Source organism: Gavia stellata, chromosome 1 (assembly GCF_030936135.1).
Source record: "Gavia stellata isolate bGavSte3 chromosome 1, bGavSte3.hap2, whole genome shotgun sequence".
NCBI lineage: Eukaryota > Metazoa > Chordata > Aves > Gaviiformes > Gaviidae > Gavia > Gavia stellata.
In genome coordinates this window covers 100,462,238-100,584,107 of record NC_082594.1, presented here as the reverse complement: position 1 = coordinate 100,584,107, position 121,870 = coordinate 100,462,238, and the positions used below count along the sequence as shown (strand labels likewise).

Sequence of the window (121,870 nt, the reverse complement as noted above, 5' to 3'; positions counted from 1 at the left end):
TCCAAACCACAGATTACTGGACACTGGGAGTGCTTGGGGACAACACGCTTACCTTGTTCATAAGCTCTTCTTTGGGCATCCTCTATTGGCTGCTGCTGGAAACCAGATACCAAACTAGATGAATTTTAAGTTCCAAATATAGCAGTTCTTCATGCAAATACTATAGAAAAGAGAAGATTAAGAGGCCATGAGGTTTACCATTGTTACATGATTCAGAGTCATGAAAGGTTAGGAGAAAGACCGATGACTTCAGGAAGAAAAAATCTTAATCCGTATAGCTGGAAAATAGTGTCAAAACCAGTTAAGCAGTGAAGTAGGTCACCCGTGTGTAAATACCTAACACCAGCCCTCTGCAGGGAAGGCATGCTGGTGTCTGAGGGTTCTGCTGGTGATCACTGGGACAGCTGCTAGCTACAAAGGCATATCACTGAGCAGAGGGAGAGAATTCACTTAGAAAGCAAGAAAAGAAATGGTGGAAGAAAGGCTATCCTTATAAGAGAAAAGGCCACCTCAAAATCCTTCTCCAAAATGAAAAGGAAAATCTCCGTGAATTGTCCAAAACATTTTGTTTTTTCAGGTGGGCACTGCCATTGTGGGAAACAGAAAAGACAAGAGTGCAAATGTGGGAGGTAGTAATGCAAGAGGGACCATGACCATCAGATGAGAAGAAGAAAATGTAATTTCCTCCCTTTGTGTTTGTATACTCAGAACTTCTCTCCTTTTAGATGTATGGTAAAACATGGCATAATACTTCAGTGCAGCCTCAATTAAAACATTTTATTCATTTGCATAAAGGTAACCTGAAAACAGACTGTATCAAAGATGTTTATCTTACCTCAGCTGTTTGCACATTCACCAGATTATAATGCTTGCTGCATTGAACTGTATTAGCTAAGGTTGTAGTTGAGTATCCTTTCTAATCTCCCTTTTTCATCATTTAAAAAATCCTTTTGCAGTGGAGCTTTGTGTGTTTGTTTCAACTCAAGACCTATTGGGAAACTTAAGCAAAATCAGTTATTTTTCACTTATCTAGCATGAAGGAAAATACATTTTCCGTTAGTCACCAGCTGAAATGTCACACAATCATAATGCAAAAGATGAAATTTGGCTTGTGGGGCTATTAAGGAAAGGAAAACAATCTAAGTCTGAAGAAAATAAAATCATTATTTTGATGCTGCAAATATTTAAAACTGAAATATCTATATTTATGCAGTAAAAGGCACTATTCATTCTAGGTGATATATAGGTAAAATTGTTTATAGTGCTATATGAATATCAAGCTGCTGTAGTACTGATTACTCTCATCACAAAGCTACCTTACACCCTTTGTAATGGCCTTAAAGAATTATTTGGTTCTAACTATTCATAAACTGCTCTACTGTCATTGACATTTCTGCTCCAAGTGCTGTGCCATTTTGGAGGTGGTAGGTCCAGGCCCCCATGTCTCTCCTACCCAAGTAGGGGACTGGAAAGGTGACAGTATTTAGAAGATTAGGCAGCTAGGAAGGGCTGACAGCTCCATCAGTAGTACGTAAACTCTAGAACTTAAGTGTGATCTGTGTACCACAGGTATGTAAAATCTGTGTCAGACAACAAACCTTGACACTTGACTAGGAATATGATTAATTTATGAATAGCTTAATTTTATTTAAAGAAATATGTTTATTCCTCCTATAACCATAAAATGAAACATGTAAAAGAAGATGTACTTTGGGAGTCATATCAAAACTGTAAGGTGCTTTTCTTGGCTCTGAAGAAGCAGTAACTTAACACTTTTCCTCTCAGAACTAACTATGGCAAAATCAAGGACAGAATTTCGTGATACAACTGCAAGCTGTTGCAGAAAGCCCTGTTTTCTGTAGTTTATGATACTCTGTTGGGAAAAAGAACAACAAATGCTTAGAAAACGTCCCTAATTCAGAAGTAACTTTTAAGCAATTTTTTTTCTTCTGTGGAACACATACAGTGACACTTGTCTGTTGTCCGGAAAAAAATTGTATATTGTTGTCTCTTTGGCTAAGAAGTAGATGATGCTTAGGGCTGTCTGGGGTTTGGGTAAAAATCAATGACACAGAGCTGGGATATTTGCCATAATTCATTATACACTGATTTCACTGCCCTGAAAAGCAACATGAAAAAGACAACGAAAAGTTCTTTCTTGCGAAAATCTAAGCTAGAAATATTTTTACTGCTGTTTTCAGCCTTTTAAACTTTGGTTTGCAGTTGCTTATAAATATCCCAAACCGAAATATTACCCTTTCCAAAATAACCCAAACTTCTCCCTATTCCTTCCCCTTTAAAAAAAAAAAAGCTAAAAAGAAAAAAATCAGCCTGAAGCAACACCCAGGACAGAAAACTTCTTCCGAGCAGTTAAAGCTTGGCAAACCTATAAACAATGGAAAACAAACAAAAAACCAAACAAACAAGGATTAGTTGGATGTTTGCCTCAGCCTGAATGTTCTGGACACACAAAAAAACCCCTCAAACCACCCCAAAACCCAAAAAAACAAGGCCAGAAAGGTTTCAGCTGTTTCTCAGAATGAAGTTAGGAGGAAATACGTTATTTTAAATGTCTGTAAAACCCTTAGACTTTTAACTGAAAACTCAGTCCTCTGGAACCAGGTTTTAATAATCAATATAGGTGCTGGCCTGGTACCAGAGAGTTTTTCTGTTCCTTTCAGATTTACCCCAAATCTCATGTTATGAGTGGTCAAGGCTCTGACCAGCATGCACACAAGTACAGCATGTCCAAGATACCCGATGCATTCCACATGTGTAGAATATAGCTCTGCATCACCCATACAAGAGAGTCTGGTCTCAGTGACTACATGCCATGCACATAAATTGGTTATATTCGGTGTCAGGCTTATTGAACACTGACTTTGGGACCTATTTGAAACTGGGATTTGGTTCTCGCCCCAGGACTTAAGAAGACAACCCTTCTTATCCTCACCAAGCAAAATTATCAATGTCTAAAGAATCACAGTTGCCCAAGCACAGTAGAAACTTTGCTAAATTCCTGCAAGTTCCTGCTTCTCCAAACAATACAGCAGTATTTGGAAGAAATTAAAGTTGCTTGTTCCAGCATGTGGTGGCATCTGAGTCTGGCCACTCACACCTACAGCGGGGAGAATGTCTCTTCTGTCTCTTCAGCATTGCTGCTGCTGAGTGCAGAGGAACCAAACATCTCACCGAATGTGAGAGGACATGGAGCAGGGTTACTGCGGGTGAGGGGATAGCTACAAATGGGGGAAAAAAACATCTCTGTGGTATAGGAGATGATAGAGTGACATGGTACCGACAGGAGTTTCAGCCTTAGCAAAAGAAATGTTAGTAAGACTAGCCTTGGGCCTCAGGCTTCTTTTGATAAACACTGCTCTTACTGTGCTTTCTTGGATTAGTACTATCAGCCCTTGCTTTACATCTTAGATACATCCTATGATGTTTTGTAGCATTAGGACTCTGCCTAATTTAATAAAAAGTTAATAACTTTCCATAGCACAACTCAAATACGACATCTTATTTCACCTAGCTGAGCATTTGATCAGGTTAGCTGGCTTTTCGATGTATTGGGGAGGTATGTGCTCTGTTCAGTGGCCACTGGCATTAACCTAGCAATTAAGAGTAGTATTTAGAGTAGTTAAGTACCAGGAAGGGGGGGTTAGTAATTATAAAACAGAAGAGCCAAGTAACACACTGTTCTGTACTCTGTTTCACATAGGAAAGAAAACTGAACACTCTGTCCATTCCAGATATAAAGTACCTGTGTAAATTTGAGCACTGTTTTTTTATGTCTCCCATGTATATAATTGGCACTGTGTAATTAGCATTTGATTAAATGAATATAGTTTAGTTCTTCAGAAAATGTATTGATTCAGACTTCTAGGTGTCAAATATGGGATTTACAGTCGATACTGATACACCTACAATAAACTTAAAAAGTCAGAGTAGGTGTGTTACATTAATTTTTTTATACACTTATACTACTACAGATGCATCTTGGCTACAGCAAAGATGGGGTTGTGTTAAAAAAAACAGCTTAAAAATTAACATGTTTGGGATTTTCTCTGAAGTTAGTGGGATTTTGATGTGAGTGTTCACAATTTAGTTTTTAGGCACTTCGAATTTTCTACATGCTTTTCATTTAGCTTTGTTATAATATTTAACTGGAAGTCTTCAAAATTATGTTCTGCCTGAAATTTGGCTACAGTAGTCCAATTTCACATACCTGAGGTAATATCTTTAAAAAACTCCTCTGTCAATACATACAAAATTCACTTGAGGCTTATTGTGAAAAGACCTGCTACAACATACAGGTTAGAAGGGTGAAAAAAAATTGGTTTGAAGTAATTTTTCAGCTTTTGTTTTTCATAACTGAGTTTTATATACCAAGAGATAAACTTTATGTGCTGTGAGCATAACTGTTATGTGCTCTGCTTATAAACTCGATGATGTGTGCACTCATAAGCATGATAGTCTGTGCATTCATAAACTTGATGGGCCCTACACATAAAAATATTAGCTATCTGGAGTTATGTTAATTTTATTCTCCAGAAGGGAAAGAATTTATAGGCAATGCACTTAACAGAGAACAGAGAAGTGGTTTTGTACAACCACTGGCATAGTGAGTTTCATGTGCAGCTGCTGTTGAATGAAATCTTTCACAGCTCTACAGACTTGCCACCTTTACCCAGTCCATTCCACAATTTCAAAAATGACAGATTTCTTGTGAATGACACATTTCTTGTGAAACACTTTAAAATACTATTTAGGAAATACCACCAATGCAAATGCACAAAACCCAGCAACAAATGAAACAGCGGTAGAAGTCCTTTTTCTTCTCCGCTCACAATTAGGTTCCATAGCACTTACACAAACAACGCACCTCATCTTCAATTATGCTACTAATGCTTGCCAATATTCCATCATCCCCAATATAAAACATTCTTTTCCATACATCATATAACTGTATCCACCTTCCACAATTAGTATTGGTGCAGATAAAGGTGAGCTGAAGGAGGTCTATACTATTTACATACACATACTTCTGTTGAAGTAATGTGATTGCCAGTGGTGGTGGATAAAGTCAAACGTAGTTCAAAATGCTTGGCTTCTTGAAAGCCAAAACACCACTGTTTAAGAGCCAAAATGCAGGTTTAGACGTTTACATTTAAACTAGATCTAAGACTTTATTCACAAATGCACTCAAACATATTGACACTGGTAACACTTGACCACAAGTTTAGGCCATCTGTAGTTACGACTTTGCCAGTGTGTAAACATATCTTAAACAAATCAGTGTGACTGCAGGAGTTTCAGACAGCTGTAGCACACTAGCGTACTAGCTGTGTGTCTTGTGTTGCCATAGATATACTCAATGTACAAAGCCTGGGAGTGACCTTAGTAAAACAACACGTGACAATACACGCTCTTGCAGAGGGAAAACTACTAATAAAGAACAGTCCAGCTATCTATTCTGTAATGCTTATAGGCCAGTTCTTGCCCAGCAAGCGTTGCCAAAACGCAAGCATCTGGCCCAACTCAGGATTTCCTGAACTGGTTTGGAGATGGTTCAAGCCATTTTTGCTAAAGACTTTTCACAAACGTATCTGTGCTGAATAAATGAACAATCAGACCTCCTGACTGCAGCTGAGGAAGAAAAAGGGTGCATTACCCCAGATTCTTTTGAGGGGGCTGGAACCCTTGCAAGCCTTTGTCATTTCCTGAGACCTGAAAGCCATCATTTCTCTGACCTTACTTTTTTCCTCATCCTGGCAGTTTAGCTGGCAGATAGTTTAATATTAAGAGTCCCAGCACAAGGGAATTTGGGGTGGAAGTCACTAACACTGACATGAGGAGATAGATAGCCCTGAAGCCTCCTTAAAAAGAATGGGGATGGAGAACTGTAAGGTCCAACACAGTCAAGCCAGCCTAACTCACTGCAAACCATCTGGTGACCTTCTGGACTCATCCCACCTATTATATCTCTAAAGGGAACTGGGACCTGACTTAACCACAGGAAGTGAGGGGCTGGCTGACATGCTAGCACCAAATTGTTTGTATGACATTATTCGTCCCACGCCGGATTCAGATTTGTGTCCAAATGTGTGCTTCCCCCACAGATGTTTATGGTATTCTGCCCTCCCCAGACTGTTACAGACAGCCTGGGGAACCTACAGCGGGAATACTTAAGGGATATCCTCGCACTAGCAGAAAAACCCTGCCTAGCAGCCGACGCGCTATTTTAGTAGCTCCATTCTGGCAGCACTACCGCTGTGGGACTTGACACCCCAGGCCTGCTTGGCCGTACCGCTGGCATGCAGCAGTGATCATGGTGAGGTAGGCAGGGGCATTCTCAGTGTAAGGTCAGCACCAACCTCGCCTGCCTTGACAGTTCCCTGGAATAGCTCACGGAGGTGAACCTGCAGGTCCCTAAAAAGCATGCCCCACAAAAAAAAGAGTGGTGGCCCACATAGCAATTAGCCTACATTAGTGATGCCACAGAATATGCTCGAGGGCCACAACGGTGTGGATAGCCAGGGAATTGAGTCTGAAATATACATTATAGGAAGGTAATGTACACACAGCTGATTTGCTTTACATGCATATTGGAAAGAAACAAACTCTTTTTATTCTGGTTTTGTAAGACTGAGTGGACTGCCTCTTGATTAGACCCTCAGTCCATCTCTCGTAGTAGTTTTTTAACTCTTTGTAATGATCGGCCACCTCATGATTTGACAGACCCATCTTGGGAAGAGATCTCGAATAAAAGAGGTTCAAAGAAGTTTTGTGAAAATTGGTGGTTGAGTTGAGGATTGATCCTGGTTAATTAGTGAACCATTTCTCACTTTGTGAAAAGATGAACTGTAAGCTGAACTGTTAATGCTTCTGTTTGGTTGGCTAACTGGCCAAGCTGCACACGTGTAACCCCCAATAAGTCACAGTTCACAGTCCCCTTTGCTCAACAGGTAGTGCAGGGTCACACTGGAGCTTTGGGGTAGTTCAGTGTCTGAGGTACAAAGGGAATCTGAAAAACCTGAATTAAAATATTGGACTGGGAGGAGATACAGAATCTGGTAGGAAAAAGGGATAGACAACCAAGCATTCTTGCTTCTACTGCTCGAAGAATGATTTCTTAGTATGGTGAAGTGCAGTAAGTGGCAAGTTTAGAGAAATGTAATTTAAAACTTGTCACAATTTCTTTTTCTTCGCTAGCAGGAGGTTTTATGGTCATGTAGGCACCTAGCAGAACATACTTCTAAGAACTTTCTTGAACAGATTTGTGAAGTCAGGATACTGCAAATATTATGTGTTGGAACTTCATAGACAATATCCCTCCAGAGGGAGCACAAGAAGCTTTCTCCTGACAACATGAACAAAGTTTTCATTTTAGCCAGCAAAGACATATATTCTGCTGTACAACTACAGAGTAAGGAAATTGTATTTTATATCACTGGATAAACTTCAAAAGAAGTTGCCAATGAAGGACCTAATTTTAACATGATTGAGGACAGTTTTTGACTCTTGCAGGAATTCCTACAGAGAAGCAAAAGCTTTACACTGAACAGGTGTAGGTAGATTCAACTTAGCTATGTTACAATCAGCAGAACCAAATACAAATTTTTAGAGAGACATGAGTTGTGTTGTACTAGTCCTTTTGGATGTGAGTGAAACTTTATGATTACATTAACGTAATGTCTTTTTCATCTTTCCAAACACAGGGAAACCAGATCCCTCTAGAAGTTGGAAACTGAGGATGTAGAGGAGTTCCCAGAGGGGAAACATTTGACATTGTAGCACTTGATTTGCAAACTTTTTAAAGAATCACAATTCTTCAGAATGCCTGATTTTAACAGAAAACTGTTCTGCACTCCTACAAATGTATTTATCATGGAAAGTGATTTCAGGAGAACTTCCGTGATACAGCTTTAAAGTACATGTTTCCCCTAAAATAAGTAACATAGCCTCCTTCCCAGAGGCTTCTTCCCAAAAAACCTCCACTGTTCTGGGAAAGGATTTTGAAATTAGAGTGAGGAACTTGTCATACTTAGGAGTGTGATCTTCAACCTGCCTCTTTATAGAGTGAGAACACCACAGAATACATGACTGCCATTCAAGAGACTCAGGGAGTCGCACAATTTTTTTCGAAGCAAGCCTCATCCAGCAGCAACAGCAGTAATTCCAGGACCTTCTGGTCCAGAGGCGTGCCAACCTACACAATATGCAGTACTAACTGTCAATCCAAACTCTGTACTATCAAAGCCGGGCTCTGATGATGACTCAAAAGCATATCTACATTCGAATAGGTTACCATGGCAACGTCTCTGGCCTAAAAAGAGATGGACCACATTAGTTACTTAGCAGCACCTTTTTGACAGGCGAAACACAAGCTGCTCACTCCAGATGATGGTTTGATTTAGAATTAAGTCTGTCTGAGAGCTGCCATGGCGTTCTCTGAAGTGTTAATGTTGTAACCCAGAGAGAAGAACTTCTTTTGGGACTTAACTTCAGATTGTGGCCTAGCACCAAAGGGATTGAGCTATATGGTGGCTTTGCCTGAGAAACACAAGTTAACAGAACAGCTGACATCATAATATTTTTTCTATATTATGAAGAAATCCTTTCTGAAGATCTTCTAAACTGGGTCTGCTGGTCTAAGAAGGCCACTCTTGCAGAGGATGCACAGGATACCAAGGATTATTTGAATTGCTACTGGCACAACAAATCTTCCAGATTGAAACATCTATTCAAAGTACAAACATTAAGCCCTGGAACAGTCAGAGTGCCCATGACTGGTGCAAAAGAAGTCTGGAGTTCAGAGAGAAATGCACACACTCCAAAGGAAAAACTGCTTGGCTATAAGGGCTTTTTAGGGTTTGGATCACAGAATGAGGAATTCCAGAATGATGGACCCCTCTACTCAATGTAGCAAGGTTGAAAAGGGAAAAACTGGGATGGATTACCCATGGTCACACTCCACTATCAGGCAACAGTGTGGCTGAAATGACAAAATGAGTATCTGTAGTTTGAAGCACGAGATGGAACTAAGCTGATAAAATGCCGAGTAGCTTCCACAGACTTGGGAAGTACTTAGCCCCTTAGTTAGGAAAACATCTTAATCCCCAAAATGGTAGAGGTAGTGTTACTGATATAATGTGTGCTCAGAAGGCCACAAAAATGACTGTTGATACAACTGTACTGCTTTAAGTCTATGACTGGCAGAACGCTGGGTTGAATAACTAAAAAGCTATTTGAAAATACTAGTTATGTGAGTAGGCATTCCTAACTCAAGAGTTACGAAGTCCTGGTAATCTTTGACAGGAAGCGAGGAAAGTTCTGAAATTACCTATTGCTTCCGACATCTGGGAACCCAGGCAAGTAAATCTGGCATCATATGCAGACTTGTAGACTATGCCCATAATCAGAGGCAAACAAATGAACCAACGAATGAATGAGCGTAACTGGCCACTGTGGATGTAAGAAGTGCCACGTTCAGCACACCACTAATCCATCCACTTCAGTACTGTCTCTTGCACAGTAGCTTTCACTACCAGAAATTTTAAAGAAAACAATTATAAACCAAGCAGACCAAACGAGTAATTCCTTTTTAATCTTTACCGGGTAGAAGACTCAAAAGGTGAAAGTAATGTTATGTAATATTCAGCTTTTCCCTCTGATTTATTGATCTCTTTAATCTTTTTATTTGGTAAACCAGAAAGTACATAGGAACACACAAATATTTATTTATTACTTTATATTCATCTGCCATGCCATATTCTATTTTTCTTCACTTAGGTGACAAAGTGCTTATTTTTTCCCCCTAATACCAATAGTAATAGCCATCATTCTGGGAACTTTGTTTCTATAGCATGCATTCTGTGGTAGTCCTGTGCCTTTGGGAACTCTTGGATTCTTTAAGTTCCAATTACAACCATTTCTGCACTGATCCTAAGTCTATTTTGTTGACAGCATAGATGTAAATGCACACCAAAAAATAGAGGAAAACAGGAAGGATTATATTTCCCAGTATAATCATACTGAAAGACAGACAGGAGAGGCAGAATAGTCAACCAAGGTTGACTGTGAGGTAAATTTCTGTAACTTAATGTTTTGAGTGTTGTGTATCATGTCACCTTGTACCTACTGAACTAAGAAAACTTTTATGTTGTTTCTTTTATATCTGTTCTATTTCTCTAGTCTGTTGTATATTATTTCCTCTCTTAGATCTTATTTCTCCACACTGTATATTTTCCTCCTCATTCTCTGTTCTTATATATTTATTTCTTATTTTTTCTCAAGTTTTCTGCTTATTGTTGTTCTTTTTGGTCCAAAATATTCAGCTTTCTGAGGGGTTAGTCTCTTAGGAAGAGAAAACCAAGTATTTTGTAGGAGCCTGTCTACTAATTCATAAAGAATGTATGCAAACTCCTATTTTCAAGTGTGACACTGAAATACTGTCTAACCTATTCCAGATGGTTTTTGACGAAGAGTTAAAAAAAAAGACTCTCAGTCTTTCCCCTCTTGACAGTCCCTTCCTTCCTAAAGAAAAAAAAAGCAAGATATGATAACTCATTATTATGTTGAACAAAGCAGAAGAAATTAGCAAGTATTTGGATCCCCTTCTTACAGACCACAAACTATTTCTTATTTTTCCATCTTTAGTCTCTATTATCTCAGCTACTCCTCTCCAAAGGTGATCTCTTAGAAGGTAATGTCTCTTGCTGTCATATTTATTTTTGGCCTGTTGTATGGAGTTCACTGGCAAAACCAGTTAAAGCATACCTTTATCTTCTAGCCCTTACTCCCACCCCACATCTATGCAATAATGACTTCTTGGTTCCTCCAGTACAACCATTTATGGGATGCGTTACACAACGGATCAGGAAGCTGACCTGGTTTTAAAATCAAAACAAAACTTCTCTGGATGGAGCAAGATTCTGGCTGAGTCCCAGCTTGGAAGACCCTCACTCCCCAGACGCTAGACCCAACCTTAACCCTCCTCGTACCTACAGCACAGAAGAGGACTCCTAGCTCCCAGGGCTAAGATAAAGCTCTGTCCTGCTCCCATCCTGTGTGCTAGGTTTCCAGGTGAGGCAGGATTCTGGTAGAGTTCCAGCCTGGAAGAGGCCCAGATCCCTAACCCTGGTCCTAAACCTACTGGCAGCAGAGGATACAAGTCTTCCTCCCAACGCGTACAGACAAGTAAGTCCATCCTGACACCAGCTCTAATCCCAGATTCTGTGGCTGGAGCAGTATTCTGGTAGAACTGCAGTTTGCAACGGCCTTGTTCCTTAATGTTGATGCTCACCAGCTTCAACACTTTAGCTGTTGAAGACCTAAACAGAAAATGTTGTGGGCCGTCTGTAGTGTATATACACGCTTTTAATGAAACGGACATTTAAGAGAACACTGTTGTAGAGGAGAAGAACTATACAAGTTATTCATTATCATGATATTATGAACAAGACAAAAATATTTGGTTGTTTATGCTGGAAAAATAATGGCCATCACCTTTGAAAGGACATTTTATCTCTGCCCAAGTGGCCACATGTCCATCTCTGCAAGCTGGGCTATAGCCAGCAAAATAAAAGTAGAGGACTACTGAGCAAGTGCACAAACTCATGAAAACTCTGTAATAGTTTTAAGTGTTAGCAAAAAAAAACCCTCAAAAAACCCCCCAAACCAACAAGTTACGTGCTGTAACATACTCTAACACAGTAAACAGTGTGACAACTTTCTATGAGCTTTGTAGGCACCTACGTTGAACAACAGAGAAATTATTCCACCACAGCACGTCACCATTCAGACAGAATGGCAAAGAGATTTTAGCAAGGTTTACAAAATCCTCATGGGGATGGACCCCACTGTCCCCAAGGGAAGAGCTGCCCTTCCTTGCAGGTGAATGGGGCAGAGCATATGCAAGGCAGTCAATGCTCTTCCATATGTTCTGGATTTCCTGTACAATACACCGTGCATGCAGGTACCCAAGGCCAAAACACAATGATACTAACTTGGGAGTCCTTGGCTAGAAGCAGGCGATCCTGTGTGCCGCTGTTACACTGCAGAACACGCATATTGGCCTTCCTCATCCTCTGCAGTCTGGTCATACTCGAAGGCAAAGAGAGAAGTGTCAACAGCAGCTCAAAGTGACCTCTCAATCTTTCTGGGCTGGGGGCAATGAGAAATGACTGCTTAAATCATGGTCCTCCCAGACACCTACCACGGCTTTAGGGTGCCATTTCATGGATGATTTAATCTAACCTAACACCGTGCTGTTAGTCAGTGGGGTGGTCCCACAATTCCCCCGCCACATGTTCCTGCTGTCTCCTGTGCATCTGTATTTCCCCTAGCCATTCTTTTGGATAGGTGTTTCAGTTAGTTTGATTGTGCTAGCATTCCTGCTGGGGTAGAAGAAGGAGGCAGAGAGACTGCGTGGCTGAATTAGGAGAGACTCTGGACTGCGATTTTCAGCTGCAACAAAATTTTAGCTTGGTTGAACTGCATGCGGTACTGCATTTGTAAAGCAATGCTTAGATTATTCGGGGGACCTACAGCTTTGGCTGTTGCTGCACCTGTCTCCCTCTCCTTGGCTGCTTACTTCCACCTTTTAAGCCGAGGTAAAAAATGCTAAAATAGGAAGAAAAGCAAATGGAACAAGTGTAGTAGTATGTCCTAATTTCTTCAAGGAGGCTGGCTGTGAACTAAAATGACTAGATTAAAGTATCACATGTTAGAATTAAAGTATTAGATAAAGGCCATACTCTACTTTTTGATCTTTGTGGGCATTCCAGAAAAAAAAAATTAAAAAAATCCCTGTCACAGATTTAGGCTTGCTGCACCGAAGCCGCCACTCCGTTCCACAATGCCGAGTGGAAAGGAGCCTTCCCCCGGCAACCAGAGGCTCCCTGCACACTCACACCGCGCCTGCCAGACGAGGCAACTTCTTCGTGGTTTTGTCTTCTCTTTTTTGGGGAATATATTTATTTTTCAGAGGGGGGGTGAGGAGGATCCCTGCCCGCTCGCGTCCCCCGGACACACCACACCGCTCCTCCCGCGTGGGAGGGCGGCTTCCAACAACCCCGCAGCCCTCCTGGGGCCTCCCCACCCCGCGGGCGGCGCGGGAAGCCCGGCACGCCCGGCCTCGCCTTGCCTTGCCTCGGGCGGCCGGATGGCCCCGCTCCCCCGCCCGCCTCCAGCGCCTCCCGGCCCCGCCGCCGCGGTGCCGGCGCCCTCTGCGGGCCGGGGAAGGCGCCGCCGCAGCCCTGTGGGGCGGCGGTGAGGGCGGGCCGCCCCCTCCCAGGCACCCGCCGTGCGGCAGGGGCAAGGGCAGCCGCTCCCCTCCCCCCACCGCCGGTACCGGCCATGCGCCCCGCCCCGGCACCTCCCCCACGCCCACGCCCCGGCGCGCCGGGGCCATCCCGGCCCGCAGCAGCGCGGCCGCACGGATATCGTCACACACCGGAGGGCGGGGGGAGGGGGGGCGGTTGCCCAGGCGACCAGGGCCCGCCCTTCACCCGTCGCTCTCTTCCCCGCCCTCCCCACGTCAGCGCCGTCTCCCGCCCGGCCGGGGTGGGGCAGTCGGGCCGCGTGATTGACAGTTGCCATAGAAACAGGCTCGCCCCGTCGCCATTTTGTCAGTTGGCCTCTTTTTTTTTTTTAAAAAAAAACACCCCTCTTCCCGCCTGAATCGTGGGTTTTATTTTTTTTTTCCCCTCCTCCTTCCCACCTCCACCGTGATCGCACAAGAAAACGAAAAACACCCTGAAAAAAACTGCCCCCCGAGGGTCCGACGGGGACACGCGAGAAGTTCGTCCCGCGCGGGCGGGCGGGCGCGGACGAGGACAGGCTCGAGGCGGCGGCAGCAACAGCAGCGGTGCGGTGCGGTGCGGTGCGGGTGGGGAGCGGGGCGGCGCAGCGCAGCGCCCCGGCGAAGCCGGTTCGCGAGGGAGGGGGAAGGAGGAGCAGGCGGGCAGGGAGGGGGAGGAGGTAGAGGCTGGCAGGCGGGGGAGGGAAGGAGGGAGGGAGCGAGGAGTTCCCGGGGGCTCGGTACGGCGCTGCGCTTCCCCCCCACCCCCTCCTCCTCTTCCTCCTCCCCCCGCCCGCTCGCGCCCGCCCGCCGCTGTCCCCGCGCTGCCTGGCCGGGGCTCAGGCCGCCGCCGCGCCGAGCCGAGGTGAGGCCGGGCCCTGCCGTTGCCGCCGCCGGGCGCTGCGCAGGTTTGGAACGCGCGCCATTTTGTGAGCGATAGAAAATCCAGCCCGGCCAGGAAGCGCCGCGGATCCGCCCGCCGGGCCGGGCCGGGCCGGGCCCCCCCCTCTTCGCCGCCCAGAGAGGAAGGCGCGCAGCGGACAGACCCCGCGGCCGGTGCCCCCCGCGCCCCGAGCGACACCGGCACCGCCGCCAGCCGTGCGGGCCCGAGCGCGGCGGGGCGGCCGGACTGCGGAGCGCACAAGAGGGAGGCGCTGCCGCGCCGGGGCCCCTGGCCGAGGCCGGGGGAAGCGCTCGCTCCTCGCCCTGCCTGCGCCCGCCGCCCGAGGGAAGAGGCCTCAACCGGGAGAAGCGGGGCCGGAGCGCAGGGCCCGTCGTCCCCCACACGGGTAAGTGAGACGCCTCAGCCGGTGGCGGGGAGCTGCGCAGCGGGACGAGCTGGTGCCACCTCCCGGCCCGGCGCGGTCGAGGGGGGCGCAGCGCAGGGGGCAGCTCCGCTGCCATCTTAGAGAGAGGAGGTGGGGAGAGCGCAGGGGCCCGCTGAGCCCCGGGCCGGAGCTGGCAGGGCCGGGACCCGTACCGGGCTTTGGACCTGGCCTTCTTCCCCGCCCTCCCTACCGCCGCCCCCTTCTGGGGCAGGCTGGGCATGGCCGGAGGGCAGCGGCGACGGCCGCGGCCTCTGCGGCCCTTTTCCCCTCGGCGTCCGGGAGAGGCTGTTGCTGCCGGGTTGGGAAGCGGAGCGGCGAGAATGGCCGCGGGACCGGCGATGGAGGAAGGGAGCTCGCCTGGATCCTCTCGCTGTTATGCGCAACGCCCTGCGGTGGGCGGGTGCGAGGTCTCGCCCCGGTCTGGGAGCAGGGAGAGGGAGGCGAGGACTTGAACCATCAGCTGAGCAGGCACCTGTTGTGGTGGAAGCTTTAGGTGTCCCTGCCTGCACCCGTGGTAGGGACTTGTGTGGTAGGTAGGTGGGGAAGTTGGAGGCCGATGTATAAGTACCTGTGTGAGATGACTGTCATCTGGGTGGGGGGTGGGGAAGGGGAGGGAGAAGCAGTTGGGAATAGGCATAGGGACACACAGGCACTTCTATATTTTAATAGCTGGCTACAGTCTTAGGAATTTAGCTTCGTGTTGCTGAAGAAATTGGAGACCTCATCTGATACACAGGGTGCTCCTTCTCTGGAGTGGCATTCCCTCCCACCACCGCAAAATCAGAAAACACAATTAAAAGTACTGTAATTTGAAATTTCGAAATTGGTGCATTTTTGAATCTCAGTCAGCTTTGAAGTTTTCAGTTTAGTCTGTCCAAAGACTATGTAGGGGTTCTTTGATCATGTGTCTAGATTGCTGCTGTTACTTAGTTCTCCTATTACTCCACAGTCATTGGGGGAAATAAACATTCATTGTTCTTTAAAATTAACAAAGGCAGAATATCTGACTACAAAATAAATCAACAAGCATGTTTTTGACAACCTACTGTTTTAATCTGAGTAAGAGTGTGCTGTTAACTTTTGCCAGTAGGTATATATAGTCACCCTTACATAGATATAGTACTGTAGTGGGATCTAGATAAGTAGACGTTAATACTTGGTTTATTATTGTGTTGGTGTTTCATTCTCCTTTCCTTAAGAAAAGGAGTGTAAACGTGAAGAATACGTCAATGATGTCTGGTGATAAATAAGGAAACATTTTGTTTGTAGTAGTATTTATTTATCTGCCTGTAACCAAGCAGAATTCAGTTTACCTCCTTGGAATAGTCTGTAGCCCTAAAAAGTTTTGGTAAACTTGTTTCTCTTTTTCTCCACACTCCCCTCCCCCCAACCTCTGTAAGTTGGGTATTTTTGGAAAATTAATTATACTTTATAGAAGTAGAATAATAACACTGAAAATAACTTTGAGTATGCACTAGTATTTATTAACTATTGTCTATATATATTTAGTGAACTTGGTGCGTGTATATATATAGACTACTTTTGTAGGCTATGCTTCATGTTTTTGGCTTACATGAATTATTTAGAACTAGAGTGTTTTTATTTGCAGTCTGAAGTAGAATACGTGTGTGATGTATTAAATTTACATTTTCTGCTGTGAATTAAAAATTCTGTCGAAGTTTATGAAGCTTACCGAGTTTAGTTAATGGTTTTTGAATATTCTTTGAGTAAAGCAAGTGTATCTTGTTCAAAACTGAATAAAGAGCACAGTAGTCTTAAATCAAGAGAAGAGGGCAATTCCTGTTGTTAAATTATTGTGTATGTATTTACATATGACAATAATTTAATATTGTTTCCAGGCAAATAGGTAAGAAAGGCAGTTTGTTGCATGACCAGCAGTGTTACAGTTCCTGAATCAATACTTAGGTGGATTTAGAACTTGTCATTGGAATCCCCTCCCCCACGTTGGACAGTGACGGAGAAGCTGCAACAAGGATAATTTTACCTAATAGCAGCCAAGAGTTCTCTATTTCAGTGTCACTTTATGGGTAGTATTCTCTTACTTGTGTAAAATAATGAGGTAGTCATCAGGAATTTATCAATTTTTAAAGTATGTGGGTTTTGCATAGACTGGGAATTAACACGTGGTGACCATAAATGACTTCTAACAAACTGGTAGATAGTTTACACAAAGTGGAAAAACATGACTGGTTTCTAGTAAAAACTGTGTGCCTCGTCTAAGCTTTTAAAGTTACATTTAATTAGGACATACTTGCTAATACGTATACCACATTTTAAAATCTTGATTCTGATGGGGTCTTGCACAGAAACATGTGTCTGGGTTAACTGTTTTATTAGGCTTTGCCTCAATGGACTTACTGTGAGATTGTTGTCATTTTAGTTCAAATTAGTTAGTCAACACCTTAACATAAAGTGATAAAGTCCCTTTCAGGTTATGCTAAAATGTTTGAAACTGTACCACCTGGTCATATGGTAGTATGTGAAAAGACTAGTTAATAAAACACATTAAATACTGTACCTTTATTTACTACGATAGCATTTTACAGTTTCATTTGAACTGAAATGGGTGGTGATTCGAAGACTAAAATGTACTCTCACCAAAGAAGCAATTTTGTTGCTATAATTAGATTCTCTTTTCGGCATTCTTCTTAAGACCTCTTTATTTGAGGTGTTTTTAACTTGGCTACGGAACTGTAGATTGAAAATTGTTGTTACAGTTTATGTTTTTGAGTAAGAATTGAAGAGTGGTATATGCTTAGTCTTTCTATGGTGATTTTAATGTCCTTTGGAGAACTGTTCTTGAAAGTGAAGTCAAAACCTTTCGGATATCTCTGTTTTATGGGAGCACGGGAGACTTGTATAACTTCTGAAATCCTTTTGTAAATAGATCTGTTGTTGTAGAATAGGATTATTTACAGAGAACTGCTGCTTTTGTCTTTATAACTGAGTACAATAGATTATTTGTTAAGTTTACAGTTTCATCTTTTTTCAGTAAGAGTTTGGTAAGAAACATCTTTTTTCAAAATTTATGTAATAACTTTTTTTGCTAGACTTTAACAAGTCTGAAAGACTTGATGTGTTTATGCAGTGAGACTTCTTTTTTGCTCTAAGACTATTTGAAATAATACAAAAAACCTTTCTGAGCAAACATGCCTTTCTTGTAAGCTTACGAGTGGGGAAGAAAGTAAACAAGATATTCTGAGAAGGGGAATACTCTCCTCTTCTTTCCTCATCTCTATGGTCCTTCAAGAGGAGAGTTATGGGAACTGTAGTCTATTGATGGTTTAAAAACACTGGAGAAACTTCTGATAATTAGAAACAATTGTTACTTCCAGAAAGACATATTCTGAATGTACAGTTATCTAGTACTCTCTCTTTGAGGTGACACAGTACACCAATAGAATTGCAGTGACCTAATCATTAGTTGCGTGTAACAATTAATATAACGGTTTGTAATTGATATCCATTGGTCATCTTTTTCCCTTATGTGGAAGGAAGGTAAAATTCTGGGATTGATTCTGTTTTATCCAAGCATGACTGAAAAAATAACTGCTTTTGCTAGTACAAATGTATTTCATTACTTTAGAATAGGTTTCTAGTTCATACTTACTCCAGCTTTATTTGGAGTTTAGCTCCATTTCCCCTAATACTCATACGAGTCTTCTGCAGTATCTGTGGGTGCTTAATTATGGTTTACTTGTCTGAGAGCACAGATCAAAAAAAGAGCTCCTCTTTGACTGGAAAGGACATAGTGATGAGACAGTAAGTCCCATTGTGTCCATACGGTTTTCTTTCCCCTCTCTTGCTTCCCTCCCCCTTTTTTGTTTCCTTCCCCTCAATCTCTAAAGGATAGGCAAGTTTTTGCACAGTTGAAAAGGACAGAGGTGGTGTGGCTCAACGTGAGAGATACTGATGTTATCATATCCTCATTCATTCCAATATGTCCTGTCCATATGATTTACAGGAAGAATACCCACTGAAGGGCTAGGGAAATGTGGAAGATAGTTCCCAGCCAGCTCTGCTTACATCCATGCAGCGTGAATACTCTGGAGCCTCTGAAGTCTAGATAGTAGCTATTTCAGTTACTCTGTATGAAGACATAATCAGTTTAATTTCAGCTTTGAATATAGCATTTCTTAAAAGCAGTGAAAATGTTTCTGTAATTAAAATAACATAAGCTAGCACTTATGTGTAAACATACTCCTTGCAGAGTTTCCAGGGTTTTAGTAGCACTAAATACCTGAAAGTGAAAGTGAGATTAACTCCATTAAGTGTCAGTTTTGTTCCAGCTGTGAGAAACCAAGCTTTCAATTTATGTTACATAAAGTTCCAAAACCTTCTATTCCTCCCCCCCCTTTTCTTTTCCCCTAGAGGCAAATAAAAATAGACTGTGTTTTAAGTCAGTTAAAGGAATAGTTAATAATATATTAATACATCTATCTGTTGAAAAGTTTCCTCTTTCTTTTTAATAACTTTGGATGGTGAAATAAGAGAGGAATGGAAATGTACAAATTGATTTCTGATGGCAGAGTTATTCTTTCAAAATATAATTTAGATCGAATTTTGATGAGTTACTTAAAAAAATCAAACTAGTAGAATGACTAGTTGTCACAATCATACATAGTTAAATACATTTTCGTGATTAAATCAAACTTGCCAGTGGAACTTTTAAGTCCTAGTGTCCCGAAAACATATTGTTCGTTGGTTTTTGGCTTCCTGGCTTCAAACACAGGTAGCTAATGTTTTTGTTCGTTCAAAATCCTATTTACCTGTATGTGCTCAAATCTTAATTTGTGTTCCTGTGAACTATGTAAATTGCTTATAACTTCTCATTTACTTTGCCAGTGGACCTGTTGCTGAGGAACCAATCAGAGCATAGCACATCAACTTCCTTTGTAGAGGAAATAGTTTTGTGTCCATGCTATCAGTTTACTGTTTAAACTGAAGGAAGGGGTAAAAAGAGGAAAAAATATTGTCGTGTGGGGAAGTTAATACATTAGTACTTACTCAGTTCTGTATTTTCCTGAACATTATGAATTTCCTTACACTGATCTCTGTTTGGTCTGTCCAGTTGTAACTACGGCTTGTTTCCTATGTATAAATATATAACCATATATATTCTTGTTTTTGAAATACAGTTTTAACAGGACTTACACATGAAATGCATATAGGGTATGTGGCAGACACTCTTTCAAAATCCAATTGATACTGGAAGCTTAGTAACTTTCTTGGATCATGTTGGATTCTGGCTTCTTTGTTGTTATTCTTTTTAACTTCTGGATAAGTAGGCATTAATTTAATGGTATGCCGAAAACTGCAAGTTAGTGTTTGAAATACATTGATGTGTTTGTCAATGTTATATGAGAAGTAATTGTTGCATGAAGATCTTGGTAGTTTCCCTTTCTGTAGAAGTTACTTATAAATACTACAAATACTGGGTCATAGTTGTGGAATAACACAGACGAATGTACATTTTTCACCACAATCAGATCATAAGCTTAGAATTCTGTGTTCTTGTGCTTACGCTGACTTTCCTGTCAATGTCATAGTGTGTCTTCAGAAGTTGAGATTTTTATGGTAGGCCCTATGGAGGAAAATGAGCATTACTGCAAATGCTGAACATGTACATGATTGCACACACCTGTCTATGTCTTCCCACTGAAATTGGATTTTTGCTGAAGTTCTATATATGCTAAGGCTACAAACTTACGTTACACTTTCCCCCAAAATCAGAAGCACTAGTAGGTGCGGTTCTGGGGAGAGGTCAGTCAACTAGGCAGTTACTACAGCTTCATTTCGAATGACCCTTACATCTCCTCAAACTTTTCCTGGTGGTTTATTATTTTTAATACATGCTGTGTTTTACAAGCTTAGTTTCTAAGTGAATTAATGTCTTCTGTGAACTATGTCTGCTAGAGACAGCATCATAAATGATTCATTTATGTTGAAGGCTGAGTGGAAAGAGTGTATATGATACTGTGTTATAAACTATAGTTGGAGGTTGTATTGTAAGAGCATAGTTAAAAATTGTTTCGTTTGGTTGTACTACTTAGAGACCTTAGCTGGGATCTGATTTCCATTTTGTTTTGTACTGTACAACATGAAGTAAATATCCTTTCTTTCTCCATTTAATTAGGATTTCATGACTTTGAGATGCATACCCAATTAATTCCTAATGTTCTCCTATGTAGCATTTTTGTCATGGCATTGTGGAAATGCATACATGTTTGTGGGTTGTTTTTTCTTCCGGTAAATGAAAAGGGTTGTGAGTTACTGTAATTTGATAGTCTGTTGTACAAAAGCTTAATGATAGAAGGTCTAAAAAGTAATAATCTGGAGGTGTGAATGGAAATCATTAATGATATCTGATGTGGTCCTTACAAGAGAGTTTATCTCCTGTCTTTGTAGGATATGTTTGGGGATATTTTCACCTGTGTACTTTACACAGTGTGCAATCATGATGTGCAGTTCACAGTGTCCATATGAGTCTACTTTCAGGCTTTTTACCCATCAAAACATTCATTTATGTATCTCTATGGAGTTAAATTAACCAGAGTCATGTTCGCAGCATGGACATTTTAAAACTTTATGAGCTTAGTTTTGAAACCTTGAGAAATCCAGTTGCACATGTGGAAGCAGATTGTTGGAGTGCAAGTACTTGGCTGCCTTACCTTAGTGGTTAATGATAACACTGACAACTTTTGTTGTCATTCTTAAATCAAGATTGGCTTTGCTTCATGTAATGGGGACTAGAAACTTATGTAATGCTTTTCTCATGTAAGGAACCATTAGAATTGGAGACAATTGATAAATGTGGATTTGAAGGTAATACTTAGTGCCCCTTTACTTCATTTACAAACTGCCAGACAATTGCAGTAAACCAAAATACAAGTTTTTGCTAAAATACTTGTTTAATTTCTTACAGAAGTTAATAAAGTAAGGAAAACATGTTAGCCAAGTTATGTGTATTACCTCGAGTTTTCTGTTTTAAAGTATAGTTTAAAAAAATCAATTTTTTTTCTCTTCTTACAATGCAAGGAAATAGTTGTATACCTGCATAAAGTAGGTATATCATTCTCGTTTTCTATCAGATGTTCTTAACCAGCATCCAGTTATTTCAAGAAATGAGAAAACAAGTTCTCCCTATAGTTCACAAGGTTCAAGTATTGTGTTTTGAAATCATTCTCTCTTCTGCACGATTTATAAAAATGCTACTTCTCTAATGGAACACAGATATTTTAAAATTTATTTGTTTCAGTTTAGCTACTGTTCTAGTGGAAGTAAAACGTAAAGGTAAAATGTATGTAGTGATACAGAGGGACATTCAGCTCAGTGTTTAGTATGTGAAGGAAAGGAATGTAAATATGTGACAAACTGTCATTTTTAAGAGGTCTTCTGAAGCTCTGCTAGTGTATGCATGTGGTGCTTCGCATTTGGAAACATTAGAGATGATCAGTGACCTATGATCAGTCTGTAGCCATGATTTGTGTGCACATAGACGATCACTATTTTTAGGGTGTGGGGCTTTTATTTAATAGCAGAAAAAAAAAAAATCTCAAGACGCTTTCTATGCTTACTAAAAAACTATCTTAAGATAAAGGAGACACCAAATTGAAGTAGTTCATATCATCAAACATTTTCCTAGTACTGAGAAGAGAAGTTCATGGTAGGCTTCCATTCTGGAGCGTAGGAGTTGTTGGTTTTGGTTTGTTTTTTTTTTCCCTCCACCCCCACCCCCCACATCCAATGTAATAAAGATAATCTCTAGTTCTTAAAAAAAATATATATAGTTTTTTTTCCATCAGGAACATGTTCTGAGTGAGATCAGTAAATAATTTTTTTGTGTGTGAAAAATATTTCCTTGGCCTTAGTTTACATTTGTTGCCCTTCAGTGTGTATTTCCAAAGTCTATTGCAAAAGAGGAGGGACGTAATTGACCTTCCCTATGTCATTCATCTTTTTATATGTCTTTATCACTACTTTTTTTTTTTTCTACTTCAAAGGTGTCATCTTAGGCCTACATACCTAAACCAGTATTTTGTCATACTATTGGCCTCACTCTTTTTTGTTAGGATTTTGAGTCTTGTAGTTCCTACCTAATTTTATTAAAATGTGAGAATATGCAATTATTTCTATAGAAGAGCTTGAATATGGGATGAAGAGTTTAATTTTTAGATTTCCATATTTGAAAAATATTCCGTTGGTATTTTCTGATGTAGGATTATTTACATGCTTTTCTTTCGTTCTCTTTCTCTGGGCTACTGCGACTTTAAGAAAAGATCTTAATTTTAATCATTGTATGTTAAAGCAAAGTTTTGTTTGCATAAAACAAAACAATCTGAGATCTGTGGTTTGAGGTGAGGCAGAAGCTCAAGATACATTTTTAGCAAGCACACAGTGGGCCCAGAATACAATTTCTAACTAATGTGTTAGTCATTACGTATGTTCTGAAACCTGTGAGCTCCCAAATTGACAGTGCCAGTTTATTTATGTATTTGAGGAAACAGGTATGTACTATATTCCATATGTTGTAAGCATGGTCTTTCTCCTTATATTTTAATCTTGAGTACCTCTGTAGAGTTGCATTTGACTTTGATAGTTATTTCCATAAAAATTCCCAGACTAAGTCAAGCACTCAAAGACTGCCAAAATGGGAAAATTATCTCTTGCTTTTGGTGGTCTGAACTGTCTTTCATCATGCAGTAAATATAATTTTTTTTTTTTTTTTTTTTAGGTACAAGTTGTTAATAATTGCACTGTCCAGACTTTGCACTTAGTCTCAGGTTTGTGACTTTCTTACAGTCTTGTGCACAGATGTAACATTTTGGGGCCTAAATCTAGCAGATTCCTTTAGCATCTTGTGGAAGATAAATGGTTTTCAGAGATTAGGATCTAATGTACAGAACAAACCCCCACCAAACCTAGAAATGTTTATGTAACTTGCTTATTGGCAGCCTAACCTAGGGCACTGAGTTCCTGTTTTTTGGGGTGGGGAGAGGGGTTTCAGAGATTTTGGGCATTTTGTATAGCACTTAACTTCATGTTGCTTTCCATACGCAGAGCAGTTTTTGCCTTGCTAACAGGAGATAAATACATGTTACTAAGCTGCTTTTTAGCAGGGCGAATGGAAGCAAAAAAGGTAAAGTGACTTGCACAAAGTTACACAGTGACGCAACGGGCGGAGCTGAGATTAAGGGTTTAGGTGTCTGATGTCTTAGTAGAAGGATGCTGTGTATTTGCAGTTGCGTTTGACTTGAGTTTATATTCCGAGTGCTTTGTAACTCGGAGATGCAGTCTCTTAAGGTTAGAGAGTGACTCAGCATATCCAGATAGAGGTCTGCTCAAGGAACTTAGGGTTTGTTTGGAAATTTGGGGGAATTGGGGTTCAAACTAATTTTTCCCAAACGGAGTTTGCTTGTCTTTCATGTTTTACTTGCAATCTCTTGCCCTATTTGATACACATATCTCAGTTTCGGAAGGAACTGATGTATCATTTATGCTATAGCTTGCATTTGCTGTATAGCTTTGTTTTCCATGTGCTATCCTCCTGATGTACATGATAAGCATCTGTTCAGTGAATAAAATAGCATTGGACTGTGTGGGTAAAAATTGTGTTGAAAATATGTAAAGGAGACAGAACTGTGTATCAGGCCTGCCTTAAACATTTCTTAACTTAGTCTGTGATTTTGACATTTATAAAACTTTTTTTCACATGGAAGGGGAAAGAGCATATACAGTATTTGTCTAGCTTGTATGTTTGAAACATCTCTATCTTACTAGTACTGAAGCTCCCGCCTCTCCTACCTGATCTGACAGGGCTGAGTTCTCAATCTTATGGGTCAACCACTTGAGAGTGAACAGTTTGGGGAGCAATGGGTTACCTGTGCAAGCGTATACTGGTTGTGTAAACAACACTTGTATGCTTGGGTTTGGTTGGCTTTCATGAGGGAAAATTGGCTAAATGTCTTAAATGTGACTCTCCTACAATAATAATCTGTGTTCCAGTTTCAGCTGATCAAACTTGTCACAGAGTGTTGAAGCATTGCTTGGTAGTAGTGGCAGTGAAGGGAAGCAAACTGACAGAAGCTGCTGAGTAAAGATTGAAACTATTGGTCTTCTGCTACTATACTTTCTTATATTTTGGGAAATTTGAAAAGACTTCATTATCTCTTTTTCATCCAGATCAATTCCACCTTCTAGCATGAGATAAGACTGCAGGCTGGTACACAATTTCAATGCTGAGAGAATGCTGAAGGGCAATACAGCAAAGAACAGTATATTCAGAGGAAAACACAACTAACATTGATTTTTTTTTTTTTTTCTCCCCCCTTTCCTTCTACACTAAACCATTTTCTTCTTCTACCCACCCAAATCTGTGTATGTTTTCCTGGGGCTAGTGAAAAACTACCTTGGTCTCCCCAAAACTCTACCCATGTCACATTTGAAACAATTGATAAAAAAGAAGCAAAAAGGTGAAAAGCAACAACTTCTTTTTGTATCTCATCTATGAGGGGTGTAGGACATGCGCAGTATTTAATCTGATGACGTTATATATGTTTGTTTTACAGCGTAAGTATTAGCAAACTGATGTGAAGTTCATGCTGCAAGATGTAGAGCCACTGAAGCACTTTGAGGGAAATTTTTGAAAGAGTCGTTCTAAGGCAAAGTGCGCAACAAGAAATTCTTTGAAGGCAGTTATAGTTTAAGCAGCTCCCCTTCTCCAGATTCTGGCTGCTTGTTCCCACCTGCCTTGTGTTGGCACAGCTGTTTGTAAGACCAACCAGTGAATCAGACTTGGAAACTGAGTTGGCTGAAATACATGATTTTATATATATAACATTTGGGTGTGTGGGGGGGTGGAGGATCAGGTTACTTTTCAGTCAGATCGATTCCCAGACCTGGTACACTGTGCTGCTGCTCAGACATTTGACAAGATAATGGAATGGGTTGTGTGGGTGGACAGGAACAGGGAGCCTTAGAAGAGGCAGGGGTTGGTTAACTGGCTCTGATAGCACTGTTACTTAATGGAGAACATAATTCTGAGGAATTTTTGCCACCCCTCCTGTAGTAAATCACTCCTCTGTCAGTCTCTCTCTCTCTGTCTTGCCCCCCCCCCACTTTGCTCTGCCTCTCTGACTTTTGCTTGCTATCTCAAACTTCCATGCTTATTCCCTTTCTAATGTTCCCACTCGGATGCTGTCCTGCTTGTCCTAACACATGCTGCCACAGTCTTACCCGATAACAAGTTCTCTCTCAAACTCTCCTGCTTGCTTTCTAACTCTCCTTCTTACTCCTGATCATGTGTTTTCTTGCGCTGTTTTCACTTGTGCTCTTCCTCTAGTTCTTCCTCACTCTTGCTTGCTCTTTTTTACAATTTTCTAACTTCTACTCCTGCCCTTTTTCTCCCATGTCCTTTCCAGTGCTCAGTCTCTCAAGTGCCTCTGTTTTTGTCACTTGCTGAGTCTCTGCTTGCTCAGTGTTTTCTCCTGCTTTTTCTTTCTCACTCGTTCTTACTTTCTCTTCCCCCCGTAAGAAAAATGCTTTTAAGGAGAAAAAAATACCCGCATTTTAAAGACTAAAACCTCTTAAGAAACACAGAGTTTTTAATTTTCTGTTTTTTTCCCCCCAAACGTTACCACAAAACAGTACAATATATAGATTTCTTCTCAATTTCTTACACTTCAGAAAGTTTTACTTGGATGCTATATTGCCTTAAGATAGATATGTGCACAAAAAATATATATTGTTCCTGTTGGGACAAACTGAAAGGCAAATTGAAGTTTCTAAAGTTAATACTTTAATAAAAGGTATTTTTCAGCTGTCTTTATAAGATGTGAGCATAGCTTATTGATACAAGAAGCTAAGCTGCAGAGTAAAGATGCTTAGTTTTCTTGTTCCTGCTATACAAAGGAGGGATGAAAAAATGTTTCTCTTAGCCCGTTTTTAACATAACCACCAGCTGGAACGGTTATGTTAAAAAACAAACAACTCTTTGGAAATTCCATGCTTGCTTGTCCTCTTAAATAAGTGACCAGAGCTGCTGGGATTATGATGTTGTTTCGCTTCCATGTATTCAGATATCTAATATTTTTGCTCAAGTTATTTAAATTTTGTCAATAACTATTTACCTATTGGGAAAGTAGACAGGAGTGCTGATTCCTTAATATCTGAATCCATCCGTATTTTAATATCCATCCATATTTTAGTAATCCAAAGTGACTTCAAATTAAAACGTGGAAGATTGGACAACACACTTGCTCTTTATAGCAGGAAAAAGCAACGGAATTTTTGTGCCTGTCTCCTTTGCTTCTCTAAGCCTTTGAGTGGACTGAGGGCAGGAATATCTTAAGTACTTTGCAAGGCATGCTTTCTCCACGCCAAATGTGATGGACAACATCTTACTTTTGCATTCTTGGGAGAGTGCACTTAAACATATCACTCTCTGAACTTACAGATTTTTGGTTCGTTAGGCCAGCTGCTCTTGGTCAGGTTATCAGACAGCCTGTTATCAGGATGTACATGCTAATAGGGCAAACGCTATTCTGAATTACAATAGTTGTCTTTGGAAATGTTCAGTTGGTTCCTTCTCAGTTAGTAAATAGAAGTATTACTCATAAATGCTCTATCTCTTCAGTGGCTTGTGGCTTGTCTGATTTTTTTTTTTTTTTGTTAATCCCATCCATCTTCTCGTCTGCTTTGAGTCTTGTTCCAGTCTACTCTTCAGAAAAATTTGTTCATCGTGCTTGTTTTATGCATAGTTTTTGTCATAGCTAAAGACTTTTAGCTTGGGATAAACAACATGGCATTGCTCAGTTTCTAGGAGTAGTTGAGGTTCCTTAGTCAAATAATGGTTTAGCTACTTTGATGTTTAGTGCCTGTCTTTCCCCCCTCCCATCCCATTCTTCACCAATCCATTGCACTTCTCATAAAGCCTTGTTTCTCTTTTTCCCTAACTTGCCTTGGGTTGACTATTCTGCATTTCCGAACTTCCCACTTTGGCTGTCTTTGTTGCCCTTGAGGATGTCATCCATGTCCTTGACCCCTTCAGGAAAGGGAGAAAGACTGCTCAGTGTTTTCAGGCAGTGTCTGTGGCAGATACAATCTGTACAGGTTAGCATGTCTCTTGCTCGTTCCTAAACACAGAAGCATCATGAAGAATGTCTCCATGCTTTCTAGTAATTCCTGTAAATCCAGTATGAAGCTAACTTGAAGTATTTTGAATAAAAATCTCCCTGAGCAAAAAAGGGGGAGTAGGCTGTGGCTGCTAGATGCATGTGGGAATCCGTCTTTCCGCAGATAGATTCAGTGTAAGACCACTGAACTTCCTTTTAAGCTCTGAAGCTGTTAAGTCTCCTTTATGTTCAATTCAAGTAAAGTCTCAAATTAGCAGCGTGGAGTTCTGGTTTATTACCAAAGGTGGTGCTGTCTTGTGTTTGTGGGTTTTTTTGTTTTGTTTTGGGTTTTTTTTTTTTTTTTTTTTTTTTAAAGTGTTGGGAAGAGGAAAGTTCCAGTCTTGAAGCCATTAAATGTGGTTTTGCTTCTTCTAACTTACGTTGGAAATGAAGATGTCAGTGTAGTATATGTTGTTATGAATTGGGACAGAATTCGCTGTTGTGACCATCTTGATGACTACATTGTCATGTTCAGTGTTTCCTTTTTGCCTTGCACTGGAAACTGGTCGTATGAAGGGCTATAGAGATGAGGCTGTTAGACTGCAGTTGGTCCATTTGGTGCACCTGGTACGAGCTCTGAATCTTGCTTTTCTTATCCCTTTTGCTGTGCCTCTGCAATTTCATATGTTTCTCTGCTGTTGCAGATGTGTCTAGAAAAATTGTATTCTTAAGGATAGCTCTGCTGGCATGTTCACGGAGTGTGTCAGATCACACTCATGACATTCTTGTTGACCTCTTTCACAAAATGGGAAAAAGAGCAGGTCTATGTTAAAAAATTACCTTTTTACAGCAATCTTTTTTAAAAAGCACAGCACATCATTACATTAAATACACCAGTTCAGTAACAGCAGTAGAAAATTAAAGAAAAAATCTGCTGGAAAAGTGGCTTTGTTTTGGAGTCTTTCCATCTAGCGAGCTATTCTTTGTAGTCTGCAAGGACTTCGGTGGGACACTAAAGATTTCTTGCCTTTTTATTTCCTGAATACCTCGGACGTGGTGATCTTGGGTACTGTTTGGAGGTGTGTAAGGTCGGGATTTAAAAGCCTTTTTTTTATCTTTTACTTTTTTAAATTAGTCCTCATTTCCTTCCTGCAACCTGCCTTATTAAAATAATCTTACAAATTTTTATCAGGAAAAAAAAATTGCTGCAGGAAACCAAACTCCTCTGGTCAGAACCCTGGCAACTTCTGATGCTGGCAGAGATGCTATTAAATAATCAGAAAGTTGTATAATCTTAGCATGTCCTAGAATTACTTAAATGGATAATTTTGTCTAAATTTTAGTGCAATGTCTGCGTCTTGAACAAATGACAAATAACTCAGCATTAGATTGATCGGTGTTTACCCAATCTTTGAATGCTGGAATTGGTGAAGTTCACATAAACTGTCCCAAAGGTTCAGCTTTTTCTATTTGGCCTCATAAAAGTCTAGGTAGACAAAATTAATCTGAAATCTGTTAGAGAGAATTTTCTTGGGCTTTTATCTTGATGAGAGATGTCTTTTAGACTTTTGTCTTACAACTGCCATCAGAGAATATTCAAAAATGAGTTCCATACATCTCCATAGTGACTGTACTCAAAAAGGGATTCAAAACAACATTATCCCAAGTTGACAGACTATGCTCGAACTACACATTCAGGACCATAATATAACACAGTGCTTTTTGTTTTTTGCTTTTTTAAAAGAAGTCCCAAGTTCTTTAAAACCTTTAGTGCTTTAAAAAAATTGACATATTTATTAAAATAATTTGGCATCATCTCTGCGTGTGAGAAAGCCAGTAAGAAAACCTGAAAAAAGTTGGTTTTCTTTCGGGTCAATGAGTGCTAGAGCAATGAGGATTGGGAAAGGGAGGAATGTGGGCGGAACAGCCACACCCCCCCCCCCCCTTTATTTATTTATTTAAGGAGCAAATTATTAGATTGGTTTAGCAATCATGTGCTACTTCACCCTTAGCCTTAACCACCTTTTTCTGTTGTCTGAGTGAAAGCAAAGTCTCTCACATTTGTTGTGGGCTAAAGGGGTGTGTGTGCGTGTAAGTAGGCATGTATGCAGTCAGTTACTGAGGATAAGTTGACGAAAGGTTAACTTGTTGTAAACATGATTGTGAATTTGAACTCTCCGCTGTCAAATTTGGATTGAGTTACTTTATGGCAGGGTATCTGCAACTTCTTGTTAGATTCATAAAACCTTTTCCACACCAGAAAGTCCTTGTCTTCTGTATTGATAAGCAGGAAATAACACAGTTTTAATGGTGATTGGCAATCCATTCCACTTGATGAAAGAGTGTCATGGTTTCGTAGTCTCTGAAGGCTTCTAAATGGTTAGATCTTTTTGTGGGGTATTCCATACATTGATGAAGGCTTGATGAGGAATTACTGGATGAAATTCTAAAAAAGTTGTGTAGAAGATGGTATTAGATTGTGATGAGTACGTTCTGGGCTTAATGATGTGGCTTTTTGTCCTTTTTTTTTTCTTAAAAAAAAAAACTTATAGCAGAAAAGGCAATTATTTTATCGGTAGAACAAGTGTTCTAGAGTCTCCAGTGAGCTACCTGTAACTGTATTTTCTAGAGGTATAGAGCTGCCATGAAAGTTTCATGAAATCTCTATTCAATGTGATAATAAATGTACCCCAGTAAAGCTTTTGTTGGTTGATCTCTACCCACTGTCTGTACTGGCTCTTCTCCCTGTGTGTGTATGCATCCACATGCATATATGACTTGAATAGGGTGTTTGAATTCTTCTTAATGGATTATAATACCATTTAAAACTCAACAAGCAGCCTACTACCTCTGCAGTGGTATCTTGGAATATCATGGGATATACCAAGATTTGCTTTACCAGTATGCTTAATGGCAGGGATGGAGGCTAACAAGATAATAAAACAAGACCTCAGAGTTTTAAATCTGAAAAAGAAGGTATTTGGACTTCATCACTAGATGATATGAAAATTTACTGGTTTGTTAATTTATCTCGTCCTTCAATGAGAGTTTTCTAGGTCAGTGGTTCCTTAACTGGGGAATAAGGCCATGGTAAATGAACTGCAGATGGAACTTGTAAACTGTGTTGGATTATGTTAAGTTAAAAAATATTATGTTGGGATGATTCATATTTTGTTAAAATTTTTTGGACTTGACAGCGATCTGTATTCTGAGAAATGTTAGCGCTGTAGTTCTGGAGTGAATGATACGAGGAAAATGTGGAATCTTTATTTATTCATGTATTTATTTACTACATTGAAGGAACAAAGAAGGGGAAAACCCATTTGTGCATTTTTTTGTTGATCTACTTTGGAGACTTTTCTTTACCATAGTTTTGGAGTGCTTGGTGATGTTATATGGATTGGAGATTACCTCAAGAGCATAATACAAGACAGTTTACAAGATAGGGAGGAATTAAGCTAGGGCCGCAGATGGACTTGTAGCCCTCATCATTGCAGCCCCTACCTCTTTTGGTGTGTGGATGTTGCAGGGGAATATGACATGACTGTTTGACAGCAGCTTAAATTGGATCACAAGGGACTGTCTCTGTCCACTTTCTCCCTTGGTTAAACATACTTGCAAGTACTCTTCGTTGGCATTTTTGCTTTACTTTTCCACATTGGGCCAACTTAAGAACCTAAGCACAAAAACCTAGTGATGTTAAGTAAAGGTAAAAACTTTGCTGCCAATTTAGCTATCTAAATTGTTTCACCATGAGGTGGAAGAGTGCCTGGAAGGTGAGCCTCATCTGTGACTTGCTCTTTTCTTATAAGTAGTAGCCCTGAGTTTGGTAAGCTTGTGAAGGCGTATGCTTGGTGGAAAGTTATGTTCTGTGGCATAAACTGAGCTAGCATCTTTTTTTGGCACAAAAAGGCCCGATAGCCTTTTTGTTCTAGCATTAAGTTTTCCTTACCATTGCTGAGCCAGTTTAGTTTACTAAACTGGCAGGAAATGAACCTGACAAAGATGCGAACAGTTTTTAATTGGGTCATTGAGTTGATTTGGTTTACTTTTTTATTTTTGTATTCAGTGTGAATGCTGAAGCGTTCCAAGAAAGGGGGCACAACTGTGTACCTGAGAGTTGGGAAGGACAGAAGGGGACTGCTGCCCTTCTAAGCAGTTTAGTGTGTTCCTCAGATGGAGGGAATTCTAACTCACGTTGTTCAATTCCAATGAGAATACCTAGATCAGCTTTTTGATGATCTTGGCAACTGTCCTTGAGTCCCATGTAATCTGTACTACTGTACAAAAAAGAACCAAAGAATCATGGGACAGAGGGAGAGAAAAGCCAACATGACTCTCCAATCCAGTGATGAGTGTGCTTACCTTAAGGGAAGCGAAGAAGAAACTTTCTGGGATTTAATCACTGCTTACGCATTTTACAGCAAATGGCTCCTGGATAATGTTTTATTTTCTCAGTGGAAATATACTATGTGAATTATGGAAATGTAGCACAACTACCAAGTTAGGAATGATATGCAAATAAAGTGGAGAGAGTGTGGGAGAGTATAGATGGAATACAAAATACTTCGTATTAGTGGGACTATATTCTACTCGCTCTTCATTTACTTATTAGGGGCTTTAATGCTAACTAATTTTTTTTATAGTGAAATTAAGTTAATTTTCTGAAGGACTTAATCTGATAAATTGTGTGTCTTTGCATTTGTTAATTCATATGTTGAAATACAAATACTCTGTGATATTTTTTGAAATGTATTCAAGTGTGTGTAGTAAGTGCAGTTCTTAAGAAATAGATGGTATTGTGCTTATGCTAGAGGTGTCTTGAATTTTGAAAACAGTGCATTTCATTAGCCCCTCTAAATTGGGATCTCCTAAAATAATAGAATTAATGTTCCCCATGTGATGGCTGCAGTAATCCAAAATAGAATTATTTTGGCTTTAGAATTCAGATTTCTCTCCTACTGTTACATTGGTCAACCTGAGCCTGAATTAGAACTTAAAGCATATTGTGGAAGTCTCTATATATACTTAGGCTGGGACATTGAGAGCTGAATAATGGTAAGAATGCTGGATTTTATTGTGGTGAAGTCTTTTTTTTGTTCATCTTGCTTTCCAACATCAGAGATGTTTGTAGTTGGCATGCCTGATTAAATTTATTTCTTCAAATTTATTTATGTAGACTATTATGACAGACACAAGCTATATATAGAAAAGCTTGTAAACATTTCACTTGTGTTCTTGAAATAGAGGTGGGGTCTATTTCTATCGATATCAAACCAGATGTTAGCTGTGGTCTTCAAGGTGCTCTGTGGCAGTTTGGCGAGAACTATTGGAAATACTTTAGCTAGGTTGCTTTTTAATTCTCTTGTACTGTCGCCTTAGTCTAGACAGCAAACCTTATTATAGATAGCTAAAGTTTCTGAGCTCTCTACTTTTGTCTTTCTGTGGACAAACATGGTCTCTTTAGATAGTGAGCTTTTTTGGCAAGGATCACCATTTTATTGTGTCACACAACACCTAAAGAAATGAGGTTCTCCCTCCATGGGCAGAATGTCCTGCTTATTACCCCAGCACAGTCCTAGAGCATGGCTGCCTCACTTCCACTATCAGTAAGTATTTGGACTCCTGGCCCTCACCTAGGAACTGTCAAGTTTCGAAGGTCCAGAACATCAAAGACTTCACAAAAATGAAAATAAAGTTCTCTGTGATCGAGTAGTATTATGCAGAATATAAATGTGTTAGCTGTATGCGCGTGCTAAAAAGAACAATTAGGTTCTTATTTACTGTGTAGATTTTTAAGCTGAAAGTCAGACTTGGGCTCTGGAGCTGTGCAGAGTCAGCAGGAAACTGATCAAAAAAGGTGAATATTTTACATCATGCTAAATTGCAGAACTGACTCAGCAAGATTGGGGCAGATATCAGATGCAGTGCAAGAGATGGGCCTGCACTGAATGGTTAAGGGCAAGGAGGGGTGTGGGGGGAAACACAGCAGCCAAATCTAAATCAGCTTTGGCTTTTGGGGATATGCAGCCTGAGAATTCTTACTTTAATGAAATAACTCAGTTTATTCACCATCAAATTTTGAATCCCATCTGGTTGTCATGGAGCCTGAACTTGACCACTGTTAATTTTCAAAGCTATTGAACTTCATACGAACTGCTATTTGAAAGTATGTTGAACAAGATTTTTAAACATGGTGTTTCTATACTGACATGTCTGGTGAAAGCTGGAGCTTGGTTTTTGGTTTCCAAGTTAAAAAGAGCTGGAAGAGCAGTTGTGGCAATTGTAGTTTTGGAAATAAGGGGTTCCTCCTCTTTGTCTTTAAACAACTTGTAACTTCTTCTTTCCCATCTGTGAGCTTAGGGTCACAGTTACTTTGTCAGTATCCTAAAATCCTAGAAGTAATCCTAAAATTCCCTTCAAGCACCTTTTAACATTGATAGATCTAATTAAAAGGCAAATCTGAGTTCTGTAAGCAAACTTAAGTTGTGGTTATGTCCCCATTTACTACACTTGCATGGCTATTTCGTCTTCCATTTTAGTATTATGCTTGGGATATGTAGAAAAAGAGAAGTAATGCTCTGGGAGCGTGAGTAGTGCAAATAGAGAAAATGGAAATAGAGTGTGTTTAGGGTTACTTTTAGGAATAGCTATTTGTGAGCCAAAACTGCTTTGGTTGCTGCTGTCAACCTGCTAAATAAGTCTCTTCCCCTTGCCTTTCTGTAGAGGCAGTGTTTACCCTTTTTCTGAAGTACTGCGTTTGACTATTTTAATATAAATGTGAAGCCTGTGAACTTGTCCTGCATAAAAATCATCATCTGATGATAAGACAGACTGTGTCTTGTCTATTTCCCCGAGAGAAGAAAAAAAAGGAGAAAGCTTAGAGCTGAGGCCATCCTCCATGGCAGGCTTCTTAAATGATTGCGCTCTAGATATAGTAATTTTAATATTTTTTCCTAATGACTGGTGAGTTTACCATCAGAATGATGTTGTGGCTTAAGTCTTCTTGGAAAGACATGTGATTTAGCTAGCTTGTTAATTGATTTTTAAGGGCTAGATATTTTTTTTTTTGGAGAAGGTTTGCATTGAGTTCTGCAGGATTTCTAGGATGATAAAAGTCTTCATTTGTAACTAAAGAAATTTCTTCCTTTTTCTGCTCCTTTTAGATGCGGTGGCTCAGAAACATCTCTGACCAAGTGTCCCTAGAAAACCCCATCTAAGTGGGTGAAGTCTGATACATGGAAAATTCTGATGTTTGAGAAATGAATATTTTAATTTAGTTTCTTTGGATACAAGGTGGAAGGAGACAAGCTTCAGTTTTTTAGCCTGAACTGAAGCTTGGGCAATTAAATCTGATTTATCGTGTTAAAGTGGAAAGGATAGCAGTACTACTCCATTATCACTTTTCATAGCAGAAGTATACTTGCTTTGGCAGAAGGTATGGGGATTTATGGGGTGAAGGCTTGTTTAAGACCCAGGCATATGGTTAACACATGACCAGAGAGTACCTAACTATGCATATGCCTATCCAGTCTAAATCTCCTGAACAATGAACGGCAAAGGTAGATTGTGGCATTGCAGTTGTCAATGGGAGCTGACATATGGGAATCGATTAAACAGCAGTTAGTCCATGGTGTGTTTGAAAAGGTTAAAAAATATTTTAAAAGGCACACTAACCAATGTATGGCTGAAACAAGCCACTTACCCAAAGTCTTGTAAATAAGCACCATCTGTTTACAGAGCTAGCCAGCAGTTGACAGTTGTGTGTGGTTGGTTGTTTTGTTTTGTTTTTTAATTTAGAAGACTATAGGTGTGCATATCTCCATGTATTAAAATCTTTTGGAAGCCTTCAAGATTAAAGGTACTACTGTAGCAGGGCAATGAACATCTAGGTTGTTGTAAATGTACTTGAAATATGTAACACCAGATCATCATTGTAAGTAACGTAGGAACTATCTGCCACCAAAGTTCATTTAGACATATGATAGCCCCTCTACTGAGAGTGGGTCACTTAGAAAGCTGAAGTCTCTTGAATCTGTCATAATATTTTGTTTAAAACCCTGGTAGCTGTGAAAATACTATACCATTCAGATAGATGCCCATTTTATTGTCTTCCATTTCTTGGAATGCCTCCTTTTTTATTCCTTTTTTAATAGCTGTTATAGCAAACTTTTGGACAGAAACTGTTGTCTTTGCCTGTTGGAAAATAAGATTTTATGTTTTCGTCAGTATAAAGGCATTGCAGTTAAAATAGTCTGTGTTTGAAGGGAAGAATAACCGCCCTTATTTCCCATATATATACATGTAATGTGCATGTGTGTGTGTACCTATATGTATGTATAACATGGGACAGAGCTCTTGTAGTTTTTGAGAGGTAAAAGCATTTCAGTATGCATTGCTTGTGTGGAGAGCACTATGAGTGCTGTCCCAACTATAAGATTAAAAAATTGAAGTAGCTGCATCTGAGTACCCTCTCTTGCCAGGTCTCAGAAGTAGGGAGTCTGTTTTGTAAATAAAGGGTACAACAAAGAATGATAGTAGTAGTTAGTGAGTGTTAAATTGGAAGAATAGTAAGCTGTAGTAATATCAAGATTGTAGTAAAGACCTGTAAACTGAGTGATGTTTGGCCACTTTCTGTGGAAATTTTAGGTGCTCCTTTAATTCTTTGTTTGCTAGCTTGCTTTATGGCTGAAAAAATTGAGGGAGAAGTAGGAAGGCTATACTCTCTTGAGACTTTTGAGGTCTAAAGTTCTAAACTGATGAATGCAAATATATAGTAGCATATGTTTTGCTTTGCATTTTTCAAGTTCTTTTCTCAACCACAAGGAACAGAAACAGTTCTTGTAAATGAAATGATCAATCATTTGAGGACATCTATAGAAAAATCTCAGCTCTGAAAAGCATTTCACAACTGTAAGAGCAAATTACTCTGGATAAACTAGTTTACAGCCCTTATGGATATTCTACTTTGAAATACGACTTTATTTGCATGCTACTATTTAGTTCATGTTTAACATGTTAACTAAAATGGATCTATGTCTTTAAAAAAATTAAAGAGTTGCTTATTAGATGTCACCTTTTAAGGAAGTCATAGGTAGGGTACGTGTGTTAACATGAAGAAGAATTAGATTGTTATACAACTGTTTTAGTAGGATGACATAGAAATAATTAAAAAATACCTGGATTTCTTAAATACCCTTCCCTTTCCTGGAATTCTGTTTTCTTCAAGCTTATGTGAATTTGAGGTGGAATTATTTTCAAGGATCATGTAAGTGGGACTCCTTAGAAATTGCATTTATAGTCAGGCCATTAAACAGAACAGAAGGAAGTGCTTGGTTATAAGAGCTCAGTGCCATCCAACAGTTGTGAATATTTTACCTGATATTGCAGGAGATGGGCAACTCCTGCTGTAGCTTCTCTTTGCTTCTTTTGGATGAGGGAGGGGAATGTAAATGCAGTGGCATGACTCTGCTGTTCCAAAACAGTTAAAACGTAACCGCAGCTATTCTGCTTGACACTATTAAGTGGGTGGAAAAAATAACCACTCCCCCCTCAAATTTGTCATTCCTTATACGGTTAGTATACTGAAAAATATTTTAAGTTTGTGCTTCTAAAATTAATATTTTTAGTCAATGAGTAAGAAAAGAAGCATATGCAAATTATCTAAAAAATCTGAAGTATTTGAACTTTTATATTAGCATAAGTGTGGGGTTTTTTTCCTCTGTTTTTGTTTTTTTTTTCTTTCCCTCCTAAGTTGTGTCAGTTTAATTCTTCCTAAAACCATAGGCTTTATTCTGGGGTTCACATGAACAAATAAATATTTAAAAAACAAATCCTGAGTTGTCTGGCTGTATGGGTCAAGTATAAGTTTTACACTGTTCAGTTCTTTCATGTACAAGGAAAGCAGTACTTTTTTTAGAAGTTATGCATTTCTTTTCATAAAAAGGGTAGGTTTAAAAAAAAAAAAAAAGTATGTTATAAATCGGGTATTTCAGAGGTTCAGATTGCACTCTGAAATCTCCCCGAATTCTTCCTCCTGCTCTCCATTTTTCCACCTGGGTCAGTTCCTCAGTGCAGTTTGCAGAGTGACCTGACCCTGTAACAGTAGCAGTGTTTCAGACAAGCAGGTGGTGGTGGAAAGGATACGGGCTGTTTAAGTGGTACTGCTGCTGAAAAGATACTCTTGTTCAACTGCAACTGTAGTTCTGTCTTTGCCAGGTTTGAATTTGGGTGAGAAACTTCGTGATTTCAATAAAACTGCTTGTACGTGCTTTGACGCTTAAAGGATGGGTTCTTGCATCACGTGTTGTAAATTTAGCGTAAGAGTGAAACTAGTAATTCACAGTATATTCTTTTTAGAGGAACTAGTGCTTTTTGGAACACTGAAAATAATTTTACAGTATACAAGAAAAATGATAATAGTGTGCTTTGTTTTAGATTCAGTTGTTTCATAAGGATCTCATAAATACTGATCTAGAAACTAGCATAGTCTTCTAGTTTAGCAGTGTGCAATTTAAAACTCATTGAGAGTACGAAGTATAATACAAGCTCTTAGGATGAATAGTGTATTGGTGAAGTCTAGTATAAGCTCAGTTTTGATAGTCGTTGTCTTCTCACCCTAACTTGAAAACCAGTCGTGCAAAAATGCCCTCTTCCCAAAATTTTAACATTCCCTTTCTTAATCATGGGGTAAACTGACATATGAAGGTGACTGTGCTCATAGTTCTGTTGAATGCGCAAACTAAACTGAAGAGAGATATATTATTTTTTTCTTACTGAATTATGAAGTTTAAAACCTAACAATAGTTTTAATGTAGTTGCTGACTATTGCAGGGAAAACGTTCAGCTAATAGGTTTTCCGTAATACCAAAGCACTTAAACCTGGAGGCAGGGATCTATGACTTCTTTGGGAACATGCTAAATGTGACGCTGATCACGAATTACTCATATTTTTCTTAGTACTCAGTATATTGGCTATCAGGTATAGAAACATGCAGGTGTCCATAAAAGTGGAGGGATATACTGGGGTTTCATGCTGAAACATATCTGCTTTTAATTTTATGTATGTGATTTTGTGGGTGAACCTGAGATGTTGTACTGAGTTCTGCTTTGTACATTGGATATATGAAGTAGTCTGATTTTTTTTTTTCTTTTCATTTTCATGAATTATTTCTTATATATAATATCACATCTGTTGGTCCAAAGTAGAACAGAAACAGTAAATATGTGTTTGTGTGTTTGGTTTTCAGATGTATGTTAATTTGTACATCTGAACACGTCATTTTGCCTAGTGACAAAAGACACTGTATGTGCGCTAGGTGCTGCAAGAACAATGATTTTGGAATTCCTCAGTTGTGTCTCTCTGGGAACTAGTCCTGGAAGCTGACAATTGCTAGCATCCTATGAGATTTATTTATTTATTAATTTTTTTAAAATTCCAGTAGTATTGGTTGTACTTCACATTTTATTATGCAGTGTTTTAAATAATACACCACATCTGGTCTATTGCTGACTCTTTTGCCCTGTATGTCTTATGTCAAGCAACGTAATTGGCTGTTCGTGCATAGTGTTAAGAGTAGGCTGTTGAGATGCAGAATAACAACGGCTTAAGAAATTGCTATTGTATAGATTGATGTATGTCTAGATCCATTCTATTCCAGTATGTTAATAATATCAATTTAGTGGTGTATACCTCAGGATAATTTTCCTAGTAAATAAATAAATATTTTTCTTCTAAGTAAGTATTTATATTTCATGTTGCTAGCAACAGGCCTGCCTGCATTTACTGAAGGTCGGTGACCTGAATTATGTTCATCTCTGACAACAGTGTGTGTAATCATGAGATATGCAGAGCTTTCTCTGGTACTTCAGGAGTATGACTTTAGAAATTACAAAATAAGCTTTTCACCGAGGAAGAACTTCCAGACCTTTGTTGTGATTAGTTTGCACAATCTTTCAATTTTTTACTAAAGGTGCCGTATTGAATCTTATAAACAGTGATACCAAATAAGGAAAATAAATTTATATACAAAGTGTTTTAATTAGTAAAATGTAAAAAGTAAAACCCTCCCCAGCAGACTTTTCTTTTAACTCAGGCTCTTGGGTCTGCGGTTGTTGATATTCTGAAAACTCTTAATTAAATTTGTCATGGAAAGAATTCTTCATATATGCTTAAACAAATTATAGTGAAAATGTGGCCTTTTTTTAAAGGTGTTTATGATAGTTGCCTTTAACACTTTGCAAACTTGCATTGGAGAGAATTGCATAGAATCTTTTAAATCTAGCTGCTTTAAATTTGTATTTATTATGTAAACAAAATACGCAACATATTATATGACTTACCTACATTCTTAAGTTTATGAAATAATGTAGTTTAAAAAAAATTAATCTTACTGCTCTGCTGCATCAAGATTCAGCTGAACTGGCTTCCTACTGTGCTCGTATGTAATAAAATTGTCCCCATTTGCAAAAACTCACAATCTGATTGATATCCAGGCAAACACAAAAGAGAGAAGTCGGGAGGATGATGAAACTTCTTCAGAGAAATGTTAGTAATGGTTTTTGCACTTTAACTTCTAGGTTTTTAGAAGTACGATTGATCTGAAACCAACTTTGATTTACATTGAATCTATTGATGTACGTTGGGTATTGAGTGTTTTGAAGGAAGGAGGATTCTTAAGGAATACAGTGGAATAAAACATTAGTCCTCAAAGAGGTTAACAGGCAAACTAGGCTTATGGTGTAAGGAAAAGTCAGAGACATGTGAAAGCTTTATGTTTTTCAGTCACCATCTTTCTAATATGGTGGAGTATAACCTGGGATAAAATGTGCTCAGTATCTTTGGTTTATTTAACTAAACATTTTGTGGTAAAGTTGAACTTTACACTTGAAATTATTCATTAATTTGGAGTGGCTTTGGATAGGTAAACCCATTATCTGTGTTTTGAGGAGATCAGAGGAGCATTCTGTGGATAAGGAAGATGAAGAATAGAAAGCAACAGTAATTAAAATAGGAAATAAAAGCATAAAGTAAAGTTTTAGCATCGTAGCTTCATACACAGTTGATTTCTAAGAACGTTGTTAAGTGAAAGACTTCAGGTTTTATTCTTTTGTTTGCTATACCACTTTCAATGATTTGCTTTTCAACACCTTTCTTGTCATCTTTTCCTCCCTTTACTCCTTTATTTCCAATTCACTTCTGTTCTATACCAGAACTGGGTTCTTGAAGCCCAGTAAATGTTATTACTAACGGGATTCTTCTAGTAATGATCTTACAAACTGTGTGATGAGTGGGATTTGTTCTTGCCTCCTCTTATCGTCAATTTATTATCTAAACCATGAAGCCCTCGTACAGGCTGTGTAAAAGGCCTTTTGGTTTGAAGAACTTGGCAATGCAGAGGCACAACAGAAGACACTCAATTATTGAGTTGAGTGTGTTGCCCCTGCAGCTATTATATGCCATTTGGTTGTATCTATTTAAAAAAAAAGGGTAACATTTTAAACTACTTTTGTTATGTTGTGTGTCCGTGATACTGTTACCATAACAGTAACTCATTGTCTTTGTTTTCTGCTAATGTCTTAAAACTATTTCTTATGTTGTGGGTCCCCTCTTAGAATGCAGTGCTACAATAGACACCTGCCTTTCTACTCCGGGTCTTAATTCCATGCTAGTTGTTCAGGTCTTCAGAATGTGGTAATTGTTGGATAGTTGTAAGGAGACTGAAGAAGTGCATTGGTTTATGATGGGTATGTTTTGCTGGTTAGCTATGAAATGGGTGGATGTATTGATTCCCTGTTCATGACTTCATAGTTACATCAGGAACTCTTCCTTATTGCCGGTAGCTCTAATGTCATCTTCTAAATTCAAAAATAATTCAGGTCTGTGTGTGTTACCTTTCCAGTTCGGTTTCTCCTTTCTTATACCTTTGTGAATTCTTTGCAAGAGAAATACTTTATCAGATTGTATTATAAGTGATCTTAAAATAGTATAGATTAATTTCCAATCAGCAAAAAGCATAGCTTCCCATATGTATGAAATCGCTTTACTGCTTTTACAAAATCAGCTGCGTGATTTCAAGTTTGTAGCTATAACTTGGTAGTCTTTGTGTTTATTGGATACTATGTTCTTATCAACTGACTTCCTCTTCTTATGATTTGGAATAGAGTTGGCAGTCTGTTGCCCACGACAGTGCCTTATATTGCTAGCGTTGCAGTCGGTTTGCTATAACATTAGGCTGTTGTAAAGCGCCAGAGATGTGCTAATGTGCTGCTTTTGGAGCTTACCATTCCCATTGTAGAACTGGCAGAAGACAATGTATGAATGCTCTACAGTCTATTTTGGCTGAAAATCAGCTAGCTTTGCTCAAACTATGTTTGTTGATAGTTTGAACTAAGCTGCATTAGTATTGAAACTGGCCTTGTACTGATGCAAATGAGAGGTGATTCTTCTTGTATTTGAGCTGCAAGGTGGTAAAGACAAAAGAGAGATGCCTTCAGTCCTTACAGCTACTACTGGAAAAGGCTTTCTGTAATCTTAGTGTCCACAGATACTTGTTTTTTTTCCTAGTTGCAGTATGTTAGCCAGAGAGAGCTTTCAAAAATGGGACTATAGCTCTGTAGCCTTAAGATACCCATGTAAGCTGGACCTATCAGGTGCTCCAGGACTTCTGTTGTTTCTTTGTTTAAATCCAAGGACTATTTAGTGTAAAGAAGAGAAGAGTTTGCTCTTCCTTCTTTTTTTCTTGTTCTGGAACACAAGTGACTGCCTCTGCTGAGTTTAGTAGGACTAAGCTCAGTGCAAGACACTGTGTCTGTGTGATGTATACACTTGGAATACATACCAGGCTGAATCTTTTATCCAAAGGGAAGTGATTTAGGCTTGAGAGCACCTAGTTTGTAGGATCTTGTGTAGCCTTAGGCAATACTCATCAGCCTTGCCAAATTCATTGCTACTGTGGATGTGGCAGTGACATTCTAGGTCTCTCTGGAACTTCAGTAGTGAAAAATTAAGGCTGTTGATTCATCATGTGGGATGGCCAGTTTGTTTGCCCCCTCCATCTTTTGGAGGCATGACAGCAAGAATTCACCTGCTTGTAAATTAACAATAGAACCACTGCAGCATATACTCTTACATGTATCACATAAGTAATTCTTCCTTGTCTTCCCACCACTCTCGCGCGTGTGTGTGTATGCGTGTCATATTTCCGTGGCACAAGGAAGAAGCCAGGGTGGTGGCAGAAAAGCTAGCTGGGCTTAGGGTATCTGCAGTGCTCAGTCATTGTTGATGAAGAAATGAACTGCAGTGTTTTATGCTCAAATTGGGTTATCTAAGTGCATTTTAGGCTAGACACACTTTCTTGGAGTTGCATATATCAGGAGGTGTTCAAACTGTAATCATCTAGACTCTACAGTTTGAACTGTTAGGTAATTTGCAAAGGTTCTTTAAAATTCTCAGTAATTTGTAAGTGGTTTTGATATTTTCATAGGTTGTAGAGTACTAATGGTATTTTGTTGGAGAACAAGTGAAAAGCAAATATTTGAAAAATACTTTGACCAGGGGTTGGTTAGTTGTTGGGTGTTGTGTTTTGGGGTTTTGTTTTTAGCTGTGTTTTTTTTCCTTCTCATAATCCCACTGTTCTTTTTAACTTTTATTAGAGATTCCTTCGTAGAAACTCATGTCTTTATCTCTTTGTCTTGTAGAAAGTTATAATTTTGTTTTTCTGACCATATTGTGATTTGGTGTAAGGTGAACTTAATTCAATTTCATGTGAGATATGAGGAAAAAATGGACTTGTACATTTGTGGATTTATGTGCACTTACAGTTCTGTAGTTTGTTGATTTGGGAAAATCCCCCAGAAGTTCACTCATATTTTATAAATATTGAGTTTCTGTAAATCTATATATTTGAGGGCTTTGCAAAGGTTGGTAACTATCAATCATTTCACTTTTGCAGGTTTGAGAAGAGCTTTTTTTGGATGACCTTAATTTTCAGAACTGTTCAATGACCAATTGAAATTTAAGTTAATCCCTGAAATCTTGACACCTAGATAATTTTTTTCCCAATGATAGATGTCAATGGAAGATAGTCTTTGTAATGTCTGTCTCTACTTTTACTGTTGGGTACCTTCGTTTTCCGTTGGTACTTCATTGGTTTAGTTCTGTGGTTATACCTGAGAGCTAGGGTTGAGCTAAGCACTATGTGGATCTAGTAGAATGGAGGTTTACAGTTTTTTTTAAGGTATTTTATTAGTTTGTATTTATGTTTACTTCTCTTTTTTCTTCATTTTGCAGTGTTGTTTGCTGCTGGACTCCCCCTGTTCCCCACACCCCCGCAGGATGATATGAGACTTGAAAGAAGACGATGCATACAGGTGATCTTATTTTCAAGGGCTTTTAGAAGGGAAAATCTTTGATGTTCTTGATCTATTTTTTGTTTCTATTCTTTGTACATTTGGAGGTACATTCTCTGTACCTCCAAAATTATGTCGTTCAAACCTTAGCAGAATATTTTAAGAACCTGTGGAATTTTGAAATCTTTCTTTGCCCTTTGAATCTCTTTTGCAACTGTCCAGGAAGAAAATGGTTTCCCTGAATGGAAATATTTTTTCCAAAGTTCTATGCAAAGAAAAGGTTTGCTTTTAAAGATGCTAACTAAATGTACTGCTTTTAGTCTTGTCTTGTTTGTTACTATCTTTCAATGTCCCCCGCTAGCCAACAGATGTATGTCACCTGTTTAGTGACACACTATTTCAATCATTCATTAACTTTCTTTTAAAGAAATGTTACGGATCCATCTGAAAAAGAGCATCACAAATTAATAGCTAAGAGTTCATTATGACTCATCACATGCTTATGTCCAGTTACTGTAAGATTTCTCAAGAACTGAGGATAGGATCTTTGAACATCATTGGAAGTTACTAGCCATTTTTAAAATTGATGTTTTAGGAAGTTCTTCCATTTTTTTCCAGTCAAAATACTGTAAGTGCCAAGTGTATTTACAGAGTAAATAGCTTATTTTTAGTGATACTGTTTTGCTGGAAATATGGTTAATATTTTGACATGAAAAATCTTGATCAGTAGAAGCAGAACAAAATTTAGGTTGTACAGGAGGATTGATGTAGTTCTTTATACCCAAATGCCCTTATTTAAGCAATGAACATTTCTGTGACTTACGTTTTGAGGCCTACGACAGTGAAGTACACATAAGACAGATCTTTTGTTTGCTTGTTCAGCTTTAAAACCTATGAATCCTTGGGGCTGGGAAAAAAAGCTAGATAGATGTATGTATGCATGCAGATCATCTCCTGATTGACAGTTTTCAGTTGCATCAGCTGTTCATGCATAAACAGCTTTAGAGGGTATATTTACATGGAGTATGTTGGATTAAGGCCAAGATGCTGTAAGTGGATATTTCCTTCTGTGAAAATGAAACATTCGTTCATTTCAGTTGAATGTTTGTAAGTTGTATGTTGATAGCTCAAGTAAAACTGGGTCTAAAGAATTCTAAAATTAGGTGGGGCAAAGAAGAGGAGAAAGAAAAAAATATTCTAAAGATATATTTCATTTGTCTTAAATATTTAAATCTAGAGGAATAGCATTTAAAGTCTCAAAATGAAATCTTTCGATGTCCTGTCAAATTCTTGGAGCTTTGTCTAATAGGCAGTCAGTGCAATTCATAACATTGTAGGTCATTTGCTTGTTGCAGTGTAGATTAAAATACAGCCCAACTTAAATATTGAGAAAATGGTTTGAAAGCTTTGAAAGTATTCATCCCACAACTGAAAAGAGAGAGAATATTATGAAATGGTACCTTGTGTATCTTACACTGTTTGAGAGCATTGTTTCATATTGTAATACATTAATCTGATTTAAAACTTAAAACATAAGCACTTTCAGTTTTGGTCAGGATTTCTAATGATGGTAAGCTTGTAGAATTACGAGCTTAAAGAATAGAAATGTATACAAGATTTTGAATTTGAAGTAATAATTCTATCTTCTAAAGCCCAAATTCATTATTTAGAAGTCCCATGATAAATACAGAGTGAAAAACAGTGGTACCTTGACAAAGACTTTCAGGCTTCTGACATGTCATATAAGTTGGAAGTTAAGACAAGTAAGAATTATTTGCAGTTTTCTGTTTATTAGCAGAGCCAATATTAGTTTGCTGTGATTCTGAGAACAAACATGACTTGCACGCCTTAAAATGAAAAAATGTACTGTAATTATTTTGTAATGCAGTAACAGCAAGAGTCATATGATGACTCAGCTGATATCTTTCTCAAGTTCAAAGTAACTGGTGAGAGCTCAGGCCAGAAATTGAAAGGTTTTGTGGTTATTGAGGATGGTTCTTTTGCATTTTCAACAAGGCTTGGCTTCTGGGGGTGACTGATCTGGGTGACTGATCAGAGATGCCTGGTAATGTCTAAGCTACCTTTGGCTAAGGAATGAAAGCTTCTATAGGGTAAATAAATTCTTTGTTATAAAGGGCATCACTTCATTTCACTGGAAACTGACCTACTCTAAACCCCTAAAATTAACCACAGTGTAACTGGGGGGAAACAATCCTCTTGAGAAAGAGGATTTTTTTCACTTTTTCTATCTTGGAATATTTGAATTTTACATCACCATTTCAGCTGAAAACACAGAAATGTATGAAGGTCCACTGCTTTAAAAAAAAACAACACTGAAAATATGAAGAAATGGTGATATTGAATCTTATTTTCCAATTTGACTAACGAGGAAAACAAATTTGCAGCATGTCTTGGCTTCTCTTTTTGCCCTGTTCTTAGCACCTATGATATGTAGGACACATATAGTGAAGGGCACTTTAAGATATTATTTGGAGGACTGAAAGATTTTCAGTAATTGCTTTTTGTCTATCATGTTAACTTGTAGATTTTGTAGCATCTATACTGCATTTCTGCGAAACACTGCAAAAAGCAAAGCTGGGGGTTCAGCTCATTGTAAGAAAAGCTAAATTTATATTTCAGACATGCTGGTGCATTACAAATGTATGTTGTGATAACAAAGTTAGTGCCTTAGAATGTGGTTTGTGATAAAAAAAATACTTTCAGAATGTGAATTTTTCTTTTTTACGTCTTTGTACTTTGAAAGTCAGTCTCTCCAGGCTATTTTGTGAAAGGAAGGAACCATAAGTGCCAATGCTATTGCTGCCATTATGGTTGTAGTTATGCTGATAATCATACTACCAAGTGTTTACTTTGTATGGTGGTGTAGCATCAGTTTTGGGATTATGCGGTGTACTTATAGGCAAGGATTCATCTTGTGTTTAAAAGTTCATGTTTTCAAAGCAATTGCTACATCTTGTCCTGCACCTGTTAAGCAGACTGTAAGTGTGTAGTTGGTTGTTACTTTTTTTCCTCCTCTTTGCGGAGGCTACCTTATAAAAATGGATTGGTTTTACAACAAAGAACTTCCTGGTTTTGGCTTTGATTTATCTATTTAGCTGCAGCCTAGGAATATGTAACTAAAAATGATTAGTTGTCTGATCTTTAAGCTTTTGAAGAGCTTAAAGCTTCTTCTCTTTTCTTAACCTTTCTAAGAAAAGGACTCATATCTCAGTTGAGAGTATAAGGGACCAGTATAGATCTACCAAACCAAAAGTACAAGTTCCAGAAGGATCCATTCTTTAACATGACATGCTGATCCTCTCAGAGGAGATTAACTGGTAACAGTTACTGTTGAAGTATTGTTCTTGAAAGCAGAAGGGAATGAAAAAGAGTCTGCATGTTATGAGCTGTTTTTTGATCATGATGCGCTTTATATTAAAACACAACAGATACCTCTTTCTGACTTAGATTTCCCACAAGACCATTGCACAATGTTGTCTGGGACATTTCTGCATACTAAGGGCAGCATGGAAACAGGGTAACTGTTACCAGTTATCTCTTAAATAGACATATATAGTATATAAATATTATAGTATTTTTGTCCAATTCTTATGACTGTATAAACTGATCCAGAGGTTTGATCATGTAAAATCATTAAAAAGAAGTGTAGGGTGGTTATTTTATCTTTAATTGTGTAGTAGAATTTATCATGTATTAACTTTTTTTAACGCATTCACATTTTCATGGGTAGATTTGAATGTAGAAAACAGATCAAAATAATAGTTATATCAAATTCTTCTCTTCATGATGAAAATGTATTGAATGCACCAGAGATGTTAAGAACCAAGCAAGTGATATGAAATGTGAAAATGGTATATTCAAGTTTGTATATTCAAGTTTGATAAAATATTGGAAGTGATCATATTGCTCTTCACTTTAAAAAAATATTATTCATGTTTGGAAAAGAAAAAAAAGCCATTCCAATACGACTCAATAAGAATAGTGCAAGAACAATGAAATAGTAAATACTTGCATAGATACTTGCCTCCCTGCACACCCAACACACGCGCCCCTGCCCCCCCCCCCCCCCCCCCCCCCCCCCCCCCCCCGCTACATTGCTTATTAAAATATAACAAATGCAGAGTAAAGACTTCTTGGAAGTTCTTGGATTAGGTTGAGTTTATAGTCTTGCAAGTGTTCAGGTGTTAGTTTTATGTAAGAGTAGAACAAAAATTTAGACTTGGGCCATGTCTCTCACATCTCATATTCCTAATATTTTAGCTACTGATTTCATTGAGCCTGTAGCTATTTTGAAGAATGTTTTTATATGTGTCAGTAGTAAAAAAACAAACCAAAGCAAAAAACGCCACTGTTATTCTGTAGTCAGAAAAAACTGTGTCCAGTATTGCTGCTGTGTGTTTTGAAGTTGATCTGTATTACCAGATCTGCTGATATGCCTTTGAACTAGTTTGTTGAGAGCTACTTTAAGTTTAACCAGCGAATTCCAGAAACTTACAGGGGCATTACCTTTTTATCACTTACCTGTATCTTCTTGTGGAAATGATGACTGTACTATCTATGGTTCTGCTTAAGTAATTGCATACCTGGAGTGTCTTTTGTGAAATGTATGTTGCTGGCATAAAACCAGAACTGGGTTGTAAAGGCACAAGCGTTTGGCCTGTGTGCTAATTCCATACTGAAGCACAGTATGGGCTGGTTCTGGTTTTGTTTCTGGTTGGTGACTTTCTTTCTAATTAGACTGATTCTGTCCGTCAGTAACTTGTTCATATATTTGACTGTATTGTTACAGGCAGTTTTTGTTGGCTATTCAGATCTTGACTGGGCAGATAAACAGAAGTTTAACATGAACAGAAGATACCAAGAAAATAACGTAAGAGACAGGGTTGCTCATTAGTAGTGGAAGTTTTAAATATAGATAGCTAATGAGCACTTTGCATGAATAAGAATGCTTTTAGGGGTTAACCGCTATTTTTACATAGATAACTCCCTTTGCGGGAGTTGTTCGCGCTGTCTTTCTGGCTGTTAGTTTTTTGTCAGCAGTTGTGAGAAAGCAGTCAGGAATGAGTTGGACACAGTTGCATACTGAAGGGCAACAGTTATATTGAAAGTGGAAGTTCTGCTTTTCAGAGATGGAGTCATTGACCTCAATGAATGATAACCTTGAAGTCAAGAGACTAGATTAATGCTCTACTTTCTGTATTTGAGATCAGAAATATGAAAACCTGGACAGCTAAAGTTAGATTCATGCATCCATATTTAAAAAGAAGTTGCCTATTTAAAAGAAAATGGATTTTTTCCCCCCTCCTCCAAAATTGCTTAGCACCTGTGATATTGAAGATTTAAGTTTTCGGCCTCAGTCCTCATCTAAGAGGATGGAAATGCCAAAAATCCTGTTCCAGGGTTTTGGTATGGAAGTATAGCCTGGTGGGGAATGCTGCTTAGCCCTGTGCTTCTTGGGCAAGGCCATTGGTTTATACCGAGAAGAGACTTCTTCCCTTGAACTCAGCAACAGGCAACAGTAATTCAGGAGCTTGCCCTTTACAGCTGTCTAAGAATCACATCTGCATTCCTAAAGTACATCCTAAGGTGCAAATCTTTCATTGCACACAGCAACAGCTTTATATGGATTTGCTATTTGTGGAGACAGAATACCCTAAATTCATCAGTTTTGACCAGCCCTAGCACTAAACAAGCTTAATAGTGGCTTACTTTAAGCACGCACCACTTCAGTTACCTGGCATATCCTATGTAGAATCCATAAGCAGGGGAATAAATGTTTCTAGGAGGCATCCTATTTTATAAATCATGCAGTTAGATGTAATGACCTCTCCCTCCATCCCTGAACAGTTATATTCTTTTGGGGTTGGGTTTTAAGATACAGAGAGAGAGGCCATAGGATGGCTCTCTTAACAGCCAGTCCTGAGTACCTGATAGTTCTTGGTACGAATTCTGTTGATAATACTTCATCAGGTAGGTGAGGTGCAAGAACTATGCAAATAATTGTTCATAAATCTTGCTGAAATTGGACATGATGACTTCTTAAAAACTGTTATTTCTCTGTTTCTAGTCAGCCTGCTGTTTCCTATTCAGTTCAGTTCATCCCTTGATATATATTTTTTGGTATGTTTATATTAAATGCTATTTCAGACAGTGATGACCACACGTGCTGTTAGCTTGATGCCTAACTGGTATGCCAAGCCGGTATATTACCAGCTTGTTAAAGCAACATATGATACGCTAAGACTTAATGACGGAGTTTTTTGCCTAGTTATACGTAGGGAGTAAGTGTTCCTCTCGCCAGGTTTTACGATAGTTTCCATGTCTTAATAAACAATCAACTATCCATGCTTATTAGCTTGAATATTTCCATAAGACAACTTAAGGACATACTTGTCAGCTGTTTCATGTCACTAGATGCAGTTCAGACATAATCTAAGTGGGTCTAGTTAAAACTGTCTGTGCTAAGGAACATAATTAAGCTTGGAAAATGTCATAAAACTGAGAATGTTTCAGTTCTCAGATTTTCATCTTGACACTCTATTCTCAAAAATACGTATTTGTTGATAAGCTGTTACAGATAATGAGTAGATTAGAGAGCAAGAAACAATCATTTGCTTTTGAGTGGTGGTGAGACATCAGATTTGCAGTTTTGACCTTTCAGTTATCCTGGCAACAGTGGGTAATACACAGCACAACATATATTGATCAACCAAAGTGATAATTCTGAAGCCTTGTTTCTGAGTCCCAGCACTTCATTGATGCTTACATCTAACTCCGGTTGACATTTTGCTGAGTTGAGTACCTAAATATCTTTGAAGATCTAGATTTTAGTATATTGCAGATAAGAGACAGATGTTGAATATATTTGCTATAAAGGTGGAACAGCTGACAGCAGTTTTGTTCCAAACACAGAAAAGAGATTTGTTCTTGATTTCCTCCTCCCCTATGGAAATCTATTGGTGCCTGCATTTTCCTAACAAACCGGTTATTAAGGGTCCCTTAAAAAAATGAGGATGCAAGCATAGTATTAAGTTCTACTTGTACTGGTTAGTTCTGATTCTTCTAATTGGTTTCCTTTTTTGCATACTCCTGACTTCTGTTCATTGTCTTACTGAATCCACTTTATGTCGGAACAGAGAATCCATCCTAAAGTTACGTACACCACCCAACACTGTTACCTTGTCTCACAGTGAGTGTCTTTACTAACATGCGTGTTACTAACTAGCGTGTCCAGAGAAGGGCGACGAAGCTGGTGAGGGGTCTGGAGCACAAGTCTTATGAGGAGCGGCTGAGGGAACTGGGGTTGTTCAGTCTGGAGAAGAGGAGGCTGAGGGGAGACCTTATCGCTCTCTACAATTACCTGAAAGGGGGTTGCAGAGAGGTGGGTGTTGGTTTCTTCTCCCAAGTGACTAGTGACAGGACAAGAGGAAATGGCCTCAAGTTGCACCAGGGGAGGTTTAGGCTGGATATTAGGAAAAATTTCTTTACTGAGAGAGTGGTGAAGCACTGGAACAGGCTGCCCAGGGAAGTGGTGGAGTCACCCTCCCTGGAGGCGTTCAAGGAACGTGTGGACGAGGCATTGTGGGACATGGTTTAATGGGCATGGTGGTGTTTGTTCGTTGATGGTTGGACTTGATGATCTTACAGGTCTTTTCCAACCTTAGTGATTCTGTGAACATGACAGAGAATTTTCATATTCATGCATCTTGCCTATTTGATAACAATGTCTTGGAGTGAACTTGCCACTTGTTTGCACTGCCTCTGAAATGTAATGCAGAAGGATTGATAGATGTGCTCTGAAATGAAGTAGAAGGATCATGCTTCCAAAGGTGAGTGAAGTTGATTTCATTCTTAATTGGTTTGTGGACACAAGCAGTGTTTTACCTGGTTATGTAGGCAGTAAGGCATTTGAATAGAGAAGCAGCATGGTAATACTGTGACTATAGTCCACAGTTCCTCAGGGCTGTCTCACCATTCCAGAGGAATAAACATTTCTGGCAATACATGAAGATCTGTGTACAGAGAGCAGCGATTATAGAAGCCCAGGAAGTGGGATGAATACAACCATTTTTTCATGGATTCTTTTTTAAATGCTAGCTTATCTGTAGGAGGACTTTCATCCATCTTCATGCTCCTCCATGGTCACTGAATATGCCTAGATGGCTTGAACTGAGACTGCAAGCTTTTATATATTAGTAAAAGTATATATGATTGCACCTGTCGTATTAATGAGTTCTGACTTGCTAGTAATGTCTCTCAGAAGTAGATCAGGTCCTTCTCTGTGAGTTGGAATGAACATAAAACTGGTGAGTGATAGCTTCATGTAGGCATGGAATATTGGCTTACGTGTATTCGATCAGCTTATTAAAAATTTAAATTAAAAAAACCTCAAACAAATATGTTTACCAAGTTTTGTACCTTCCAGTAATATGGAGGCTTTGTGCTAGCTTGAAATGGAAAGGTGAGTTTGCCCTTCGAAATATTTCACTTACTAAAGTTTATCAAAATACCTGTGAAAAGCAACGGATGTCCATCGTACTTTCATTCACAACTTTGTTTTAGGTAGTGTTCCATATTTTTATGTTAAGATGATGCTTTAAGTGGGCTATGTGTTAACTCCTTAAAGACTGTAAAAAAGCAGTAATCTATTAATTTATTTACTCTTTTTCTTTAATATTAAGTTATACATTTCTAAAACTTTGTGCTGTAAAATTAAGTAATCGTTTTACAGTGCTGAGTAATTCTTGGAGACTTACCTGAGTAAAATGATGTATCCGTAGCATATAGTTTAAGTGTATTTCTGGTGCTTAGTCCCAGAAGGTGATATACAAAAGCCAGTGTTTCTTTTAAGCTAAATGTTCACATCTCTGGAGTTTACTCCAAAATTCAGTTTTTCAAAATTGTCTTGTTGAGATGTTGAAGGAAAGCTTTGATTGTAGCATTAAGATGACTCTGATAAGTAAATAACTGAAAAAATATAAGGTAGTCTTGTGTATTTCAATTTAGACCAGTTTGTGAAGATCTTTGCGTGTATATGTTTTGTACTTGGTGATCCTCAATATCAACTAATTGTTCTGATCCTTTGATCTCACTGTGCAGTTGTCTGATTACAGCACTAGCTTCTTTTAAATCAAGCATCTTGCAAAGAAACAGAATCACCAGGACAAAATCTTCAAGCAAGCAGTGCAGTTTTTAGACGATAGCTTTTGACATGTCTTCCTTCCTCTTTCTTTGCACCCCAGTATTTCACAAAAAATGTGTTCACAATTGAACCTTTTCTGTTCTGCCATTTTCACTATTTGGCAGGAGATTTTCTCAAGATAGGTAGAAGACACTATTTGTAAAATATGCCAGAAGAGAGCTGCAAAAGCAGATGTAGTCAGAAGAGATTTAAGAATAAAATTTCACAGACAAAAAGGCCCACTTCTCTGTTAGTAAATTCAATGTTCCCAGCCACTGAAGCCGATCACATGGAACAGCACACATCTGTGCTAGTTAACTGTCCTAGGCTGTAAAACTGGGTGGCTGCCTGAAAGCTGCCTATTGGGAAGGATTCCTGGAACATGCTGACTGCCACACATTCCCAGGAGTTACTCAGGAAGAGTGCTAGTTGGAACGGATGCTATGAATGCTCTAACGTTTTATAAACACAGTGGATCATAGTTCTGTGTTTAGGAACCTTCCTCGGCCCAACTTAATCTGTTAGTATAGATGTACACAGCTGCTAGTTCTATGTTTACTGAACTGTTAAGTCTGCTGGTGTCTACTAGTCTTTAAAGGAGGACTGGTAGAATCCTTTTTCCTTTCCTTTTGGACTTACTGTGGTCTTGGAAGAAGATTGCTTTTTTTCTTCCTGGTCAAAATAAAGAAAACACAGTTGTTTTACCTTTTGTTATGTATACATAATATATATAAAAATATATATACATATATAACTTCTTTTTTCCTGACCTGGAACTGCAGGAATATTCCTTTCCTTCCTTCTCACTTACAAAGCCCAAGAGAATTTTGTGTTGCTTTTCTGTAGGGTTTCTAAGAAAATTCTCTTTTCTTCCATCTTCTGACAAATTGTAAAGTTGTTCTTGTCCTCTGGTTTAGGCTGAGTTTATGGACTTTATGGGTCTTCATTACTTCTCTTCTGAAGAAAAGAGATTTTCCTCAGAAGAAGAGGCTGTTTCACACCAAAATCAATTGGTCAATTTTCAAGTGAGGATTCTGCAACTTCAGTTTAGAATGCTGTGTTCAGCTTTGCATTCCTACAAAGATACTGGTAGCAAAAGGCCCCAGGCAACAACTGTTTGAATCTTGAGAATGGCAAAAAGTAGTTGTTGTGTTTTGTGTTTGTTTGGTGTTTTCTTCTATGTCTGGAGGCATGTGGAGCTCCAGGGGAAGGCAAGAAGCGAAACTTCATTTTTTCTTGGGAGAAATCCAGACTTTATAGGCTGCCATCCAAATGCAAAAAATCTGACACACTCTGCTCAGAAAATGAGCCACCAAAACGTAGCTAGCTGAATACTCCACTTTTTCAATAGAAGGCAGTTCCCTTAAATAGAATTTGGGAGCTAACTTCATCTAGAGCAATGATTTGGATTAAAAACACTGCCAGGTCTATAGTGACGTCTTTTTACTTGAAGTCTTTCACTCTGGCTACAGGTATTCAACTCAAATATATGTAAACACTCAGTGTATATGAAGACAGCTCAGGAATAATTTGTGTCCTGTAACTCCGTGATCTATAGCCTATATAATACGAATGAAAGTCTACTTCACCATTTTTTCAGGGAAGGAGGGGAAGGCATTGTTAGAGAAGAGAATGGAATTCTTGCTTTGCACAAATACACTTGCTCATAATTTCAAGCTTGCTATTTAAAGAGTATTTTAATACAGTATTTTATTGTTTTATTTTGTATCACACTTTTTTCCCCAAAGATCTGATTTTATTAGCAGTATCTTTTTGCCATCAAAAATGCACGTTATCCTTGATAACAGATTATCAGTAGCTTCACCTTTCCAAGAAACTGCAGTAAACCATTAGAAAGATGGTTAATCTCCCTCTTATCTAAGCCTTCTGATCAATTTAGAGAGAAGTGCATTGGTGTCTTATGAGCAAGTCTATGTAGCAGGCTACTTAAACAAAGTGACTTGGTCTCCTTTCAAGATTAGCTTCATGGTTATTTATCTAATGAATCAGCTGAATTTCCTCAAAGACCAGGTAATTAGACAGGTATTGCACCTTTTGGATTAATGGGACCTCTGACAGATGTCTGTCTTTCCTTTTTGTCTCTCCTTATTCAAAGATACAAACGATCTGGAAGAGTTGATCAGTTTTTGAAAATAAGAAATGCCTTAGAAAGTTTTTAGAAGCGTCTGTATGAGATGCTCCATGGAGAAGCATTAATATGCTCATTTTTAAAGAGTCAGGGAGTGTCTTTTCTCCAGCCCATGCTGGGGTCCTCAGTACAGTTACAGGGGAAAGGGCAAGCATGTTAACTTCTAAGTATGAATCTGTATGCCTAACATGCTTCTGGCCTTCAGTAATTAAATCCTGTCTGTCTAGTTCCTCATCTGAGTAGACAGAATGACTGTAGTTATCTAATCTGCTTGATTACAGAAGGGGGTTGTATGCGTGGGTCCACTGACTATTGATCTTTCTTCAAGTTACATTCCTTGATTCTCAACTTTATTCTTTAAGACTCTGTGATAATTCCTTCAGAATTCAGAAATAAAGTAGTAGGTGTGTGTGCACGTGCACACGCACTCACACGCACATGTTTCTTCCAGGCAAATTGCCCCTCCTGCTGATGAACATTGAGAAGATAGTTTGGATGAATTGTTCCTAATGGATGAGCTGAACTCAGATATCTGCCATTTTGGTTACACATAAACTGAAGAAGGATGGAAAGTCTTCTAGTGTTTCTCATAAAGCTTTTCCTTATTTGTTTGATCAGAGTAGAGCAGAGTGGAGTATGAAGCAACACCATTAAGAAATATTAGCTTCTTTTATCAGAATTGTCAAAAACTAGCTGAATTTTGCTGGGGAAGCTCAAGCTAACATATAAAATGAGAGAAGGTGGGAAGGCATCTGTCTTTGCCCGGTTTTGGAATTGTGTCTAGTTTTTGGAGTAGCTCTGCAAACTTTATAGATTATATACATAGATAGCTATTAAAAGTATTTGGTAGTAGTAAATAGATTAACTCTTGGCAGCATATTCAGTTACACCAAAGGCAAGTAAAAACAGATTGGGATATATATGCATAAATTTGTGTTCTTATTTAAGAGCTTTTCAAAAGCTTTGTTTGCACAGCTATGCTTCTGTGATAACCAAATCATAAAGCTCCACGTTATCTCAGTAGGAATTTTGGTCAGTGTTGAGAACTGAAATTCTGTTCCATATGCAGAAACATGTTTGCATAGTTTCTTTAAAAATCATTATCAAGGACAATACCGCTATCAACAAAGACAGGAGAATGTCCAGTGAGAGATAAAAGTGCGAAGGGAAAAGTGGAAGTGTAACCATTTCTTTTCATTTGGGGGACTTTAGTTGGGCTATGATTTTTTGGGGTTTGTTTTTGGTTTTGGGGGTTTGGTTTTGGTTGGGTTTTTTTTTTCTATTTCCTCATAATAGTATTTAATACAAAATTTACATTCTTGGCACACCTTAGCCTAGACATACTCACTTACTTTGTTGTTTCTTTAACATGTCAAGGTTAGATAGTTGAGTGTTTTTTCCTTTGTCATTGCTAAGCCAGTATACTGAAATTTTTTGATCCTGCATTTCTGTAAAGAAAAGAATTGTAGCTTCCCACAGCAGGGTTCTTTCCTATTCTCTCTTCAAATAGGATATTGGAAACTTTGAAGAGAAAATGTGAAGAGAAGTGCTTCAACATTGACTAAACAAGTCTGTAGGAACCTATCAGGTCACATTCTTGTGTGGAAGGGTTCTCCCCATGACAGGAAGATAACGCTGCCTCTTTTTGAATGATGAACACAGTCTTGCTCAGTCTTCTGTTTATTGGAGCTTTAAACCCTAGGCAAGACTGGAGCACAAACAAGTTTCGAGATATTCTCCACAGATAACTTTTTTCAGCCTCAGAAATAAGTGTCTTGAATCCTGTGCCTTTTGAGAAGGGAGAGTTGGCACCTGATCATTAGTCTTCAGGGTGCCCAGGTGCAGACCTTTGATTTGCTTTGTGGTCAGAAGACTGATCTTCCTTTCTCCTGCAAGGTGTCTCCCAAGTTTTTCAGGCCTACTGAGAATTCAGGAGATGTTCACTGTAATGTAATACCCATGAGTATGGTAGAGACAGACCATTTAGAAAAGTTGTAAGAGAAACAGAGCATATGCAACCAAAACCGTAGCCTCCCCAGTTAAACTCTGGGCCAACCTTATGACAGTTTCCTTGTCTATAGAAAACGTAGTGCTATAGCCAAATAGGAATGCGCTTAGTGGTTTACTACTGAGGACTTTGCTTCCCTTGAAAATCTATCAAGGTTGAAGTGGAGCTGACTGGGTACTTCATTGCTACTACAAACTTGTTTCTCATGCCCAAGAAGATGGTTTGGCTTGCATTCTTTGTTTGATACCATGAGCATTTCAGAGAAATCCCTGCATGGCCTTTGGGACATGCTTATGTAGGAAGACAGATCAGGTTACATTATTTGCCATCTCTACAGTTGTGGAACCCACAATGAAATAATTACCAGCACATGAAGAAGGCTATCTCTGACTTGAGTCCTTTTAATACTGTTTGTTCATCGTTAGTTTCTGTGGAGCTCTACCTTTCCGTATGATTCCCATTTTGTAGCATAAAGTTTAATCGTTGCTGACATTTTGAAACATTGGATTATTGGCTAAAGGCAGCCAGTACCATGGCACTCTCAAGAGTCTACCATGCTTCCTTCTCGCAGATAATAGCAAAGGCAATTTTTCCATTTCTGTCCACTCCCTTTTGTTTCTAAAGATGTTAGGAAGTCTCCCCTTACCCTTTTGTGGGGTGGAGGAAGAGAAAAAGATGGGAAGTTCTCTATGGTGCCTTCTCTTTTTATGTGATAGTGCTATCTGAAGTTGCTAAGAATTGTAGCATTTCTGCAAATTCCTATAGAAGTCTTGAAGATCCTGTCTAAGATTGACTGACATCTTGAAGCAGTTCTGTGCTAGCTTGTACAGTAATGCCAGCGAACAACACCATATTGCTTTCAACCCAGATGCTTTGGCAAATAGCAGATTCATGTGTTGCCACTGCTTGGCATAATGACTGATGCTACAAAGCAGTAGCAGGTGGTTTGCATTTTTTCTGCTCATTCTGCACCAAGTCCCTATTTTTTGCAGTGGCTTTGGAGCATGATAAACAATATTGCTCTTTTTTATGGTAAGGTTTTTAAACTCTTAGATGCACTTGGTAAAAAGTTGGGCTCTATGGCAGTCTTATGGATGACAATACTAAGTCACCCTGTTCTCATTTTCTTTTACAGACATCTTATGGGTCACAGATACTACGCTTGTTTTCTACTCCCCCCCCCCCCCCCAATTCATCACTGCAGTAACAGAAAGTCTTACTGCTTCGAAGGTTGTTTTATAACCACTCTAGTTTATGCTCTGCTGTCAGTAACATTCCTTCCGTACCCCTTTTCAAGCGTCTTCTCGCACAATAGCTTAACATAGCCCTCAGTCTAACAGGTCTGCTTTTTCAATCATGGGGAGGAGGGCACTTCAAACTTCTTCCATCTTATCTTAGCATCTACTTGCTAGAGAAGAGTCATGCTGTTAAAATGCATGTCTTCAAGTGTATGTTTGCCAGAGTCCTCACTGTGGTAGCTGCCTGCCATACATGAAGCAGGGTGTTTCATAAGCATTGGCTGTATATGCTCATTCATTCCATAGAGCTGAAGAGATAATGTGCCTTATTACACTAATGCTTGGATTAGAAAGTTTCCTGTTCTGTATATTCTTTTGAGAAATTTTGTTGTTTCTAAGTCAGGTAAAATTATATTTCATTCTCTTACTTCACTGAGAACACACTTTTAAAATTTACTGTAATGGTGAAGCTTTGAAATGCATTGGTACCTAACCTTTTAAGATAGAGATCGTGTGTTAATTGTTTGACTTTTCTTGACTTGCAATGCCTAGACCCTCTGTAACAGGGCATGTTAGGAGATGGTGGTTCTTTTGCATTACAGTACAGTCGTGTCTGGTGCCTATAAATGTAATGTTCAGTATGTGCTTATGAACTGGAAGTATACTCTGACCAGACCACTGGCACAGTTGTGTTTGAAACTCCGTAAGAATTAAAAGCCTGCAGGGGTTAGAACTTCGTTAGCATTTATGCTATGAACTGAACTTGTGATGATCTTTTCATGGAACACAGTTGTTAGCTGAACCTTGAAGAATTGCTTGTCTGTTTAGTGTTTGGATCCCATTAATATTTTTACATAATCCCCTTTCCTTAAAACATTCAAGTCTCTTTCCTTAGGTGGAATGTTCTTTTCTCTCTGCACCTCTGTGGAGGCAAGAAAACCCAAAGCAAACCCAAACCCATGTCTAACCATCTGGTCAGATTTTCCTTGGTGTAGTTTATATATCCTTCAGGGAATGGTGGAATCATTTCTTCCCTCCCTGCCCCATTTCTGCAGCCCCTTTGAAGTAACCTGTCTTTTCTGGTGGCCAGAGTGTACCTCGCTATCTCTGCATTGCTCCCCATATTGCTGCTGCAGATGCATGTGAAAGGCAGCTCTCTTAGTAGCTTTCTCTGAGAATTGGCATGTAAAACCAGAGACTGATGGAAAGAGAGGCTTATATGTTACGGTTGTAGCATGGCAATTGGAACATGCTGTTTTAAGTTTATGCATCTTCTGTAGTGTCCCTGAAGGAGAGAGGTGGCGCTTTTTGGAAAGGAGGAGCCCAGTCATGGAAAACGTGAACTCCAGTCTCTGCTTACAGAGTTTTTGTAACTTGGCAATAAGATTTATAGATGCACGTAGCTGAAGATGTAGACAAAATTGAAAGGTTTTAAATTTGCACAACTCTGGTACTTGAATGGTGTTACTCTCATCATTATTATTAGTGTGAAAAAACCCTACCTAATTTTAATAGTTAGCTGTAATTTTTTAATACATACTGCTTAGTTTATACTAGAAACAGTAAAGCCTTTGAAGGAAATGCATGAGTTACACTTCAAAAATAATTTTCTTAAAGGACTAGCGGTACAGTTTTTTTGTTTTGTTTTGTGGGTGTTTTTTTGTTGTTGTTTTGGTTTTGTTTTGTTTTTCTAAAATTTTTCTGGTTTTAAATTTGTGCCACTTGAGAGAAATGAATGCAATTTACAGTGAGCCCCGCTTTGGGGTCATATTGTTGTTTGGATTAATGAAAACTGGCATCACTGCCTTTTGCTGGTTGCTAGTTGCAAGTATGTATTCAACCATACTTAAGTTTTTTCTCATTGAAAGCTAGTACTTCAAAATGAGACAAATCAAAAGAAGTAATTACTTAAACTTGAAAGTGTGTATACTAAATACAGAAATTATTACAAAGGCAGGAAATTGGTCTTTCAAATAAGTGTTTTGTAATTGTGAGGTTTCACTGTGCTTATGAAAGCTTGGTTTTATTTCTGATTTTAGTTGGAGTTCTCTGTGATTAGCAGTAGCTAGATATGGAAATGTAACTTTGGGGAATGATTTGTTGTTTAATGACTTAAGTCTGAATGCAGTTTGTCAGGAACTAGGGACTGGCTTGAGGCAGCTATTGTAAAATGCTGGTGTCAGAATATCAGTTATCAAATTGTTGAGAACACAGCAGAAAAAGGATTTAGTTACAATTTACAGCTTGTGAATATTTTATAGAAGAAAATAGTTCTGGTGCTTCCAGTCTACTTCAGAGTTAGGAAAAAACCTTTTTGAATGTTACTGTTTTTATGAGCTATAACATGGATTAGTATGGACAGCATGCCTAGGAGTTTCTAAGTATTCTGGGTTTTAGAAACTGCATGAGAATTTCTGTTTTTAATACAGAGTGTCAAAACAGTGTGCTGTCTCCAAATGCAACATAACTGCTCTGTTAATTGTCAAAACTGAGTATGTACTGTAAAATTCTGTTCGAGTGAAATTAATTGTTTTTAAGATTATACATGAAATCAGCCGTTGAAGGCATTCCCTGGAATCATTACACCAGCAGATTCCTCATAATCGAGATGTAATTTATAATAGTAGACCTTTTTTTTGTTGTTCAATTTGTCTCTTAAAAAGCCTTCTATCTGTGTATCTAAGTCCAGAAAAGGCTTCTGTTTGACATGAATTAAGTGTATGGTATGTTAATTTTTTGCCAGCATAGCAATCCCAAATAAAGTGTTGTGTAGCCAGTTTGAAATAAGTAAAGCAAAAAGACTTGCAATATCAATAGGGCTATGCATTATCCAAATGCTGCAAGTGGAAGGAGGGGACATAGCATAAATTCTGACAATAAATGCTTCCCTACGTACCAAGTCATTTCCTTTTTACAGTTGGTTTTATTTTAAAATTTTCAGCACTGTATCAGATGAAATCTACCTTTATGGTACAAGTTAGATTGGCGTAACATAGTGAAATAGTTTGAAAATACATGTGATTATTTAACTGTGGTGTAGAGTTAGAAAGATTTTGCATCAATTCATAATACTGTATTTATTCAAACTACAAAAGTACTTTCAGATCCTCCATCTCTCCTGAAAGCTGTTTTCTTTGGTCAGGTATTGAATAATTTATGTCATGTGAGACTATTGCACATGATGTATTCATCCCTTGTTTAGCTCTTACATTAATGGTTTGGCATGCTAGCTGTACATTGATATGGTAGATGCTTTCCATTTTTTCTGTACCAACTGTTTAAATATATCTTGTGCCTCAGTAACTTCAAATGGGAAATGACTTGAATTACTCTATTTCCCTTGATGGTTTTTATGCATAGGAAAAGATTCCTTTTTTAAAATATATTTATTTGTACAATAGATTAAAGGAGAGCTTTAAAAATGATTCCGGTATTTATGCTAACCTTGTATTATGTTCAGCTGGAAATGCATGTGGAATCTGAAAAGTGACGTTTAGACTTTAGGTTAGCTGTTAGCCACAGGTACTGATTAGGTAGAAAATACCTGGTGTTTTTCACCTCTTGTACGGATCGTATGGTTTGATGTGTTGCCATGTAGCAGGTCATTTGTATTCAGACTTTAGTTAGTTTTGCACCATAAACTGAAAATTTTAAGTAATGTTATTTTATTCTCTTTTGGAGGTGGGGAGAAGAGAAGGCATTGCACCAATACAAGAAACTCTTAATTAATTGCTGATAAAAGTATTACTTTGAGAGGACAGTTGAGCAGACTAGGAGAAGGATTAGTGCTGCAAAGTACCAGCCCAGGCTGGATTGCTTGGAAAATCTTGTAAGCCTGTGGTCAGATAACACTCTGCTGCTGCTTGCTGCTGTTGATGCTGCGCTGTTGCAGGGTTTGCTAGATGAGCATAAATCAAAAAGCAGTAATTTCGTTTAAAAAGCTAACATGAGATAAAGAATAGATTGAATTGATTTTTATATGTGCCAGAGGGGTTGGTGCACATACTAAGATAATTGTATGTATTTTAGGACATATAAGGAAATACTTCAGTTCTACTATTGATAAAATTTCCAAAATGAAGTTGTTAAATTTTCAAAATGAGGGAAGCCAGTAAAACTTTGATTTCTGTTAGCATCAGGCTGTGGAACTGACATTTTGGACACTTTTAAAAAGCAGATTCTGTGATTCAGACCTGAAAAGTTTTGAGTATCCTAGAGATTGATAAAGAAATACAGAGCCTCTCTCCTCTTCAGCAATGACCCAGGTTAGCGGCTGACAGAAAGTCATAGCCCACCTTTAGCGGATCAGTGGGCAGAACAGTGTCACGATCCTTGGAGGGTTTGAGACACAGAGGCTGCTGCTGCCGTTGCTTTATATCCTGTACCCGGTGTGTACCTGGACAGGAGATGTCTGTTGCCAGTGTCAGGCACCTTCCACAAGCACTCGAGAACGAGAAACACACAAACACCCATCTCCCAGGTGAGTGAGTTGCAGTGGCACTTTCACATCACTGTTGGGCTGTGGAAAGTGAAGTAAAACATGCACGGGATCACTTGCATCCGCCGCGGTGTAGAGGGAAGCTGCGCAGCTGCATTCTGCTTTTGAAGAGAGAGGCAGTTGCTTCCAGAGTAAGTCTGTCAGTCTTTGCATTTGGAGACGTCGTTTGACGGGGGCTGAGCAATGCTGGTTTCCAAAATACACATCTCTGTGCGGGAAGGGAACCTGCTGAGGAGTGTTGGAAGTGGTGGTGGTCAGTAGCTGCTGTATTCCCCTATGTGTTCACACTGTCATGTGCAGAGACACTTAATGGCAAATATTCTTTCAGATAAGCTTCATTTTTGAAATGGGGGGGGGGGGGGGGAAATGGCTTATTTCTCGCAGGATATTTCCGTTTCTTATGCTCAGTCTTTATTGGTGGTTCTGTTTGGTCAAATGAACTGGAACTCATTTACTTATAATCTGTCAGTGGGGTAAATAATGAAGGAGGCTCTCTATTTAGCCTTCTTCCTTTTCCTTAAAACCAAACAAACAGAAATTTAGTACCTATGCAAAAGGGGATGATATAAGTAACATGTACTGCCTGATACAGTATAGCAGCCCATATAATTTTATAAGGTGGTCTAACCAAGCCAGTGAAAGGGAACTTTCCTGCTCCTAACTGTTGTGTAAAACCCTCTGAAGAATTTTAGCAGAGAGGTATCAGACTTGAGGGTGTTCGAATACGATCTTCTTCGGCTATTTTAACACCTCGGCCCTTCAAATCGCATTCTTCGGGCCGTCCCGCAGCAGAGCTATTTTGCGGGAAGGGAAGTTTAAATCCTAATGCAGCGCTTAGCTGTAATCCCCGTGTATCATTACTGCATTGCCCTGCCCTTGCTGTGGGGGTGAAATGTAGAACATGAGTCTAATCCTCGGTAGATGGAGCTAATTTTGCTTTAAACTTGAAAGTGTTAACAACAACTTGAAAATGTGACAAAGCTCAATTGCATTTCTTGTTTATTGCTTGTTTTCCGATTGGACAATAGGCAGCAGCTCTACCCTGGCAACTGAGCGCTGCGATTTGCATATCCCCCTTTGATTGGCCACTTGGCTGACGAACTCGCCCAATCAGGCGGCGGGCTTTTGGTGGTAGGCTATGCTAATTACCCGCTGTTGCTGGGGTTCGGGGTGGTTTCCGCGCGCCGTTCTGCTGCATTGTGTTGCCTGGTGAGCGGCGTTGATAAATGAGCAGTTAATGATCTGCAGCAGCGCCCGCGTATTGCGGGCAGGCACAGATTTTAGAACAGAAGCGAAAGGAGGATTTAATTGCTGTTCAATCTCGCCCTCTCTCTGTATTGGCCGTGTGAATATATGTGTGTGCGCGTGTACCTATATGCGTTTTAAAAAAAAGTGTGTGTATATATACACCACGTTAATTAACAAAAATCTTCACTGGAGTAGCTTGAAACCAGGGAAGAGTGCTGTGTAGATGGAAGAGGATGTTCTCGCTCTTTCCCAACTTAATATTTCTATTTTTTTTTTTTTTAATTAAAGTGCCTCATATTGAACTAACCAGATTTACATAGAAAGCATGGCTATGGAACATTAATAAAGTCCGCTTCAATACCAGTGCTTCCTAAAATGCAATAACCTCTGTATCTGAGATAAGTATTTGTAGCTGGTGTGAATATAGAATGATCTATTTCTAGAACACACACTTGCCTTTTAAAAATGGTGTATTCGCATGTCTTCCCCCGTGCCCCCCCCCCCAACCCAAAACCCAAACCTCACACCAAAAACCGAACCCCACCTCAGTTGTAACAGTGGAGTCTTGATTTTTTTTCTGTCCTATATATCATTCCTGCCTAAGAATATTAGGAAATCTGATCTTAAAATATTTTTGTTGCTTAAATCTGCATCTGTTTCTTTTTTTGCTGCTTTCCAAACCTGCTTTTTTCTTGTTCGGTCATGGATTAGTTTACCTTCTTCAGTTTTCTTCCCCAGTCCCTCCCTCTCTCTTCCTTAGCTGTCCAAATTGTGGGCTTTCTCTGCATAACTACTCACATTCTTTCTGTCCAAGTCAGTAAAACTGACTGTAAGGTTAATGAATTATTTAACTGAATAAATCCATCTACATAGGTTCCGTGCGCTTTTTTTTTATTTTCTTCGCTTTTCCCCTTAGCATAGGTATCAATATATGTCTGAGGTTTGATACCACCTAGCATTTACTAATAACAGTGGAAATTACTTTCACGGGCATATTTTTGACCAGGTATAACCCTGGTGTCAGCAGATCTGGAATCCTTTGAGTTCAGTTGGAATTGGAATTTTGGTAAAAGGGGTTCCATTTGAGAACTATTTTTTGTGAAATATTTTTTTAAAAACATCTGTGCACAAAATACTTTTTAAATTTTTACAAATTTGAACTCATTCGTACTGTAATACGAAGAGAACAGACAGCATTTTCATGATTTAATGCTTATACTTAGGACTAAACAAGTTTTGTTTTTTAAACTAAATATTGGAGCGCATTAGTTCAGAGGAGTTATAGTCTGCAGCCATTTACAAGTTGTGGTCATCATGAAGACCAAAGCTTACTCTTAAAAAGCAGCCTATGATAAAATCTGATTTTTACTTTGGTGGAATTCTAATTTTTCGACTGTTTTGTAAACCCTTCAGAAAACTGACAGCAGAGGTAAATCTAATTGCTCTTGAGTAAAGCAATCATTTCCTTTTAATAAGGAAACGGTGATTTCTAGTGTGTTTTAGAAGCTAAAAACTAAGATAAAATATGATTTGTGTGTACTTAAAGTGGAGTTTGCTTGAAGGCTTCTGAAATGTGAGTGTAGAGATTCTTTCATACCGTATTTAATGGAACAACTTTCATAAAATCATGTCAATTTAAACTTTATGTCACTAAATTTCTGTTGTCTGTATTATGAGAGTAACATGACTTTTAAAGTATTTTGCTCCTTTACGCTTTTTTACTTACTGAATTTGACAGGACTTTCTGTATAAACAGTGTTTTCTATTTGTATTTGTGTTTTTCACAGGTTGCACTAGGAACTGAAGGACAGGTGTGGGCCTTTCACCTAGATTAGATATGCTTACATAGTTGGAATTAAGTAGGGTTTTTTTTAAACCTTTGTTTGGAATAATATTCACACTTCATTCTTTGTTTCTATTTTAAGAGCTGTTACGAACTTTCACCGTGATGATAAAAAAAGTAGATCTCCATTTTCCCTTGTCTTTATATTCCCTCTTTTTAAATGGCAGGCTTTTCATTAAATTAGAAAACTTGTAAACCACATAACAGAATAATTGCATAAAATCACACAATAAACATAAATTTGTAGGGGGAGAGAAAAAAGAGGTATCGGAACCCTAGCTGTGGCACATTTTCACCAGTGCTGGTGTCCTCTGAAAAATGTGTGATTTATTCTTTTGAATATTTTAATAAAATTGGAATTTTTTTCAGTTTTAAAGCAAATGCTAGTACTCTTCTTTAAATATGGTTTATTAAATATTCAATAATTAAGTATTGATTGCTCAGCTATTCGGTTTCTCGTATTCATTTGGCATAATGTAAATACCATGTTGGGATGAATCATCAACCAAACTACTTAGATTTGGCCAGTGTTTCTCAAGCAACAGATTTATGATGAAGAGTTGGACAGAGTTACAATGTGGTAGGAAAACTTCTGAAGAATATTAAATGTGTATTAGAAAAGGATAAAACCTTCAATAATAAATATGTTGGTGTGTATAGAGTTGCACGGTTAAGCATGTTTCTTCTTCTCTAGACACCAGAATATCCTTTCTTGGAGGATCACATGAAGGCAGTGTGTCAAAAGGGAGCTTAAAAAAACCCCACAAACCAATCACCCAACAGTAGAATAAACAGTTGCTGATGTGGAGCCTCTCATTCATTTCTTCATGTCAGTTTCATTGCCTGTTTCCAGGAGTGCAGCCTTAATTTTTGTTACTATTCAGCAGAGACCATCAGATGAAAAAAGGCAAGTTCACAACAAACAAAAGGAGGTGGTGCTTAATGCCACCTGTGAGTAAACTGTGAAGTCTTTTGCCATGCAATCTTCTGGATGCTAAAAGCTGAAATGCAAAAAGTGGTTCAGAAAGTCCATGGAAGAAAATGATGCACGATATGTATGTATATATATACATTAATCACAAAGACTCCGCTTCATGTAGATGAATATGCCGGGCACCTACTGCTGTATGCTTGCCCTCTTCTCTTCCAAGATGACTGTTGTTGGCCGCTTTCAGAGACAGGACACCAATTTGAATGGATCTTAGGAATTACTCATATAACAAACCAATGTTAGTGCCCCGTTGCTTGAAAGAACGTTACTTTTCAGTCCTTAGTCCAACATGGATCAAGCACTCCTTCTTGTTTGGTTTTGTTTGCAAGCAGAAATGAACATCCATTTTAGACCTCTGTCATTTGGCTTACTTGTCCCAAATTCTTGAAACCTAACCTATAAAGCTGTTCCTCTGTGGAGCTCTATAAAACAGAGGTTTACCTACTAGTATGTGTTCCTTGTCTTTGTAAAGTCTTTCAAATTCTATATATACAAAATTAGAAATTTGAAACCATGGAGCTATTTTGTGTTTAACCTGTGTCTCCCTGTTTTTCTGCAGAACGGGATAAAACCCAGTCTCGTAAGGATATTGCAGAAGGAAATTGTTGTGTTTGTGAATTACATGGATACAAAAACAGTGACTACTCTATAGAATATATATGCAGACAGCAATAATTTTGTTTGGAGCACAGTCTGAGGAGTGTCAAGGGATATTATGTTAAATACAATGAAAATAAAAAGATCTATTGTACGGCAGCCTATTCAGTGAGTGCTACTTCCATTCTGTCCCTTAAAATAAATAGGGTATTCATGTAACTAAATAGTATCATAACTTATTTACATAAAGGCACTAAATTAAAACTGTGGAAGTATTCTGGTGTTTCCTAACTTCTGTGCACAGCACTCTTCAATTTTAATGTTCTTTCAGTCCTCTGTATACCTAGGTGGAGACTTCTGGTCTATGTGAAGGCCTGTACATAGGTTCAGTTCTCACTGTTTACTTGTGGGATTGTAGGTTTTTTTCAGACGTGCTCTTAGGCAGCCTGCTTTTCAAGAATAGAAATGTGAAAGCAGAGTTCTCACAGAGCTTAAGATGTGACTTTGAAAGTTAGAGTACTTGTTTTTCCTGTAGGCTTTAACTGAGAATTTTGGCAATCTTGGACTTAATTTATGAAAAAAGTAGTTTCACTCTCACAAAATTTTCTTAGTTCTAGGATTTTCCAGAGTACACTCAAAGTAATATTTATATGTTAATGAAATACGGATTTATAGAGTGTTGGCAGTGGATTAAATCATAAGTTGTTTTAGAAATGTCCTCCTCTTGTTGCGGGAGGATTATAGTGAGCAGCAGTGTTTAGTCTTTCTCGTACCAGACTTTTGAAATGGCTAGGGAGAGATACATCCCACAATATCTCCCTGTCACAGGTTGTAGCTGCTGTATTTCTATAGCGGAGGGAACCTAGTGTCCCCCAAGTACAGGCCTTGGTGTACAAAAGCAGTAAAGCACATGCATGCGAGTCCTCTCCGAAGTCCACCTCCTGCTGCAGCTCATCCAGGGAAGAGGATAGCCAAGACAGGCACAACAGTGTCAAAACAGTTAATAAAGCCTACTCTTGGCCTGTCTTTTCTCCAGGTTTCTTGTTCTGTCTCTGCCATATGACCAGACACATGACAGGCAAGTCATGTCAAAGGTCTGCAAACTGTTGGGAAAGATAGCACCCAGAAGTAATTTTATGTCACCTCCTAAGCACTTCGCCTTCTCTGCAGCTCTGTCCGTTAGGAAGGATCTCAAGCAGGATGATTCTGTGGGCTGAGTGTATTGACCTAGTGAACAGGACTTGAGAGGGTGGTTGTTTCTAAGTTTAGGGCTTAATTTTGTTTTGAGAGAAAGTAGCGTTTGGCATTTCTGTACAGGGAAGTTGACTGAATAGTTATTGTAGAATAGCTTCTGAAGTAGCCATTCTTAATAAAGTAATTCCTCCACAATAATATAGTTCCTCCAGAGGAGGAACTAGTGTGGGATATTTATAACGGAGTTGTTTGTTCTACAGTAGCTGCTGCAGGTAATTTCCCTTTGTTCCCTGGGTTCTCTCAGCTTTCCTCATTCCAGAGCAAGCTGAGTGAAGTCCATGTACCTTCACATTCTCATGCAGTCATTCTAAATGCAGTGCATGAGGACAATAGGCAAAGCAGTGTTTCAGTAGAGCAGTAGTTCACTTAGAGTTCAGGTTGGCGTTTGCTTACTGCTTAAAAGGTGATTGTTCTAAATTCTAAAATCCCAAGTGCTTGACATTTATTATGCTTAGGCAGAACTTGGGTAGGTCTAACTTGTCTTAAATGTGGATTTATTTGAACAGAGAGTTCTCAAGATACAAGTGTTTGTCTCTATTGCTAATAGCTTACTGTTTTAGGATGTCCTAATACAGTGCAGAGGTGGTTGGGTATTAAAGCAATGCAGAGATCAGTCTTCTCACTTTTCCAGTCTCCTTTCTTAGAGGTATAGTCAACGTAATAGCTGAGGTATCATAATTCTCATTGGTACTGAGAACTTGTCTGAGCATGGATTTTGAAAAACAAGGTTGACCATAACTCTGCAAAATGATTAACTTTGCAAAAAAAATGTGGGTCTTGTGTGAAGGAAGAGGGCTGTACAGTTCCTCGACTAATACAGGGTTTCCTTTGAGGAGACATTTAGCTGTTATCACATTCAGTAATTTGAATAAAAAAAAAAATTAACAAGAAGGTGGATACCTTCATCTGTGGTGGCATAGCAGGGACTGGAAATAAAAAGATTTGAAGTCTGAAGCAGTCATATGCAGTATTAAGAACTACCATACTTTGTCTGTGGTGTAGGCCCACAAGCTCTTGAACTTGTATGAAAAAACATACAAAAAAACCTCCCCAAACTTATTTGGAAAGTATGAAATAGAATGCTGGTGTGACTTTCACTGCTTTCACCTGATTCATCTTGCACAACAGTCAATAGACAGTGAGGTATTTTTAAGGCTGTTGCAAAGGTTGTGTTATCAAGTAGAGAACTCTATCTCCTGGTGTTATGAAATCAAGATCAGCTGCTGCACTGGAAGGTGCTTTGTCAGTCTTGAAGGCAAGCTTGTATAACTCACAGGGTCAGAAGTGTTACAATGGTCCTTTTTTAGTTTTAATTTTTAATTGTGAGGTAAGTAGGTATATGAAGAAATATTAAGGAAATGTCACATCTTTTAATGTTCTAGTGATTTTAATGTCTTGAGTTTGTGTCCTTTTTTTATCCTTCACTATGAGTATAGCTAAATAGAATACTTAGGTAGAACTGTGACAGAGGGACAAAGAGAGTCACATACATCCATTGAGAAGCAGAGTATATATTTAATGAGCTGGGTGACAGAAATGCAAAGAAACTATCTAATTGCTTTGGGAATTTTCAGATGCAGTCCCACATGACAGAGGAGCTGATCTAACAACTCCTTGATTCAAAGAGAGACATCCTGTCACTTACTTTGTGCCGACATTTGTGGCACAGAATCGTAGAACCGTTGAGGCTGGAAGGGACCTCTGGAGTTTCTAAAAATTATGCAAAATTGTACCAAAAATTTTCCTACACTAAAACAACTGTAGTTCATTTATAGATTATTCAATAACTACCATATTTTTCTAGTTTGAGTTACTAATTTCTTTGCTACTTGGAAAAGTAATTTAAAACAAACCTATTTTGAATGAGAGAAGTATTTCCCATCCTCACCAAATAAAGAAATATATTCTTGAACTTACGCTCTTCCGCTGTGTTTAAGATAATGCTTTAAAGAAATAAACTCTACCTCCTTCCATATGATAGGGCAATCCACTTTTGCAGTACCTGTATTTTCAGATAGTTCTGAGTTACGAACCTCTTTTGAGGTTATAATTTAAGTTTTCTCTATCACCATATTTATGCTGTTGGTCCCCTTTTAAACATTTTCTTCCAGTTATAGTTGCAGTGGTTTGCTCGTACAATAGTGTAGCATTTTATTAATGCTCACTTCTTCCTCACTTGTTACTTCCAAGAAACAGTAAAATTACAAAAGTCAAGAAGTTACTATTGTTATAATTTATATTTTGCTTATATTGTGGTGTATGGTATGTCACTAATGAAATAGTGTTCTGAACAGCCTCACTTCAAAAGAGCTGTTACATTTGTGACTGTAGGAGAAAAAGGACATACGCTCTCAAGGCTGAAATAAGGGATGCCTTCTGTAGCTGGACCTTCTTTGACAAGTTCTGATTTAATCTCATCACAGGCAAATAAATGTTTGTTGTAAACTGTAAAAAATTAAACTGTAAACATACATAAAACTGTATATTTTTATGCCATTCCCTGAACTAACAAATTAGGTAAGGCCCATTCGTAAGATAATTCTACCCACTTCCAATCTGTAATCTCTTCTCTTTATGTACTTCATGTATAGAGATCTTTGCATACTTTTTGTTTTCTGTCACTTTGTTTCCTTCCCAAGGTGCTTCACAACATGTAATCGTCTGAATTTAGAACGGTTAGAAAGGAAGATTGATGATTGACTAGACCTTGTTCCTTAGATATTTCTATCTTGTAGAAGTTATGGATGTGGTGTGGTAACGAGCTGCTGTGGATTTTAGTACTCCCATGGTGGTCAGTAGATTACTTACTTTTTTGAATGTCCAGAGCTCTCCAAATGAACTTCAGCCACCCCAGGGGTTTTGTGAACCTCAGTTAATGGGTGTACACAATTGTTCCTCTTTCTGTAGCTGACTGACTCCTTGGCCTAAAGCTAAAGGAGATCAAGATTGCTGTTCTAGCCAATTCTTCTTTCTCCCGTCATTTCTTCCTAACATGTCATTTGGCATTTCTTGGCTCATAACAGTAAGTTATGCATGTTCTCTTGGGATTAGTTGTACCAGGGTAGGATTGCAGGTATCATGGAACAAAGTCTGAAATGTGGCAAGGGCAAGTATTTCATCAGGGACCATATCCTGAACATTACTTGTTTTTGTTGATAGCTAGACTGCTTTCAGCAAGAGAAGTCTGTCAACTTTTCTGTCTCTGTTTCAGTGACAGTGAGAAATCATAAAGATGAAAATTACTTGGCTACTGATCTTTTTAGAGCCTGTAGTTCTTTAAACTTTTGACCCAGGTAGTTCTTGATTATTGCTAACATGGTTAAGGGTTGATACCACCATTTTTTCAGAGACTATTAAAATGCTTTTCTATTTGGTATAAGAACATGCTGTGTGAGCTAGCCAATTTCTGTCCATCTACTTGTTAGAGACTTCAGGTCATGAGACTCTAGTCAGGCTCTTGTGTTTAATAATGTCCATTTTTCTGAGATTCAGTGCTGCTCTGTGAAATTGGTTTACATTTCTACCAAAGAACAATGGTTTATAAAAAGTTTCTTGTTGGATACAATTTTTGTTCAGGTATGTTGACATCATAGGTTGTGTATGACTTACCTCCAAGCAAATAGGTAGATGCTTGTTAATCACAAACATTAAATTGAATGACTAAAATAAGTTATTTGTCAAACTGTGGTTCTTAGAGAAACTTTCTTTGTGATTCTGCAGTCCAGTCACCTTGCTATAAATTATGACGCTCTCTTTTTCCGGGGCATTACTGTTGAATTAACTGAGTTGGTCCAACTGACCATCGTCAGTTTGGAAGACCAGGAAAGCTACATCCTCATTGTCCTGCTAGTGGACCCAGGAGAAGAAAGGGTATGCAAGTGTCAAAAGTTTAAAGCTGAAGTGAAACATCAGTATTATGACTGTTCTTTTGTGGGATAATTGTACTTCTAATCCTTTTCTACTTTTCTTCTTTTTTTTTAAAAAAGCGTGTGTAGTGCATTATTCAGTTTATCCTCAGATTTGTTGTGATCTTTTGAGTGAGTGTCAGAAGATACTATGAAGTCAAATTGTAAATGAGAACTCCATGCTACTGGAATTTTTGTGTGTATATATGTGAGCTTTCTGCTTTTTTTAGGGACATGTGCAAGTGCAGGATTTTTTTTTTTTAAATTTTGTTTCTATTAAGTTATCTAATTTGCTAGATATCTAGTATGCTATTGGGAAACTGTGGCCTGGGGTAAAAAAATACAAGAAATAAAACTTTTAAAGTAATCGGCTCTACAATTTAGAATTAAAAGTATTTTTTTACTATCTGATTTAACTATTGTTTTGACTTTTAATTCGGTCACCATGATGTTGCTAAGTGAGATTTTTTTTTTCTTCAGGTTAAGCAGAAAATCAGCAGAAATTAAAAGAGCAGAAAGTAGACATATCAAATAATGTCTTACATGTGTTCACCCATTCTTACAGGAGTGTTCAGTATATCTTGAAAAGTAAATGTACACCAAATTTACGAAGTTGTATACATGGAAGATTAACTCTGATTCTCTAGTAAAAATGGAGTTTAGATATTAAGAAATTACAGTAGTGAGAAAAAAAGTATTTGTATACAGTTTTTACATGATCTAAGTGACAGATGCATTAATATATAAAGGAACCATATCGTTGAGAGAGATCTCTGATGCATTAGAATCTTCACACATATTTTCCCCCATATTTCAATGTGAACTTGTGATGTTCATAATACATAATTTTAAATTTAAAAAAGGTGACAATCTGTTGCCCAATACATAAGTGAACATAAGATGTTACTTGGAATGGAATGAAAACAGAAAAAGATGATGCAAGTGTTTTAAAAAGTTTACACTCAGATATTTAACTAATATTTTCACTGTATCTTTAAATGTTGGAGTACAGTTTCACTTTCAGAGCTTACTAGGTAGGATCTGTATTTGTGTTAAAATTCACAAAGCAGTTTTTAATGGATGCTTTACAGAAGAATTTCTTTATTTTATTTCCATTTGTAAGGTCATCCTGATAACTTTATCATGTTACCAGAGACACCATAAGGCACACAAAAAAAGTAGTTTTCATATATCATAGTTATTTCATGAAGGTTGTTTTTGTTTTTTCTTTTAAAGTAAAACATTTGAAGAATTAATGAAACATTGTGAAAATATTTGGGTGCTTGTGGGCAACCAGTGCATTTTCTGGAGCAGTTTGTTCTACTAGTCTTTTAGTAGTAGTGAATTCTAACACTGGAGAAAAATACCAGTGGTCTGTCAGTGGGTATTTCACTGTACAATTTTACTTCACCCCTTTTAAAGTAATAGTGATTATACTATATATAGCCTTCCTTATTTATAGCTGTTTGAATATGATTTTGAACTTTTTAAGATCATTTTAGAAAAACAATAATGTAAAATGGTGTTTGATTTCATCCCATGTGATTCTTCTACTGCCCTGATGGGTGCTGAGTCAATGATGCAGTATCATTTTCAGTATTTTATTTTTTCTTAACTTAGAATAGGTGGCAAATTGAGCAGGTTAGTTATTTTTAAGAAAGTCAAATTGATGGGCTGTGTTCATCTACTCTTTTCTACTGATTGTATTTTCTTGCAAGGTTTTGATTATAAAGGAAATGGGGATTTCCCTTGCTGGTTAAGGTGCTTGAGTATTTCACATCTTGCATCTAAATTTAATCTTTACCAATAATTGTGCTTCCGGATTTCAGCTTCTGATTCCACACATATTCCTTCAGTGGCAACATTGGCTTCAGTGTGCCTAGCTGCTTGTTTCATCCTGCTCTGTCTCTTATGTTGTGCCAACATGGCATCCATTTAGAGAATTTCCCCCCCTCTGGCATAGTCAGCAAAAAGCAGAAGGATGGATGTTAAATGTGGAACATGCTAAACTTTCATTAGCAAACAGGAAAACCAAATTGTACTTTAATCTGTTCTCCACTATTAGAGGACAGTGAAGATACAAGTAGACCGTGAACCAATTAAATGCCATCTGATGGATGTCTGAAACAGGAGTGGAGAGGTGCGGGATCTGTCCTGGTTAGAGGCAGATTCTGTGCCTGTGGAATTTGGCATTTTTCAGGATATTATGGAATCTAATACTTCGGCCATACGGTTTGCCATTCTCTGGCAACTTGACACCGAGTGTTTTGTTTGTCTCTTGCTTTGCAGTTGTTTCTTGCAGTCTGATTTCACCTTCCCAAAAAGGAATTAATTCAAGTTACAGTGCTTGCTACCTACAGCTTGATGAAACTCAGCAGCAGGAGTCAGGAAGCTGTGTTGAAAGAAGGATGGAAGTTAAAAATGTAGGCTAGTGAGCTAAGCAGTTTGTAGGAAGGCATGAACATTGAGGCCAGGGAAGATGAGCCACTGATGCTGGGCACTAGCTTTTCTTTTCTTTGGGTACAGTCAGTCCAGAAAGTTGCTGTGAGCAACCTTGAAAGACAGAACTTCTGTGTTTTTCTGGCTTTCATGGAATCCAGACACAAAATTAATATCTTTGAAAATAACCCCTGTCAAATTCCAATTGAGTTATGACACAGGTGAATATGTTAGAAAAGGGATGTTAAGGATAAATAGGAATAAAAAAATTAGTGAATCATTTGTCACAATGAAACGGGAAGAAGCACTTCAGCTAGGTAGTCTTTACATGAGGATGTTTTTTGGGTTCATTGTGTATGAAAGCTTGTGTATGTTAAAACACTGAAACTATTAGTGTTTTTAAGCTCTGTAAGCTAGGAGACAGAGACTAACTGAAGAAAATATTCTCAAGCCATTAACGGCATTAAAAACTCACATTGTCTTTGCAGGAGGAGAGACTTCAGCATGCAAACCTTCATCTGTTCGGCTTGCACCATCGTTTTCATTCCATGCTGCTGGCCTTCAGATGGCTGGACAGATGTCCCATTCACATCAGCAGTACAGTGATCGTCGGCAGCAGAACATAAATGACCAGCAGGTTTCTGCCTTATCATATGCTGACCAGATTCAGCAACCTCTAACATTAACAAACCAGGTAAGTGATAACAAAAAAGTCATTTTAGATGTAGTAAGTCTTTCTCTAAATATATCATACACCCATAAATTACAGGATCAGGGCATATGTTTTTGTGGGGTTTTTTTGTTTGTTTGTTTGTTTAACTTACTAACTCCTGACTCTCCAAGGATGGGTGGATGAATAAGTTTCTGGATGTTGCTTTTAAACATCTGGTACATATTTATTGTTATTTATTCTACTTCTAACATTTTTGAGATGAGAGGGGAGAAAGATTGTCCAAGTGGAGAATTGGAAAAAGCGTTTAATGATAGCTTTCTTTTTAGGACTGTTTGATGTTAGAATATGATTGCTTTATTACTTGTTCTAATGGACAGTGTTTTAATGCAGAGTCACTGGTTAGTGTATTTGGAATAGAAAGGTTTGCACAAAAGACACATTCTATTAAGGAAGCTATGCTTTTTTTTTCCTAAAAAGCAGAATCTAAAGCTGTGCTATCATTGGGGTTTTACTACTAATAATTTATTACTTACTAGTGCAAGGAGGTAAAATGAACACAGGGATTATGTTGATTATTGATGCTTTTGAGCTGTCAAGATCAGTGTTTCTTCCTTACTGCTTTTGAATTGCTGGAACTGCTGAAGTAGCTTCTGAACTAATAATGCTAGGTTGCTAGCCACAAGACCTAGTATGGCCCTGTGTAAGAGAGAATTCTGTTGCTTTCTTAAAAATGGCACAGCGCAGTTGTGGAGACGTGAACACAGACAGGTTTCAAAGCTTAAAATCCAGAATTGTGTAAGTCAGAGCTTCAAAATTTGATGCAGGCTAATGAGGCATATTCCACTTAAAGAGGATCAAGAGCGAAGTCTTTTGCTGCTACCCGATTGAGGTCTGTTCATGTGTTCAAGATGGCTTTGGTAGAAAAATCTACAGTACCATCAAGAGATGCTCTGTTCGTATTGCTCTGTAGGAAGGCACTTATGCAGAAAGAGTGAAGGATTAGAGAGTATGAGAAGGGTTAAAGTAAGTGCCAGCATATTTGATACTAGAATTTGGAGATCTGTAATGACTAGGGCTCTGTGAAGAATGGCAAAGTGAATGGAGCTGGCAAAGGATGTTTTTACTTTCATGAGAGCCACTGAGTAGCAAGAGTAAATCTGCTCATATGTAATGGTATTTAGCTTGAGAAATCTACAAAGGTATTTTTATGTGACTTTTTTTAGGTTAAAGGTCTCCCAAAACCTCCACAATGAGGTTAGTGAATCAGTCTGCCAATTCAGAAAAGTTGCTGTGTTCCTTAAACCTTTCAAGGTACTTGTCTAAGCGTTACAAACTGGCATCACATTTGTGAGCTTTAGTGTACATTAGTGCTTAGTTGTTCATGTCTTCAAACCGAAAAGCAAAATCAAGGAACTTTAGGTTGTATCACCATCCGTTGCTGTTTGTGGTCACAATGGCTTTAAAATGGTAGCTGAATAATAGAAAGCTGAAGAATAGTTTTCAGAGAATAGCCAAGAATTGTTCACCAAAGAATGCAGCCCACTGAGATGAGGATGCAAATGTAGGGAAAAAGCTGTGGTTGGCTCCAGGAGGTTATCGTTATGAAGAAATGATCGGCTGGCCACCTTGATAATGGCAATCAAGCTGACTTTGCACCACAAACACTATTTTATAGAATCGATGTTTTTATTTTTCCAGTTCCGTCTTGTTTTTTCTGTATTGAAGCTTCTGTCTTCCCATTTTACTGTAATTGCGTTGTTGAAATCTTTATAGTCCTCTGCCCAAGCAGCTCAGAATTGTTACTCCTTTATCATTTATGAGCTGCTTTCAGCACCCTTGAATTCAATGGTGGGCAACTTTTTGACGTCGTCTGACTACTTGCCTTTTGTGACTCTTTCCTCCTTTGAGTTTTTGTGCTTCTCCCATTAACAAGTCCCATAATGAGTTCTCTTCACCAGCTTCCAGGTTGGTATGGAGGTGCTATATGAGCCTCTGCTGGGAAGTCTCAATGGCTTTTTGCCTTTGCACTGCACTTCTGGTTATCTCACCTGCAAAACCAAATCCAGCTAACATCTTTATGCTAGTGAATCAAATCATCTGCTCTAGACCTTCTCTGTGCAAAAAAATTTTCTTGTTCTTTATCTTTCAGTAGCCCTTTTATCAGCTCTAGTTCATCTTGATTAAAATGTAACTCTTACTCTCTTTTCTTCTCGTAAAAGCCATGACTCGCTATTGTTGAAGGCTTTGTGCTATCTTGCATGTCTCTATTGCTGTGGACTACCATCTTGCTTTTTGCTCCAGGTGTAATCTGCATACCATCTAGGTTTTCATCTCTAAATGATACACACATCTTACAGATTCTTTCTTTATGACATTTATACAGGAATCCTTTTTATTCAAGGTATTACCTTGCATATGCTGCAACTTGTTTCTCTCTGTCCTTGATAAAAGCAGTTCTGTCCTGTATATGTCAATTCTGAAAAACTCTTGCAGGGATCATTTTCTGAACTGTCCTTGTGTGGTTGTTTCATTCCTCTGTTGGAATTCCACCACTAGTTCTTTCTGTTGTTACGTACTTGTCTGTTATTAAAGCTTCTAATACCGGCCTAACCTTTTAGTAATGGCAGAGTCTCTTCAGGTGACATACTTCTCTGTTCTCAAGTACATATGATTAAGAAGATCATGTTTTTAACTTGGGCAGCAAAAGGAGTAGGCTGAATGTCTGTTGCAGAAGGCTTGATAGACTGATCTAATATAGCCATAAAAAATAGGAGGAAGAAAAAGGTGACTGTTGGCAGATACAGGAAGTGTAATTCTTAAAGGATAGATCCTTTTAACGCAATGTCTTGCATCCAGTCAAACAGACGAGAAGTTAGGTCTCGGAGCTTCAGTTTCCCAGAAATTTCTAATTGCAACAGTGGTTGTCAGCAGCCTAGACGATTGGGTCAGCTTTGGTGCTACCGGTTTCAACAGCCTAAACGTAGCCCATTTAGGTGCAAGCGTCCAACAGTTGATTAATAGTGAGTTGCCAGCCCCTTTGCTCCTGAGAGTGCTCCGTTACCTTGTTGATTCAGTAGCCAGATGGGTCCATGAAGCGGCGGGAGTCTCCCAAGGTGAGATCGCCGGAGCCGCCAGGCAAAATTCTTTCCCGAGCTCCAGCCACCATCTGCTGGCCAGAGTGCCGCACTGCATTGCCAGCCTTAATGCAAGGCAGTGCTCTGCCTAGGCAAATTGCCTTTTGCTAGGAAAGCCTGCCTTCTCCTCTCTGAAATATTCTATCCTTCCAATAAACTCGCTTCTTACTAACTAAGCATCTGTTAAATGATTTGCGGAGCCACTTCATGTATCTTTGAGTGAATCTTTCATTGACTGAATCGAGAATAGAAGTGTGGCAAAGGTTTCTTTCTTGATTGCTACATTTGCTGAACTTCGTAAACAAGAGTATTTTGTCCACATCCAGGCAAAATTGACTTGCTTGAAAATAAAACCCAGATGAAGTCTCAGCTTTTGGGATGCTGAAGTTTTATAGAATAATAGATAGCAGGTAGTTCCTCTCTGAAAGTAAATTTCTTCAGGCTGCAGCAAGATACATAAGTATACTGCTTGTCAGTTGCTAAGGGTAGCTGTTAAGTTTTAGCGTGTAGAACAGCAGCATTTTCTGTAAACGATGTAATTTTGATAAATAGCAAAGGTGATCTGCCTTATTACGCTTTTTTAGGTTATTTTTGTGTCTTTCTTTTTACTGAGGACTGACTCCTTTGTTGGAGGAGTATTGTCTTGTTCAAGTTCCTGTAATGATTTTCATTCATAACCAAATAATGCGGAAGCTAGGCCTTGAATGTTAATTTATTGTTTTTATTCCCACTCTGTCCTGCTTGGTTTTTGATTTGTAATGGCTTGCGGACCATATTCTGGTATTTTGTGAATCATTCGCAGTTGCAGATTAAACATTAGGAAACAATAACAACAATTTATATTAAAGTTATATAAATTATGTGTATTTATATTATACACTACCCTTAAAATATTATTCACAGAATCTTCTCTTGCACCTATTGCTTTATGTCTATGGTGGCCAAAACTTAATCATGTCAACATTGGCAAGGAACAGATAACAGGAAGATACTTCAAAGCCAACCAGATTGATTTGTTTTTCACTTATTTATGAGGTTTAAAATTACAGTTAAAAACTTCCAACTCTGTCCTTCCCCCTCCCCCCCCCCCCCCTTCAGCAGCTAGGCTTAAGGCTTTTGTTTCCTGAAAACTGCTGAATTGTAAGGGTTTACTTTAAATCTGTGCCGGCCGGGCCTGCTGGCAGGATGGGGTGCTGCTCTTGGTTGTGTGGTCTTACTTCTCTGACGAGTGCCAGAGCCAGCTTCAGGAAAGCAGTAAGAGTGTGTGGCCTAGAGTGAAGAGAAAAGATGAGTTCTGTGGGACCTTTCTCCTTGAGCAGCAACAAACAGTAATATTTCTTTGTTCAGTTCCAACTGGTTGCATCTTGAGAGTTCAACGTAGCCTGATGTGAATATATGATAAGAGCTTAAAAGTTTTCACAACTTCAGACAAGGATTTCTTTTGTGCTGTGCTAATGTTTATCTTCTTCATGGATACTCAGATTGCTTGAAACTTTTTTCAGTTAAGTACAAAAGATTAGAAAATTTATTAACCTGATAAAGAAGTTGAGGTGAGATTCCTAGGCAGGTTCTGCTAACAAATTCCAACAGTTTAGCTATCACGAAGCACCTGGAATTCAAAGGTCAGGCTGACTGCTAAACATCTTTATATGTATCTAAGATCACTTATCACCTGCAGAATTCTAGGTTTTACTGACCAGATGTTGGCCAGAGATTTTCCTGATTGCAACTAGATAATTGCAAAATTAAGGTGTTTTAGCAGGCAGTAGCAAATCCTTAGTTCAGTTACTTCAGCTACCTAATCAGTAACATTATTATTACTGATGTTCAGACTTCACTGGACTCTTGTCATGGATGCGAGCCTCCAATTCATTTCAGTAAAAGCATTTCTCTCACTTTCCATCTATCTCGGACATTTTTTAGAAAAATATGTTTATGCTCCGGCAACAAGAATTTCAGAGTGGGGTTTTTAATTTCCTTTCTCTTACTCCCCCTGCTCCCCACTGCTTTTTTTTTAAAATGGTTGGGCTGAATCAGGCAGGATAAAATCTTGGCAGATGAACCTTCTTTCCTTGCTGGCTCTATTTATTTATTTAACTTTAAACGTACCTGTTCCTTACTTTTATTCAGCAACCTTATTTATTTGGGGAAGGAAGCCAGAATAGAAGGGAAATACTCACAGAACACAAGTCAATGATTAAAGTAATTGGACTGAAATTCTGTCCCTGCCTGCATACAGTTCTGGTTCTGAGTACAGTCAGTTTGAAGAATAGTCTTGGAATTTCTCTTGTTTTGCTCTCTGGCACATATGCTTTTTTCTCTTCGGTCATTTTTCTAAAAATCTGAAGTTTGCTCTGTATTATGGGAAAGTGTTACTGTGGCTTGTGGTTATAGCAGTTAAACATCTGTTTCGTTGACCCTCTGGAGACACCATCTATTATGTGGCTGCCCACCATGATACGGGATTCGTGTAGACTTCCTATCCTATATTATTGTGATGCAAGAAGGGTTTTGAATAGCAAAAGTGGTGTAGGAGATGAGACTGGTCCATTCAGTTCTTTAATATGTGACTCTATTAAATACATCATTACAATTGGAATTCTTGCTAAAAGTTAGCCTTATAATAGAAAATCTTCGTTATTCATTCTGTTTGCAAAATGGAATGTGTACTATATGCAAGCAGAATTTATCTTTTTTTTCTTTCTTTTTTTTTAAATGAATGTCGATGGTGATGGATCTTTTTTTTAAAAAAAAATCTGAATTAAAGCATTCCATTAACAGAAAATATGTATCTGCTCAGAATTTCCTGTAATCAAAATAAAGTGCATTTAGTAAGGAACAGTGCCATCTGTTTTTAGAAAACAAAGCATACGTCCAAAGAGAGAGAAATATGTTACCTGTTCCTTCATTCATTAAACCTCAAAGACTGTGCTAGTTAAAATAACATACCTGAGTTAAAAGTCATAGTTTCCTTAAAACATGGGTTGTCTCAAATGTGTTCAGTACACATAAGTGGAGCTCTTCGTTGCCTTTTTTGTGTTTATTTGATTCTTCTTTGTTTAGACTAGTTACAGGTTGCTTCTCAACACTATGTCTTGTGTGTTTGGTTAATAGGTAAGAAAATAAAATTTCAGGTCATTGCTTGTAATGTAATCTTCATCATGGTACCATCCCAGGTAGTTGTACTCTTTCCATTGAGGCATAAGTGTGGACCAGTCAGAATGTGATGCCTATTTACTGACATACATAATTGTAATTAAAGTAGTTTCTTGTCTCTCAGTCTTGAGATACAAGCATATCTTGTGATTTGTTCTATCTTTAGGAAGATCTGAGGTTGCAGTGTTGCTATCTGGCCACCAGATAGAGACTGAAGCTTGTGCAATAGGATTTTTCTTCTCTCCCCCCCCTTTTTTTTTTTTAATTTTGTGATTGAGCATTCTTTGAAGCCAAGAGGGAAATCTGTATTACCCCAATGATAAAGAATTTGAGAGTGTTATTGTATAAAACGGGTGATGACCACTTTGTTCCGTAGTCTTCCATCATCAGGAAGAAGGGAGCAAGAGTCTCCAAAAGGATCTTGGAAAAAGAAGAGTATGTTACAAATTTTTCAATGTAACAGGGGAAGGCAGAAAAGGTCAATTCTTTCTGTTCTCCCACCCAAAGCTTTATAAACCCCGGATGGCAAAATAGTACCTGTTAAAAAGTTCATACAGGTTAAAGTCTGTCCTCAGAAATGTGTGACTGTCTAAATGCACAATGAAAATCACAATTTTCAAATAAGGTATTGGCTGCAAGCAGCATAAGGGTAGCCCGCAGAATTTTTATTATTTACGATTAGGGACCAGCAACAAATTAGATTGCTTTTTTTTATTTTTTGTTTCTACCAGGCTGCTTATTTCAGAGTTGAAATTAAAAAAAAAAAAATCTTCTAAGTAAGCAAGAAAATTTGACTTACAAGTTAGAAAATAAACATGAATACTTGTCCTACTAATTTCCCTTTCCAAATTAGAGCAACCTTATGTCTGAATAGTTGATGTGAACTATGGAGTTCTTCCACACTGAGACTCTTTCCTCAAAACTTGTAACCTGCATAATGGAGACCCTGTGCTGGTCATGTCAGCCTAGGACAGAGACTGGTCCCTGCCAGTATTCGTGCACTGCAGCATGGTTTCTTTTACCAGCAAAATCTACCACTATTCCCGTGTTCCAATAATCTCTTTAAGTCAGATTAAGAAATTTAAAATAAATACTTGCATTTGAAAAGCCTGTAACAGTGACAGTTGGGATTAGGAGTAGATGCTGTATAGTTGTTTAACAGTGCCGTGGGAGAGAACCGAAAGAGATCATATTTATGTGTGATTTGTTTGACAGGTGAAAGGAAGAAACAAAAATGTTTTGTAAATGTCAAATAGTTTGTTTAGTAAACTTTAAAACAGACTTTCCTGATGTTTACAAAATGGTCTTGCTTGTAATAAGAAAGAATTAAAGAATTAATTTGGTAAACCTGCTTAAGGGAAATTGATGGTGGTGGGCATATCCAAAAGTTAATTGGCTGGAACAAACACCTAGGGCATGACTTTGGTTAAAATTCCCTGAGGGTAGTTTAACTGTATCACATCGTCTCTGAGAAACATTCCCTAATCAAAAAGACCACAAGTCAGCAGTCTTGCAGGGCTGTGAAAATGTGATGTGGGCCTATTTAGAGTGGTGTGCATCAAAGCTTTGATTTGCTGTTTCTCAGGAGCTTTCAGCTCCACTGAGTTTTGTACCTGTTGGGAGTCCCAGCCTCACACAGGTGCAGTAAGCTTACTGTGGAAGTGTCTTGCCCTTCCCTCCCTCTTTGACTCTCTCGCTCATTTACATTGTCTTGCTCTCTTGCTCTTGCCTGTGCTCCACCCTGCCATGTGGTCTGTGGTCTGCGCATCCACCAGAGGAGAGCTGAGCTTAGCTTTCCAATACGGTTGCTTGGGTACTGGAGTTCAAGTCCAGTTTCGGAAGCGCAAACTCTCTTTTTATCGCTTCTGTTTGTGAGAACTTTTTTGGGTCACTTCAACATGTTTTTTTTTTTTTAAATTTTATTTTATTTGGTCACTGAGCAAAAAAAATGGAGCTATTTGCACAGCCACCATTGTAAGTATTACGTAACGCCATAAAAGATAGAAGAGCAGTTACGCTTTTCCAGTTCGTTTATTAGTTCAGCAATATAAAAATCAGTTCCATTATTTTTGTTGATGGCTTATGCTCTTTCCTCAGCTCTGCAGGAGGCTGCATATCAGTTTAGCTGTAATAGGAGGCAGCAGATGAGATTAAGGACTTGGAAGTGAAGAGAGTTATGAGCATATTTGATGGCATGAGATGAGATAACAGGAGATAAGAGTTGTAAGGCTGAGTGTGGTGGCACTTGGTCACCTAACCCTCTTAATAATGAGTAAGGAAGTAGAAGAAGCTTTAACATACATGAAACAAGCTTTTTTCCAATGGAATTGCTTAAACTTGCCCTGTAGTTTTCTGTCATTGAGAAGAGAGGGAATAGGGAGGCGCAGGCTAGGGGACTGGTCACACTAACCTCACCAATTTCTCTTGTAGCTCCCCATCTGACACTCTCACTGGGTGAGACAGGGAAAATTGCCAGAGCTTGTCTGGTGGTACAGCTGTGCTGTTAAGTAAGTGTCTGCTGAGCAGGTAGCCAGCTTTAGCCAAATTAAATGGTTTGTGACTTAGTTTTTTCTGCCTTCTTTTTCCTGGGGGTACTGCTTACCTCCAGCTTGCCACTTGGAACTTTATCTTCTGAGATTTCAAACAAATCTTAAGGAGTAATAGAACTTGATTTTTAGATCCAGAATTTACATGGTGTATGCGTGCAAAGAAAGAGGCACACAAAAAATTTTATCACACATAGGTCTGGTTTCTTCAAGAAACCAATAAAAAAAATGGCCTGCTGTTGAAGCTGGTTTTGTTTTAAATGTAGTCAATTTTAGGAACACAAATGAGGAACATAACTACCTTTTCAGGGATGTTGTTTTAAAACTTTGAAAGCAGGTATGGTATTCATATGCATGCTTTAGATTTCTTTACTTTTTCTTCAGGGTTTAGGTTTAGGCCTGGATATTGCAAAGCATGGTAGACCTGAGCTTTTCTTATTCTCCAGTAATTAATTACAGTTAACTTCTGTTTGTGGTTTCAATGCAGCTATGCATTAAATACGGTTAAAGTTCATGTATCAGTTGTGAGGTAGAGGAGTAATGTCACCAAAAACGTCTGTTGTCAAAGGAGCTGTATTTTTAACTGAGGGAAAAAGTGTTTATTGAGATTAAGCTTGTTAGGTGTAATGGGAGGAGAGGTAGGAATCTTGGGATTTTTTTTTTTCTAATTAATTAAATATATTAAAAAGTATCTGTATTTCTTTTGATTTCTTATATTTGTTTTTCTTTTTTTAATGTCAGCTTAAAGGAAAAAATGTTGCAATGCAAGAACTCATTTCTGTGAGGAATGTCATGATTTGGTGTAGTAATTATATTATTAAAGTCCTAGCTTTTTTTTCTAAGTTATGATATGGTCATATTACAGAGGCGGATGCCCCAAACTTTCCGTGATCCAGCCACTGCTCCATTGAGGAAACTCTCCGTAGATTTGATCAAAACATACAAGCATATTAATGAGGTAATGGCTCCAGCTATCTTTGTAATGTGTATTGATGTGAAGTTTCTGTTTACAATACATTATTAAGTATTTTTTCTAGGCATGATCTCATGAAGAGGTAAGAAAAATCAAACTTTCTCTCTGTTGTTCACGTCTCATTTGAGAACATTGATGTCGTCGTCCTGCTTTCTGTCCAGCACATAGGAAATTTTTTATCCTGGAATTTATTTTCTCTTGTTTTATAAACAAATTTTGAGCTTCTGTATTGCATGATAAAGAAATACGAGTAGCACAAACACTCTTTTAGCTCATGCTATAAACCTTTATGAATGTCTAAGGACTTTTAAGGAAAATAGTAAAGTGTTTTCCCTAAATTATTTAATTAAATATTATTGGCAAATGTAAAATATAAAAATTATGTGGTTAATATAGGAAAGCATCAGTTAGTTTCTAACTCTTTGGCAGTTGTAGGGCATGTGAAGGGATTTCTGCAGTGATTACGGACTTCCTTGGAATTCTTCTTTTTCAGTCTTGTGGAAGGAGCAACTGATAGCTCTTGTTTCCAGGCTACTTACCGTTTTTAATTTTGCTGTGTGTATAGCGTACTGTGATGTATCTTTTCTTTTTGCACCTATGAACTCTAGGGATCAGTGTTATTAGTACATTTATTTAGATCTGCTTTCTGAGTTTTTAAATTGTTCATCAAGACTTTGCTTTGGTATAATGACTTGACTTCAAATAGAGTGATAACAGGAGAGGATTGTTTGTTTTTCCAGTAGTAGAAGTTGCATTTTAATATCACGGGATTAGGTGTGATGATTATAAAACCTGATTCGATTCTTTATTGAATTGATGTTCTAAAAAGTGCTCTTAAGCAATATACTTTTCACGTTTAGGTTTACTATGCAAAAAAAAAACGGCGGCATCAGCAGGGCCAAGGAGATGATTCCAGTCACAAAAAGGAGAGAAAAGTTTACAATGATGGCTATGATGATGACAACTATGACTATATTGTAAAAAATGGGGAGAAGTGGATGGACCGTTATGAAATTGACTCTTTAATAGGCAAAGGATCCTTTGGACAGGTAATGTGTATCAGCTGAGCAACCCGTAATTCATATGAATCATAATAAGCGTTTCATTTAAGTGGTATTCCTGTTTCATTTTGAAATTAAACTCTTTTTTCTTAATTCTGTTATACTGAGTGCCTGCTCAAGACACTCATATTTTGTGCTGTTTCTTGTTACTACAGATAACATTTGAATATACTTCAGTAAGTAGAGCTGGTAAAGCATTTTGCAATGAGCAAATCCTCAGACTTTTTCTATCAGTTCTCATTTTTAGCTGTTTGGCTTGGGTTTTTAAATTAAAACAATAGTCTAGTGCTAAGGGTTACCTATTACAAATGTTACTTAGTAACATTTGTTTTGACTGTTCGTAGCTGTAGCCAAGGCTTGGGAAAAAGGGTGGAAGGAGGATGGAGCTTTTCTTTCATTGTTTTTGTTTGTTTTCCTTGGATTTTGCCAGTCATCTTACAGTATTGTTTTTGATGAGTTGATAATTGCATTTGGATATAATGCTTGTCTCAGTGAAGCTCAGTGGAGCCTCAGTTCTATTTTGTGACATCTCTGCAATAAACGTCACATCATCAACTGTGACTTTATTGTAGTATCAAGTAAGAGAAGAAATTTAAGAAAAGAAATTTAACTGGAAAGAACAAAAGTTCTAAAAATGTTTTCTCTGAATTCAGAAAGTGAAGGAAGTTTAGAAAGTGAGTTTTGCTGTATTTTGAAAACTCGAGAGATGTTACTGATGTATTTGACTTTTCTCTTTCAGGTTGTAAAGGCTTACGATCGAGTGGAACAGGAGTGGGTGGCTATCAAAATAATAAAAAACAAGAAGGCTTTCTTAAATCAAGCCCAGATTGAAGTGCGACTGCTTGAGCTAATGAACAAACATGACACTGAGATGAAGTACTATATAGGTATTTGAATAGTTATTCTTCATTTTTATTTAATCAAATTATGAATATTTTAGATCTTGCTATATAGCGTAGGATGCTTCTGGTGCTAACGAAATGAAAAGAATAATACAACTTCTAAAATTATTAATGTTATTTAGTGCAAATTTTCCAGTTTGCTTTGCAACAGGACCAGATCCAGAAGAAGAATATATAAAATTATTTGGGATAACAAACTTGTTACTTTGTAGTGTTGAGATCTTTTGTAGAATTATGGGCACTTGAAGAAGTTGCTATGGACCAGCTTGTCCACAGAAGCTGTGATCGGTGGTAGTTTGCATCTCTTTCACTACTTCGAATATATCTTAAATAATCTCAGAGCTGTCGTGGATAACAGTATGCATATTTAATGTAAGCTGCATCATACAGTAGTTTTATGGCTAGCTTAATCATTATTTTTTGATGGGGTGTGTTCAAAAAGCTCAAAACTGAGATAAGACTTGTGTAAATGTTAAGACTTGCCCATTTATAGCTCAGAAAATGTTTTAAAGCTTACAATTTTGATGGTTCCTGTACATTGGGATGCTGTTCCCTTGACTTATTATTAAAATGCTACTTGAACTTTATAGTAATGATGAAATTAAGTCAGTTGGTGTAAAAAGTTTATTATGAAACTGGTTTCATGCATCCTTTAGTTTGTAGAAGCTGAAATACTAACAGCTGTGCTTTTCTGATTTGTATGTATATATTGGATTACTAATTTTTTTTCATGTAGTTTAGAAAGAAACCTTTGAAATAATGTTAATATACATTGGTATTAAATTATCTGATGAGTATTCAGTTACATTTTAACTTGGTTTATAGAATATTGTCTTTAGAATACATTTTATGTATCCAGTGTAAAAGTTTTTAAGGTATTTTTAACTTAAATTTATTAATAACATGTTTACATAAAAGAAAAACTAAACTTGACAGCATACGACATCAAAAAGATGTTTCAGGAATGTTAAAGACATGACCAGTTTCAGATTAATGTGCATCAAATAAAGACACTATAGGCTTAATCAAATAAGCTCTTGGAATTTTAAATTTTTAGAGAGCCTGTTTGTAACATCAAGTAAAATGAAATAGACCAAAACATCATATAATCTCCCTCTGTGAGTTATGGCAAGATGGCTTTATATAGAGAGCAGTGCTGAAACAAAAAAAGGAAAAAAAAGTTCTGATAATATTGAACAGGGGAGAAATAATATATACTGCCTTTGCTTAGGCAGGTGATTTTAGGCTTGTTTTAGGCTTGTTTCAAGCTGGTCTCCGAAATTATTAGGTTATATATTTAACACAGTATTTAATGAGCATGACAGGATCAGTAAAGATCAAAACACCCAAATAGATAATGTTTTTAATTAATACCTTGTATTGCATGCTGTGCAAAAACTGACCATGGAAAACTGATATCTTTAGGCACTTCACTGGAAAATATTTATAAGTATAGGAACAGTCACTTATGAACATACTTCTGCAACAAGACTTAATTGAAGCATTTAGCATATTAATGTAAAAAATAGTTGTCTGTAGGACATGTGGACAATTCACCCTCGCATAGGCTTTCAGATACATGATGCTGAGAATAGCTGAGTAAGGCTGAAAGCAGTGGAAGTATTACAATATACTGTGCAATGTAAAATGTAGACTTCAGGGAGTACATGGTTAAATACACTGTAGCCTGATTTTTAAGGACATAAAGTTTAACTGCTTATGCTTCTGTCAGATCTCCTCTAGTACCTTCAAACCTTCTGACTGGTCTCCCTCAGTTCTAACACAAGTGTAAGAATGCATTAAGGTCTTCAGGTTTTGTGAAAATTGGTGGCAGAGTGGAGGAGAAATGTTCAAATGTCATGTCTTCACTGAAGGAAAGATGTGGCAAGTTCAGCTCTTGTCCAAACTATTTATGCTGTGTGGCGGTTGCAAGTGGTACTAGCTGGCCAGTAGCATGCTGGTAGTTACAAATCAGTTCGAGGAAGTGGTGTTTCTTGCCAAGTTGGCAGGTCCAGCAAGCTTAGGTGGTGTGGGGAGGAGTTGGAATCAAGTGTAGAAAGACTACAAGGGCATGAAAAGGTGCTGGTGCTTTCATGGTGGGAGGATAGTGGAAATATGGCAAAGGAGAGAGAATACAAGCGGTCTAGACAATGACGTATTGCAGGAACTGGCATCAGGGTGGAAGCAAATGGTATTGTTACAGGTAAGTTTTAAGGGACAGGTGAAGAACTGAGTTATGAAAATGGAGGAAAAAAAAATCCATAGGACACCAAGTAATGACCTTAATTGAAAGTCTGAATTCTCATTGTGCTAATACTGGTTCAAGATTTTATTATGACAAAAAGGGGGAGTGTGTTGCTTTTTATCTGAGGGCTGAAGTATTTTTCCTATTTCGATTTTCTTTTACTTGTGGCAACCAGCCTGAGTGATTGACAGACTGGTAAACAGTGCTTGCCTCTAAACAGATTAATGTGATGAATTTTTCACCTATTTCATGAAAAAAATTGATTGGATTTGGACTGGATTGGTTGCTTTCATAAATTGAGATTATGCCTGATTGAATATAATGCCTTTGGGATATTGATCAGTTTTATTAATTGAAGTAATCAACTGAAGTCATGGCTTATAAATTGCAATAATGTCTTAGTATATTTTAAATTAATCTGACAGTCAAATATTTTCTCTGTAAACGTAAGGGAAATTCCTAATAAAGAATCCAGTCTAAAGTGCGATATCTGCTTTACTCTTGAGAGTGCCGCTGTATGTGCACTTCTTTCCAATCTGCTTGGACTTGAATACAGTTTTAGCTTTAGGAGTGTGGAGAAATGAACTCTGCCCTGAAAAAGTTCAAAAGTGTTGTGACAAAGGTTGCATTACACACAGTGTGTGCTTCTTGTCTTTTTTTGCTCATATTTTTATTTACCCACAAATACGTTTGCATTTGCTAATAAGGGAATGGGTGATAGCTTATTTTGAAAAAATAATAATCTTTTCTGAAAAATTTTTTTGAAATAATAATAATTTTTTGGTTAATATAGCTTTACTGAGGTACACCTGAGGACACTTAAGGTGTGTAAAATGTCCCTCTGTAAGCTAGGCATGGCAGCAATATTCTGTAAATAACCATAGATCTAGGAAAAAAAAAGTAATTCTCTTACTCACAGGTCAGCTTCCTACATATTGATTAAAATATTTAAGCATCGTGTTGTAATTAGTATTTAATACTTATTACACAGGATATGTGTTAATTATTTTCTTCCCCTTTTTAAAGTGCATTTGAAACGCCACTTCATGTTCCGAAACCATCTCTGCTTAGTCTTTGAAATGCTGTCCTACAATCTGTATGATCTGTTGCGGAACACCAACTTCAGAGGTGTCTCATTGAACCTGACACGAAAATTTGCACAGCAAATGTGCACTGCACTGCTTTTTCTGGCGACTCCTGAACTTAGTATCATTCACTGTGACCTAAAACCTGAGAATATCTTGCTCTGCAACCCCAAACGAAGCGCTATCAAGATTGTTGATTTTGGCAGTTCGTGTCAACTTGGACAGAGGGTGAGTATTAGTAAAAATTCTAATTATGCTACTGTTGAATACATACGAAAAATATAATATTTTTGAGTCATAATGCCTAGATAGCTCATTTAAACTTTATTAATGGTGGCTTAGATGAAATAGTAACTAATTTTTACGTAGGGTGTTAGAGATCAACAGTCCGTAGAAGCTTTAAATATGAATTTTAGTGCCATAGTAGATAAACTTTCACAATAATGATAAACTTCCCATCTTTCTTTTCTCCTTGTTTTTATGCTATGTTAATGCAGAATGCATCAGCACTTGATTGTAGAAGTCTGGAGTGCTATTAAACAAAATAGTCTTTTATTATTTTCTTATTTCATATGTGTTACTCCTCCCACTTTAGCATGCCCTCTATTTAGTGTGCCTTGCAGATAAGATATTTGAGGGTCGAGACAGTGCAGTAGCTGCCTCTTAAAGATACTGGTTATAACTAACCCATTTTTAGAAACACTTTAGCCACTGTGGAAAGACTGAATTGAGTTTAGTGGTGGTATTACTATGAGTAAAGATGCATATGTGCAAAGCATTTCCAGGACAACAGGCCAGATAGCTTTCTGTCGACAGTTCTTCAGATTAGTTGTCCAAAAATTTGTAATTGTGTCTTGCTGTTCATGTACTTTGAAGATGAGTGCATTTTTTATTTGAGCTGTTAGAATCTGTTGAGCATAGCCTATCCAGCATAGCCAGTTAGCTCTATATTTGCTTTAGGAAATGTTAAAATATATACGATAACTATTAATATATTAAGATCATAAATAATTCTTCTTGGATGCCAAAGGCTGTTTTCTTTAGGAAGAGCTTTGAATCATATTCCTCAAGTGTTTGATTTGTACTGACAATTTGCTTAGTGAAAAGTTTATCAGGATGTACTGTTCAGCTGGCACCTCATAGTCTACTACAAATAGACTCTTTCCTGGTTGAAAGAATTATATTTGGCTGAGCAAGTGACCACTTCCGTTCAGGGTACTTTTGCTTTAGTTGTTCGCACTGAAAAAAAAATTGTTAGCTACAGAGTTAAGGAAGACTTCTAAAGATAGAAGTTATACTTTAGTTTCTTTGAAAAAAGGATTTTGAGCCTTTCCAGGTCAATTGTGTAACGTTGGCATTTTTATCTATAAATTTGTGAATGATATCTTTTTGCTTTGAGAAAGCTGTGTGTTAAAAAAAAAACAACAAACCAACCAAAAAACCTCCCAAAAATATACAACATTTGCAAAAGAGATGAAGTTTCAGAAGTATGGCTAGTAATACTGCAGATGGGAACATTATATGAGAAGAATTAAGAAACTTCATGGACTAACTTAAACAGAAGTGCTCCAGTTCTCTTTTGAGGAATTGGGACTGGCCAGTAGCACCCTATTGCTTTTTCACATAATAAGTTTGGGAAGAACAGGTCAGAGTATTGAATATTGTATTGAAAGCAGTGGTGAGACATATATTTAGATTAATAAAAGGACTTTTTGCTATAAACTAGAAACTTTTCAGCCTGGGGTGAAGGAAGACACTAGGAGGTGAAATGAGATCTTGATTGTTTAGGTCAATAATAAGATAATTTTGAGGTGTTAGGAAGCACAAATACAAAAACCTAGTGTAATTCCTCATTAAAGTTAACTTAAATAGCGGTAAGGAAATATCAGTACCTTTGTGGAAAGTGCTGGATAAAATTGCATGTTAGTTAGAATATAAAGTACAGTTCTGTTTTGGGTATTTTTTGTTTGATTGGTTTTTGCTAAGGGTTTTGGAGTTGTGGGGTTTTTTTGTTAAGGTTTTTTGTTTGTTTCTTTTTTTTTTCCAATATGCCTATGGTTAAACCAGCCTTCAGGTTTAGAATCGAGATAGAATTATCTGTCTTGTGAAACGAGCAGGATGTTTGGGGGTGGAAGGAGGTTGCTTTTTCCCATGTGTTGTTTTCTAGTTCCTAGAATGACCTGATAATTTTATCTCATTTCATCACATCGTAATTGTGGCTTTTGAACTTTTCCTATAGATTTTGTCTGAAGTGTGATGTGATTCTGATGTGGCTTGTGGAATAGTTTTCATTTGAGTGATAACAGACTAAAATTTTGTATGATTACCTGTAATTGCATGAGATTACACTTGTCAACCCTAAAGTGTAAAACACTGTCATCATGAGTGAATCTGCACCTTTTTTTTCCCTTTTTTTTTTTGTTGTGAGAAAGTGTGAATGGTAGTATTTCCTTAAGAATTAACATTTACATATTTTAATAAATGTAATGTATAGATAGTACCACTGATATCTTGGTTGTCCCTACACTAAAAATGTATTTCATGGTAGTTCTGTTTTGTAATACAGAATCATAATAGTGCTCTTTGGATGCTGTGTATTACCTCTAGATACTTTTTATTTCAGATATACCAGTATATCCAGAGTCGTTTTTATCGATCACCAGAGGTGCTACTGGGAATGCCTTATGATCTTGCAATTGATATGTGGTCCCTTGGGTGTATTTTAGTTGAGATGCACACTGGAGAGCCTCTTTTTAGTGGGGCAAATGAGGTATGCAGCTATATTACAGTACAACTAATTTGATTTTTTTTTTTTTGTGTCCATTCTCATCATGACTTTCACCTGTTTCATTGTAATGCATAAATTAGGGAAGTCTGGTAATTCTAAAATGAATAAATGTCAATGACAGCAGTTTCTTTTGTCAGAACTTTAAATTGCCTGTTAATAATTCTCTGTTTCTGGGTCTCCCCTTACTCCTTATTCACTAATTTGTTTTGTACACATGGGATTTTTCTTAAACTCGCAATTAATTTAGAGCTTGTCTGGGTAGTTAAGATTTGCTTCCCATGTGACTATAGAGTATCACTCTGTCACACTGCTCAGCTGTCTGTCACGAGTCTCTTCACAAATATTCTTTGTTTGGAATAGGTGGATCAAATGAATAAAATAGTGGAAGTTTTGGGGATACCACCTACCCACATCCTTGACCAAGCACCAAAAGCAAGAAAGTTCTTTGAGAAGTTGCCAGATAGCACTTGGAACTTGAAGAAGACCAAAGATGGAAAAAGGGTAGGTTACATAACTAGGGTGACTGTCCCTATTAAAAAAAAATATATAAAAAATGGTGAGATGTTACTTTGCTTTACATCTTACTGTACTGAAAATGTAGCTTTATTGTTCCATGTTGTAAGACATGATTAAATAACGCTTTCCATAGTGTTGAATAATTTCTTAATGTTTGTTTTACTTACCTTTATCGCACGTTTAAACTATGCACATCCAAAGCTCAATATATAACTTGAAATCAAGCAATTTCTAACTTCCCAACAGGAATACAAACCACCCGGAACTCGTAAACTTCACAACATACTAGGAGTTGAAACAGGAGGACCAGGTGGACGTCGTGCTGGGGAATCGGGTCATACTGTAGCTGACTACTTGAAGTTCAAAGACCTCATCTTAAGGATGCTTGATTATGACCCCAAGACACGAATTCAACCTTATTATGCCCTACAGCATAGTTTCTTTAAGAAAACAGCAGACGAAGGTACAAACACAAGTAACAGTGTGTCTACGAGTCCTGCCATGGAGCAGTCTCAGTCTTCAGGAACCACCTCTAGTACATCTTCAAGCTCAGGTAAGTTTTTCTCGTTAACAGATAACAAAATTATATTTCCTAATCACATCAAAGGAGTCTTTCCCGGATAAATGTAATCTCATGTTTTTTGTTAAAAAACAAATATATCAGTCGTACTCATCAAAACAATTAATTTAATCAGCTGGAACAGCTAACTGCTCCAACAAAAAATTAGAAGTAGATGAGCAAAAATGTGCATGATTATTACAGGTCTTGTATTTTTACCTTGAAGCAGTGTAAATATCTTCATGCTGTCATTGTTTTACAGCTTACTGTAAATTTTGTGTCTCTTTAGTTATTGTGCATGTTATGATTTTATAGGTGGATCTTCCGGAACAAGCAACAGTGGAAGGGCACGGTCAGACCCCACACACCAGCATCGACATAGTGGTGGACACTTCACTGCTGCTGTTCAAGCTATGGACTGTGAAACACACAGCCCGCAGGTATGCTTAAGAGCAGCTTTGGTGTCTTTGATTTATATGAATTTTCTGAGAATATTAAATCCCTAAACTAATTAACACTTCATTTCAGAAGTGAAGTGCTTTTAAACGTAGAACTAGCTATCAGATTTGGTTTATTTTTTAGCCCCAGCTCTTGTATAGACCTGTGTATGTTAGGTCAGTCACTGAAGCAAAAGTACTGCAGGTAGCTGTAAAAATTTCCATAGATTCTGCAGAGGTGAAGGTTTTGAATCAGTAGCAATAAGTCCCGTGAAGCTGTCAGTGCTTCATCTTACACAGAGTGTAAAGGGTACACAGAACTGTGCATCTTCCAACCCAGTGAAGAACTAGCTTCTACTTCAGTGGACTCCTGCTGGAGTTCTCACTTCTGTTTTATAGTGTTGAGGTATGTCACCGACATTATCATTGGCTTAATTAGTGTTTATTCAGTACTACTTCTTGGAAAGAAGCAACAACTCATTTATTAACTACAAATAATTCATTAATACTTTTATTTTAGTACAGAACAGATAAAAGTATGAATTAGTGTATGGTAGCTTGTTTTACTCCTGGAAGAATAAAACTGAAATGTAATAGTGATTTATCATTTCTGTTCATCACTTTTACAGATGTAGAATCACTTTTACAGGTGTAAAGCAATAGCCTCCAAGCGTCACACTCATAAGAAAAGAAAAGAAGATCATATGTGCTTCTTTGCAGCTGACAGAAAGCAGACTTTTTCTCCCAAGTAGACAATTTAGCTTATGCAACAAATTGGTGTTTAGCTAGATCTTGCTATTTTAATAATATTTAATCAGCTGTGTTCTTCCAGGAGAGTGGGTAGTACTCCTCTAATGTTGTTGACACTGTTCAAGATATGAACTACAACATACTAATTTAGCTTAGTATGCTAACTGTATCCAGAGGCCTGAGTCGGAGATCAGGGCCTTATTGTTCTAGTTGTCGTACAAATATTACGTTGTTTATTCCTGTTATTACGTAAAGCTGCTTCTATAATTTTGACAGTAAGGTCACATATTGGACTTGCTTTTTCCAAACAGTTTAAATATCCAGAATGTGAACTCATTTTTCTTAAGGTATATTTAGAAAAGTGTATTAGAAGTGCTTCTTAACTACATGCTTACATTTCCAGAATAATTTTGCAACTGAAAGGTTTGGTTAACTTCTTAAAAAGTTAGCATAGATCTTAGTAACTTAGTCTCTCTCATATATTGCAAATGGACAGATTTGATTAAGCATTTTAATTTTTATTTTGCTTATTAACACAGGTTCGACAACAGTTTCCTCCTCCAATTGGTTGGACAGCCACTGAAGCTCCTACACAGGTCACTGTTGAAAACCATCCAGTTCAAGAAACCACCTTCCATGTAACCCCTCAACAACAGAATGCATTACATCATCATCACGGAAATAGCTCTCACCACCACCACCATCACCACCACCACCACCACCATCATGGACAGCAAGCCTTGGGTAGCCGGACCAGGCCGAGGGTCTACAATTCTCCAACAAACAGCTCCTCCACCCAGGATTCTATGGAGGTGGGCCACAGTCACCACTCCATGACATCCCTGTCTTCCTCAACTACTTCTTCCTCTACATCTTCCTCCTCTACTGGTAACCAAGGCAATCAGGCCTATCAGAACCGCCCAGTGGCTGCTAATACCTTGGACTTTGGACAAAATGGAGCTATGGACATGAATTTAACAGTCTACTCTAATCCGCGCCAAGAAACTGGCATAGCTGGACATCCAACGTACCAGTTTTCTGCTAATACAGGTCCTGCTCATTACATGACTGAAGGACACCTTGCAATGAGGCAAGGGATTGATAGAGAAGAGTCTCCCATGACAGGAGTTTGTGTTCAGCAAAGTCCTGTGGCTAGCTCGTGACTAAACTGAAACTAAGTTTGTTTCTTGTGTGTTTTTATAGAAGTGGTGTTTTTTCAAAAACAAAGTGCAAAGCTGCTTGAATCAGAAGGAGATAAACTCACTGAACCGCTACAGGAGAGCAAAGCTGACTATTTTTTTAAACTTGAAAAGATTGCAAAGGGACAATGAAGTTTTTTTTGTTGTTTTTTTGGGTTGTTTTTTTTTCTCTCCTGTTTTTTGTTTTGTTTTTAAGAGCCATGTCCGGACCCACCTTAATGGATAGCTTAGTGGTGTTCACCTTTTGTTTCCCCCATTTTAACTTGCCACAGCCTAGCCATAGTTTGGGTTTTTTGGGGAGGGTATTTTTTTTTGGTCTCATTCAACAGGGGTTATTGTTCAAATCTTAGTTGTAGTTGCAAACTAGTTTCTTTTTAAAGGCATTGCACATGATTTATAAAAAGGCCCTTTGAAGTTTTTGGGTGGGAGGGGAGTGAGTAATATATATATATTTTTTTTTTTAGTTCCCCAAACAAACACGGGCACAGAAATGCAGTACTGTAAGAAAGAGGGACCTTCAGATTACACAAATATATATTCTTCAGCTGTAAAAAGGGACGGTTGTAACGGAGTTTGTAAGGCACATTAAGCATGCTAAGTGGCGGTGATCAGAACTCTCCTTTTCTGAATCTACTGAGGATCAAAGCAGCAATTGTAATGGGATTCTGTGGGTCTCATATTTTGGAGACCACAGTCAGTTAGTATTGAAATAAATATGACTGGTTTCATAACTGAGGTGCACTGAGAAGCAATCAACGGGTCGGTCCTGGCCAGTCCTGGGGAGGTCTAAGTGGTGGTCTTTGGGATAACCTTTGGCCTTATGGATTTGGACTCTTAAGTAGAAGAGCCTACCATTTCAGATGCAATCACTTTTGGACATGCTTTCGCAGACAGTCCTTAATGCTGAAAACACAGAGAATGGGTAATTCAAGAGGCCTTTCTTTTAAAATAGACTTTTGTGACCCACTTATTGTAAGGTATTGCAAGGTCACTTTGCGTGTGTCATAAAGTTGACTTCCTTATTGGTTGAAGGTCACAGGAGTAGTGGTTTGCGTTTGATGGAAATAGCTACAACTGTGTCCCTTCCTGCTTTTTACTTTTTTCTTTTGCTTTTTCTCGGCACGTGGTTTCTCCACCATTACTTCTGCACAAAGACGTCTTCTGTTCATCCTGAACATTTTTAAAAATGCAGAATTTTATGTGACTGCTTTTTTGCCTCACAATTATGCTGTGAATTTTACAAAAATTTATTTTCTTTTTTGATAATTTATTGTACCAAAGCTGTTTTTATAGCACATAGATGTCTGTAACCAATAATGTAGCAGTTCTGCACTTTGACACAAGGTGTAACTAGACCATTTTTAAATGTCAGTTGAAAATTATGGCTGTACTATTGCTTAAACAAAACTGGAACTGTTGTTGAATTCATAGCCAATACATTTACAGCAATCTGTGTACTGAACATAATAGATTGACATCTACTTTGAGACTATAACATCTGTTACATTATAAATGTGTTCAGGCTTCTGAAGGTAAAAGGGACACTAGATCCAGAAGCTATGAAACCAGCAGTTGATTCTTGTATTCCTTATTAACATAATTGTAAACTTGAAGGCAAGACCTTGATTGCATGAACAGGTCCAAAATAATAGTCTGAGTAAAGCAAAACACTCACATGAGACCTGAGGTTAGCAGGCTGTATTTAACAGGTGCCTAATTTTTGGGTAATGCTGCCTTAATATAACACAGTCAGCTTGGCAGTTGCAAAATTTGCGGGCCCATTCAGAGGTTTATTTATGTGAAAAGTAAAAGCTCCATGAAAAACATTTGAAAGAATAAGGGTAATTCATTGATTGCCCATCCCAGATTAACATTGTTTGCCCATTATATATTACAGAAGCAGTGATCTACCTCTGCCAGTAAGCCCTTTTAAAAGTTAATTTAGCAGAAAATTCAGAGTTCATAGTGGTCAATTCCATGCGGCTAAGTCATTTTTCCAGACTAAAAGGTGGATTTTTTTATACTTACAGTGGAAACACAGTAGCTGACTACCATGTACATGGGAACGAATACTTAGGATTACCATTTTCTTGTAAGCCATTTTTTTTTAAATCAAGCAATCCATATTTTGTATTGACATGTCAACCCTGTGGATGAAAGTGGGTTTTTTCTTTTTTTTTTTTTTTTTTTTTTGAACTCAGTAATTCAGAGAAGTTTACAGTATTTGGAAGGCTGTCACCTTAGAAACAGATGCTGAGTTTAGCAATATAAAAAGGAATCCAGTACTTACTGCTGTCTAGGAATATAAGGGTAATATGAAATCTGGGTAATTTTTGTGTGCGCGGGTTGCCACACCTTAGCAAGCGCCAAAAAATAAAGCAGTTAAAAATATCTACGTAAAGAAGAAATCATAAAATCCAGTGCTTCTGCATACTGTGTTATGTTACAGTCCAGTTTTGTGTGCTTTACTACACAGTTTGGTTACAGGACTTCTGTGCATTGTAAACATAAACAGCATGGAAAAGGTTAAATACCTGTGTTCAGATTGTAAGATCTAGTCCGGACTTGCTGTGTATATTGTAACGTTAAAATGAAAAGACAAGCCCTTTGTATTATAGTCATGCAGTCTTATGTATGATAAACAGTTGAATAATTTGTCCTCAGACTCTTTACTGTGCTTTTTAAAAAAAGAGTAATTTAAGAAAAAATGTAAACATAGTAAATCTTCCTATGCAATTAACCTACTCCAAGCCATGGTATGGTAGGTATAATTATACTATAATATGTAAATATCAGATACATTGAAACAGACTTAAAAATATGAAAGTAAAAGTTGGAGGCATAACAGATAATTTTGAGTTTTTAATTGAAACAGCAAGGTATACAAATCGTTGATGTATGAACACAGCTCTGCTTGATTCTGATGGACTGTACTTGTAGTTTGAGTTCTTTATATTATCATCTGTTAGTTTGAATGTTCTTATATGCACTGCAGCTTTCTACCTATTACAGACTAGCTGATTTTAAGGCCAGAAGTGACCATGGTAATGAAATAATCTGACTGGCATGCCATTATCCCTAGAATTCAATCTAGTTATTTCTGCATCATGAAGTCCATATCTTTTGGGTGCAGTAGAACATACTTTTCAAAAAGATAGCTGATTTTCATATAGATTCTTCAAGTGTGAGGATTTTTCTGTGTCTCTTGAGTGATTCAGCTAGTTTATTTTCCATACTCTTAGTCCTCCTTCAGTTTTAGGACTGTTTAGTTAGAGCTGCTGGCCATCAGATAGCTAGCTGCCTATTAGAATAACAAATAACTACTCTAGTTTTAAACTATTTCACTTTATTCACATAAAAATATGTTAACTTTAATAACCTATATAGATGGAGTTCCTTAAATCTCTAACTGTAAAGCTTTTATGGCTGTTCTGAAACTTCAGATGTTTTGAAATCCATTCTAAAGCGTGGACATAAGAACTGCATACAGCATCTGGTAGTAATTTCAGTATTGCTGTGTGCGTCTAGTATGTGCAGGTACATTCTTGAACCTTTCAGTTTCTATCTTCGCTTGTTTGTTTATACCTCCAAGGATTGCATTTTTAAATCTTTCAGTCTCAGTTATTTGCATTAAAAGATTGTAAATTTAGATGATTATCCATCGTGATTCCCAAGTCCTTTTCAGAACTGCTGCTCTTCCAGGGTGTAGTCTTCCATCCTGTAAGTATAATGATGTCTGAATGGGACTGGTTTACAGAAGGGTTGCATTCATCTATAGATGTGACTTGTCTTCGTTGTTTATCACTCTACCATCATTGTTTTCATTAAACCATCAATGTGCTTATATTTTATTCTTGAAAACTGAAAAATCTTAAATACCTTTGAAGATAATTCCTGTTGAAACCCATCAGAAACATCCTTTTTTAATGAGGAAGTAATCTAAAACTCCAACCTTCTGACACAGAGTAGAGAACATGTTGTGTTGATTTAGAGAACAAATATATTTCAGTAAGATCATTATATGGAACTTCTGAATAGTATGGAAGTATCTTTCTAGTCAAAATTACACAAGTAACTGACTACAAAGTAAGATTTATTGCTGAGTGTTGATCTCATGAGGATAGTTTGTATGTGATCCAGCATGACTTTGGCAAGTGATGTATTTTACTTAGAAGGACGGATATTAGAACTGCATAATATCTTGCATCTGTCAAGCAAAGAAAGTCACCTTGCCAAATTGTAGTTTTCTGTTACATATCCCTTGTTTTGTGGGGTTCTACAGAAGCAACCTCATGTTGAAAAGTTTGCAATTGGTATTTATTTCTCCACCTCACGATAGTTGAACTATTTTTTCCTTACTGATTAAGATGCCTTCTTTTTATTTCAACAGTTATCCATTCTAGCCCTATCAAATATATATGATCTGCCTAGACCTGAGAGGATTTGCAGTTTCTGTTGTTTATTATGTTTTATGCTAGATGTTACAGAGCATCACAGAGTTCAATCAAAAGATGGTCATTGTGACTATCCTTGAGGACCTGAATGATACAAGAATGTGAAACACTTCATAAGCCAGACAAAGGTGTTAGTTAAAATTTTAAACTTCAGGCTCCTCTGCTTAATGGCGGAGAGAAAATTGAGTTAACTTCAAGCAATGTTCATAGATACTAGAGGAAAAGTGAGGACAGAAGATTTAGAAGAGGATAAGGGTTGGAATTGAAAGGATGTTCTGTGCGGGAGGGAGTCTAACCAATGTGAATAACAGCATAGGGAGGGGAGAGAAATACCCTTAGCTGGAGTGGAATTGTGCAGACCTTAATTGGAAGTGAGACCAAGAAATTTTTTTATGTGGTCTTGGTCCTAGGAAAGCATGTGAGGGAAGCTAAATGAAGAACTTCATGGCCATATTGAATGAGGCTTAACAGATCTATTTTGAGTGGAAAATACATTTTTCACAGAAGGTTGGATTCCAGTTATTAACATGAGAAATGTCTTGAATGTAGCTGTGTGTTTTGTTTCAAGGTGGATTTGAGTCCAGACTATTTATCAAGTGGCAAGACTTGAGTCAAATTTGGAAGTTTGCAAGAGAGCAGAAATGAAAGTCGGGGTGATTTTATTGCAATTTAGAAAGGCTAAATTGGAGAATGAGGATTTGATTTCTGACAGCAGACCAAACAAAGGTATACTGGAGAGATCAGACTGGTGGAAGTAGCAGTAATGGATAGAGTGGTTTGCTAGCATGTAGAAAATTGAAGGAGTTTTAATTGATTTACTAACCAGGGCTGAGATGTATATGTTAAAATGGCCTGAAAGCAGAGCCTAGTGAGACCTTAAAAGAGGCAAACCACAGCAGTTGTTATAAATGGAGTTTTAGAACTGTAGGGGAAAAAAAAAACCCCAGAACCCCAAGTAGTGTATGTTTTTGAGTGAGTGATTAACTATTAAAACTTGTACATGTGTTCAGTAGGATGAGAATGGAAGTGAGACTGACCAAAGACAACCTTAAAAAGAAAATTTTGCTGTGGAGTAGAAAGGGCACAGGATCTATATAGCCTAAAACATGTTTTATTGTGGATCCACCTTAGGTCCTCATTCCTAAGGCAGGACCTCCTCTGTTTCACAACAAGCAATTTTTCCTCAGCAACAGTGAAAAGTATCCTAGCTAAATAACGATAAACAGTGTCATAATGAAAAGCTGCAAAACTCAATTAGTAAACTAGCATTTAAGGAAAACAGCCCCAGCATTTTCAGTCTAAATAAAAAAAAGCATCAGCTATTTTTTGAAAATTAAGGCTAATATCCTTATTGGTAAGACAGAACTACCATTATTGTAAAAACACCATAAATTTTTTCAGGAGGAGTGTATGGACCAGAATTGGCTGTCTAAACCAAATTCTAATAATCCTAAAGAGCAGATGCATCCTGGGCTGGGGCAAGTTGGTTTGAATTTCAGTAGAGCCAGTACTGAGAAACTGGCATGTAGATCATGCTTTTTGGACTACAAAATGTAATGTGGCTTTAGGTAAACAAGGCAATGCAATTAAACTTCTTGTGTAGTACACTGGAATTCTCTTCCATTTCTCTTCCCTGTACATCTTCGCAAGAGGCATTTCGCATCTCTGGTAAGTCGTGCAGTCCAGCTCTTAGTCTCCAAGTACTCCATAGGAACAGCTAAACAGGAATTTCTGTTTCCCACTGCTGCAAACTCTAGCGTCCTGGAATACAATTGTCATGATGTCTTGGCATATGTTTTGGGTATAAGGGCATTATATTTTCTAGAACACTGCATCTTACATGTCAAATTTAGTTTAAAGCTGTTCAGTTAACAAAGTACAAAAATGTTTTGATGTTTTGCTTCCATCATTGTTTTGCATGCAAATGGACAAATCTCATGGAATTCTGTACCCTAAGGCAGTGTTGCAGCCTCTCCTAGAAACATGTTGGTTTCCAATATGAATGCTTTTATAATATATGCAATGTTCTCTTGAATACATTAGCCATTTGGATTCTTCGTTGTTGCAACCTCCTGGTAGAGTCTATCATGAAAACTTCCTGGGAAGAGGTTTTGCCAGTGGAACAATAGATGAGCAGTTTTGTTCCTTCTAGAAAAAACAATTTGAGTCTAAAGGATTGCTTAATTTTTTGTAATCATGTATGCATTACTGCTTAACCATTTGTACTGATACCAACATCTTAATTCCAAGTATTTATTTGTTAAAGGGTGTTGAAAGTTGGTACGTTTGACTGTAGGACACACTTGTTGCCTTAACATGTTTGCATTGTGTTTTTCCATTTATTTTTTTCTGCATAGCATCAGCCAGTTCTCACTGCTTAAAGCAATGTTATGGCAGTAGGTTGTAACTTCGAAGATCTGGCTTGGTAGCTTTCTTCTGGGTCTTTCAAAAAGAACTCTGCCTTTCCTACTGCTGTGCTGACTTTCTGCAGTGTGTATACAAAGAAATTTGACTCAATTTTCAAGGCAATCCACAAATTGGTCCCTAAAACAAATAACTACAAGATGAGGAAAGGGTTAAAAACATTGCTTCTCAAATCCAGTTTTGTGTGATCATCAGAGAGATGAGTCCTGCTGAGCACTAGCTTATGAATCTCTTGCAAGATCCCATGGATTTTAAGGATTTCTTGAAGCTTCAGATCTTGCTGGTATTCCAAATGGTTTTGAGTAATAAAAAGAACAGGAGCATAGATATGCCAATAGAAATTAATAACTAAATCCACCTCCTATAGGTCTCCCCATGAGAATTGGGAGGAAAGGAGATAAATGTGACAGATGTTGACTGTTGAAGGACAATGAGTTGGTTAGTGACTGGAAAATGGTATTTGAAAAAATAAAAGCTGAGCTTCCTTGTTCTGACGAAACTCATCGAAGATGTCAAGCAGAAAACCTCTCCACCCAGACTGCCTTCCTCAGGATCTCTCTTCGCCCTCACCAGTAGAAGAGGTCTCTCACGTACCACTTGCTGTGGTCTTCCAAAGCCTCTCTCTTCCTTCAGATTTCCCTGCCAGCTTGTAGTTCATTCAGGACTGCCTTCACAACTCCTTACCAGCATAGTATGTCAACAGTTGGTAGAGTTAATCTTTTTGAGACTGCAAGGATGATGATGATGAAGAGGAGTTCTCTTTACCTGAAGCAGGCAGAAAGGTTAGTCCTGAATGGAGCACATTCTGAGCTAGTTTGCATTTTCAGTGCAACAAACCCTTTCATAATTTGCACTCAAACTCCATTCAGAGACCTTGAAGTCAAGAATAAGCTGAGGGAATTAGTTTTCAAAGCTTCAGTCTCAGTTGTTTTCTTTCTCAATGCACGGTTAGTGCAGTTTAGTACCAGTGGGATTCCTCCTCTTTGCTGCAATGTGCCAGAGCATTTTTATTTTCATCTGAATTGGTCTCCTGCCTGTATGAAATGTCTGCCTTATGTATGAGGAAATTTTATCACTTTTTTGTATACTAGCTAAGTTAGTATTTCTTCCCAGAAAAATGTTGCACCTAAGTTTATTCTACGTATGCCATCCCACATCAGGCTGGTAACTTCGGTACACGGAGCTAATACTATTCTATGTGCTTGTGAAGGGGCATTTGCTCTGTAAACAAAACATGCAACAAGTAGAAACATTACAGTGGCAGTGCCTTGAGATGAGGTTTGTCCGTAGAGGTTGCTTTGATATAGTGACGGTATGAAGGTTTGTGTGCTGACATAACCTCAGTGATCTGGGAAGACAACTCCAGGAATCTCAGGAGCCGGAGCTTTGAAAACCAGAAGTGTCATATTCAGAGTCCTTTCTGGGGACGATGAGAGCTTTTTGTCTGAAGAAAAAGTCAAATGTAGTAACTTTGGCTAAAATAATTTTAATAGCCATTTAATTTTCTTTTTAGTAGAAACTAGTTCATTTCCCTCTTCAGAAACAGTAACTTTGCATGGCCTTTTCTCCCCCCTCCAAGTTCCCGTCCTTTCTCACTGCTGCTCACTCCCATCCCCTTCCCTACTTTCCACTCCTAACGTTTCTCCCTGCTTTCGCACACTTTTCAACTTTTGCTTTTCTCTGCTTTTCCCATCTTTCAACCTTTTATTTTTTCCCTGCTTTTCTTTCATTTACCTGCTTTTTTTGTTTCTGTCCTTTCTCTGCTGTTCCCACTGCTTTCCCTGCTTTCCTCTGTTGCTTTTCCAGTCTTTCTGCTTTTTCTTTTCACTGTATTTTTTTTCCTTTTCCTGCTTGTTCTCTTCCTGTCTTTTCACAGCTTTTCCTGTCTTGTCTGTGCTTGTCTTCCCTGCTTTTGTTTTCCTGCCATGCTTTCCCTGTTTGCCTTGTTCCCCCAGCCCCCCCCCTTCTTTTCAATACTTTTCAGGTCTTTCGCCCCCCCCCCCCCCCCCCCCGCTTTTCCCTTCCTCTCCCTGCTTGTTGCTCTTTTGGCTTCCTCCCAAGTCTTTCAGGTTCCCCCCCTTCTTTTTGGTGCTTTCTGTTCTTTTCCCTGCTTTGACTTCCCCCCTTGCCTTGACTTCTGTTGTTTTCCATTCTTTTCTCCAGTTTTTCAGGTGATGTCGTGGTCTGTGTGTCCGTCTCGTCGTCGTCCCCTCCCCCCCCTTTTCATTGCTCTTCACTGTGTTGACTTCTTTTCACTTCCTGTCTTTCCTGCTTGTTTTTTCCAGCCTGTCTTTCCCACTTCCTTTTCCACCATTTGTTTGCATTGCTTTCCCCCCTTTACTTTCCCTTCACTGACTTTCATTGCTTTTCTCTTCTTTCTAATGCTTTTCAGGTCTTTTCCCCATTCTTTTCAATGTTTTTCAGGTGTTTTCTTTGCTTCCTTTTCTCACTTCAGTGCTTTTCCGGTTTCTTTCCCCTTCTCAACTTTGTTTCAAATGCTTTTCAGGTGTGTTTCTTCTTCCCCTCACTCATCTTCCCATCTCCTCCCTGCTTTGACTTCTCAGTTTTTCCATTCTTTTTCCGTCTCTTCCATGCTTTTTGGGTCATTTCATTTCCCCTCCACTTCTCTGTTCCCTGCTTTTGACTGCTTGGAGTTCTTTTCCCTATTTGTTTCTGCACACTTCCTGGCTTTTCCCTTCTTCTCTTTTACATACTTATCCCTTCCTTCCCCACCGCCCCTGCTTGCCACTGCTTTGACTTCCTTTTTCCTGATTTTCAGGTCTTTTCTTCTTTTTTTCCTCTCCTCTTCTCCCTGGTTATTGCTTCTCGATCTTTCCCTGCTTTTCTTGCTTTTACTTCTTTTCCCCCTCTCTTCTTTTCAATGCTTGTCACTGTTCTGACTTATTTTCACTACTTTACAGGTCTCTTCCTTCCCCCCCGCCTTCTTTTTTCTGGTTTTCACTGCTTTGACTTTTTTCCTACTTTTCAGGTATCTTCTTTTTCTCTCTTCCCCCCTTCTCCTTTTCTTCTTTTCCCTGTTTTTCCCTTCTCTTCAGTTGTCTGACTGTTTTTCACTGCTTTTTACTGCTTTGACTATTTTTCACTGCCTTTCAGATCTTTTAACTTCTTTCCCCTTCCTTTCCCTGCTAGTCCCTGCTTTGACTTCTATTCCCTGCTCTTCTGGTCTTCTAACCCTTCCCTGCTCCTTCTTTTCCCTACTTTTCATTGCTTTGACTCTTCCCAGCTTTTTCCTTCTCTTCCCTGCTTGTCACTGGCTTGACTTATTTTCCCTGCTTTTTCATGTTTTGACTTCTTTTCCCGGTTTTACTTTTTCCCCTTCTCCCAGCTTTACACTGCTTTGACTTCTCTGCTTTTCAGGTATTTTTCCTTCTTTTCCCTTCTTTCCCTACTTGTCACTGCTTTGGCTTGTTTTCGTTGCTTTTCAGTGCTTTGGCAACTTTTCACTGCCTTTCAGTGCTTTGACTTCTTGTGGCTGCTTTTCAGGTCTTTTCCTGCTCCCCACCTCGCTGCCCCCGGCTTTTGCCTTCCTGTTCCCCGCTGTTCACTCCTTTGACTTTTTTCCCTGCTAGAAACTGCTTTGGTTTTCTTTTCATTGCTTTTCAAGTCTCCCCCTTCCCCTTCTTTTCCCCGTTTATCACTGCTTTTCTGGTCTTCCCCTGCTTTTTTCCTTCTTTTCCCTGCTTTTTAGTTTGGGGTTTTTTTTTTCTCTTCCTTTCCCCCGTTTCCCCTCTTCTTCTTTCCCCTGCTTTTCAGCCTCTTCACTGCTTTGACTTTTTTCATCTGCTTGTCTGGTCTTTTCCTTTCTTTTCATTACTTATTACTGCTTTGACTTCTTTCCACTGCTTTTCAGGTCACCACCCCCCCCCCCCCCCCCCTTCTCCATTCACTTAGCTTCTTTGACCTTTTTGCGGCTTTTTAGATCTCCTCTCTTTCTCCCCCTTTCTTCACTTCCCTTCCCTACTTGCCCCTTCCCTGTTTTTCACTGTTTCTCCCTGGTTTTGGCTGCCTTTGGCTGTTTTTTTCATCTTTCATTTTATGCGCTCCTTTTTGCTACTTTTCAGGTAGTTTTTGTTTTGTTGTTTCCCCCCCCCCCCCCCTTCTCTGCTTTTTTTCTGCTTTTCACTGCTTTAACCTCTTTAGGCTGCTTTTCTGGTCTCTGGTTTTCCCTGCTTGTCACTGCTTTGCTTGTCCTTGCTTTTCATGTCTAGTGAGTGGGTTGTGTTTTTTTTCCCCACCTCACTTCTTTTTTCTGTTTTTCCCCTGCTTTCAGTGCTTTTTCTTCTTACATGCTTTACACTATTTTGAATGTTTTTTGCTGCTTTTCAGGTTTTCCCCCTCCTCCCTTCCTTTTCCTACCCTTCTTTTCTCTTCCCTTGCTCTCTTTTTCCCTGCTTTGGCTTCTTACAACTGCTTTTCAGGTCTTTTACCTCCCCCCACCTCCCCTCTTTCCTCTTCCCTGTTTTTTCTTCTTTCCCTCTTCCCCTGTTCCCCTTCCCCCTTCCTCTTAATCCTTCTCCATTTCCCTCTTCCTCCTCGATCTGCTTCCCCATTCCCTCCCTGCTCTCCCCTGCTTTTCATGGCTTTGACTTCTTTTTCACTGCTCCTTGACTTCTTTCATCCCTTCTCTTCCTTTCTTGCTTTGAAACCTCAAAGCTATTGCCATGTTTTCAGTTAAATCACTTGACTGTATTAAGGAGTTGATCCTTTCAGGAGTCAGAATGCATACTGTAGTTTGCTGATACAATATAACGGTAATGTTTATACTTACAGACTTGCAGACAGGCACATCGGGAGAAAGGTCTGATGTAATGACTGGACATTTCATCCTTGAATAAAGCATTTGGCTGAGATTTGAGAGATGTGGGATTCTAATCTTGCCTGTCCATAGGGGTTCGAAGAGATACTTCGATACCACCATAGGGGTTTCACTTCTTTCATGTGATTTCAGAATAGAAGAGAAGGTGAAAGAAAAGGAAGAAAAGGCACTGTGCACCCCAACTCTTAAAATTACCTTACTGAGCGCTAAGGGTTCAAGATTCATTCAGACAGGCAGAGAGTCTAAAAGGACAAATGTGTAGCCTTGTGGCTTTGAAGCATTTCCTAGAAAAGGAGAGGGATTAGGATTAAGACCACTTATACGAAAGAATGATGTGAAATGGGTGTCAAGTATGTTCTATTAAGCTGAAAACAACAGAAGGGTAGCACAAGGGCAGGGAAGGCAAAGAGATAAAAACTCAAGTGGGGAGTAGTGCAGGGGTCTAGGTCATTGTGAAGAGAGGGAAAATGTCCAGGTATTCTCTATAGTAGGACTTTGTGCTTTCAAATGTCTAGGTTGCAGGCATGATGGTGCAGATGCCTGGAGGCAGCTCTGCAGAGTTTATGTGCATCCCGCAGATTCATCTCTGTGGGGACTATGGACACATACCGGTTTTACCTTGGGGGGGGTTCGTTTCATGAAGACTTAACAGCAACTTCCATTTTCACTGCTTTTTCTATAAACGCAGTAGGCATGCAGGTTATTAGTTAAAGAATAAAATAATACAATGGTAATAAAAAAACCTTTTCAGACATGCTGAAAAATTAATCTCATGCTATTTGGCTATCGTCACAATATCATGAACTATCTGATTGCTAGCTTTTTGTAGGGACCATGTAATGACATTTTTAAAAATTTATTTTTATTAGGAATCAGAGGATCAATATAAACATGATATAGGCCTTAAATGATATTAATCACAGTTTGAAAGCAAACACTTAAATATAAACCATATATTTAAAGGATGAACAATGAGAGAGATGGAATAGAGGAAACTAAAAGTAGTACAAAGAAGTAAAGAAGCAACATGAAATGAATAGAAATTATAGCATAATTTAAAAAAAAACCCCGCTATTGGGGAAGGAATAAGTCACAGCACCACAACAAAATGAAAATTTGAGACAGGATGCAGCAGAAAAGAAGGCAAAGACTTTCAAAGGAGAGTAATTATACATCAAGGGACATTAATGGTAAAGTACAAGGGAGAACGACTCTGAGAGAACCTGTTTCCACCTTGATTCCTGAGGCTCATTGATTTTTTGCTTTAGTCTTTAAAAAAAGGGGCAAAGAATAAAGGGAAAAGGGCAGAAAACTTTGACTTTATTCAACCTTCTACTATTTTTCTCATTGTCTTTTTTGTCACCTAAAGAAAGGCAAAAGGATTGAGAGAGGCTTGTCAAAAAGGCTGATGTGTTTAAAATAGAAGATTTTCAACCTGTGGATGCCTGGAAACTGAACTACTTAAAAGTTTGTAAAGTTAACCATGGGAAGCAAGCCTATGGTCGGTAGGTTGAAATTTGCTTTTTCTAGGCTGCAGAAAGTACCGGGAACTGGAGCAAAGCATGATAGGAGATAATAACAACAAAAACCTAAATTCAGGATCCAGTCACCATGATTTTTGGAATGTGAGATAGAAACATGAGATGAATTTGAGAACTTCACCTTTAATTCTTGAAATAAAATCATTTGTTGATTAAGTTTCATTATATTGGGTCTAATTGGAAGTGAGCACTGCTAAGTCGTGGTTGAATTATTACACTAGCTTTCTGCCCTTGGAGTTCAGATGTACAATCTGAAATACCAGTAAATTATACTGGAGGACCCTGTCATATTTCCAGTCAACATTTGTCTATATTGCAACACTATCCTGCATATTTTTTTTTCTTATAGGATATCTACCAATGAAGTGTAAAGACCCTGAGAAAATCCATTACTTAGGTAGATTTGTAAGATTATTTTAAAGGTATTTTTCATGTATATATTATGATTTGACAGTGCAAGACAGTATTTGTTCAAATTGTGGTTTATGGTATGTGTCTGACTAGTACTCTCTGCCTTCCAGCATTCTTCCTTGGTACCAGTCTTTCCATGACAAGTGCAGCTTCCAGTAAAACATACAGTGCATATGAGGGAGATACAGAGATTGTGTAGAATTTTATGGCCCATAACCAGTGTAGAGAAGTCACCACAACTTACTTAACCTTGAAGACCTGGGGCAGCCTATGAATTAATGAGATTTAAAGCAGAGTCAGTCCTCCCCCTGCTCATGCCTTTCTTCTCTACCCCTGTGATGCATCACAGAATTTCAGTCTTTGTCCCTATTTGAAGTGCTTGAAGACTTCAGTCCTGCCTCTGCAACAATGTCTTGTCCCTGAGGAGGATGAGATATTTTCCATGATAAGGTGAGTATTCACACAAGTTGTGCAAATAGTTGAGCGTATGTCCATAAAACTTGTTTTCCAGGAGCACATTTGGAATGAAGTTTTATTGCTTGGATGTTCAAGAAAAGCACAGGTGTGCTCATCTGAAACAAATTTTCTGCTCTGATCTAACAAGTCATTGTTGAAGAGGCTCTTTGGCCTTTAAACAATTCTAATTATTCTGATATTTTGTATGTGCTGTGTCTCTCATCAAGGGCTTTTGGCATCTATGGTAAATCCATTTTGTTTTATCTTTCATCTTTCTGTGCCCTCAGGTGAACATATCTAGTCTTTGTCTTTCTGAAAATGAATCTGCCTGTTGATTATTTCTTCCTGTTGATTTTTTTGATAATAAAAAGTTTAAGTAGTTTTTCTTTGTAATGGTGAAAGGCTTATCGTGCCAAGGTTCTTACTGTAGCCACTTTATACCATGTGGAAATCAGCTCTTAAGCCAAAGTATCCAGTAATGAAATAATCCAGTTTTAGAGATTAATCTCTGGAAGACATATTACTTTCATGTAAGTACCAGTTGCATGGGCCATGGCTGTAGCACATCTAACATTGTCCCCCCTCCATTCCGGGTAGATTTTGCTTGTGATTTTGACCTGTAGAAGGTAAAGAAGCTTTCTGTTTGCTCAAATCTCTGCCTGTTTGACATGAGTTTCCCTTGATAAGAGAACTGATGTCGTGATATTTATGTCTTACTCTTCATTACCTCTTTCACAAAGTACAGCATGGGCAATTTAATGTCAGTAAGGGCTTTTCCTGGTTCAAATGTCAAAATGTTTCCTGTTCAAAAGTTTTCAGGCTCTAGACTTTTTGGCTGTGTGGGTGTTTTAAAAATGATGCAAAGCATCATTTTTAAAGAAAAAGTTTTTCTCATAGCAGAAAACATTGGGATTTTAGTCATTCTAAGTGGAAATGATTTGAGTGGTTTAGTTGCTAAATGTAGTAGTTATCAATAATTTGAATAAATGATTGAAAATAGGAAATCAGGATAGAGGTAATTTATGTAGCCTTATCTATAATTATCCATCTTGCCGTAAAATGAAATAATCTTTGTGGCATCTTGTTTTCTGTTTTGTTTAGTCACTTTTTCTCTGATCAAATATTACATTTAAATTCAGAAAGATACAACAATGTTTCTGTAAACAGAAGTCATTGACTTAGAAGAACATGACCAAAAATGATGTGTTTTTTAGCACATTATTAATAATACAACTGCAACTTGTGTGTGTTCACAATATACCTCTCAACACTTGAAGAGATTTTTATTTAAACAAGCTTGCTTTTCTTTTCTGATAGCTGTTCTAATATTCTCATATGTGCCATCTAGAGGTTGCTTTGGTGGAACAGTCTAGAATACCTTGAGGAAGTAATGTAATAATTTCCATGAGCGGAAGTAGTAATTTGATTCTTACCTGCTTTGAGCTGTACAATGAAAACCGCGGTTGAGAAACAAGAAAATACATGCATTTTTTCTTTTAACTATGATGCAAAACTTATGCCCTCATGTGGCTGCTTATAATAATTGATGCTTCTCATGGATTAAGAATAGTAACAAAGAGAAGAAACACAGACAGGAAAATGTAATTAGTGAGGGTGATCATGATCACCCTCAGAAAAACTATGCTCTACTTGGATCATCTTTCTGCATTCACATCTTCTTCCTCATTACTATAACATTAGAAGTCTTTCTGCACTGTCTGCCCACTGCTTTGTTCCTTTTCCACAAAGCATTCCTCTTCTCAAGATTTTCTTGTTCTGGCAGAAGACAAGAAATGAGGGGACACAATGAATCTACTTACCAGAATGCTCCACTTCCGTTTTCAAGGAGGAGTCATCACAGAACCCAAGTTCTGAGGAAAGTAGGAGCAGAGGAAAGGAGGAAGAAACCAAACAGTTATTCATTAATTACATTAAAGTTTATCCACCTACCTGCCTACTGTGACACTGTGTTTGTGTCACACCATCTGTGTCTGAGATTATGAACTCATTGCGGTAAAAGTTGTGAAGAGACTGAGGGATGCACCTGCAGGCGATCATTACAGAAGGGGAAAAGTCAGGAGAGATAAGCATTAGTGGTCCTTAGGGTAATGTAGGGAGCCCTCCAAACCAGCCAACGTCTCAGAACCTCTGCAGTCCCCTAGACTGTAACTCTACCTGTTTTCTTGCCTCCTCACCCCATTCATCTTGTGAAAGGTTTCCGGAAAACTTTTTTGCATGGCTCCTGTCTGGATGGTCTGCTTTTGGGAAACCCTTCTCCCCAGAAATAGAGCACTTGGCAACTTTCAATCTTTTGGGAGACGGTCCTGAAGGGCAAAGGGGCCCAGGAAGGCTGGACCCTCTTCAAGAAGGAAATCTTGAAGGCGCAGGAGCAGGCAGTCCCCGTGTGCCGTAAGAAGAGCCGGCGGGGAAGACGGCCGGCCTGGCTGAACAAGGAGCTTATGCTGAGGCTTGGGGAAAAAAAGAGAACTTACCACCTCTGGAAAAAGGGGCAGGCAAGTGAAGAAGAATACAAGGACCTCGTTAGGTCATGCAGGGAGGGAATTAGGAAGGCGAAAGCCCAGCTAGAGGTCAACCTGGCCACGGTCGTGAGGGACAACAAAAAAAGCTTCTATAAATACATTAACAACAAAAAGAGGGCCAAGGAGGATCTCCATCCTCTACTGGATGCGGCGGGGAACATTGTCACGAAGGATGAGGAAAAGGCTGAGGTACTTAATGCCTTCTTCGCCTCAGTCTTTAACAGCCACACCAGGTATCCTCAGGGTATCCGTCTCCCTGAGCTGGATGACAGGGATGGAGGGCAAAATAGGCTCCCCATGATCCAGGAGGAAGCAGTTAACGATCTGCTATGCCACCTGGACACTCATAAGTCTATGGGGCCTGATGGCATCCACCCAAGGGTGCTGAGGGAGCTGGCGGAGGAGCTAGCCAAGCCGCTCTCCATCATTTATCAACAGTCCTGGTCAACGGGGGAGGTCCCGGATGACTGGAGGCTTGCCAACGTGACGCCCATCCACAAGAAGGGTCGGAAGGAGGATCCGGGGAACTACAGGCCTGTCAGCCTGACCTCGGTGCCGGGGAAGGTTATGGAGAGGCTCATCTTGAGGGCGCTCACGGAACACGTGCAGGATACTCAAGGGATCAGGCCCAGCCAGCACGGGTTCATGAAGGGCAGGTCCTGCTTGACCAACCTGATCTCCTTCTATGACCAGGTGACCCGCCTAGTGGATGAGGGGAAGGCTGTTGATGTTGTCTACCTGGACTTCAGCAAAGCCTTTGACACTGTTCCCCACAGTATTCTCCTTGAGAAGCTGGCGGCCCGTGGTTTAGACAGGTACACTCTTCGCTGGGTAAAAAACTGGCTGGATGGCCGAGCCCAGAGAGTTGTGGTGAATGGGGTGAAATCCAGCTGGCGGCCGGTCACAAGCGGAGTCCCCCAGGGCTCAGTTTTGGGACCGGTCTTGTTTAATGTCTTCATTGATGATCTGGATGAGGGGATAGAGTGCTCCCTCAGCAAGTTTGCAGACGACACCAAGTTGGGAGGGAGTGTTGATCTGCTCGAAGGTAGGAAGGCTCTGCAGAGGGATCTGGACAGGCTGGATCGATGGGCTGAGGCCAACCGGATGAAGTTCAATAAGGCCAAGTGCCGGGTTCTACACTTCGGCCACAACAACCCCAGACAACGCTACAGGCTTGGGGATGAGTGGCTGGAAAGTTCCCCCGCAGAAAAGGACCTGGGGGTGTTGATCGACAGCCGGCTGAAGATGAGCCAGCAGTGTGCCCAGGTGGCCAAGAAGGCCAACGGCATCCTGGCTTGTATCAGAAATGGTGTGGCCAGCAGGAGTAGGGAGGTGATCATGCCTCTGTACTCGGCTCTGGTGAGGCCGCACCTCGAATACTGTGTTCAGTTTTGGGCCCCTCACTACAAGAAGGACATTGAGGTGCTGGAGCGTGTCCAGAGAAGGGCGACGAAGCTGGTGAGGGGTCTGGAGCACAAGTCTTATGAGGAGCGGCTGAGGGAACTGGGGTTGTTTAGCCTGGAGAAGAGGAGGCTGAGGGGAGACCTTATCGCTCTCTACAACTACCTGAAAGGGGGTTGCAGAGAGGTGGGTGTTGGTCTCTTCTCCCAAGTGACTAGTGACAGGACTAGAGGAAATGGCCTCAAGTTGCGCCAGGGGAGGTTCAGGCTAGATATTAGGAAAAAGTTCTTTACTGAGAGAGTAGTGAAACATTGGAATAGGCTGCCCAGGGAGGTGGTAGAGTCACCCTCCCTGGAGGTATTCAAGGAGCGTGTGGATGTGGCATTGTGGGATGTGGCTTGATGGGCATGGTGCTGTGTGGTGTTGTGTGGGTTGTGGCTTGTTGTTGTTGTTGTGTGGCGTGGGTTTTGTGGGTTTTTTTTGTTTTTTTCTTTTTTTTCTTTTTTTCTTTTTTTCAGGTTGGACTCGATGATCTTACAGGTCTTTTCCAACCGTACTGATTCTGTGATTCTGTGAATCTGGTGTGAAAGGGCCATCTCAAAGTAAGGTTCTTTTGAGACTCGCTGTTGGGTTTCTTACAGCACTAAGCACTCCTTTGGCAGATTAGTAAACACGTTTCTTCAGCCTGTGGCAATAGATGTTACAGTGTGTGGGTGAGCAGTATGTGAAAACCTAAGAGCTGTGATGAAAGTCTGCTAGTGAGTCTTGTAGCAGTTGTTATGTCACCTTTAGATGGTACCTCCACAGGATATGCCAGATGTTGGTCACTCCTGGACTAGAGCTGGGCAAAGGGAAGATTTCTTCCAGAGCAAACCTTGGACCTGCGCTCACACCGCCAATGCAGTCATGTTTAAATGAAGATGCTGGGCAGTAAACCGTGATAGAGGTGTAGACACATACTCCCTTCTGCCGTGCCTGCTTTGGCAGCGTTATGGCAGACAGCTGCAACAAAGGTCCTTAGTTGTTGGTGTGAGATTCTCCAGAGATTCTCCATCAAAGCTAATAGGTCTACATGGGAGCAGCTTTTCCAGAGGAGCTTTGTAGTATAGTTTGCATTTTTTTTGTTTCACCAAGTTTCAGTGAGCTGTTTAGAAATATGTTAGGAATTACTGTAAATGGAGAAACAGCTTTTAAGCTAGGATTTCTGGCTTTACAACTGTGAAGACCGAACAGCTCACTGTGTTGCTATCTGTGACCATACTTAGATGGGAATCTCAAATAAGGAGTAATAAAATAATTTCTCTCCTGCTGTAAGATACATGTGACAGTTGGAGCCACTCAGTATCTTTGTAAAGCCATTTGTCTTGAAGAGTAAAAGTTCTCTTCAAGTTTTAAAATCTTTGTTACAAGCAAGAAATTAATTTACATTTCCTAAAGTGGTCTTTCTTATGGATCACACCACCACCAACTTTGCTTTTTGACAAGATCATTGCCAGCAACTATAATAAGATAAGAATTCTGGAATAAATGTTGAATCTTACAAATGGTATAAAATACTTCCAATCAATCAGTCTTTAGAAAAGTTGGATTATCAAGTAAATCAAATGGTTTCTTTTTAAACACTGAACTGTCTTTTTAGACTTTTAAAAAGAGGGGGAGAGGACAGAATGAGAAATAGGAGAACAAAAGGGACAAGTATGTAATTCACCAGTGTTTAAAGTTAGAAAAATAGACAAGAATGTAATCCAAAATTTCATTTATTACTACTTCTGTTGAGGTAACTTTTTTATTATTATTATTTTAAGTAAAGCAAAATTCATTGTGGCAATTGTCCTATAAGGTACATAATTTCCTTTTTTTGTTACGAAAATCACAAGCAGATGTGGCTAGTACACAGGGGAGTCTGGCTGGGAAGTCTCCTTGCCTTGCTCAGCTTATGTTTTGCTGGTTGTTTCTTTTCTGAATGTTTCTTCTGAATGTTTGTGAAAAAGAAACTCAAGCCTCCAGGTTGGAGTTTGGATGAAGGCATATATTAAAACTATATGCCTTGTGATTTGGTACGAAAAGTTGCCCAAGTAGCCTCTAAAGAGCCAGTGAGTCAAGTTACAATGTGTGTCTTCAGCCTGTTGCACACGCTGTGCTCATCAGCTTTGCTGCACTTGTACAGGTCAATTTGCTTTCCTGTGTTGTGCTGTTATTTCTGCATGCACGGTAAAGCTGGGGGCATCCAGAATGCCTCAGACCGGCAAAGAGTGACTTAAGCGAAGGCTGGCTATATTGCACGCGCTGTGTCTTATTGCAGTTGTGCATTGGCTTCCCTGTCTATCTGTTTTCTACTACGAAAATAAAAATTTTCGAGAGTATGAACAAGCAGCTCATGACCTCTGTAGCTGGTTGCAATTTGAACAAAGACAACTAGTAGAGTAAGTATTGGAAGACAAAAGGACCCAGTTTCCTTCCCCTGAGGAAGGAATGGTTAAAAAAACAAGCAGCATCCTAAGGCCGAAGGTATTGGGCTTGTGTTACAGCAAACTTTCCACGCCTTTATTTCCCCTGTGAAGTGGAGGTAGTTGCACTATCCCATCTGACAGGGTGTTATGTGAAAGCAGATCTGGTAAAGATGTCTTAGCTAGAGAAGAACCTAATTCTACTGCTGGGTGACTGGGAGTGGTGAGACTCTGGTCCTCCATGTGTTGTCAATTTTGCCAATGCGGGCACATTTCAGGTCCATTTCTGAGCACTGTAAATGCTTCATTAATACTTTTTAGTTCTTTTTCAAATGTTTCCCTGTTTTCTGTTCTGTTTTGTCTTTATAGCATTTTGTTTTACAGGTGTGAAAAAGGCTGAGAGAACTTTGTTCCCAGAGAACTGATATGGAACTTCCCTGAGCAAAAGGCCAGTGTTGCGCAGGGAAAAACTTGGGAGACGCAATCTGTTGTGGTCCACAGTGGGGCTGTCTGTAATAGTCTAACCTAGGAAGTGCTGAAGTCCAGACTTTTCTCATTTTTCTATGACTCTTCTCAGTTGAATTATGTTTCTGTCCAAGGCAAAAAGAATATGGTATGTCCTTAGTGCTGATGACTGGCCTTGTAATTACTGACTTGAACCCAACATACTTCCATTGTGAGCTGACCAATTTTCATCTGCGGTATAAGTAGGTCTTGAGCCTCTTGCTCAAAAAGATTCTCTGTTCCTGCCTTCAGGTAGTAAGCGGTACCTTCTCTGTGACATGATGCAAATGCTTGTTGAAGATTAAGCTAAGGCCATTTAAACTCATTTTGTATGTGACCCAATCAGTGTGTACCATGGAAAAGGAAAGGAAGATTAATGCCTTAAATAATTTTATGAGAGATTTCCTTCATTGCTGTGTAAATTCAGACCAGAAACCCTGAGCCCTTGTTTGTTTGGGTCAGCTTGCTTCAAGAGCTATCAAAAGCTTGACGCATCCTGTTGAATTCCTTAGTAAAGGTGCAGTTGGTTGGGGGAGGAAACCAGAGTGTGGTAGAAGTTAAAAAAACCCAACACCTAAAGTGATGGTAAGGAGATAAATGGCAACTCAAATTGTAGTGTCTGATAACAGAACAAATAACAATAAAGGTTCTCTGAACTTCTCCAACTAATAGAAATGTGATCACCACATTTTTTATTTAAATGCAAAGCAAGCAAACATTATTCTTGACAGAGAAGTGTAAGTCTTCTACTCTGCTCCATCGTCTGGAAAGCAAAGGGAACAGAACGATTCCTGCTCTGTCTGAGTAGCTCTGTCTGTGTACAGAAGGTTCAAAGCCACCTGCATAAACGGTTTCTGCTCTTGAGGAGGTGCTCCATGGGAGCCTGGGGGCAGGGAGGGACAGCAGGACTCTGTTTTAGAGGGTAGAAGTTACCACAATGCAAATGAAAGCAATAACAATATTTGAAGTGACAAGCAAATGTCCTGGATTAGGACCTGTATCCTTACTAGACATTTGGAAGGAGGGTGAGGAACACAATGGCAAATCCTGTAAATGACACGGGGTGGTAAACTTGGGCAAAGTTCATGAAAGCTGTGAGAAACTTGAGAGGCACCTCACCAAGCTGGGGAATTCACTGGATGGCACGCTGCCTGCAGTTGGATATTTGCAGCTCAGTGGAAAGGTTCAGGGGGAAGGACTTGGAGAGGAGCGAGAAGAAAGGACGAAGGGAATGGAAAAGCTCTCACGGAGGGAGACTGAAAAGACCCAGGCTGTTTGTTTAACGAGAAGAGACAAAAAGCATGTAGAGGAACTTCAAAATATACCCCGGTATAGCCTAGTGGAACCTTCTACTCACCTTTTTATTTGTGAGGTGAAATACTGTGAAATTGTTTTGCTTGAAAAATTGAAATTGAACTGAAGTTGAAAGGGACAAAGTCAAAGCTTTTCTATGCTCTCCTCTGCTAAGCCAATGTTACTCATTCCTGTAACTCTCAATGGAACCAAGGACTGAAAAGAAAGCATTAGAGAGCGTGTGGATAATGTTTAATCAAAATGAATAACAGATACTGAAAAGAACAAGCACCCTCAATCTTAGGGGCATTAATCAGTTCTAATTATTGAAAGTCAGGAGAAAACTTCCTCGCTACTTCTTGGTACAAAAAGCTGCCTGTGCTGCTTTCTACTGTAGCTGCTGTTTTTGAAACTTGGGTGCTTGCTGTAGTTGGGGGGAAGATAATGAAGATCTTTTCTATGACCATGTAAGGGCTTTATCAAAGCCTGCCTGTCTTGCAACCTTCTCCTTCATCACCGAATCCACATTCAGCTTCAGCTGTATTACATAAAAAGCTCCTTGTCCCTTTTTTTGAATGTTGGCCAAACTCACACAGCTGCGAGTTCAAGAAGGCATGTTTTAAAATCCGAACAAGAGAGAGAAGGATTTAGGAGGGGTAATAGGAGAACCAGGAAAAAGTAGATCTAAGGATGCATATTTCTACTGACTTGTTTTTCCTCTAGTTTGGAAAGAAAATCCTGACAAGGTAACTCTTCATCGTTATCTGAAATAGACTTCAGTCCAACTCAGTAGAAGGGCGTACTTGAAAAACCTTAAGAAATATTTGAATTAAAGTGGGTTCTTAACACATCTGACATGGTTTGTTCATGTCTAATTATAGCTACTGCTCTGTGCGTGCATTTGATTTTTGCAGTGTGGCTGGAGTAGCTGTTTCGCTTGGCAGCGTGTGTGCTGGCCTGCCACCCCTCTCTTCATTCACTGAATTCTGACACTATGTTTAGAAGCACCAGCCATCCAAATTATAATGGGCCTCATACTTTGCATTTAGGCTGCAGAAGTTAAAGCCAATTAAAACAAGTGCCTCAGCATTTGAATCTTTTTTTTTTTTTTTTTAACTTCATTTTAAGGTGTTCTTTTAAGGGAAATTTTTAATGAAATCTATTTTGGTATGGTGCACTGAAGATGCATTTATTAAACAGGCCTATTTTCTTTTAAATCAGTACACTTCTCATGCGTTTGGTGTGATTTCCCCCCAAGTATTAATTTAGAAGGAGGAGAGAATATTTCTTGAACATGGGTTTGAAGAGGAGGGAAGGAAATGTCTTCACACACGTACCCTCTTCATTCTCCCAATAACAGTGGCTGGAGCAATACCTGCCTCCGGGCACGAGAGGGGAGAGTAAATTCATGTGTGTGCAGCCCCCTTCCCATCTACACTGAGCGATGTTGACCTCTGGTTATTCTTTGTGTGTGTGGGATGAGGGTTAAGGCACTAAGCTGATTCTTGAAAATTAAGCTTTATACCCAGCTCTGTACCAGATTTTCAGTGTAGCTTTAGACAAGCTACTTCACTACTTCTGTCTCTGAGTTATGCACCCTGCAAAAATCTGTAATAATGGAGCTTTTTATAAGATTATTTCAGTCTTGCATCTTTTTGGTTATGATTTCTTCATGAAGTTTGAGTAATTTCTCTTCTGGGCACAAACTGACATAGCGAATAAGGCAAAATATTATATTTTTCCTGAATGGGTATCTCTGTTCATTCACTCTGGAAATGGAGGAAGAACACTGTGTAGTTTGTGACTAGTCTCAAGGAAAGAGACAAAGTAAAAGCTTACAATACACTGTCTGCTGAAGAAACGAGAAAACCAGTGAAAGTACGTTTGAGTCCAGGAGTTCTGGACTTTGTCTAGGCATACCATGAGCAAAAAAAACACCTCGCAAGGCTGAATTCCTGAACTTAGGAAAACTAAAAGGATATTTTGACATTCCTTAAGGAATTTTACAAAGCCATTTGCTACAGAGTAGTGAAGGTGGAATTTGTGCTG

The 121,870-nt window shown here is 38.6% G+C and overlaps 1 protein-coding gene across 5 annotated transcripts; it reads left to right on the top strand.

Moving 5' to 3' along the window:
• The first annotated feature begins 14,557 nt into the window (after positions 1-14,557).
• Positions 14,558-101,198, top strand: DYRK1A (dual specificity tyrosine phosphorylation regulated kinase 1A). 5 transcript variants are annotated; one of them, XM_059815535.1, is made up of 12 exons: positions 14,558-14,595; positions 44,059-44,138; positions 75,978-76,183; positions 85,864-85,956; positions 86,832-87,020; positions 87,772-87,919; positions 91,206-91,492; positions 93,888-94,034; positions 94,413-94,553; positions 94,815-95,121; positions 95,443-95,567; positions 96,854-101,198. In XM_059815535.1, exons 2-12 carry the CDS (start codon positions 44,129-44,131, stop codon positions 97,475-97,477), a joined length of 2,277 nt encoding a protein of 758 aa, XP_059671518.1. In that variant the 5' UTR covers positions 14,558-14,595; positions 44,059-44,128; the 3' UTR covers positions 97,478-101,198. The 5 variants fall into 5 exon arrangements, with proteins under 5 accessions (XP_059671518.1, XP_059671525.1, XP_059671532.1 ...); XM_059815542.1 differs by lacking the exons at positions 14,558-14,595; positions 44,059-44,138 and adding an exon at positions 63,166-63,194; XM_059815549.1 differs by lacking the exons at positions 14,558-14,595; positions 44,059-44,138 and adding an exon at positions 63,317-63,343.
• Positions 101,199-121,870: the final 20,672 nt, after the last annotated feature.

What these genes read in the sequence shown, in the direction of transcription:
- DYRK1A (XM_059815535.1), top strand. An exon ending in AGACCAAAGATGGAAAAAGG is followed by an intron (nt 94,554 to 94,814) that starts GTAGGTTACATA and finishes ACTTCCCAACAG; the next exon opens with GAATACAAACCACCCGGAAC. An exon ending in TAGTACATCTTCAAGCTCAG is followed by an intron (nt 95,122 to 95,442) that starts GTAAGTTTTTCT and finishes ATGATTTTATAG; the next exon opens with GTGGATCTTCCGGAACAAGC.